The following is a 134,352-nucleotide window of genomic DNA, read 5'->3' on the forward strand; positions in this document are numbered from 1 at the left end:
TTTATGTAAGTCTAAATGAGAAAATCTTATCCAGTCTCATCATACTGCGCCTTTTATTTTTCCTATAAGAAAGGCAAACTTTTTTAATATTTCTTTTTCTGAACTAATTCATCATTCCTCAGTGAAATATTCAGAGAGGCTTTCTGATACGTAAGCAAGGCTTTTAGTTTATGTCTGTTATTCAACATCTTTTAAAGGTCATGAACTTTCTTTTTCATATTCAACAGATACATTTTCCATTGCGAATCTTGAATTTAAAAAGAAAAATATGGTGACGTGTAAATAGGAATTCCAAATCTTATCATCTGTAGGATTCTTCTAAATAAGTAAGGGAAGTGCACTGGCTTTTAATTTTTATAAATGGAACAATAGATCTCTCATGAGTTTAATAAGCTGATTTACCTGTGAAGTTTTTCATAAGATTTAATTAAATTCTCTTTACAAAGCAATTGAATTTTCTTATGGAAAACAACACTTGCATTTTAAAATGTCACTTTTTCCCCTGGGCTTTAATTGAGTTTCATCTTGATGGGTCTTTTATATTTGCATCTTTCTTCCCATGTTCATACTTGGAAGAATTCAATCTTCCTTGTATCCCTCAGCTTATTTTAGAACGGGCATTTTTTTTTCTTCCAGCTGCTATGAATAGGCTTCATTTTTTCCCTTAGTCCTTACACTGGACATCCTCATTCATTTCTAAATAACATGAACTTTCTCCTATAGTGTCATCAAAATCTGGTTCCTCACCAATGTAGTGAAAGCCTGAACCCAAACTGTGCTCTAGTTGGTTCAGAGACCTGCACCTTTTGTGGTTCTGACCTTGACAATCACTTTCTCCTGCGGATCATATTGCTTCTTATCTCCTCTTCTTAGCTTGTTGCTTTCAGTTGCCTATTTAGTCCATTAATGTACACAATTTTTCCATAATTCAGCAAATTCTTTGTTTTTTCTCTAATTCAGTTCTCAGCTGCAGGCAGGGCAAAGCACATTAGCTCAATATTGATTTCAGCTTTTGTGTCATTATCATGCTTTAATTTCATGGTAAAAACATGGTAAAAATGAAAAATTACAGCTGTGAGACACAGAGGCTTAAAAGTCTTCAGTACTGACTATTTATGTTTTGTTCACATTTTTCTGATTGCCAAGTTTTGATGATAGGAGGTTATATAGAAGTTATATACAAACTGGAGATTATATGAATTTTATAAACTTTTAATTTTTAAAAGCCTTGAGTGTATTCTCTGTTGATATGCTATGTTCATATGCATATTTGCCATGATTTCTGGGATAAAAATGTGTTGTCTTGATCGGGACATTAGGTATACTTGCAACACAAATAGCAAATAAATAATTGCACTGCTAACCTGTACTTGATTGAATTTTAACAACTATCCGAACATCCAGAGACACATACCGGAGCAGGTGTAGCAGTCTGCATCATGATGAACTTGAACACATTTTAATAAATGTGATGAGTCAGGAGAGTGTTTCTTCCCTAAAATGCAGCTGGGAAGGTTAATATATGTAAAATATATAAAAATATTATATATATAAATATGTACAAATATTTATATAGCTAGGTTTCTGAGCAGTTTTCTTCTGAATAACAACCCTCCTCACACCAAAAGAGCATTTTTCTCACTATTTTGTTTGCTGTGATGGCAGTCTAACCACAATACAAAAGTCATTGTTTGATTCTGGGCAGCGTAGCTAGTGCCGTCTCTGTTCTGAGGAACATTGTGCTTCTTGCTCAGTCAGCACTGCATCATGCACTTCCCTGCTGTAATTACATGTTTCAGCATGAAATGTCTTTTTCAGACTCGTGCATCTGCTTTTGGAGGAAATTATAAATTTCCTAAATAGGAGTGGTAGAACCTGAGGTATTTGGTTATAGTTGAGGAAGGGCTTGTTTGCTCTCCTTTCAGTAATGATACGTGGTAAGAAAATGTCACTCAAATCCTGAGCTGCAGAGTTGGCATGATTCTTTTTGTATGCTGTGCTTTATTTCATTGGGGTTATTGTGATTCTTGAGCTGAACCGCTGTCCTGCTGGGGGGAGGAGACGCTGCTGCACAAACAACCTGATCGTTCGATCCTCATTAGTGCCTACAATTTGGTTGTGCCGTGGGCCTTCCATAGGCATGTTCAGCCTGATGGTTGAACTAGGCTAATGGGTTCTGAGCATCTGAATCCTTCATTTCAGTGACCTTGACAGAAAAACAATGTAAGCATGTTAACTGAAATCCACTTGGCCTGAGGGAATTAAAGGTCTGATTTAGGCTGAGACTCATAATGATCTTTATACAGGCTATTTGGGAGAAGGGGAAAGATCCAGGTAAAAATTGAATTCATAAATGTTTGACGCCTGCCACTCATTAAATGAAAGCTGCTAACAGAAAGCTGCTAAGTCACTGACCGCTGCAGAAAATAATTAGCCAGCGATCTGTCTGGCAGCAGCTGATATGCATTTCCTTGTGAAAGATGATTGGAACCCATTCAGGGAGTAGAGATACTCTGCTCAAAATAAAGAAGGAAAAGTTCTCTTTTTTCGTGATGATAAGTCAAGCTCAGAGATTTTTTTTTTTTTTTTTTTTTTTTTTTTTTTTTTGTAGAATAAGGTAATCTTCAAAATACTTTTGAAGACGCTTAGTCTCAAACCATGAAAATGTGAGTGGGCCATTTGACTACAAAATGAGACAGTGCAGAGGGTTACAAGGATTATTGTCACTTTCTGTTTAGACAGCTGATGAATCGAACTTAGGGCCGAGTCTAGTCCTTGACATGTGCTTTTAACAAACTAATCAAAAGAAAACTCTGGAGCTGAGTGCAGCAGTTTTATTGGAAAAAGTCCACAGGTGTGTGCAATTCCTTTATTAAAAGATTTTCAAATACATTGGACAAGAAGCAATTGATGATTGAGTTATTCCTTTTTTATACATTTTTTTAATTTCCAAAACTATACAAACATTGGAAAACTTTCATTTTCCTCCATTTCAGCTATTAGTAGTTCTGTAATGATAATTAAATATCTCCCATTTCAGTCTGCAAACCCACTTTTCAGGAGTTGACATTTTACATCTTTGACAGTAAAAAAAAAAAAGTCATATGTACATGTGCTTAAGGTTGCATAATTGAGCATCATTAGGTGCTGAAAACTAGTGAGTATGTGGGTTTCAAGATTCACCCAGGAGGGCTGAAGGTTCTGAATACACATAAACTGCGTACGTATGATTTAGTAGCCAAGACACTCTTTGTTCCCTTTTGTTTTCAAGGATATATATCTGTGTGCTAGCTATGGTTTAAGGGTTTCTTTAGTAAAGGTACTCACGGAGTGAAAAGCAGCACTGGCAACAACTATTGCTGATCAAGGACATGAATGGGCAGAGAACTGTATGCATATACACAATACAAATATTTCAGAAAGAAGTTCTTATGTAAAAATAATATCTAGAATAAAACCTATTTCTTGGACTGGACTAAAGGACAGGGAAAAGAAAAGAAAAAAAAAGCCTTGTGTGAATATAATAGTTCAGCATGGGAGAAGAACAATGGAAACACGTGGATTAAATTCAGAAGCTGATCTTGCAATGTATAATTACTGGAAATTCATTTGAAATATAGCAACATTATCGATGGAAAATGAAGGCTACAACTGCAGCAGACATGTACAGTATACTTTATGAGCTATTATATTGGCCATACAGATTTGTCTACATGTTATTTATTTGAATCCTTAAGGCTTCTCTAATGTCTTACATGAAAGTGCTGTCTGCTTGGATCTTCCATGCATGAGGGAAAGGGGACATTTTCCAAGGAAAAAAATATGATTTTTATTCACATTTCAATTACAATAGCACAGCCAGAGACACAAAATAAAAGACAATACTTTATGGTACCTTTGTTTCATTTATTTTGGCCCCCAAAAGATGCATGCACTAGACTTTATGTACTACAAGGTATTGAAATATTTACAGCAATTGTACATGTGCTCTTAAAGGGATGGCAAAGGGAAAGGTCTATTTTTATCTGGATGGGAGTAAAAGTTATTTTCCTAGCTTATTAATACATATTCAAAGTGAGAGATGACTCTTCCAAAAAGAAAAGCCCACAAAGAATAAAGCTATAACATAATTATAGCCAATGTTAACAAACTGTACAGTACTTTACCTGGGAATTCTGCTCTCTGTCACTCCTGTTTTAAATGGCAGCGCCTACTAGTGAGTGATGTTGCCATGCTCCCCTTGCCCTGTCTGCCCTGATTCTCCTTATTCCATCAGGTATAGCTGAGTATTACCTGTTTATGATATTTTTATTTTGAGATATTTAAATATGTTGAATGGACAATTAATTCGCAATAACCTGATGGCAATTTTTGGATAAATGATATAATTGGTATTTACTGGGTTATGGCACTAAAGAATTCAGACCACTATAAAGCGCGTCCTCAATACTTCAAGTGGACTTTGGGAACCATCTCTCTATGAAATTCAGTGAGTAAGGCTCGTATCACTGATCTCCTGCTTTTAAAGGTAAAGATATGATACCCAATACACCAAGTTAAACAAACAGAAGGCAGTGGGGAAGAAGATGCGGGCATAGGAGTCCATTTTGGCAATGCGGATATGTATTCTTCCATGCCTCCATGCTCCTGTTCGACAATCCTCAAAGCAGCAAAAAAAACTAGCACAGTCCTTGCCATCAAGACACTCATACCCGTATTCTTCATCCCTTTCTTGGAGGTGTGTAGCATTGTTCATTTGAATAGTAGCTGATCGAGGTCGGATGTCAATTGTGGGTGCCTAGGATGGAATGGCAGGAAAGAAAAAGATGGCAGGAGGGAGACACTCTGTTATTATCACCAGACCAACAGGAAACAGAAATTAATGGTCAACATGGGAATGATGGTTCTACAGGGGTACATGGGAGACTGGTAATATTACCTTGAACTTAAAAATCAGCTTAAATCAGTTGCATCATACACTAACTTTACAGGAAAGCAGCACAAATCAAGATCAAGTTGACAGCTGAGGACAGTTAGCTTTAATGCCAGACTAAGTAAACCGTAGAGGTTAAAAGAAACAGAACTGATGATATTTGGAATTGTTTCTGTTTTATACTTCACGTAACTGCCTGATATATGAAGGCAATTTGGGTGTCGAGCATGGGTGGAACGAAAATAATCAGTTGGAAATGCAGGATTATTTGTATTACTGGGCTGGTTTGTGCAAATATATATATATGGAAAAAAGGCACAATTAAAGTATTTTTACTAAGGTTATGAAAATCTTGGTAAGACTCTCCAATAGTTAATTTGAATGTATGCAGTTCACCGTCTATTAGTGTTCACCAACTGGAAGATTCATCGTGTACCCAACTTTATATGGCAGGCATACATTTATTCGAGTGACTTGAATGAGCTATGCATCTAAAATGCAGTTAAGCACTGGTGAACATTACTATGATGAGTCTTAAAATTTGCTGCAGATTGTGTAAAATAATTATAGTTTCATTCCATGAGCATGTACAATTCTTGGCTTTCATTTTATGGTGGTTCTTTGTTTTGGACAAAATCTCTGCATTTCTGAATGAAGATAAGATTTAGACATATTACAAAGTTAGATATATTTGCTAATTTTGCTAAGAATGTGTTGGTCAAGTGTCAGCATTAAAAAATATGTGCGTCTTAAACCCTTTCAAAACTCTGACTTTTTTTTGCATAAGGAACAGCACTTGAGTGATTGATGATGACACTGAATTTTATTCATGTCAATATCAAAACAAATTTAGTTTTATCATTTGAAGTTAAGTCATAAACTGAGGGATCAGATCTGAGTTCTAAAAGGGTGTATTGCGGTTTCTGGTGTAGCTGGTGGCATTGGATCCCATGGGCAATTAACAAAGAGAGAAGCAGAAATACTTTGAACAGAAACTCTCTTAATTCATGCGATCCAATAATGTTGGTCACTCTTGAACTTAGTGTAAGTTCAAAATCATAGTGAATCAATAATTGGGCTGCTGAATCAACTCTACGTATTATTTAGAGAAGCATAAACATTCTACTTAATTAGGAAGTTACCTAGAGTAGAATGCTTAGATGTCTAATTTAAGAAAACAAACAAACAACAGCACTCTCATATAAGCTCTAATAGTTAAATTCAGCAGTTGCATGCAGTGAATTTCCATTCCAAAAAGCATTATACCTTGAAGGAAAACATCCGAAGAAGCTTTCATTTTGTAGACAGAAAAGAGAATCAGAGGGTTTTGGTTTAAATTAAAGAAAAAAAAAAAAAAAAAGAAAAACAAAAAAAAAGAAAGAGAAAAAAATAATGTAAATTAAAAATATGTTTCTAAAACATAGTAAGTCAAAAAGAACTAAATTTATAGAAAGTTTGGGGTAACAGCCATTTAAACAAGAATCTATGCTATGAAACCCACACATCTTTATCTTATCTCTGACTTGTAACTACATCCAGACCAAAGACAAAGTGTATCAAACTCCATTTAGATCTTTTCATATTCTCAAGGTATTCCAGTCTTTTATGTTGAACTGCTTTGAAAGAAGAGACAATTCAGAGCTTAGGAAAGCAAATTTTAGAAAAAGCTACCTGAATACTGAGTACTGAAGACTCTACTGTTAAGTTTTCTAGACTCTTGGTTTAGATTTGGAGAATTGTTATTTCTATTTGTCCCAGGATTGTCCCAGATAAAAAGTGTAAAGAGCAACTAATCTCTAAGCAAGGTAAATAGATCTGAGATAGTTAATCATTGCTCTCTTAATTGTCTGTGACACAGGTTCACATAAGCAGCCATTTATTTCAGCCTAAGACAGACATATGTGCCACCATCCAAAAGTGCTGTTTGATCTAAACACACCTATGATGAAATCCAAATTCACCACACCTAAAGTAATGTGAAAATTCTTCCTGTGTAGTCTTACGGATGTTTAGCTGGCTGTTTATCCACTGCAGTGTATGTCTGTAATTTTAAGAGTGTATTTCTCATCAAGCTTTAAAATTGAAATTATGACAAGTAAGTGTAATGAAAACTACTTTAATTTATATATTTTACTATTTTTTTCTTTCTTGCAAGCTTTCTTGCTTCTGTGTAACTAAGAGAGAATATCTTAAGGACTTTAGCAGAGCAAATCCAGACACTTTCATTATTTCCTAGATGCCTGAAGTGGATTTGAAAATATTCTTAACTAATGTAAAACACTTGTGTTCGTCACATCTTGCAGATGCATATTTGATTTTTCTTTGAAGAAGATTAGGCTGCTTTTGTTCCCTGTAGTATTCTACACTCATTCCTTTCACCTCACAGTTTCTAGACAACACACTTCTCAATCAGCAGCAAAAGGCAAGAAGTCTGCCCTGGACAAAATAAGACAATACTTTTTCCCTACCTAAGCATACTCTTAGAAATCTCCTAAGGGTATTCCTGGGTCTTTTCTTTTTACTGTGGTTATTATATACATTATTTATTATTGTGTAGCATGCATCAATAAGTAACATTGCCAATGCTGATAAATCACTTTCAAAAGGAGAGAAATACATAATGGAGAGAGAGAATACAAGAAAAAGAAGATAAGGAAACAATAAAAAGGAAACAGATGCTTACGGGGGAATTAGAAAGAAAGCACAGTCCATAGTTTGAACATAATGTTACAAAAAGCAGAATCATGCCAATAATACATATGTAAGTTAATGGCAGAGAATATTGCTAAAGATAACAAAGAGACACTGAGAGTTCTTCCATGGCGGTCATAGTAAAAGCTCTATCTATAACATAAATAACAATTTCATTGATAGTTATTTGTAGAACAATTTGGCAAAAAGGGTCGTTGTTTTAAGACATTCATTTCTCTGCTATCTAGACAACTGTGATATATGCATTCTTAATTATCGAGGTAAATGATTTTATTCCTATTAATACAGAAGTGTAGATATGCTCAAATGAGAGTACAGGCATAGAGAGAAGATAAGTATTCCTTCAGATAATGTAATTTAATTTTATACCTCACTGGTAAAAAGATACATACTGGATTTTTCTTCTTTTTGTCTTTATCCTTGCTTGGCTTTCTGTTGCTGACAAAGTAGTGCAAAGTTCCGTATTCCACCAGTGCAGAGAAAACAAAAATAAAGCAAACTGACACAAAAAGATCCATTGCTGTCACATAAGAGACTTTTGGAAGAGATTTACGAGCAATCGTACTTAGGGTGGTCATTGTCAGGACAGTTGTAATACCTGGTAGACAGACAGAAAACATCAGAAATGTTATAACTTTATGTAACAAAGCCATGCTGCCATTTCTCTCTCTGACTGTTTCTGAAGGATGCCAGCAGTTGTGATAGAGAGCAAAAATATCAACCCATCCCAAGCAGTGAAATGTGGATTCAGTGAGAGCTTCAAGGATGAATAGGGAGTGTGAATCATTTTTGCATAGTCATTGCAGGTGTTGCCCTGCTGAAGGATTCTAATTTTAAAAAATGTATTTAATTCAGCTTTGTTGCTTTATAGTTTTGCTTTTAGGTATCCATTTTTCATTTCGAATTGAGAAATGCAGTTTTAGGGTTTATGTTCTTGAATCCCAAAACTGATAGAGAGAAAACTTTTTTTAACAGAGTGAGAGGTCAGGTGGAGAAAAAAATATACCTGTCACTTTAATCCATTCTTTGAAGTACTCCAAAGGCTAATATAAAAGGCTCTAAATATAAATATAATATAATTATAATTTATATTATATATTATAAATAATATATTATCGTCTATTTATTATATATTATAAATAATATAATAAAAATATAATATAAAAGGCTCTAATATAAAACTTTCCATGCTGTCCAGCATGTGTCATTTATGGAATTCATATCAGTAATGACAACAATGCCAGTAAGAAATGTATTTACAGCCATTATATGATTTAGAAATTATGAAAATTCTTAAGGAAGCCTGTAATCCAGATGAAAATTCAGATCGAAAAGTGTATTTATTTGTATGTGTACTGTGTAAATGAGACTTTGTTTCCTTTCTCTTATTTTTAATGCATTCTAGTTGTAAGCAAATGATACTAGCCCCAGATTTCCACACAAATTCTCTGTTGCTGCTTATTTAAGTGATTTATTGCAAATAAAGCTGGAAGAGAGTCTCTCAGGACTGTTTACAATTGTCACGCTGTGAGGTCAGATTTCTCTCAGCAGTGCCTCCTCTGGTTTTCAGAAGTGACTGTAGCTCATAACTGAAAAGTATTAGGACAGGCCTCACCTTCCCTTCTCCTTTCAGAACATTATTGCCTGTCCTGTAATGTAAATAACATTAAAAATGCATCACAACGGTTAAAATTCATCATATTTTTATGGCAAATTTCATACCATTGATTTTATCTTAGAGGTATGAATAGCCAAGTTTTCAGCAGAGAGAGTCTGCATTGTACGTCTAAGCAAAAACAAAAATAACAGCTGAATGCCTTTATTCATTATATACTTTAAGGCGCATTTTCTTGTTTCAGAGAGTGGAAAAAAAAGCAATAAAACAGTTAAAGCATTATGCGTTGGGGCTGTTGGTCCTCTATTCCTGTATTTCTTTCAAGGGAAATCTGTAATGAAAATGCTGACCCTCCCTGCAGTGCTCTATTCTGTAGTTCTTGAGGAAATGAAAATGCAGAAGGAAAAACTAAAATGATTCTTAGTAGCACAGGTTTAATTCAGAAGTAGAAAACAGTGTTTTTTAATCTCCTCAGTTTGGTTTCTGCTCTGCTAGCCCTTACAGATGCAGCTGGTTTGTGTGAGCAGGCTGAACTCAGTAGCTCCTTCATTTGTGTCAGAGCTGCTAACTGTGTAGAAAATGTTAATTCAGATTAATTGCATTTCACCTTTTAGATATAGGCAAATTCAGTTGATTTTTTGGTCTGAAGGCCATATTTGACCTTTGGAGCTTCAAGCTGAAGGCTGGTACTGCATTCTCCACTTTTTACCACTGCGTCACACAGCCAGAGAGATTGCTTCATTCATGGTATTTATTTCATTCTTTTTGGTGTTCATTAAAAAATCAAAAAAGGTAATCAGAAAAGATGCAAAAGCTTTTGGAGATGATCGTCAGTACTCCTAGTTAGGTTGTGACATGGTAAAATGGAAGAGAGACAAATATGGTCTAAGTGCTGTTACTCCTTGGAAGTGATTACATTATTCTAAACAGGGGGGAACTTGTATTAAATTCTCCCCTCTTGCATTTAGAAACTGGTGTCAGTTTAACATCATAATGCTGAATAAAAGCAGGAAAGTAAAGCAACTCACCCAGTGATGTTCTGGCTGGAACTGCATCCTTGTTAATCCAGAAGGAGACCCAGGACAACACAACAATAAGTGTGCAGGGAATGTAGGTCTGAATAGTGAAATAACCCATTCTCCTGCTCAGGTTAAAGTAAACAGACATGACTACATAGTCTCCTGTAAAATAAAAAGATACTGAAGTAGAATAATATGTTAAATAAGGTCATAGAATTTCTAGATGTTGGCTAGGACTTTCCTATTCTATGTCTGTAGTATATATGAAAGCCATGCGTGTTCACTTATGTAGCTTGAACTTCAGATTTCAAGGGTAATCTCTTTTGCATAGCACAGCAGGCTTCTAATTTACCACTTCATCACATCTTGCAGATGTATGGATATTTCTCTTCAGGATTCAGGAATAAAGCAAAGCTCTGGATTTTGATGTATTTCTTCTAAGCTAAACAAAACAAAAAAACAAAACAAAAAAAAAAACCCTGGATCTCATCTTTGCTTCAGATTACAGCACTTCTGGGAAATCTTGATTGCAAAAGAACTGCAAAACCCCAGGCTGCAAAAGATTTCATTGCAATTCTATGAAATGCAGTCTAGAGATAATTCCCAAACTCAAACAGAAGGTTTGCAAATCCAGAGATGCTTTCCCGGAGATACCCAAAAGTCTCTATGGCTAGTATGCATTCTGTTTAGATCAATACTGTTCCTTAACAGAGAAAGTTCTGTTTTCAGATGTAATGAAAATGTTAATTTGCCTGCCTTTGAACTTAGTCACAGAAGAAGCTTCAAAATTAATTTTTCAGCTGGTGTGGCTTTTTTGTTGTTGTTGTTATTTTTTCCCTCCAATATGAATGTCTGTTTACAAGGGATTAATTGGTTTTTAATTTCATTGCATTATAAGGAAACTAGAAACTTTAAAAAGCAACTTATGTACTTGGGATTTACAAGATATGGTTGAGCATGAGCAACCAGTTTTAACAAGTAGATGTCATCTGATTATCCCCTGAGTTCACAGATAAACTTGTCTTGTATGTTTGTGTCACGCGCTAAGCAAGACATTGACCAGGAGCACTAGAACTGGAGCCTGTCTCATTCTTCATCTCTGTGGTACATCTACTGACTTTTTGGAAAGTGTCTATTTTATCAGTTTGGGCAACCAATTTCTTAACATATGTTTTTCAAAAACCACTTATTTTTTTCCCTATTTTCCTCTTCTGTATTATTGTAGAGATCACTTAAAGAAGTACTTGTGTTACTTCAAAGTGAACAGTCTCAGAGAAAAGGCTGTCTTCAAGTTCAGTGTTACTGTATTGCTTTAGTGAATCAACAAATTACCAGAAAGAAGAGATGGGAAATATAAAGCCAAAAGCATGTGACAACATATGAAGTTAGAAAAGTTTATCTCAGAATCGAAACACAATTTGGTTGTTTTTTCTCTGCTCTTGCTTCTTTTTAACTTCCAGCTGCAGTAGACCATCCTGGGGAGTAGCTGAGCAGATATATCACATCTGAGCTAACTACTTTCATATATTTTGTCCATAATGTTTGTGCTGTAGTTGGGCACGTCTGTTTGCCTGTTTTGTTGGTTTTACACTCTTGCTTTGTAGGTTCTTTTACTCAAAAGAACAAAAAATATCGCAATTAAGTACAGAAGCCAGCACTACTGCTCAACGGTGTTAGAGCCAAACCCACAACTCGGCACCAGCACTGAAAAAATGAACAGTAAATCCATCTGACCCAGACTGGGGTGTGCTGCAGAGACTTCATACAGAGACTCCTTCAATAACCATGTGTGCAAGAGCACCAAGTGGTGTGAATAACACACAAAAATGCGCTTATATCAGGGAGAGGAAGCGACTCCAATATTTCAGTTTTTTAGGTGATTTTCACAAATACTATTTCACTGTTTTCCCTAGGAAACCTGGTGGAGATTATCAGGTCTCCAGTGAGATTTATTTAGATTTTTATTTTGATGGAAGTAGTTTTTTTTTTTTTTGAATGGTGAACTATTGTACTGATATTTTTACAATTTACGCATTTATTTAAATTTTACACTTATTTTGTCAACAATGTAATGCATACCAGGTTTTAAAATGCTAACTAACGTGTGAAGGTCTTGGTCCGTTCCACAGCAATGAGTTATTACTTCGAAATCTCTGTCATCTCAATGACATGCTCTGACGACAGTCCATTTACACAGGGCGACAGCAGTATCCCAAACACAAAGGTTTTGCTATTGGAGACAATCCAAGTGGAAGAATTTTATATATAATTTAACACAATTCCTTCTGCTTTTTTTTTTTTTTTTTTTTTTTTTTTTTTTTTAAAATACTGACCTTAACCAATTTAGAAATAGCATATTTCTGCTAGTGTGTTCTCAAAATTAGAAAGTGATGTAATTGTTCTAGATAATGCTCATTTCCCATAAATGTTATTGGACTTTTCATCATGCAAAACCTGTCTTTCTTAGTGCATCTGTACATAAAAAATTCCAGCCACTCCAGAACAATATTGAATGGAAATTCTTTTTGTCAGTTTCTGATACAAAAAAAAAGCCCACAGCACTGTTTTGGCAGACCTTATTTCACACCTTGTATAATCTGAAACATTCTACAGAAAGCTCAACTAAATAAACCCCTATATACTTAACAAGCTTTAAGGTTTTTACAAACTGAGCAGTTAAAGCAGAGGAAGTCAGGACTTGAATATCTGATATAACTTGCCCAGCAGCATGGAGATTTCCAGTCTGAAGAACTATTTAAGTATATGTAAATTCTTTCAAATTACATGTTGCTTTCTAATGTGAAAGCCTACTGGTGCTATAAATGTTGTGCTGTGGAGTAAATACTACTACTTCAGAGAATCTTACTAGAGAAAGGAATAACATTAAAACCACAAAGATAAATAATTTTTCCTTATCTTGCTTTGTTCTGATTTTGGGAAGTGGGATGTAGAGATGATTTTTTACCAGTATATGACAGGAAAGGCTGTGTGACAAGGCAAGCCAATAATTCTGTAATGTATTGAATATTTCCTCCAGCCTTTGAGTAATATGAACAATTATAAATAAAGCAGTAAGAAAAACAAGATTGCCCCGAAGAGGCATGATGCTAAATGTTGCCTTTATATGTAATGGTGCAATGTACACAATATAACGGTGTAAAAGCAGGACTTTGAGATGTGTGGTTTAAAATAAGGCAAGTAGTCTGGAAATAATCAAATACGTAATGCTATAGGAGCATACAAAGTAATGCAAGACCAAATATGTGCAATTTAGGACTAATACCAGTTGTCGTAAGATGTACATCCAAAAGGTAAAGCATATTAAGTCCTCTGTGAGACATGGACTTGGCAGCGTTTTGCTTTAATCCCACTTTTCATGACTTAAAACCATAGCCTCTTAAAATGGATTCTTGCCTCAGTGCTGTTTTTATCCATATTTGTTTTATTTCTGACTTTATTCATGGTCTTCTCTGCTCTTCAGCTGGGGCCAGCTTAAGCACTTTGTTATTTTCAGATTATCTCTGTGCCTGAGGTGATTTTCACTCCTGGTGTGATGCCTGCATGAAGCTGTCAAGCTAAGACACTATTTTAGTAAAAAATGACCAGAATTGATAGTTAGCACAGTGTTATTCACTAGTTCTCACTTGGTAAATTGTTATTTTTTTTCATTATTATCTCATCCTTGTTCCCTGAACTCTGATTCTTGTTTATCCAATGTTGCATACTGCGGCTGCAGAGATTCTCAGACTGCCAGATGGCTGTTGGGAAGACTGATATACTTTTGGACTTTTTTGGAAATGAATGGTAATGTAACCTGGCAGCTTCTCTGCGACACAGCATACCTACATAGTTAACATTTGGCACTATAATTAGATAATTATTGGATTATTTTAGCCTTTCACTAGAGATATTACAGTCCTACCCTTTCTATGGTATATATACATTATTATATATGTTTAGAAAATACCTAGTGTTTTTTACTTGTAAAGAAATACAGTATTTCTCTGGCAAAAATAATCCTCTTACATTGAAGAGCACAAGTCATTCTTAATATATTTACACATCATTTCTCTCTCCCCTCCACCCTATGAATATGTATGTATCTTCCATTCCTCTATGTCAGTATATATAGATAGCTAGATGTAGTCTACAGATATGATAATCAGTTCAGCAGTTTCTTCAGCAACATGTATTTGAATTTTTAACCAGAATGCAGTCTCTTGGGAAAGTGTTCTTCAGATCATGCTTATATTCATGTACAAATACTCATCACATTTTCTACTAAGTGCATATTCCCCTTATTTATTTTCTGAAGAGCAGGAGACATGAAGCAGGATTTTGACTTCAGGCACAGCCTCTTCATGATGCTACTTCTAATTGGAAATAGGGGATTTCTCTTGGTGGCAAAAATCCTTGTTACATATAGAGAAAGTGTGTGGGCTTAAATTCACATCTATAGAGCAAGAGATATTTTGAAATGGCGATCAATTTTCCATCAGTGTCAGATGATCATGACTTCTGTGAGCCCTTACAAGAAGATTTTTTTTCAAACAGTCCTATACCATTCTAATATACACAGACTCAATGCTTGGAGTGGGAACTTGAATCTCTTCTTTCCATATACTTGTGTAATACAGCAATTTGAGTACTCAGATTCTGGCTCTGTTAGACATAAGGGGAAGTGAATTCCTGATTTGAGGAACCATCTGTGCATACGTCCTGGCCTAATTCCCAAAGGTTCAATAGAAGGAATTAGTTGTGCCAGGAAGTGTAGCCAGGGGGAGATGTACATTGCACTTAGTTGATTTAATCAGCACAGTGGGTGTGATCCTTCACTACATCCCGCTTGTGGAATCAGTTATACCTGTGCAAAGTGATGGGGAAATTATACCTACTAGTAATGCATGTTTAAGTGACTGTGCAATGTGTGAGGTGCTGGGGCAACAAGACTCTAATTTGTTCTCTAAACCTATTTGGAAGCTGGTACAAATTCTAGAGAGAAGAACAGCTTTCTATCGCAGGGAATTGGTGTCTTAATTATAGTTCAGGTAGCAACACTTACAGCTCAGATTGCCTCACCCTTACTATTATTATAGGATCCCATTTTCTGTTTGTTTTAAACCACAAGTTTAAATTATAAAAAAAAGTTCAGAAGAGCTTCAAAAATGTTATGGTAGCAATTTGATCGAGTTACCCATATGTATCATTTCAGTTCATTCCCATAGATAGTTTTGGAGTGGGTAAAATTCAGTGTCACTCCTGTTAAATATACAGAGTTTCTAGCAAGAAAATTCGGTTAAGTGAAGGTCTGGCCTTTTTACACGATGGCATTTCTGTGGAAATCTTTTTAAGCTAACAGTTTGGAAAACAACCCATGTGTCCATAGATGTAGGCAGTTGTTTGAGAATTTTTGCTAAGACTTGATTCTGATAAGCTTCATGCTGCCTCCGCTGCCTACCAAACCACACACTGCTCTGCAGGACGCAGCAAAAAGAGACAAAAAGAGATGGATGCTCATACAGTGAGATGGCTCTGTTCTCCTCATACTTTCTTTGTTCCTTCAGACAGGATAATACCTAAAATCTCCAGAAATTCTGTAAGTGATGGAAGTTTACAGAGCAAGAGCTCTTCAATTCGTGCCAATTCCATAGTGTAGGAGCAATTCTCCCCCAAGAACATGAATGTTCTGAACATGAATTTCCTTCAATATTTTGGTTACCTTGAATATTTTCATTAGGTATAATAGCGTGAAAATCCACGAGTGCTTTAGTAAGTCTTCATATTATTTATAATTTTGTACTTTTCATGCTTGAAATACAAAAATCTGCAGAGAAAATATATTCCATAGCAGAATAATAATGATGAATCAGTATCTGGCAGAAAAAAATTCTATCAAGTAGCTACATAATACTGAAGAAAGCAAGGGTAATATATGAGCCAAATTCCCCCAGAATTTTCCCTACAGGCCGTCATTTGTTCTTCAAGGACTGCTCAAATGACTAGCCACTGGGATTTAACATAAGTCACTGTTTATACAGCAACTAACAGGCACAATTTTGTTTATGCAGCCAACAGCATCCACATGGTGCATACAGACCCAGACACACACCAGCTGCCCAGATTTCCACTGCTGATTTTCTTTTTTTCTCCTAATCTTAAAAAGAAACCAAATAGCAGATTTATCTGGAAAACCATACATATAGAAATATAGATAGAAATGGAAGGTTTTGTCATTTAACTGGTATAAACGAGTACATAAATGAGTCATTATATATGGAAAACTCTGCTTAGCTCTGTCACTGGATGGACTGTACATAGGAAAAAAAAAAAATCATGCCACAGGAGGGCACTGTCACCTCAGACTGGAAATGAGCAGCGTTTCCAAGTCTGCCCGTGGAAAACTGAATTGTAAAAATTTCTGTGATTATTTTCCATTTGACTTACACAAACACTGGAATGGCATAACTGATTCCTACAGCTGTGTTAATATAGCAACACTTGTATGAATAAAACTAATTTTTGTACGAAAGAAATATTACCAGAGGAATATCACCTTTGTGCTACACGTAATGAGTGTATAAACTGCATAAATTGTTAATGAGGAACAACCATAGCAGCAGAATTTATTTTCTTTTCCTCATAAATAAGTAATAGAAACATCCTTGTTCTCTCTCTCTTTTACTGTTAACATGGCCAGAGGTCTCATTTTCAGTGAGGAGGAGATCATAGCTAATGCTGCTTTCTTTTATCGTTTTGTTTGCTTCTTTTTATAAAGAATGAACAGGTAAATGGGAGTTTAATGGAATAGAGCAGCTGTAGTGATAAGTTCATTGCTGTCAGCGCTCAAGGTAAGCTGTCTCTGAATTAATCTCAGTAAAAAAGACAAAGGAAGGCCATTCACATTGTGAGACATTTAAAAGAATGCCTTTGAAAAATGTCTACAGTATTTTTACAGAATTGAAAGGCCTTAGTCACTGATTGGTTTCTGTGACGATTTACCCACACATAAAACAAAATGTTCCCAGACCCAAACGGGCCATTGTTTGAGATCTCAGATTTCCAGAATATATGAAAACCATCTGTTATTTTTCTAGAGCTGACAGAATTGCACCTTGCTGTGTATTAATTCAGTGCTGTAAGTATCTGGACTGGAGATATATACTTAAATCCTATTGAATCCAGACGAGATTCTAATTCTCTCAAGTTCTTAAAAATTCAATTTTTTTAGACCAGTACTTAGTATAAAAATATTAGCAAATGGGACCAACAGAGATTCTAAATGCATCCATCTTTTTTAAAGGACTGGGTTTGGTGCCATTTTTTATACAAATATTCAGATATTTGTATATTCAGATATTCAAATACAGAGGAGGCCATGAGGATGCTCAGAGGGCTGGAGCACTTCTCTTATGAGGACAGGCTGAGAGAGCTGGGCTTGTTCAGCCTGGCGAAGAGAAGGCTCCAGGGTGACCTCACTACAGCCTTCTGGTACTTAGAAGAGGCCTAAGGGAGAACTTGGTTGGAACTCTATCAGGAACAAGCATAACTGGGTTTAAACCATAAAAGGGTAGATTTAGATTAGGCATTAGAATAAATTCTTCACTCAGAGGGCAGTGAGGCACTGGCACAGGCTGTCCAGAGAAGCTGTGGATGCTCCATCCCTGGAGGTGCTCAATGCCAGGTTGGATGGGATGCTGGGCAGCCTGACCTGGTGCGGGCAACCCTGCCTATGTCAGGAAAACTGAATGAGCTTTAATAATAATAAATAATATGATAATGATAAATGATAATAATAAATAACTAATTGGTAATTAAATTGCCTGTAAGATGACGGACTTCTGGTATATTATGTATACTTCCACTTCTGACACATTGGAGGGCAGCAGGGCAAACAGACAAAAAGAACTGGTAAAACATGGGGAAAGCCTTTTCTCTTTCATGTCAGAAAAGCGATGGCAGCTGAGCTCTGGTGCTCAGCAGTGGTTGGGGCAGAGTGCTATCCCCAGGGCAGGCAGGAGAAGTGACAACAGGAGATGGGACTCCGGTCTCTCCCAAACCAGGCCAGTGTCAGACTGTGGGCTGCATTGCACAGTGCATCTTTAATCTAGAAAGAAGTATCACGTAAATAGTTTAAGATTGGTGTACTCATTTCAGTGCTTTTGTTTCCATCTCTTTTCTTGCCTTGACAGGGTCTGTGTTTGGAATTCTTGCTAGCATTTATTGTTTTGTTAGGGGTAAGAGGTCAGTGAGATGTCTTGTGATGTTACTGTGATATAAGAAAAACATATTCCTTTCTCAGCACAGAATTTTTTGTGTGGATTCATATTTAACCTACACAAATTACTCTTTTATATAACATCTAATATCACATATTTTTGATATGTTATTTCTTTCTTACTGCAGATCAGGAAGTCCTAAGGTTTGCCTAGTCCTGCAAACCCATTTTGCTAATGGAAACGAACTTCTAAGAGTGGTTATTTGTCAAAGGAAGACACGATGACATTTACTTATCTTTGCATTGTGCTTTTACATATATCACAGTAAAATCATTTTGGCCAAAATATTTGATCACAGGAGCACTTGAGTGAATTTTCATAAAGACAGATACTTGATCACAGTGCTGATCATAAGCTGATAATTATAAGATTTATTGCTTTCCACAGCCAGGTAAAATAAAAGACTGGGGAAGAGGGAGAGTCAGAAAGAGTACTGCACCCTAGGTATCTGACCATGACTCCTCATTATTTCATCCTTTCCTAGATACCCTTTCATTGCTTCTGTACTTTACAATTTTAGATTCTTTCATCGACTCATTTTTGAAATGCATAAGTGCCAGACAGCTTCAGAAAATAATTAGGTCTTTTCCTTTTCAAAACTGCTCAACATTCTCTTTTCCTCTGAGTTTTAGCAGTGAAATACCAGTATTGTGTCATAGGAAGTCATGATGTGAAATAAAATACAGTGAATGTTTAGCCTTTGGGGCAAAGAAAGAAAGAAAATCTGCAATGGCATTGTATTTGCTTGCAACAGACTTGAAGCACTTGGAAACAGTCTCATTTTCTACCTGACTGCTGGTGCTTGCTGTGCCTGGGTGTTACATAAAGGACAAGGCGATTCATAGTCATCACTGATCCAACGTGGCAGCTGTACTAAGTGACTTCCACCCCAATGCTAAATATCTATTTCTAAGCCATGATTATAGCTTGATTATGTAATGGGGTAAAACAACATTAAGACTTTCACAAAGCTTGTACTATAGTCCATTTATGTAAGATTATCTCTGGGATTCAGATAGCAGCAAGCCTGGTTTTCAATTTACATTCCAAAGAATGAATCCTAACTACATTGAACAGCAGGGTGGAAGGCGGGAAGAGATTTCCTCCTCTTTTTTTCTGTTTTTAAAGAGTAACACATGTATGTCTGTGTGTGGATGTGTCTGACGTCAAACACCTTGATTTCCAGCAGGACCAGGGGAGAGGAGCTGGAATTAGTTTGTGTTTGTGTGAAATGACAACTTGAGCTGATGAAATTCCTGCAAAATGAGATGAATCATTACAGCTATCCAAAGAAATGGAATTTCTTTATGTATGACATGATGTTCTGACCACAGTTCTGAATTTCTTTCTGGTCCTTAGCTGCTCATTCCACGTGACGTGCTGTTTTCTCTGTTTGTTTGACAGAATGTGTTCCACTTCTCATTAGTTTCTAATTATAGAAGGAAAGAATGTAATGACTCTAGACAGTAATTAAAATCTATTATTGTTGTTCCCACCTTCCCTTTGAATTCACAGAGACATGCTTCACCCTAACAATTTTTTGTTGCTAAGAAATATCACTACACAGGAATGGAGGTAAAATTCTGTATGTTTCTATTCCTCAGTCCATTCTACTGTTTTGAAAGAAAAATGCATGATACAGAGCCTTTCTTTTTTTTAACATATATATATATATATTTCCTGATTGGGGATGTAATTATGAACTTTTTGAATTTGTTTTGGAGTATTTGTTATGAAGGCAGCTTAGCTACTACAGCAGCATCAACAAATGCAGGAGGATTTTTAGTGTGCAGGATTAGTGTTCAGATGTGGCAGCAGCATGATGTAATAGGTTGCAACTGCTGTGAGGGAGTCATTAAGTGCCACTGTGCAAATAATCTGCAAATTAAAGAACCTTCTGCTCCTTTTCCAACTTCTCTCTTCTCCAGGAAGTGTTAGCCCAGCTCAGCATCTCATCTCATCTCTGGGCAGTTAGAAGTTGGGTTTCTAAATAACTTGTTTGATGTACTGTGGTAGGAAATAGGAACAAATAGATGAGCAAATGTGTGACTGAAAAACATTTCAACTAAAATGAGAAAGCAGACAGCCACAATCCCCACAGGCAGGCATCCTGTGTCCTTGACTCTTTTGGATGTCTGTTTGTTCTCTGAACAACCAAGTAAAGCCTGTTCACTTCAGCAAATAAATAATAAAACTACACTCCAACAGCTGACAGCTCCACGTGTGTTTAAAGCAAGACTTGATTAGTTTTGAATTGCCAGTGTTATAAGAAAGGTTTTGAGATGCAGTGAGATCAGCAATGTAAGCAAATAAGAAATATGATTTATTGTATTTAATTCATTTCAAGGTATCCAAGTCATATACCCCTAGTATACACATTTCCTGGCAGTATCCAACCCTGGCTGCTCTTAAACACAGGAGATAACTACCTATGTACCTAAGTACCTATGAGAACAAGTCAACCGAATGGTCAGTCAAGGGAGACAAACAGATCCCAAAGTGAATCAGTTCTCAGGTGGGCTTGCGAGACTTTCTCATCTGAGCTGACATTGTGCTTAGAGCATAGAGTCTGCTGTGGTCAGTGAATGAATCTATGGGCAGAACTACTCATGACTGAACAGGAAGGTTCACATCCTATCATGCATTTATGTACCCTACTGCAGACTTCTCAGAATTTCAGAAATGGTAGAAAACTAGATGCAAGCCTGTTTGATGAAGAAGATAGAACAAAGAAAATAGACAGAAATATAGAAGAAAATAAACTATAGAAGGAGATAAAACGATGTAATATTTCTGATCTAAATAACAGACTTACAGGCATGTTAGCAAACTCCCTGAAATAAGCACTCTTTAACAAGCTTTGTGTGTGTTCTGGTTGCTGAATTGACTGCACAGGACTAATGTAGTTTGTACAGCAGTGCTTCATAGGTTTGCTTTTAAATCTTCCTAAATTGTTTTGCATGGCAAAGGTCATTTTGGAATTCCTCTGAAGGCCTTTCATTCTGAGAGAAGAGGAATTTGAGGATACAGTACATTTAATCTTTTCTCTTGATGTTTCCAGTTATTTTCAGAGCCAAGAGACAGTATTACATAACCTGGGGCTGCAACAACACTTGATGTTTTCTTCTCTTTCCTCTCCAGAGGAGAGAAGACATGAGTGCATGGAGGCAAAGTTCTGCAGGGAAGCTATGGGTTTCACAGATTCATTCTGTCTTAACCCCCCAGCAAAAGAAATATTTATAAAAGAAAGCACCACTTGAACACCAGCATTTCTTCCACTGAATGCACAGGGAGATCACTAGAAAGACAGTACGATAAACAAAAAGCCCAAGGGATGCTGGGAGGAATACAACATGCTTTATTGCTTGACTTCCAGCAGTATATTTATTTTAGACCCTTAATTTCATTTATTTTTGGCATCCTTTAAATATTTCAGAAGATTTAATCAGCAAATATTTAATTTTAAACCCCCAGGAAACCATTCTAAGTAACCAAGAAAAGACTAAAATTCGCCCAGCTATGAGATCCTGGAAGGCAGAACATCAAGGAACAAAAGTAGCATAGATCAAAACCAACTTTCTTCAGAGCTCAGTGTTATCAGCTACCAAATGTCAGGGGCTGCAGAGAGCTAAGGCAGCTCAGTAATAAGAGAAGATGACTTTGAGCTCAAGAACCCAACACAGATACAGAATGAAAAATAAACTGACTTCTTGAAAGGCAGCAGAGCCCAACAATATCTCCAGCAGTGTGGATTATTGCTTAGAACATTGAAGCAACAGGCAAGATATCTCAGGTCTAGTTCCAGCACCTCCATGAACAATTTTAGGGCTGTAAAACAGCTGTTCTTCTTCTCTCAACCCCATCTTTCTTCCCATGGAGGTTTTGGAACATTTGCCCACTGTAAGCTTGAACTACATCTGGCAGATTCTATTTTGAACTTAAGTGAAAATATTTAATGGGAGTGGCTGAGAAAAAGAAGAAATAGTCATTGCATAATATATGATTTATATTTTATGTCTATATTTATACATATTATATAATATCTTTCTCTTTGCTTTCACACCCTAAGGAAATTTCAACAAATCTGTTAAACATTCTTGTCTTCCTGTTGACACTAAAAGCCATTCAGTATAGGTACAGTTGAGCAAAGAAGCAAAATAAAATAAACTCACTGCAAATAAGGGCCAATCATTATTATAAGAATGGGTCTGAAACTTTCTCCATTTCTACAAACAGTGTTTTCTTAAAAATAGAAGAAAAAAACGCAAACTTTCCAGTTTTGTCATGTTCATTACAGTGTTTCGAAAAAGAACAGTTGTTTTGTAATATTTGTATATATTTAACAACGTGGAAGTAAGGTAACAACTACAGATAACAGAACTTTGTAAAAAAAATAACACCCTTCCTACACTGGCACTTGCAATATGTTAGAATGGCAAGATGAAAAATGCCAACACTTTTAAATTTGCATTATTTCCTGCTGCTTAGTAAACTTAAAAAAATAAACATAAAAATAAAAAAAATCATAGCAAAAGATTATTCTCTCTTAAAAAAAAAAAAAAAAAAAAAAAAAAAAAAAAAAAGAAGGCAAAAAAAAAACATCAAACATAAAAAACCATGGTTTAATTATAAGGAGTTTCAGTGTTGAAAAGCCTGCTAAATTCTGCAGGAATCCTCCTCAGCTTCCAGTTCTAATTGTTGGCATATTGAGTTCTTCAGAAAGCTGTTATTTTCTCAAGACAGAGTCAGGAAGAGAGGATGTTCATACACTTTGTTAAACTGTGATCTAATGCTAAATCCTTGTTTAAAACTTTCTTATTTGACTACGTAGTGTGTATGACTATGATGTATATGACTATTCCTGTGTATATCTTAGTATTCATTTGCATTAGCAAGACGTAGTGGAATTGGTTTCCTGTTATATAAAGCAAACACCAAAACATAAATTGTCAATCTCAGCACTGGCTTTTTAGCATTTAGCACTACTGAGTTAACATGGAATAATAACATCTATATATTTAAAAAAACAAACAAATTAAAAAAAAAAAAAAAAAAAAAGAGAGAGAGAAAAGCAGGAGGAAACGACAGTATTTAGCCTGTAGCATTCAGAATTTGTTAATGAGGTTTTTGGTATGAAACCAAAATCATCATCAGCAGATACAGTTTCTGGGAGGAAACTTTTGACCAAAAATATTGCATTTAAAGCGTTAGCCCAAGCCTTGCATGTGGGATGCCTTTTCATGCCTCAACTGTGCTGGTCTGAGCTCACACTGGGTTACTATTTCCAGGTACTTCAGTGTCTGCACTGTTCGAAGATTTGCTCAGTCCTGGCTACCTCTTTATGGAGCCGTTCTTGTAGCCTCCTCATGTCATTTTTTAATTGAGCTGCCTCCTCTTCCCAGCAAATAAAGCACTGGAGTAAGCATGAACTTGTGACATAGGGTGATCTTGATTCAGCACTTATCAGGTTTGCTGTTGGTCTGTACAAGTTGCCTACACCAGGAAGAGCTGCTGATGAAAGAGATCTGAATGTCTGTGTATGTAAGTGGAAAGGAAGAACAGAGAAGAAGGTGGGAATTTTAAGTAACTATTTGTGAAATATTGGTACCCATCAATGTTCTCAGAATTATTATATGCTATGGGATGCTCTTGCTTTCTCTGCCTATATTCAGTAGTATGCAATTTGTTTTTATACCAGGAAAGTGAGCTTTATGCTATTACTAATGCTGCATGGGCACCTTTCTGAACTTGCAGCCAAATATAGTTGCTGTCAGGGCTCCAGTTCTGGTACAACTCCTTGATAGGCTTCTGTTTAGTGACACAGAACTGTTTCTAAAAAGGAATGATTACTTTCTGGGGACATGGGCTTACCCTCATAAACAGTTAACTAAAGAAGCACTGGTGTCTTAGACTGCCTGGAGCAAGGAATCTTCCCAGCTATGCACAAAACATACAAATTTCCTTCAGTTTTGAGTCCCACCCCCACTGGCAGTAGCAGTAGTTCCTATATACAGATAATCTCAGGGCCTTTTTGAAGCTGCACAGAAGTATACTTGGCTTTTTCCTCTCACTGTAGTATGTGATTGCCTGGAATTGATGCTGAGTTATGTTTAACTCTCATTTTTAAAAATGAGTTTGTTTGCATTTAAATTGTACAAATAAAACTAGAAATTAATGTGGTCTATGGTTCGTTCATTCTGAGATTGGTGATTCTGGGGAGAATATGTTTCTATTTAGCTAATGTAGATATACCTTCATACATAGATTTGAGCTTGTTTCATAGAAATTTGGCTAATAGACTTCATAGCAAACAGTTTGGATTGGTTAGAAGAGCACTTTTTGAAGTAAGAGATCAGGTGAGACTTGAAAGAATCAGTTTTCTAATCTGAAGGATAGAAAACCTGAAAATATGCTTAATTTGGCTATTATGGAGGTATGCATTGTTCCGAAGACCAATACAGCTTTCTTTATCTTGCATGGTCTGTCCAAGGTATGGAAATTACAGTGTTCTCTGTCTCAGGATAACCTGTTGCTTTACTTTCTTTCTGAGCACCTACTATCTCAAACAAGAACATTCTCTTCCACGTAAGCTGTGCTTTTATCTTTCTGTACATGCAAACCTGCTATGTCAGGTAAGGTTGCTCCTGCTCATGAATATGTTTTGGGAAAGTATACACCTGAAAACTGCATTATTTCCAATGAGGAACATGGAAGAATTTGAGACACGTTCTGTTTTCTGATCATATGTAGATAAATCCAATTTATTGCTATAAGAGTCTGCCAACCTACCTGGAGTGATTTGTTACTTCAGAGTTCACATCTAGAAATATTAGAAGTAAGACATTTTGAATTGCATTATTTTTTTAATGACTACTTAGAACATTTTTAATTAAAAATATCACAAATGCATTTGTATTCCAATTTGCGACATTCCTCTGAAGAGGCTACCATGGATGAGTGCTTGAGAGGTAAACAGTAGCAGTCATTCCCCTGCTATCAATTTGCCTGAGGACAATGACTGCTCTGTGAACAGATTGAAAATTGTTTCTGGTTTCTTGAGCATTTTGTCTCACAGAAGCCAGGTGCAAGCCTTCAGCAATGTGCAAATTAATCTTGTTCACAATCACAGCTAATGTCACAGCAGAAACATACGCTGACAAAAGTAGGTGTTGCAAACTAGTCCAAAGTGTGATTGGTGAGGAAATGGAATGGAAATAACTAGCTCTAACAGAGCAGTTATTGATATGCTAAGAAAGGATATAGCAAATGTCTGGGTATATTTTTAACCTCTTGAGCTTTTTACGGGGATGTAATTGACAGTAGGTAGAAAATAAAATCCATGGAGGAAGGAAAACTGTCAAATCCAGAATCTCTTCAGCTATCAGAGAGAAAGAAGAAATAAAGGCACTGAGCAGAAGAAACTAGGATATAGTTAAATGCTGATACAAGAAACTAAAAAATCATACAAGAAAATGGTAAGCAGTGAGTCAGTGTTCTAAAATTACCTTTACTACCTGGCATGAGCATCAGGTAGGCCACAGGTCTGCATGCAACAGGCCTGTTGGGAAGAATGGAGATGAAGAGAATGCTTAGTTTGTAGATCATGTCTCAGAAGAAATAGCTCTGAAACATGAATAATTTATAACTAGTAGCACTATTTGAAGTCAAAGAGATCAAGCTTAGGATGAAAAAAACTTCTTTAGAGACTGCAGATACCATCTTGAAGTTACCAAGCTTTGCAGGGATAAAGGTAGAGCTTCTAGATGTGTGTAATCACACTGGTTCAAATCCTACAAGGTATTTAAATGACTTGCCCTTTTCAAGAGGATACTTTTGAGGATCTATTTATTTCTCAAATAGACGTATTCAGGATGATGTTCATGGCTACTGCAGAACGGGTTCCCTTGGGATCCCATTCCACATCACAGTGTGAATAGCATCACACTGTGTTTTCAGGCCATGAAGTACAAACTCTTAATCCTTTCCAAAATGTGAGGTTATAACATTGTGATTCCTGTGGGTTATATCTTCTTAAAACTTTCTTCTGTTAACATTTGAAAATGCTATATAGTGTAAAGCTTTTTAAAATGAACTGATGATACTGGAACTAAAATGCTGTGTGGCATACAGAGAAGGTTGCATTTGGAACGCTGTAGGACCCTCACTTCTGAGCTGATCTGTGTTACATGGGCTAGGCCATACCCTACAAAGAGGTGTTGTAGTAGGGTCTCCTAGACTCTTCTCTAAAAAAATAGCTGCTGTGTTTGTAACTCCATAAAAAGAAAAGGCTGCAACTTGGGCTAAGAACAAGAAAATCTTAAACATGCCCCAGTTACCTGTTGTTTTTTTCACTTATCTTTCTGTGGAGGGTGCTATCATAAAAGACTTGAAGGATGAGATGTTAGACTACATGAAGAAATGATACAGTGGTCATTTCTATCTCACAGGGACAGCTTGTTATGGAGTACTGCAGATCAGACTTGAAGTTACATCACTTAGCACAAGGATGAAATCATAAAATTGTAAGCAGTGAGTCCTTATGCTCAGGAAAACAATGTTTTCTTTGAAACTGGCTTTTGAGTTTCATGGAAAGGATATGGCTATGGAAATACCATCCAGTTTCCTTTGGGAAATCATCACTTCCTCCCCACAAGCACAGCATTGCTCTACCAGAGGCTGTATCAGCAGCAGTCTGCTCAATGGGTTCAGCTCTGTTAACCCCGTGTCCTATCAGCACGTCACGTTTCCTTTGTGCATACAGCAGCTGGGAGAGCAATTGGAGCCAAGAGAGAATTTAGAATACTTCAAAAGAAGTAGAGTCAAAAGAAGTTCATCTTTTTCTTTTTTTTTTTTTTTTCTTTTTTTTTTTTTCTTTTTTTTTAAGACTAGTTTTTACTGTGGAAACAACAGCAGTGTTGTTATCAAATTGCACCTCAAAGGGTTCCCAGACACATGAATCTTTATTTTTTTTTTATTTCCAGTAGTAGAATAAGTTCAAAAGAAGATGACTGATGGCATATTTCTGAAAAATCTGTTGTATGATGTAGATTCTTTCATGCCAAGCTACGTGAATGTTTGGAAGTATGAACACAAGTGTAAAGAAAGTTCTGTAGGCAGGTGAACATGATATAATTTGTTGTTCAGTTGTACTACCATGAGCTAGCAATCCTGATTGTTGACTGAGATTCTGCCATAAAAGATATTACATCAAGAAGAAAAGAAGTTTTTATTTCTCAAGTTTATATTACCCAGAATTACAACTTTACCGTATTCAAAACATTAGTCCTTATTGCCCTTTTCTGAAGGGCTACTTATTCATTTACATTTAGTTTTATGTAGTGTCTTACAAATTTTGTGCTTGGGTAGTACCTCTGGTGCTCCATTCAGATAAGAAAATTAGTAATGATCATGCACTTGTCTTTGATTTTACTTAGTAGAGATGGAATGAAGTCTCTGCATTAACCTAATCTGGAGGGTAGAGACTATATGAATCACTTCAGCTTGAGCTGAATTTCCTTTTTTTCAGAGTTATAGAACCAGATATTACTAATTTTCTATTCATTTCTTTATATCTGCTAGAGAATTTTCATGCAAGCATTCAGTGACTATTTGAATATTACTATTCCTTTGATTCCACGAACACTATATACTGATATGGAAATATGTTTATCTGAACTGAACATAAAATGATTTCCATTTTTCAACCTACAAAGATTAGGCTAAAAACTCAGGTTTCCAGAAAGCTCCCAATTGTTTCCCGGTTTCATTTCAATTCCCAGTATTCTCATTGCAGCATTTTTGCTCATAGACCTTGAGTCCCATCTGGGGGCTGAAATTACAATGGCTTGTGAAATTTAATTAAAAATGAAACAAAGAGTGAATAGACCTTTTTTAGAGCCTCAAAGCTGATATTGTTTAAGTTCTTGGTAAAATGAAGAGATGCATATTACCTTTTATCCTGTTCCCGTAAGAGAAATCAAGGTTATACTATCTCAGGGCCTCCACGTTTATAGTTCTGAACACACTGATCAATTGTGACTATTAAACCAGAAGTTGCAAGGTGTAAAAATACACACAGAGGGACTGGAGAGGTTGTCACATAAGGTTGTAGTGTTGCTTTCCATACCATCCACTGCTCCATACGTTTCTTCTCCCAAGAAAGGTTAAAGCATGAATTTGGCTCTTATCAGACTCCAGAGAAACTGAGAGAGCACCTGTGAGGAATGCTTCAGCTGCTGAAAAAGCTAAGTTGGCATTTACATGTTCATTAGACAGTGGGGAATTCTGCTACAAGATCCAAATTTGCACGAAATAAGCTTTCTGCTCACAGAACTATTCATTTTTCATTTTTAAATCTCCATACGTAAAATCTCCTATCATGCTGCGAAATGAAAATCCATTCTAAACTTTTCAGGAGGTGACTGCAAGAAAGAGGGCAGGCCACAAGGAAAGAGATAAGAAGGAGAGGTTTTTTCACCCCAGCATTACGTCTGGGATGTAGCTAACCAGGATGGGCTACAAAGCTGACAAGCTCAGCAGGTTTGTCTGCTTGGGGTAGCTTCATTCTGAGTTGGTTTGGAATGTAATGTCCAGGAGTTGTGGCAGCTATACTGTGAGGACTAAATGATTTATTCCACTGTGTGAAACAGGCATTACCATGTCTAATGGCATGGGTTATTGCAGGTCAGCCAGTTGGTAGGACACTCACAGTCTCCATCATTGCCAAGCTCTAAGACAGTGCTACCAGGATGGATGGGTGAGAGAGCGCCTTTACTTTCTGGTGTAGGGCTGGGATTGGATCTCCACTCATAAAATGAGCTATTTCATGAGTTGGCAGAAATGTTATGTTTCCATATTTCAGAATTCTAAAGGTTGATGTTTTTCTCTTTCCTTTTTCTTCTCTGACTTGTAGATCCATAATTACTTTTTCCTATTTGCTTAGTAAAACATAATCCCAACAAAGTTCCTTGCTGCATGCATGCTATCTAATTGAAGGATATCACAGATTTCCCATGCTTGAAAGTGTACTTTTTTCCTGCAGCATTGCTGCATCTAGTCATTCTGTTTTTGAAAATTCTGGTTTTTAAAATAATAATAAGCAATATAAAATGTAATTTCTTCAAATCAAATAAAATCAAATAAAATTGATTTTCTTCAAAACTGAGATTTTTCCAGAATGAAGACAAATGGTGTTTTCCATGAACTCTTATTTCATTGCTCAGACCCTCAGCTCTATTATAAACAGCAGGAGAGTGACAGTGTGCTCTAATAAGTTATCCTAATTAGTTATTTATTTAGGATATAGGAATTGGTGCTTTTGTTTATGATTTTTACTTCTTTTGATTATTTCTGCAGCTCTGTTTCAGAACAGCAGTTTGCTACAGTAATATACAAAAACAAATTGTGAAGAGTGGTAGGAATCACTAGCAATTTCTATTTTATTTTATTATTTTATTTTATTAAATGTTACTAGATAACAGTAAGAAATAAGAACTTGCTGCTAGTTATTTATTGACCATGGCTTTGCATTTTGTGTATCTAGAGAAGGAATGTTAAAGTCAAATAGTTACTGCTGTCTGTAAATTGAATGGGCAAGGAATGGGCTTTAGATTTTTGAGCTGTACAAGGGAAGAGAGTTGTTTGCTTTTTTAACCCACATACTCACAGAATGTAAGCAGCTCTATATGGCTATTGCTACTAATATAATGATACAACTCTACTTCCTCTTCAAACTTGTGTTCTCAAGGTTAAAAAAGAACTAACAATGAGCTACAGTCAACAAGAACACAGTATTTATAATAAAGGTATTTTGTTTTTTTAAAGTAATTTTTTCCATTTTAAGAACCATATCCAAGAACAGACAGCAATTTGATAACTAGCTGCATGGTCATTTCTAGTCACTAGCATCAAGGAACAAAAAGGGTGTTGTGATACTTTATGCATTAAATTTTGAAAAATATTTTAAGGTTCTTCTATGTAGGTCATGAGACAAGAAAGTATTGTTACATAAATTTTATCCTGCAGCTCGTTGGCTTTAATTATGCAGTCTTCTTGAAAATAGCAAAGAGCTGACTTAATAGACTGTATCACATTTTGAGATAAGTGCCATATTTATAGCTTCTGTAATGTACATCAAAATGAGGACAATTATGCCTTGTTTAAAAAAGCAATGTTGAAACTTGCTATTTACAATTAAGAACTTATTTTTACAATGAAAATGAGGGAGTTAATTCTAATAAAAATTGATAATGACAAATATTTGAAAGCTACTACCATGCTCAATGTTACTCTATTATGTTTCTCTTTGAGAATATGTTGTCAAAATTGTTTCATGGTATTGCAGACCACATGGACCTAATGATACAAATAGAACTCTTACATTCATAAGGTACTGCAGAGAGTTCCAAGTTTTTACGTACTGCACACATTTTCATTTACCACTTTGATCTATTTTCTTTCTGTTTCTTCTGTTTTATTTGACATAAAAAAAACCCAAAGCTGTCTTTAAATGTAGTCATTTTACGTTAGTTTAGTTTTCTTTTTAAGTCAGATATTTGTCTGAGTATTATTAACTCCTAGCAATGCATCTGACTCTGATGTTTACAAAGCCTGGCATATCTTTTCCAATCAGCCTTACATTTATATCAATTCAAATACAGTGACAATTCTAATACAGTTTATATCAATTCAAATACTGTCACTGTATTTAGTATTTAGTATTGCCCAAACTAAACAATATCTTAGATAAGTAGCTTGCTGAGAATGCAAAGTAGTGATGTGAGATTGAGAAGTTCAGAAGTGTGCTTACAAACTGAAGAGATTTAGCTGTGCAAGCACAGCATTTGAAACATATGTTTTTTTTTTATTTAGGACACGTATGTGCCCAAGGCAAATGCAAACTTATTTCACATAACCTATCCCTACACTGTACAAATCATGAACATTAAATTGTCATCACCTTCAAATATCCTTCCTGAGTTTGTTTCTCTGAAACAAATTTTGAGCACAAAGATAATAAGGAAGTTAAGACCCATGGAAAAAATAAAGAAATTATCTTAAAATCACTGGACTACAAATGTGTTTTTTGAACACAAAGAGGGATTACGAGTGAAGCATCAGACTGAAAATCAAGTGCCAGTGCTGTGCTGACCAATTCACAGGCTACTAGAATTACTTTGACTCTACCATTGAAAGACTTAGGTGCACACAAAACCTCTAATTTATTACAGGATTGCTTGAAGTTTAATTTAAATAGCACAATAAAAAAATTATTCAAATCAATAATTTAAATATACATAATAAATTAAATATACATATACATATGACAAAAAACTTCTACAAATGTTTAATATTCATTCATCTTATTGCTAAAATAATTGTAAGTAGACGTTTTTTGTTTAACTTCTAATCTATCCCACAATTCATTATAATTAGATCTAACATCAATTAAGTGGAATTACAATGATTTTCTCTTGCGATATTGCAAAAGTTTCTATGAATGTTAATCAATAGGTGGAATGTGATGATTTCATTACCAAACATAAATTTAAAAGAGACCTGGTATGTTAATATACTTTGTGTCTCAGACTCATTAGTATTTACATAAACATATTCATAGATATACTAGAGGCATTGCATACATTTTTGTACTAAGATATTTGCAGGAAATCCTTTGAGAGGATCACTTCATTAATTTGCTTATTTTGGCATAAATTTATTACTTTTAAGATTGCCATCATTGGTTATTTTTCTATCAAAAAAAATCCTAAAATTCCGAATTATTTTCTTGCTCTTAAATGGACAAATATTTTCCTTAAATGCATTGTTCTTTTGTACCAAGAAAATTTCGTTTCTAGAAAATCACTCCTGCCTTTTTTAGCATTTGTGCTCTTGCAATTACATTGCATTTGGTTTAGCTGAAGTGCTTGTAAGGTTCCACATTATCCCCTATTCTCTAGCTCCTTGTATATTAATCCTTTTTATCCTTACCTGACCTTTCTAAAGCTCAGTTTACATTGGAGCAAACCATGCTTTCACATACAGGAAACCTTCAGAAAGCCTTTTTTTTTTTTTTTTTTTTTTCAGAAAGACAAACGACCCTTGAGAGTCTTTGTTCAGTTGAGAGGTCAAGAAGTTTTGGGCTCTAACAGCCCTTTTCTTCAGGGACAGTCACTGCTGGGTGACTCAATTGACATTAATGAGCCTTGGAAAAACTGAGAGTAAAAGAGCTGAATTTCTGTTACTGGAATGTTAAGAATGCTCCAAACTCATCTCAAAAGATTAAAAAAAAAAAAATAAATCCACAAGACATTCAATGTCTTCAAATTCAAATAAGGGATACATTCAAATGTATCCCTTTGATCCATTTTTTTGGTATATGATTTGTGTTAAATTCCCTTCCATCTGGCCTATGCTGTTAAGGTGCCATGGATCTTCATATTGCTTTGCTGTCACAGGAGTGAGTCTATAGTTATTAAAAACAGCTATGAACCAGATGATGGAAAGAGAAGTGTTTGAATGGATAGAGAAAGCAGAAAGACAACTGTGCAGATATCCTTTAGATCTTTAAAAGTGCCACCAAGCAGCTGGCACAGTAGAAGAGCTGTCACTGAAGTTGGCTTGAATTCTTCCCAGCCACTCCAGGAGCAGCCTCTCTCTGGTCTGCCATGGTCCAGTTCCTCAGAAGGCCTTCAGCTCAGCCCTGTCATCTTGTCTGTCTGGCACACAGCACATGGGGATAAATAGATACAAGGTGTTCTGACTTCGCAGTTTTGAAATGGGACTTGTGCATAGAGTTTGGTAGTCTAACAGGAATGAAACAGAAACCTTGCTTACAGAATTAGAACATTTATGCAGTTTTGTGTGAATTAATTTATGAATGCTCATTTGCCACACAATTAACCAATTTGGATGAGAAAATGTGGAGTATATAATAGTTTTGGGAGGTAGGGATGGAACTGTATTATATCTCTACTCTGAAGATGTGAGTATGAAAAATAGGCTATTTTCAGTGACCAAACTTTACAACATTATAACTTTAGCAGACATTCTTTAGTTTGATGAATTGCTGGAGCACATGTGAGTTATCTGGTTTATCTGAATAAAGTTTGCTATTTACACTCAGAGTTCTTTGTAAATAATTATGCAGGAGCATTTACCTTGTCTATTTTATTCCCTGACAGCAGTATCAAAATTGTGAGCCACAGCCATAACAAAAACATCTCCCTTCTGCTCACAGATCAACTGTAACTCTGTAATGGTTCATAATGGTGCTATGTGAAAGTTAAATAATTATGCCAGTTCTGTATTTTTTTCCAAATAGTTGTACCCTGGATATGGAACTGCTTAGAAGTGGTTTATGTGAGCAACCTTGAATCGGTAAAATAAGGGAGAGTTGAAATGGCAAAAGGAAAGAAAAGAAATCTAATTTACTCACTGGTGCTCTCTTTGTACAGAAGTGATAAGAATATTTATAATAAGAATAAAATGTTAACATTTTTTTAAGATATTTTAAGCGTTAAGGATATTAGCTTGGGCTTGTGGGTTTCCTTCAGAGCAGCAAACGTAATTTCAGTCTGTTGTATCTGCCTGCTGCTTTAAATATTTCACATATACAGTGAGTATACTTTTGTGAAAGATAATAATAAAGCATTCATTTTAAAAAAAAACAAAACATACAAAAAAACTAAGATATTGAGATAAATACCCTGTCAAGTTATCAGGAGAACAATGAAGGTGCACAGAACAACTTAAGACACAGTGTGGTGGGTTCTCTGACTTACAGATCACATCAACATTTACTCCTCTGCAAAGCTGAGTACAAAGCATGTTCAAAAGCCAAATGCAGGGACTTGTATCTTGTAGCCATTCACTGGATCAGTATCTTTAAACAGGGAGTTTGTCAGTTTTCAGACAAACATTCTCCCTGACAAAGCACATATTGGAAACTAAAACAGTTTTAAACTATCTCTAAGCACAGCGGAAATCCACATCCAGTCATTTTTTAATGCCAGATCTGTTTCCCAACAGAGGGAAATATCTTCGAATATTCAATGTGCCTGTCATACCATATCTTGACTTTATGAAAAAATATGAGAAAGGGCTCCTGTTCTTTTGGAGTGCTGTGAGACCGTGTGCCTGCCAACAGTTCAATTCATTAATATGGCATTAAGATAAAATATAAAAGACTGTAAATTTATCCTCTTCCATGAGATAACAGCCTTGACCACGTTTTTTAGATAAAGCAGAAATCAGACCCACATCTATTTATGTAGCTAAATAGATGCAGAGCAAGATAAATATTTAATTACAAATTTTACACTGTTTATCAGTTATGAGCAATACAAAATCTGTTACACCACTCTGATTACCTCTGCAAAACACAGAGCGGAAAGAAAGTAAAATGGAATTTAGAGATGTTGGCTTACCAGAGTCATGGGTCTTGCACAGCTTGTTGAATTGTTGTTTATTGATACACAATGCCTGTGTGTCTAATTAAATAAAAGTTCAGGGCTTGCTCTGTAGCTAAGGAATATACAATATCCAATCCAAAAAAGGAACTACTCAGTCATGGAGGTGAACTGGGAATAGCAGAACCTCCCTAATAATAGCACATTCACAAACGATTTTGCAAAATACAGTATTCAGGAACACAATATTCACTGCAAAGCACCAAATAGCCAGCAGAACTAGCCTTTGTAACAGTATCACATTCCATATCTTAATGTGGTTTTTGACTACTGCAGCCCCCAGACTCTTTTTTCCTTTCTCCTTTTTAGCTTTATCCTTATCATAAATAATTGCTCTATCACATCTTTTTCCATTTTCAATAAGCTCATTTGGTATTGCTCTATATTTTTAATTCAAATGAAGGAGAGTTCTTGTTTTTACTTTAAAAAATATTTTATATCTGGTTTTTGACATTTTAGATTCAACGTGGATTAAAAATAAGAAATAAATGAGGTGGGAAAACAGTGCAGCAAGTCCATCACTTTTCTTAGCAGTTCCCATTACTATTGACAGCGGATTCCTCTGGCTGAGACATACTTTATTGCTTGGTCTGTGACTTTTGAAAAACATGAGAGTTGCATTAGAATGTTCTGTGCAGAGATAAAGAAGCTGACAACTCTGAATGGCTTGCTTCAGATACAATAAACAGACAGGATGGTTTGTCTCTTCCAGTTTGCCTTGTTTTTCCATCTTTGTCTTATTTTGACAGGATTTTCTAACCGACAGGTAGTCACTTCAGCAAGTCCATCTGATCTTACAGAGCTTACACTCAAACAATTCTTATATGCTTTTGCCCATAACTCAGCACAAACCTCAAATATTCAGCTATGGCGTGACAGAAGTAGAGGTGACAGAGTTTTCAATAACCAAGTCACAGCCATCCTTTCTGATTTTATTTTTTTTGCTCCAGTCACCAAGCCAGCATGGCCCTCAAAGACTAGGATGTGTTAGTCACTGGGAGATGTGAAGCCAGAACCAAAAGGTTGTTTTGAAATGGAGTAAATGAAGTTAGAGAAAGTTTACCCGATTTTCTCACATGCCTGGATACTACCTGTAGGCTCCTCCTGATTTACATCTGTTCAATCTCGTTCACTTTTAACTCCTCCTTCTTGTGTTCAGGTTTTACTGATTTCTGTTGTCAGCCAAATTAAGTTAGGAGGAAGAGCTGTGGGTAGTCTTGTAAAACATTGGAGTGGGACTACTGTCAGTTTGTACCTAAACTACATTATCCACAGCACTGTAATTAGTTGCATAAATTGTTGTATCTCATTTTGGTTATGCAGGCATTCAAACTTGTAACTTGCGTACTCAGGGTGCACATAGGTTTCATGTTTTTCCCTGTCTTTTATTTTAGGGAAACTGTTAAAAATGTGTGTACGTTAGAGTAATTATAGGTAGAGAATTTGTTGGGCAAAGGAATATTGAGCTTAATGCAGTTCCCAGCATGCTAATAAGAACTTATGTAACAATGAACATTCTTTGGGCCCTGCAAGCTATGTCACAATATCTGTAGGGGGTAGATGATATTAATGACAATCTCTATTTTAATTTATTTTTTCCCCATTTTCTAATTATTTAGATTCTGCACCTGGATCAAAATCAAATCTAATTTTCTTGCCCATTTATGACTGTACAACCCAAAGGATCAGGGAAAATCAAATGTAGGATAACTGCAGGAGGAGAAGCACAGGCTAGTTTTGCAAATTTTTGTACTCAGCAGATCTTTAAGGTAGTTCAGGAGTCTTTTTTAGTAGCTGAGCGATTAGAGTGACTTTTTGCTTCTTTGAAGGGTGTGCTAACTGGTAATTACTTTTTTCATTTAAAAGGTGTGTTGTCATGTGAAAATTACTGATGCAACATTATGGTAGTACTCCAGGTTAGTATGACAGTCTTTAATGGCTATTTCCTGAAGAAAGTTTTATCTTTGCATGAGAAAGTATTTGTCTGTGTGCGTGCTTTACTACCTGTACTTTCCCGTAAATCTCATTACACAACAGCAGAACATCAGAGAGTGCTTTGGATTCACCAGTGCAAGATGTGGATCTGAATGTGTAGCATGTTAAAATTGTAGTGCTTTCTATTTCTGACCAAAATAAGTTTATTAGAGAATGGGTCAAAGCAGAAAAGGAAAGAAAAAGTGCAAATAAAAGAAACTCAAGTAATTGAAGTAAAGCTAGTGTTAAGCCTGGGCAGGATGAGACCTTAGTGGTTACTGCTGCTTTTGTGCTGTGACTGCTTCAGGGGAGGTTGAGGTGAGATGCACTGTTGTGTGTTTGGTTGGTTTTTTTTTGCTTAGAGAGCAACTTCAACATGTCATGTGCAATGGTAGTTACTAGCAGCTATGGCTCCATACACAAAAGTGCTATCTTGTCCTCTTTTGCACCTTTATTTCTCTGGGAAAATGAGAAAGGTCAAATGCTTTCTTAAATAGCTGACTAAATATTTCCCTCAGCTAAAATGGCAGAAGACGCCATAAGGCAAATGTGACTACAGCTGGGAGGCTTCATCTCATTTTTGCCCTGCTCATAAGACTAAACATGCCAGTGGTGCTTAATATCCAGTGACTCAGGAGTTGAGAGCTGAATTAATTCTCAAACTCTTTGTTTGCACTCCAGTGCAATGCACAGCAGGCTGCTCTCAGCTCTAGTGTAGCTCACTTGCCTTTTGAATATAACAGTGATGCTGACCTTTTAGAAAGAATTGTGTTATTCTTTCCAATGGATGGGGATATTTCTCAGGTCAGACTAAACACAGATGTCTGAATTTGAATTAATATATTTGCCAGAGCAATAAAATCAGGTGAAAATCAAAAGCAGTCTGAAAGAAAAAATGCTTTCATTAAAGTAAGGAATCAAAGACAAGGGATATCATGATGTACACGAACATTAAAATGTTATTCTTCTTTGCATCCTTTCTCATATTCACTGATTTCCTTTCTGCTGACAAATAAAACAATATATATGTCTAGAAGAATGTACTTTCTGCAAAGCTAGCAGGATTCAAATTGCCATTTTTATTAAAAGCAGAGTCCTTCCTCATTTATTATTTTAAATTCCATTACTTGTTTCCAAGGAGATAAAAATATGCAGGAAAGTCATCTGAGATTCAGGCTTGCAAGGCTGTTTTCTTTACTGAGAGCTAAATGTGCCCTGTTTTAATGAACAAAATACACTTGGAGCTGCTGTAGTAAAAGAGGCTGGGACTTTGGATTTGATTTCTGTCCAGGTCAACTTTCTGCTTGTGAGTGTTGGGAACAGGACTATTAAATATTCAAACCAGTATCAGAAAATTACTTTGTGACTCAGCTGTGCTGTTCCCTATGCTGACGCAGGCTAGCAAGTTCTTTTGCCCACCCACCCTTTGCAGTAGTGGCTGTCTCTTGGCAGTGCCAGGTATTTCAGAAGCACAAGGCAAGAACTGATAGCAGGCAGCAACTTTTTCTTCCTGTAAGTTCCTCTTAGGAAATACTAAAGCCTAGATAGTTCCTTATTTAAAAGGCTGTATCTATTCTGTGAATTGCCAATGTCAAGTTCCAAACAGTAAGAGATTTCTTTCTTCTTAGTTTCCTTCAATAAAATCATAACAAGAAAATATACTGGTAAATAGATCAGTTGTCTTACCTGATGTTGTCTTCACCACCTCGGTTGTATTTCTTAGTCCCGTAAAGGAGAACTGGTAGAGCCTCCAGGACCTGGTATCTCCCACCTCCACTGAGCTGCGCTTCCATTGGTAAATGATCTCTTCCCTTGGGTAACCATCTTATTGCAATGGAAAATACAGAATGCTTTGTTTCATAGTCATTGCTAGGATTTTAATGTACTCTGGGGAGTAAAAATACTATTTTCTATTTCTGGAAGAAACTGGAGAAGCATATCGCAAGTAAATTTATATATATACATATATACTTTTCCCTCTAGTTACTTAGTAGTAAATGTAGTAGTAATGTAGCATTTTTACTATTATAAAATTTGAGGTACATTTTTCAATATTGAATTTTGCACTTCATTGTGCAGTAGGATGTAGTTTTGACCATCTGTTTGTTTTAAGGCCCAAATCACTTCAGTAGGGTTCAGTATTCACTCTTTGACCTAAACACAGAATTCAAACCCTTTTCTCCATCTCTTGGAATAGCATAGCACCCATTTGCGAAGAGAAAGTATCAGACCACAAGACTCCAATGCCAAAGATAAAACATTTTACTTTTGTGCTGAAATTTAAGCATAAATATTAATTGCAATGTTTGCAGAAGTCATATCAATTTTACATAATGTTCTTAAATTATCTTTGTGCACATGTGATTTCCGTACTTCCAAATAAATACAAAATAAAACTGAAAATTATTGCATTATGTTTAGCAAAAACATAACCCTAACTGACTCTAAGTATATAAGTTTTTAATAAGTAGTTCAGCACGGGTCAGGAAAGAGCTATTTCTAAGCATGTTACTTACAGCTTGAAAATTCCAGGGGGCAGGAATGGGCATCCATTGGGAAGTTGTGTAACTGTAGCTGACACTCAGCATCAATCGTCAGTCTGAGGAGAAAGAGATCAGACGTACAGAATATACATGAGAAGCTTATACTAAAAGCTTCATAATGGCTAGCAAAACAGGATTGTTATGAGTATGGAACCTGAGTATGAAATATGCATACATACAATGAATATAGAAAGGAAGAGGAAATTATTAGTATGTGTGTATTAATTTGTATTCCAAACTGTTTTTATGCTTTTGAAGCAGCATTACTCATGATTAACAAATCCCTAAGTGGATACACAGGTTTTCTCATGAGTAGTAGCAAATTTCTTTGTCTCAACATGCCAAAAAACACTATGGAAACATATTTTACAGGAAAAAAAAAAACTACTTCTTAAGAAGCAATAGTCAGGAGACCAAATTCAGACATCTGCATCCAAGATAGCCATCTCAACTATCTTCTTATCTAGTGGAAAGAAAGGCACTCTGGGGATATTCTTGATTTCATTCCAAAATAGACATCTAAATTAAATCTGAAGAGGAATGCACCAGAAAGGTTTTTCTCTCTACTGAATATCAAGTGGTGTAGGTGCTGCAGATCTTTATGAGGCAGACACATGTACTTCTAGAAATCCAAAATTAAACGAGATGCATCCCCTTATTTGCCTGCTAAAAACTCCATTATTTTTCATTTAATTAGCCTACATGTAGCCTCAGTCATGCATGACCTGCATGATACCTGAATTGTTAAGCAAATAAGCAGCAAAAGAAAAGGCTTTGAAAAGGAGGAAGGAGTGGGAGAGAGGAAAAAGCAGTAGTGTTTATCTGCTCCTTGAATCTCTATGAATGGGTTGTCCATGAGGATCCTCATGTCTTTTCCTGCAAGATATTTTCCAGTTGTTTGGCCCCCTTGATTTGTCTTAATGCATAGGATTATTCCTCTGCTGTTACAGAACTTCAAATTTTCATATGCTAAACTCCATCAGAGTCATCTTGGCCCATTTCTCCAGCGTCTTATGGACCCAGACTTGGGATTTCTGAAAGCTAGTCTTAGCAGTAAAGTCTGAGGCAAAGAAAGCATTGTGTACCTTGACCTTTTCTATGTTCTTTGAGACCAGATCCCCATTCCCATTCAGTGGTGTGCCCACACTTTTCCTAATCTTTCTTTTGCTGAAGATGCATGTGTAAGGACTCTTAGTGCTTTCCTGTCCATCACTGAATTCAATTTCAATTGAATTTTGGCTTTCCTAATCCTGTATCTGGGTGCTTGGGCACTGTCTCTATATTCCCCCAGCTTTTATCTCTTGTATGTTTTCTTTTCATGTATGAGTTCTGTCAGGAGCTTTGTGTTGATCCATGCAGACCTGCTTGCTTGATTTGTTTGCTGGTCTGGATTGACTGTTTTTGAGTTTGGGAGAAGGAATTGAGGAAACAGAATCCCAGATCTGCAATGATACTACCACATTTCTCCTCAGGATTAAACCAGGTTGAATCCTTACTGGTGTTTGCTGTGACTCACCAGAGAAACTAGGCATACATAAATATTTGATACAACTGTAAGTTTTGTAACATATATCTCATTCTAATGAAGGAAACCAAGGGGTCTGAAGAGAAAGGTGACAAAGTCCAAAGAGATTGTAGTGTATCTAAGTCCAATTTAACATTTCAAAAGTTGATCTAGGATCTTCTTTATCAGGCTTACTTTGATTTACCTTGGATTTCCATTCCAGTCATTCTCTTATCTCTTGCAATGTGATGCAATGTGTAATGAATGTAAAATAACCACAAAATGAAACTCCTTTTTGTAATTCAAATATTTGCAACATTAAAAGGTTGTCTTAAGGAAAGCTTCAAATGATTCATTAGAATGCTAATGAGCATACTTTTCTGCTTTTTTTTCTTTTTGCCACCCAATAAAACAAGAGCATAAAATCAAAATCACTTTGTAAAAATAGTCTGAAACTCTGATGGTCTGATAGTCTGTCTTACAGCTAACATCTTTGATTCTGTATTCTCCTTTTAAATTTTAAATTCTCTTGAACAGATACCATCTTTGCTTTACATATCTTTGCTTTACCTAGGCCCAACTACTATAACACTTTAGAAAAACAACAAAAATAACCATACCTAGAACTTCCACATTTAGGAAATATATTATAATTGAATATATATTATTTAATTAGTACACATTGCATATGTAACATCAAAGTGTAGGTATGCATGTAACTTCATTATTTAAAAGATTTGTAAAAATCTCAAAATAAAAATTATCCAGGCTGATGAGAAATCTGAAGACAGACGTTTCAAATTTGGATTCATGGAAATTTTAGTGAAACAGGGCATATCTGAGAATTTGACCTAAACTGTAAATGACCAATGAAAAAAAGTTATTCCTTTTTCTCCTAATATATTTGAGGAATAAAATATTTTGTCAAGGTGAAGCCTTATCTATCTAAATAGTAATTGGTTCAGAGTACAAGGCCTCTGCTGCAGATAATACCTCATTTATAACATCTCCTTGATTCAAGGACATTTCTGATTCATTATTTTAACCCAATAAAAAGTTAGGCAATATGGTCCAAACCACAGGTAAACAATAAAACACATGAAAATGAAGATGAGTTACTTTAACCGTGCTTATCTTCTTTTAAGTATAGAAATATAACTATTTTGAGAGCAAGGCAGTAAAATCTATAAGTAGAAATGAAACTATTTTACTGTGTCAGTATCAAATAAATTGCATGCAAATACTGTATTCTAAATATGTCTCCTTTTTAGGGTTGCACACGTAAGGGAAAAACAGTGTGTGTTGATGTCAAGTGACCTGTATTCACAGAACTCATCTTTTTGGTTTTCCCTTGAGAAACTGAAATTAAAGTCAAGTATAAATACCTCAGTGTGTATAACACTCTGCCATCATTCCAGATCCTTAGCATCCTATTAGGAGTTGTTATCCAATGAGCATCAGCTTTCTTGGAATTTCGGAAAAATGTATCAGGTATCCAGATCTTCCCAACCATGTTGCTGTTTAATCTGAGCACTTTTATAGTGCTGTTGAACTTCAGACGTCTGTCATACCACGTTTGGGCGAAAAATATATCAATTGTATATTCCTGTTGTGTTAACCAGAAATACTGATGAAAACATAGCACTCAGCATTTCACATTGCTCCTGACATACTTTCCTTAATGTCATATGAAAAACAAAAAGTTAAATACAGATGATACTAGAAGTGATAAAAACATTTTAATGAGACTTTTGAGAGGGTTGTTTAACAAAGATTATTGTTTAAAAAAAAGTTTGTCATTATTTTCCTATCGACAGATTGACCCGCATTAAAATGGAGTTATGTATCTACTATACATATTCTGTACCCCCGTGCCTCAACCCACACTTGATCATGTTAGAGTACAATTACTTATTCCCTTGGACCTAGAACAGCTAAGATTTCAGCTGATATGATTGTCTTTATTGGCTGTGACTGTTAGTTAATGTCAAAGTGGTGAAGTCTCACTTTCACCGGCGTCCACCAGGCAGCCAATTGCTGCAAAGGGAATTGGAGGATGCAAAAGAGTCATTTGAGATTTCTTTCTGAACATTAAAACTACAAGAATGAAGCAAGTAGCCATTGTTCTGCTAAGGCTAGACCAATTTCCATCAGCTATACGAAGGCATAATTAAACTTTGCTCTTAGGGTCTAAGTTTTCCTCTTTTATTTCTCTGGCAGGAATGGTAGTATCACTGGTGAATGCTTTTGCCTCTTTTGTTGTAATCTGGAAACTCAAACTCATCGGAGCTAATCTGTCACAAAACAATGCAGAATACAGTAATAGATTTGTGAAGATATATTAAAATTATTATTATTCACAGTTTAGCTTGTTGTCTCATCCAGATTCATAGCTCATCTAGTCCTCACATCAATAATAATGAGGTTTGAAAATAATTTATATATAATGTGACATTAAAACTATGGAAACCTTGTAATGTCAAAAATGATGGAGGCTTTGCAACAAATTGAACATTGTAGAAATATGTGGCATTCACCTACCATATTGATAGCATTCACTGGCCCAATGCTGTTCACATACATGTCAGTGTGAATTACTGTTGGTTTAACTGTAAGAGAAACAAGAGTCACTACTATGAGTGAAGGTCAAAGTCAACTGCAAAAGAGTCAAAATGATGAAAAGACTGTTTTAATACCTCTGTTGTATAGCTATGGATGCCTCACATTAAAATATGCTGATAGAATAAATATAATTTTACAGCAATGTCTCCAGGTTAAAATAAGTTGAACAATACAACTTATTGTATAATATCTATTCTTGTATAATATCTGTCAGATACATAATTATATCAGAACAAATTCTCTTATGCTATGAGAACTAATACAGAAACCAGCGTCATTACTTTAGTGAGTCATATCTGATGGAGAGTATGTGTATTTCATGTCAAATCACAGCAACACATCAGACAAAACACTATCAACAAAAGTAAACTTATTCCTCTCACAATGCGTTGCATCACTAATTTAACGTTACTATGCTGAAAGCAATGTGACTGCTGTTGCCTGCAGAGATAGCTGTAGATAAGTGACAATTTCATGAACTCCAAATAGTATTAATACTCAAAGTTCTAAAACAGGAAATAAAACCAGTCGTTAGAATAATTTATTCTGAAATTACTTCAGCTTTATTATTCTCACGTACCTTGACTAAAACACGTTTGGTTGTTTTCCCAGATGCTTTTTATGAATGCTTAATTTCTCTCAGCCTTCTAATGTAGAGAGAATAAGGCAGATTCCTCTGTTAATTTAGATGTACATGTGCTGGAGGTTAAATGTCTTTAGTTTGTAAACCCATATAAACTTGTTAGAAGATTCTTTCATTAACCTGGCTGTTCTCTGTGTTCCCCTGCCTACCAGTGAATTCTCTTCTTGTTTTACTGCAATCTTGTTATTTATGTATCCTCTTCTACAGACCTATCTTCTGGCTGTTCTGTGCCCACATGGGGCCTTCTCAGTCTAACTCCTGTGAGCTGAAGGACCTTTATTTCTCAGGTCCCTCAGTAATCAATGGAAACATCCCTGCAAAAGCTGTTTCACTTCAAGTACGATTTCCATTACGGGTCTGAGCTCGAGTCTATCTACATGCATTAGTTGTGGGGGAAATCTAGGGAAATAGAGTAAATTTACTTGATTGTATTTATCTTTTGTGAAACCTCCTGAGTCACTTCTTGCTCTGCTGAGCAATGATTCAACAGATCGACATGGAGCTGTGTCAGTGGAGGGTCAGGTTGGATATTAGGAAAATGTTGATCACCAGAGGATGGTTGGGCACTGGAACAGGCTCCCCAAGGACAGTGGTCATGGCAACAAGTCGCTGGAGTTGAAGGAGCATCTGGACAATGCACTAAGACAGGGTTTGAATTTTGGGTGGTACTGTGTGGAGCCAGGAGTTGGACTTAATCCTTGAGGATCCCTTCCAGCTTAGGATATTCTTTCATTCCATGGTTCTAAATGGCATCAGTCAATTCAGACCTGTTACTGTCAGAGTCTCTGAGAGTCCATCACTCTGTGCAAGGATCAGCATGCATTCTCCTTACTTAGGCCTTCCTTTCCAATATATATATCTTTTGACATATATATATATTGATAAAGGATATATATATATATATCCTTTCGATTTTCTAACAACCTCTCTTAGGCACACAAAGAAGAAAAAACTCTTCCTAATTCCCCAAAATCCTGTGCAGGTGCATGATTACATGTGGCCTGATTCAGCTAATCACAGCAGTCTTAGTAGCTGTTTCAGGAGAGATTTAGGAATCTTAAAAATGTATGCAGATTTCCAAAATCATGGCTTCTTTTTGTGCCAGTGATATTTTACTATCTCGTCTTGTTCTCATAACCACTTTAGATGGATTCTGCTTCATGCACAGTATAATATTGTATGAAAATGCTTTCCCTTCACCACTTAATCAAAGTTGGGCTTAAAAGAAAACCAACATACCTCCTATATCAGGTCTTAATTTGTTGTCATATCCTTCCAGCAAGCCATTTAAAATAAGAGTGACATCACTCTCATGAACTTTGGGAGTCAGAACCCAGGTCTTATTTGAAGTGTAATCTTCGTAATCATCATCTCCCTTTTGTGTGGAACTGTTAAAGACATAAAAATGAAGAAATGGAAAGCCTTGAAAAGTACGAATTTGCAGGTAAACTCTCTGGAAACAATACACACTTCAGATTTCAATAGTATTGTACAAAACACTGAAAAGTAGCCTGCTTTATAAATGGAGACTCACAGGAAAGATCACACATTACTGCAGAGGTTGTAGTTCACTTTAGCAAAATCTTTTAATATTGTTGAGCTCATACTCTGTATATTCAGAGAAGCATCAGTGCTTACCACCTTTGGCATGTCTGTTTTTCCTCTCACTGACTCAGGTGGGACCTATTATAAAACAAATCTAATTGTCATTTAGCTTATGCAACTCTCCACCAAAATATCACTTAGTATGTACACAGTGTTGTTGAATTACTTTCCTTTGAGAGAACAATTTGATGCAACACATTACTGACAAGAACAATAATTAGATTCATTCAGTCACACAGCTTCTCTCCACTCTGATGAACTTGAGCTTATTGTGCATTTGGAAAGTTCAGCATAAATTTTTTCTAGTGTTTTTCACTTTTGCTAACCAGAACACACACACAAAAAAAATAGTCCATCCATCATTTTTTTTCAGCTTCTGAGCAGTATGGCAGCAGATGTAGTAAATTCAGCCTTCCTTGTGCAGTAAAAAAGAAGTTCGGCACCAGAAACATGTAGACTAGCATTAATGGTTGTTGTGCTATCTTGAAGTCTGTGCTGCTAGGTATAGAGGAGATGACAGAATCTAACTTAGAATATGACATCACCAGCTATGTCAGTGCTTATCAGAACAGAATGGTGCTAAACAGTTAAAAGATTGTTTCTGGCAGAACATACCAGTGCCTTCCTTCCCTGACCTTCTTCTACAACAAAGTTTGAGCTCTGCTGGATATTGAAACTGTTAATGACAATACAAATGTCTTAAGCAAGTGGGTGGAGTTTGGATATGAATGAGTCAAAAATTAATGTTCCTATTTGGGACTGAGTCTGTGTAGTCTCTCCTTAACAGCACGAAAGTGGGAAAGTGCAGGGAAGCATATTTGTAGGGGGTCAAGAGCACATGCTTGGCACATGTGAAGAAAGCAGACACAGCCGATCGCATTCGTGGGAGTGATAGCGAAGGAATAATTAGTCCTAGAGTCTAAAATCTCTGTTCTTCTAACACAGATCTTTGCTCAGCTTTGGCCTTGCATGTTCCTCCGTACAGTGCTCTCTCATGCCTCCAGCTTAGACCTACCCAGTGTGAATAGCCTGAGGGTTTCCCCTGTCTTGAGCCTTTGGAGGTGTAAGCCAGTGGCACAAATACAACTTCAGTAGGAAAGAGACTTTCAGTTCTTTGTCCTCCATCAGCACAGGCTACTGAGAAAGAGCCATAGCACTGCCTGGCCTCATCACATAAGACTGCTTTTTCCCAGGAGGTGCTGAAGGTATAGTGAACTTGGAAGCAGCATAAGACTGTGCACAGGATAAAAGCAAGCAGGAACACACAGCACGAATGAGAGAGCCAGGCTTGCATTGCGCTGAGCTTGCTGGTGAAGCTAGATCAACCTGTACCTTCATTGCCTGTACTAAATACCACTACTGTAGCCTCCAGGCATCACCTAACCCATCCTGCATCAGCAATACATCCCTTGGAGCTTCAGCATTCCATGTCAATCAATAGCCATCCAGCCATCCTCCCTTTGGCAATACAGACCACAACCTGTCTGTAGTATTTTACTGGCAATCAGAGGCTGAATTCTAAACAGCAGTATGCTACATAGTAATCTGCTGGTAATGAAAAACAGGCCAAGATAATTAAATTGGTGAGGGAAATTTGTTTATTCAGCTGTCTAGGGTTGAAAGATCTAATTGCAATTCAAAAGAACATAATTGAAGCGGGGTTCCCCCTCCTGAAGGAAATCCTTCTAAATAGATTCATTCCAAACAGAAGGCACTAGATTGTATGTTTTTAGTCTTCAGAGTAAATGAAAAAATGATTTGAAGTGTAAAAACCCATACTCCTGTTGTATAGTCAGCTAAATATCCCTTCTCCAAAAAGAAATCATTTTCTAAATGGAAAAGAGGAAGCAAATCAAATACATCCTTTCACAGAGACAGCGAGGCCCTGAATATGAAGGTGCTACAAACGTGTCCAAAGTCAGGCAGACAGGACTGAGTGCGTTATATTGGACACTGTGAAATGAGAAGATGAAAAACCACATGCTTGCCTGGGACACCTCTCAAATCTAGAAAAACCTTATTGAAGAGCAGCCTGCAGGCACTTCTTTCCCTTGGTATTGATTTGTAGGAAAGTAATAGCTATTTGTTTGCTTATCTGTCATTCCAAACCATTTTGGCACTCTGAATCTCAAACTGCAACAAATATTTTATGAGATTAGCATGGAAGAGAGGGAGGGGAATACAGCCAATGCAACTAAGGATAAAGCCACCAAATTCCATCTTTTATCTGAATTCCAAGTAGGTCATAAGTCAACATGGATATCCAATTGCCTAAATGTCTGTCTTTGTAAAATTGCATACCAGCCAGAACGATCAGGGGTGCATCTATATCCAGATGAGCAGAGTTTTTGCAGTGCAAGTGCCATTAATACTAATGAAAGTTATAATGACAAAGCCCTTTTCATCTCCTTAAGACTTTCAGATCAGTCCTTCTGATTATATGGCCTAAATTCTGCAAGAGCTTTTAATATCCAGAACAAATTTGGTAAAGTCCAGATTATACTTAAATACACACAGAAATCTGTTTTTATTTTTGACTGCTAGAAGTTTTCATGTCTAGCAACAGAGACAAGCAAAGGCACATGTGCTTCCCTATTTGCAGATAACAGTAAGTTTTTTGAAAGTTAATGTTTTGGACATCACAGTAAAATCTCACTCATTGAGATATTCCTACTTCTCACATTAATGTTGTAGTAAGATGTGTTTGAGACCAATGTAGGTATGCACGGTTTTGCTATTTGAAAAACAGACAGTTTAAGGGGTTGGAATGTGAATCTGAGACTTCATATCATAGAGTAATTAGAGTTGGAAGGTGCTTTTGGAGGTCATCTGGTCCAATCCCTTCTCATCTTGTTACTTGAGACTGTAGGAGTTTGCTATGCTTGTAATTAGTAGGTATATAACTACTATTCAGCCTGAAGTTCAGAGAGGTTCTTGGGATGTGTCACATTACCTGAAACACCGCATCACAAAGCAGACAGAGGGCAGAAATGATTAGACATTTATAAACATTTTTTAGTTTGGATTATAAAGTACATTCCTTTAGACAACATGCTTTGTGGAGAGAGGACAGCACAAGACTGAGTCCCTTTTTTCATTATTTTGTGATAAAATGTGTAAGATCTGTAAATTGGCAAACCACTCTACATTTGTATATGAAAGTCACTGTGTCAGTGAAGCTTTTACCGTAGCAGGGTCGAAAAAGTTTCAACTCATGTTCCTTAGCTTCCTCAGCTCCTCACTATAATGATCCTAATTCTGAATTAAATTGTTACTTGATTTATAACATTTACATAGCTCTTTTGTGAGGCTCTCATTGGTGAGGTGTAACTTCAGGCAAAACTGAGATTATATAAGCTAAAATTTTAGATTATCATCTCCTTTGCTAGTGCACATCATCCATATGTTTTTTTTTGCAGTACCATCTGGGCAAAATTTTGTCATTGTTCTTCATGGAGCGACTGTCATCTCTTTAGGCAGAGCAGGTAGAAATGGGTTTTCCTATCAAGGGATGAAGAACTAATAAAGAGATGCTCTATTTGATTGTCACAGACACTATTACAGACACCTTAGCATCAAAAACATCATTTCTACGCTGGAAATATGTTGAAATAGTGGAAGATTAGTTCAGTCACTCTGAGATGATACTTCTGCTTTGAAATTACTGATGCTTTGGGAAAGTCTTTTTTTCCATCTTCTTTTCTTAACCTCATCCAGAATAGAAAGCAAAGCCTGCTTGTCAAAAAACTTCATTAATGCCCTATCTTCTTAGCAGTACAGAGCTACAGTTCTCCACATAACAGTTTCAGAATCCAGTCTTCCACTTAATAGACTCAATATGATGGCTTTTTCATTTTTGCTTTTATTTCCCTGAAACAAAATTGAGAGCTACATAAAAATAATAATTTTTTTTTTATTTGGCAAGTAATAATATTAATGGTATTTAGCTGTCCTAAATTAATATGCTTTGGAGCCCTCTGGACTAAATTCTAAAGTTCAAAATTCAAATTAAGAGTGGATTATCTTTTTCAGAGCCACCATATTTATTTAATTGCTAACTTACAGTCAGTGTTAAAACTTTTTACAATCTCTGATGTTCTGTGTCTTTATATGAAAGACACACTTATGTGGCTTCCAGAAGCACCATATGTAGCATTTCTTGGAACGACACCACCATTTGTCAGTAAGGATGCACTACACATCATTTAAAATCACAGTCAACAGCAACAGTTTTTCAGTCTAAACTGAGAGACAGATTGGGCACATCTTTTTTCATTAGTGAGCAATCGCTCACAAAGGATATTCCTCTGAAATACGGTAGATATTTCCTAATCTACAGGATGGTGATTTTCACAACTTGGCACTGCAGAATTTGAATGGTGGTATAGACAATAAAAGGGACATAATGCTCTAGTCTGAACAGACACCTACCATGATAGCTCCATCTTTCAGCACTCAGATATGAAATCTTATATTTAACTGGTTAAAATGTCTAGAATTTGCCATTCTGTGATTCTGTGGAATTTCACTGACTTCAACGAAGATATTCTGAGTTTTACCTGATGTACCTCTATATTTAACTTTTCTAAATATAGAAAATGAATTTTAACCATCTGCAAGTGTTCTGGTAAGAAACTTCAAGCGTCTGTTATCCCTGCTGGAATCCATGTGCTGTTGCATTGCTATTTGCAAGTAGAATCACAGTGATCATGAAGTGCCTGAAGAAAAAGACCTGCAGCAGTACTGAATAGCCAACAACTAATTAGTTTAACTACAGTTAAAATTTATCCGTCAAAAAAAATCCAACAATTTTATCTTTTATACCAAACATCTATAGAAGCTACAGATCCTACAACAAAGGCTTAATAAAGCACTCACACACACAGTAAATCTCCACTTATAGCGCCAATGTTTTCTACCTCTCAGTGAAGGACTGAAACAAAGCTTGCTGGTTTACTTCACAGCATTGTTTAACTTAATGAATAGTCAAGCTAAATCCTTTCCTGTGCATAAAAATTCACTGCAATCTGTATGTTATACATTATTCATGATGATAAAATGGTCACTGGGAGGGAAGGATATATTCTGTGTTTCCCTACAGATACAAAGATGTGAGTGTTCAGCGAATAGCATATTTGCAGGAGATTATAGTTCCTGTGGAAATATAACTGTATCTATTCTCTCTTCTGTTGTCTGCTGATTGTATTTTAAGTAAAACTGTTTCATTTAAAGTAGAAAATGTTTTCAAACGCAATATACGAAATTTTCTCTCCCTTCTTACATCTCTGCTCTATCCATTTGCATTGTTTAAATCCTAAAGTCTTACCCAGGACCAGACCTGACATAGAATCATACAGGTTAGAAAAGGTCCTTAAAGTCAACCAGTCCAAGTCCTCGCCTAACACTGTCCACTACTAAACCATGCCCCTAAAGCACTGCATCCACACACCATTGCCTCATGTTCTCTTTCTTGTCACCTGACAAAAGAGATTGAAATGTCCTCACCACAGTGATTCCTGTTTGCTGCTTTATTATAGAGTACACTACAGGACTGAATCATTTTCCTCAGAATTGTAGTTCATTTAATATGAAGAGTATTCTCTTCTCAAGTAACATGTCAATTCCAACATCTGAGACAGAAACTAAGGATGATGCTTTGCTTAGAGAGAAAGATGGAAAATACATTTATCTGAAGTTGCATAAAAGGAAATGGAAAATATTTTGAGAGATTTGGACTGAGAGAAAGTGTACTGATGTCTTCCTCCCTCTCCTACAGCACTGGTACTGATAAGACCATGATTCTGGTATTCAGATGGATCTTTGTCCCAGAAGAGCCACACAACATCTGAAATTCTAAGATTCAATATTTCTAGAAAAGCCTTGTTTTAGAGATGGCTTTTAGTATGTAAGCTACTTTAGGCCACTTAGTTGTGTCATGAAGGTGCCTAGAGAAGTTCACAACAAGGAGAAAGAAAATGTTTTTTATTGTTACTTAATGGTTTGGGTAGTTGGATTTTAGGTAGGTCACCTGTGGAAGATTATTTCCTGGACTACTGCTACAGCTATCATTCCATGAAATATTCTAATCATTTAAATTACTAAATAATTGATCGTGAAATGATCACACTAATGACTTGGATAACTAATGTAATGTTGCTGGTAGCCATGGCAAATGACACAGGTCTGTGAGCTCCCATTCACAACTGGGAGCCCTGCTTTAAACAAAAAAAAAAAGAAGAAAGAAGTTGAGTTTTTCCATCATTCTGAAGTCACAGAACAGGTGAAACACAGAAGAAAAACATGATAAAAGTAATACAGTAAGATGTGCAGTCAGCTACTACACCTTAACACATCATAAGTTTTAGCCCTTAGTAGTTGTATTTAAGTAATCTATTTTCCATTTTTAAAGATTCAGCACAAATTGGTTATAACAAGTGTTTATAAAGAACAGATGAACTCAGGAGTTAAGTTATGGAGATAAGCATCCATAACTTAAAATGATTGTTTTCAATTCTTTTTTAGCTGTAATTTTGTGTGGATTTATTTTCTTACAATTTGTTTACAGGCTATATGATGATGTCTGTTTTTACTGTGGTTATGGCAACACACTAAAGTAGCAAGTGAAGGAGAGCATTAGATAGAAATGAAAAGAAAATGAATAATAGGCTCAGGTATTCTGCTGCATGAAGTTTGAGTTTAGCTTCTGCTTTATCTGAAATTGCCTAGGCATGCCTAATTGTTAAAGGAGTAAACCTGGAATTACAAAAGTCTCAGAAGATATATTTTTTGTTTACCTCTATCTCTCCCCTCTCTTTTATTTCACCCCCTTTTCTCTTAAAACAGTACTACACAACTCTGTGTGTAAAATATGAAGAACTTGGGGCAGGATTGTTGTTGTTCAATTGCTTAATTTGATTTGAAGAAATGGAATAAAGATTCTTGTTCTGTAATACTCGATGAGATGTTTATATTTATGGCTTGTCAGAATACTTGTGCAATTTTTCTGTATTTTGCCAGCATGGTAATTTCACCCAGAAGGAAGTCACTTCTGGAATCAGTCATTCATGGTGTAGTCATCTCTACCTCGTGATCTGTCAGTGTTTAGAAACAAACATGTGAGATGCCAGAAATTTCAGCAGTTTTTCATATTAAATCACCCCCTGAACTTTTTTTTGAGATTGGGAGATATTTTTGTCTACAGATGTAAGCTTTAAAATTCATTTTGAACTGATTATAAATCTTCATTAGACTAAAATATGTAACATAGAATGTTTACATTGTCATCTCACATGTTCAAGAACACAGCAAAACAGTATAGTGTGATGTTCCCCATACTGGGCAGGGGGGTCAGAAACATTGTATGCTTATCCCAATTAAGGAACTACTGTCATTCTACTTGTTTTATTAACCCAGGTCATTTAAGAAATACTGAGCTAATAATATTACACTGTACAGGATATCTTCTGTTTTGTACCTGACAGTACTGTGATAAATGTTATTAGAAGAGCAAAGCTATAAGCAATTGCATTGACAGCTGAGAAAATAAAGAATCTTGCCTTGCTGCATTAGTTTTTAAGTGGATTATTTAGCTGAAGTCAGGAAATAAAAACCTTAAGCATAGCCTCCCAACTTTGAGAAAATCTTTTTGCTGGACACAACAGTTGCTTTTCTAACTATGGAACAGGAAAAGTCTTTCTGTGAAAAACAAACTTATTTTGTGCTTCCTTTCTTTGCACATCATCTTAATAAGGTAGCAGTAAAAAGTTTGACATGGAGATTATCACTGTATCAATGCTATGTAAAACCAAGCTATCAATACTGCAATTTGAGCATTCAGAATCAGATCTTGAATAGCCCTACACAGGGCACAGGAATAATAATAAAAAAAAATTATAGACTTCTCTTTCAAGGCTGAACTGGGATGTTTCTTTTATAGCTTAAGTGAAAGAAGGTGACAAGGAATTTCTTTTACATGAAGAAAGCTGTTAAACTTCTGTAAAATGCTGGGCTGAAGCATCTTTGTAACCAAGGATATTAGAGATAGTGCTTGTCAATGGGAACCCTCTTGTCTTTATCAAGGGTGTATTATCAACTTTTAGGCTAGTCAAGGCTTTCTTTTTAAGTCTGGAGAACAATGGTAATGGAGGATATGGATTTTGGAATGTCAATAATCTGAACAGCAACACTTAGACACAGATGCGTGGAAATGAAATGAGTTTTCTAGCAATCTGCATTGTCAACATTTTTTCTTCCTTTTAACATGCTGATTATCAATCAAGTTTAGGATATCAATTAGAATACAGACATCTCATCCTAATTGCTAGAACAGGCATCCGCACTCTGACAAGTCCTGTCCTCAGATTTGCTCATTCCAAAATAAATACTTTAAAAGGCTTTCCCAGCAGAGTTCCTGCTGAAGTAAACTTCAGATGTCCCACTCCTGCTAATTGATTCAATTAGGTCATTGACTTATCTTATTCAGGTATGCCAGTGCAGTACTGTTGAAGGCAAATTTGTTTCTGTCACCTGGAGAAACCTTTGGACTGTATCTCCTGAGTGAGTAGACTTAATCTAATCTTGGAACCTAATTGCTTAGTAGCAAGTCCATTTTCTTACTGTAAATGTGCTTTTCACTGAAAGATGTTGGTAAGGAAAAGTTACATCAACTCTGTGTGTATGTGTGTATTTTTACAAAATAAATAGGCACATAAATGTGCTTTGTTATTTGTGTTTGGTAAAGACTAGGCATGATGGAAGACTAGACATCTCATGATGGAAGAAGAAACAATCACTTGCCACACCTTACTGGAAATCAGATTTCATTGTACTTAATAGCCATGTGATAGCCCTTATCTTTAGTCAAGTGCATTAGGTAATTCCAAAATATTTAGGGAGCCAGGCAATAATAAATTATAAACAATACAGGTATATTTGTTTCTTCTGAGTATATTTTTCAATTCTTGTTTCTTTTGATCATGGAAGTGTCGTAACAGTCATTTTTGTCAGAAAATGTGTCTTGAAGTAAGGGCTCGATGAACAGAAAACAGTTGCTTGATACATAGCTTTTTAATTAACTCATCATGAAACTAACTCATTCACAAAATGAGTGTAAGCAAATAGTGAAAATTAAATTATTATTTTCTTAAACAGTCCTGTTGATTTCACTTCATTTTTTAATGCACAGTAACCAGTAGTAACTGATGTGCTCCCACTTAAACCAACTTACACCATGCAAGACGCTGTTTGCACTCATACCCATAAAACAGACTGTGCATGGGTGGATATGGAGTTTAGTCCTAATCACAGGGTAAATGTGTGATACGTTAAGAATGTAAGTGTTGAGCTACTGTCTCTGTGTCAGCTGAGTAGGAAATCTGTCAACAAGTGTGCCTGAATTTTCCCAGTAGAATGCATTTATTTTGATAAAATGGATCGTGTTGGTTTTGTCATGAAATCCCAGTGGACTTTCCTTGGTGGTTGGTACTATCGACATGTTCTGGTCAGAATCTCCTTACTTTTATTTGTTGTACAAGCATCCTGGCTTCAATATAGGAATTTTTAGCTCCTCTGCTGTTATATGCACGTTAGGGTGAATATAGTGGTAATATTATGACCTGTATGCCTCTGGAGTAGCCCCTTATTTTATGTCTCTTTTTTTTTCTATTGAAGAAAGAATGACTATAAATAAATCTTTACCACATAAAGAGGAGGAGTAAAATTCTATAATATTGTTAGAACTATATTTCAATCTCTTATTCTTACATAAGAATAAACTATCTCATTCAGAGGAAATTGTCACATTTCTTCCCTACCAGCAAGTGCAACAGGAAAATTTCATCTTATTTCCAGTGCGTGAGAAGAGACATGGAGCTCAATCCATGGCGTATGATACTCATGCTACATTGCAGTGGAGAACTGACATATTCTCTATTTATTTTTCATATAAATCGTTCAATGAAATCTTTAAAAAAAAAAACCTTCTAGAAATGCTATTTCTTAAACCCTTCCAATTTTAAGTCACTTTTCAAAAGAAAATAATGTACACAAACATTCACAGATCATGCTTCAGAATGTCAGAAAATAGAGTGATCATTATTACACCTTTCAGGTTTGCAACAATGAGAGATGTAAACTAATGATCTGTTGGTGACTTTGAGCAAACAACAGACTACTCACAAACAAAAAAGAAAAAAAAAAAGTGAATACTCATGCTGAAGACTGTGGCTATTATGGATAGGGAACAGTTTTCACAGAATTGTCAAAGGAGACAGGTTTCATCAAGCAGGATCTGACGTGTACATGTATGTACAGAACTCCATTCCATTTTTACACAGTAAGAAATTATTATGAACCCAAGTTTCATTTCTACATTTCCATTGCTGCTTTTGTGATTTCATGATGAAAGATTTGCTTTGTTAGCCTTACTCTTCTGTCCCTGACAAGGCTGTTGTCTGTATAAGATTTGGCTCCAAGAAGTAGAGCTCTGAAGATAAACTCTCAAGTATCAGTGGAGATTTATTGCATGCTTATGTAGCTTGCAGAGCATTTTTAATGTGTCAAAACTAGATTCCTGTAGGAGGAAACAACTCAGAAGCCCCACTTGATTATGCACACAAAGTTAATCCTTAGCAAAGACACAAACAATCCATCAGTGCTTTGACTTTTGGACAAATTCAAGACCAAGCAAGAAACATTTAGTTCAGGGAATTAGAACATATGTTTCCCTGCTTAAAAACACAGCAGTTCTGAAGGCGAAATGTTTTGGACACCTTTCACACCCTGACAGGGAAGAAATACAGAAAGAATCCAAGTTTATCTCAGGCATTTTTACTTCCATCAAAGATCCTTTGAAGCTGTGGTGTGAAGGAAAGTATTCTCCAGTGCTAGCAAAGTATCCAAACTCCATGGGAGTCATGATTCTATAGTGTTCTTGTGTGTGGACAAAGAAGCACACCTTACTGAATGAGCCAAGAACTTGTAACACAAATCACAGTAGATCAATACAAGAATCATCATCATCAGTGCAGATGTAATTGTGTAGAGAAATGATATTTTTTGAAGAAAAATTTTCAATAATAATAATAAAGTTATTATATATACGCTACATATTCATTCTATGCTTTTTCCTGATGTTAGTTTCAGCTTTTCCCTCCTCAATTAGGTCCTGAGATTGGTGGTGTCATAATGCTGGCAGTAGGGTGTTACAGTGAGATCTAGCATTCTTGTCTGGAAGGAATGTGATGGTCATGTCAGTAGTTTCTTGTTTCTCACCCAAATTATCTATTTGGGATCAGTTTTTTTTATGTTTGTTAACATGCTTTTACATCTTTTCTTTTTCTTTACCATCTACAGCTCCACATTAATCCAGGCTTGCCACATAAGGTATCTAATTCATAGTACCACATAAGGTATTAATTTGTGATTCTTTTTACCTCTAAACCACATTTGCCTAGCTCTATGTCTACAATTCTTAAACAGGCCACCAGTGACATGTTTATAGCTATGGGCTCTCCATTCCCAGCCTGTGCCCTCTCCCTTATCACCTCATGCCTATACTCCTCTATGCTGTATCCCATGTCTTCATTTCTCAAGGCCTCAGCTATAGTACTACACTTTCTCTGCACTGCATCACTTTGTAAATTCTTCATTCTTCATAGAGTCACCACTTGTAGCTGTTGTCTATGAAACCATGGTTATACCATACAAAGATAAACAAAAGTCATACAAGTTAGCCATAGAGATCTGGTCAATTAGAGAAATTGCTGTGGCAGCTAAACCAGTTAAAAGAAAGCTGTAAGCAGGTCAAGAAAAGTCCAGACCCAGCAGGCCTGTTGAAGAGCTTATGGCTTGTAATAAGCAGTGCCAGGGTACAGAAAAAGATGTAAAAAGAAAATAAAAATGCTTTGTATATCTATTGCATAGAAAGATAATCATTTGTATTAAGCTTTTTATGCAAGAAACTTCAATTTTTTTTCTGAATACAAAAGCTAGTTTAATGATGAAACTAATAAGATATCTCAGCAACTTCTATCAGTCTCCAATAAATAAAATGTTAGGCATGTAATATGCAAATTTTACCTACCTCTCAAATTTCTGACATGTGAGTGGGCTGGGCATAATGATCACTGCAAAGCCTATCTTCCCATCACTTATGTTTAAATGTGACTATTAACTCAAGTCAAAACACCAGGAAAATAGGAGCCATTTCTATTTCACACACACACACACATACACAAACATGTATCTCTCAGACTTCTTCCTCCAGAAATATTTTGGTAGATCTTATTTCACTCTCTCTCATCAGTTAAGTAGGATTTTATTTTATAAATAAATATTCATTGCATTGCTTATAAGCAGAAAAATCTTTCTTTGTAAAAGAAATAAAGTTTTTTAAAGATAAAGCTGCTAGGAGCATATTTTAGAGGTAAAAGATACTCAGACATAGAGGAATATGGATACTTCATAAGTCAAAAAGAGGGCAAGAATCAGAACAGTCACAGTGTACAAGCAGTAGCTAAGAAAGTTGTCTCATTGAGTTTGAGTAATGTGTGGAACTGGCTACAAGGGTCAGAAATAGCAGCAGATGTAACCATGACAATATTCCAAAAACAGAGAAAATAGCATTGGGAACAAAGATTATAGAGTACAACTATTACTGATTTATTTCTGGAATTCTTTCATTTCTGAAATTCTTTCATGAGAGGAAACAATAATATTAAGATCTCTAATGAGACTCAGGTAAATAGATTTTCAAAACTTATTTATCATTACGACAGTAAGAAGTGCAGAACATATCAAAGAGAATTATACAGAGTAAGGAAAGACATACAGAAGTGAAAGCGATTCTTTCATTTTAAAAGATTATATAAGAGGATATTTTATTTTTTGGTCTTCGCTGCAGCTAAAATGAAAGACCCACTAAAGATACCGCAGAGCATTTTTCAAATATAAACCAAAATTCCATGTGTTCAAGACCACAGTGTCTAGATCCCTAGCAGGTTCCTTGGCCCCTTCTCAGAGCTCTAAGTAACCTCCACTATGACCATGACAGTCATAAGTTTTAAAGCTGAACAGATGCAAAACCAAGCAGTGATGGACAGCTGCTAAAATCTAACATTACCAGCTCATCTAGAACTAGTTCATTCCCAGCTGCTGGGTCTCTGTTTAGAAAATGTAGGCACCAAATCCATGAGGTGCCATTGGTGGAGGGTATACTATTTGTGAGCTCAGAAGGAAGATCCATGTTAATACCTGGGGTAACAGCAAAACCATCATGACGTTGAAAAATAAGGTAACTGGCAAAACGTGTTGTTTCATAGCCCATTTTCTATGGGTGCAGAGAAGATTCCACAATAAAAAATGTAGAACACTTGACAACTCTATGATGCTTCCGAGCTTATGTGGGTACTTTGCAAATGGCATCATCAAGATCTCTTAAAAACAAGAAGTGTTTTCATGGATTGAGCAGATGCCAGAAGGGACAATTAGCTAACAATGGAGACTGGAAAACCTGAAAAGAGGGCAAAGCCTTGAAATTAACAGAACACGAGCAGAAGCTGAAGTAGGATGAAGATGTTTTACTAATCATAGCGTATCTTCCACATGGCTAAATTCATATTCAGTTTTCCCTGCTCCAACATCCTTTTATGAACAGACTTATGCAGAGTAACTGGCAGAGGACTGATGAGAAGAAATTCCCCTGGGAGCCAGCAGAGCAAGCCTTTTACATGCAGTTTGTTCCCCTGAATCCCTAGGTAATTTGGCAAATATGCCTCAAGATATTTTATTGAATGAAGAACAGGTGCTGTTACAAACCTTACCATTTTCCAGGAGACATTCTCAGTAAAATGATTTAGAAGAAAGGACGTAAGTGGAATACACTGAACTGGCAATGTTGCCATTTTTGCGTATCTCCATCAGATTTTTTGTGATTCTGCTCTTCACACTGCTAATTGCTTAGCATCATGATTCTTGTGCAGAAAACCATACTGGTAAACTTGTCATTGGTAGACATGACAACTCTATCAAAGTAATAAATGCTTCACATGCTTCACATTCTTCACAAAATTTTGCAGGTAAACTGAAATGAGAAGTCCGATTTAAAATACATACAACTTATTCATTATTGAGCTTCCATTTTTTTCATTAAAACCTTTTGTTGCTATTTAATTGAAGAGCTGAAACCACTGTGTGTGCAGGTAACAACTGCAGATAATACGTTTCTCTTTCTCTAATCTGAATGCATATGACAATGAATTTAATCACCTCTGCTGCTAATCTACTATAACGAGAATAAAACAAATATTGCTTTGTGTACTCTAATTGAAGAATTGATTTTACAGATATAGTACTTGTCCTCTTCCTTTTTTTTCCTTCCTTAACAGCTGTTGTAGCAAAAGCTGCAAATTGTTTTCTGTTCTAAGTCTCTGTGGAAGTCTTCAAACACTCAGAAAATTCTCAGAGTTACCGTGTGAGCCATAATTCTTAGCTTCTTTCCAAAGATTAATTTTACTACAAAACTCCAAAAGGAATGCCTCCTATTTATTTCCATCAAAACTGCAACAGATGTGAAGAGCACAACAGTGCTATTTGAAAGAGCAAATTCTCAGCTACAAAACACTATTTTTCAACATAGTCACCACCATTAGCTGTGCATTTGTGCTAGCGATGAACAAGAACCTGCATGCTGTGAGTGTAAAAATCTGTACCAGCGGAGGTGACCTGCTGTCACTGTTGCCACAGATGGAATGCACCACCCACCACCTCTTTGTGCTCACATCCACTGTTTGGTCTCCATAAACATTTAGCAGGCATTTGATGAATGGAGGAATTCAATTCCACAATTTGCTTCATACGCACTTCTGTGTCAGACGCCATTTTATCAGACTGCCCCTCTGCTGCCATCTGTTGCACAGCAACAACATGTGATGGATACTGGTGGAAAGGTTCAACATCTACTGCCATCCCACCAACATCTGCTTCTGATATAATGGGCCGAAATAATAAAATAGGAGGCATTAATTCCACACCAGCCCTTGTAAAACACACTTTTTGAAATTTGTGAAAATGAAATTGTTCTTATTGCTCTTAAAATGAAGCCCACATAAGGTTTGTTTTCATACAGGCATTCTCCGGATAAATGAATGGTAAATTCTGAAACTCAAAAAAATAACCCTTATGGCGATGCCTATCCAGAATAAAGGGTCAGAAGTTGTTGGATATTAATAGCAAATGTGAACCTGGAACTGCTTCATTCTAACACTGAGAAGCTACCACTCTAGAGACGGTGGTGGCAGCTATAAGATGAAAGGAACACTGTCCTCATGTGTGGAAAATTCAGGTACCTTAGCTTTGTAACCTTTTTGACAGCAAGCAGGTAGGGTTGAAGAACTGTATTACCATGACCAGTGGAAGAAGAGAATGCTTTCATGTTACTCTTCATTGCCTCTTAAATATTGTGTTCATAGCCTGATTAGTTACACTGGACTTGGAAGTTAAGAATTTGGTTCTAAAGATTTGTGGCAATTTAATCTCATGTGTTGCATTAGAGATTTAGTAAGGTTTTAAGTCATTTTAAGCACATGCTTTAAGTCTTTAATGCAGCTTAGTAAGGTTTTTGAGCTTTTCCCACAGAAACCAGGGAGAGAAAATGAATATATATATATATGTATAAAATTAATGTAACGCTGATTGTCCTTGCCCTAAGGAGTTTACAAATATCAATATATATTTATTCACTGTAAAGAAGTCTTTGACTATAGCTAACTATTTTGGTCCAACAAAAGAGCAGTAATATTTTGGATTGTCCTTTAAGGTGCTCAGAGCTTTTAACAACGGCAATCTTCCCCTCTTCTAAATCCCTATCTGCCAATAAGACAGTGATTCCTTTACTACCTTAAAAAACAGTAATGTAATGTATAAACAGATTAGGGTTCATAGGCTTCATTGGCCATAGGATCAAATTGCATCATATCAGTTATTTATTTATACAGAAGCAGAAATAAGGGTTTTCATTCTTAAGTTCAGCTACTAAGATAGTTCTTGGCAATGCAAATATTATTACACTATTACGTGCCTTCTTTCTTCCAAATCCTCTTACCACATCACTAGATCTCCAATCAAAGTTGCATGCTGTAGTAATGGATTTGCTTTGCTTCTCATTTTTCTGTGCAACTGAGATCTACTGTCAGCCCAACAACCTAACATATCAACCTTCCCATCTGTGTTCTCATTCCACGGTGGCCTTTCCCTTCTCTCTAATTAAAAAAAAAAAACCTGCCCAACTTCACTTCATACAAAAGGTTGCCCTGCATTCATCATTTTGGTCTCTTAATTTGATCATAATAACCCATCCTCTTGAATCCCTGCATCTGAAGTAACGCCAGGCTTCTTGCCACTCTGTTTGAAACACTGTGTAATTCCTATTCATAATTCATTTCCATATCTCCTTCGGTTCTACCTCCAATTCGTAACAACTGTGCAGCCTTTCTCACAGATAAAGCCCTTGCTCTCAGAAGTCTCCCTAAGAGCTATCAATGATTCATCTGCAGAAAGTCAGGCTGACTGTAATTTGAATTATATCAATTATTTGATTATATTCTTCATTCAATGGCATCTGCCTGCTTGTTTGCCTTAAGTGTGATATCTGTTTGGGCAATGGTTTCTCAAGTGTTTGAAAATATTGCCTGTACCACTAATAAGTATGAGCCAGTAATCTGCACTGATCTATATTATTGATTTATTTGTGTTTTTTGGTCAGTTGAGTACATTTCTGTACACAGGCACATTTTGAGTGCCTAAATTTAGGTAATAAAGACTCTTTGATGTATAAAAGTAGAAATAAGAGATTTAGTTTGGGATAGCAAAAGGAGAAAGATGCATGAACTTTATGAACTTAATGAACCTTAATCAGCTGTGCTCCCTTGCCTATTTGATGTACACCTAATCAAAGACTTTTAAGTGTTAATCTACAGTGAAAAGTTTTTTGTGCCTTCATCAGTTTTTGGAGTACAAAAGCAGAGTATGTCCTGTACCATCTTTTTAAAGATTGTACAAGAAGTGAGCAAGTGACTGATTTCTTTATCAGACCATTATGAGTATAATTCAGACTGGTTTGATGACTTCCTTTGTTTTAGCCACCAATATGCATGGATCAGTGAGTTACAGAAAGAAGTGCAGCAGCACTTACTAGCATATATAATAGTAATAAGGCTTTCTAACTTTACCTCATTAATGTTAGTTTTTCTTAATTTTTCCTTTTATCATTCTTTTTATTTCTATCTCTTTTCCTGCTTTCTCTTGAAAAACAATCTGAAGGGCATTTTTTTACAGGATAAATTAAGTGAAAGTGCAATTCAGTACATAATCCTCAATCTGTTGCAGCAGGCAGATTTCTGTTTATATCTGAAGATATTTCACTACAGATTAACAAAAGCTTCATATAACCGGAACATGCTATTTGTGTTACACAATACAGCACTGAATCACTATTGAAGCATTTTCTGATTTCATCCAGTGTTTTCCAAGGAATTCTGCCAGACAGTTATTTTTGGGTATGCGTGAGAATCTTTTTGAGATGCACTTATCAGTCTATAGTGCCATAACTATTTTTCTGTAAGAATAAAGAGCTCATAAAGCTTAATATAAGTGGTTCAGAGAACAGCTGGCCTTTCATCTCAAGAGTTCACACCAACATCCAAGGTGGCATTCAGTAAGAAAATATAATTTCATATGTGATTACCTGCATCATTTGGAATAATGCAGGCATAAAAAGTAAATATCTACTCCTCATTCCATTCTTTCCAATGCTTATTGTTATCTTTCATTTCTTTTAAATGTTTTTCTTTCCATGTACTGATATTTTATGGTAATAATCTGTATACATTGGCTTAGGTTTTGTAAAAGTGCTATTTCTTTTATGTTTTGCTATTTGTGAACAGATGAAAGTTCTATCTTGTAAGAGCAATATTTAGTTTGATATACAATGGCCAGATTTCACAGTTAGGCCTACGCATTGTGTTGTACATTACAGATTATGTGTGAAAATGTCCTTCAACTAAATCTGAAAAAAAATAGAACTGATTCTGTAGTGAAGAAAATATGACACATAAATGATTTTCTTACTTAATTGTTTGCTTAATTGAGATTCTTGTATAAATTACTGAACTTCTATCAGCTGCCGTCACTTTGCAGGCATGAGGATAAAATAATGATTACTCTGGGTCAGATCAGCTATATATCAGGTCATGTATTTTGCATCTGATATGCCAGTAGCACAAGAGTGAAAACTGTGGCAAGAACATAGCAATTCTTCCCTAGTAAAATCTCTCTGCTTTCAGAAACATGCAGCTAGAGATTTCCTGTAATGAAATCTTGCCACTGACTTTGATACTCCTTGGTGTATTTTTCTTGGTTTTGATTCTATATAAAACTTTAGACTTTGCAGTTTCTGATTAGAAAGAAAAACATTTTGTTAAGTTTTCACACAGCAGTGATTATTTATTGAGGTGCTCTGTGCCTTTTATGTAAGAGAACACAAGCGCTGCTTCTGTCATGAACTTTTTTGATGTTGCTTAGAACATCATATGAAAAAGCATTATGCAGCTGAGGCAGTCATTTGTATGGGAAGGTGTTTGCAAGATTTCTTCTCTGCTTATGCAGTCACTGAATTACTTCTCCTCAGTGATGGCTTTCAGCAGCAGTAAAGCCTCCTTTTCATGAAAGTAGTTGCATTAAAAATATTATCCATTCAGATAAATAAGAGGATATCATTGTGTGCCAGAATGAATGCCCAATATTCAGTCTGACAAAGTTCACATATTAATTTCCTGTCCCAACTATACAACCAACCCAGAATCACACTAACTGTAATCCTCACTGTTATCTCTACAGCTGTTTTCAACCTACTGCCTTACCCCTCTTTCACTTTGTCTCAGTAAGTTGGCAGATGCCGGATCTTGTGAAAATATCTAACCACAATCCCCCTCTTTTTAAATTCTTTTTTGAATGAATAAAATGAAAAATATGTTTTATATATAATTTTCTCACTTGAAATAGTTGCATAGTATGTTATAAATGAATTTCTAACCAAAAGCAATCCCTGCTCTTTAATGAAGAAATTCTTTTATGGCCAGAGGGTCAGGACAAGACCTGTGTGCCACTTCAGATCAATTTATGTTATAGTTTGTGGGCAGAAGTGCAGTGTTAAGTTTAAGCTGATATTCTATTGGGAATAAATTTCACCCTGGAAGAAAAAAAGCCTGTTTGTAGCTATTGTAAATCAGTTAGCAGGAATGTAGGTTGAGATCTTTTTGTGAAGAGTAAAAGCATTGTAAGTGTAAGAAACACTTCCTGAAGATTCTTTTAAGCTACAAGTTAACTTTGGGTTATTCCCAGCTCTGAGCTTGAATATAACTAGCAATAACATTTCACATCAAATAGGTCCTGGCTTTTCTCTCAGCAGCAGACTGACTTCATTTGGTCAAGCACTGCTGAGAGGATTAAACTAGGTCCATTATATGAGGCTGCTGAGATGTTCAGAATTAGATGTAGAATAAAGTGCTGAATTCTTAGGAGACATCACTGCAATGAAATGAAATTGAAAATGCAAAATCAAACCTTACTTATGATGCAATAAATCTACGATGCATCAAAACAAACAAAACTTTCAATTCTATCTTCCCTGAGTCAGTCCTTTTGTGTGTGTGTGCATATATTGCAAGTCTGAATCTGTATTAAGGGAGCCTTTAGCTAGCATTGTATTCTCCACTGCCATACAGTAGTTTGTAAAGCAGCAGTTTATGCTGCACTGGTGATGCAGAGGACAACAGTGCACTTCAGTCATTTTGTTGTATGTTTTCAAATAACAATCAAATGAAAACTGTATTATAAATTTATAAATTATAAAATTGGTATCTAGCAATGTGTAAAACTTTTATAGCTGAGCATAACATGAGAAGGGCTACGAAGTACTGAGATAACTTTAAATCAACTAGTACACCTCTCTGGTGCAGGACAGAGCTGGAACAGTCTCAGCAGAAATATGAGATGAAAATATGAAAAAATCAACCTTCCTATAAGCATGTGTGTCAGTTGTTTCTCACCTATATCTAATGCTTTACCTACTCCTTATTCATAATTTACAACTCAGTTCTTTGTAGGAGCAAGAAGTGGTCATTACTTGAGTACAAAAGTGTTTAAGCATCGCAGGACTGACACTTGCAGTGAGTTTTCTTTGACCAAATATGTGCTTCCTTTCCTTTCATGCATTTGCTCCTGATGGTTTCTCTTTTAACTTTTTGTGCAGTGTTACAGTTTCTCAACCAGCCAACTGAGCAAGAAACAAGAAAACAAGACCACAGTCCAAATCAACAAGATATTTTTTTCCAGATCAGTTTAGACTTAAGACACAAAGCTGTGATTTGAATGGCCACTGAGAAAATATGTAATACAAACTGTATGGGAAATGGTACATTTAATGAGTAGATTCATTCCTAAGGCTATATTTTCTGTAGTTTGTTGTTATTTTTATTAGGAAGTTTTGCTTCTCAGATTTTCAAAGGCTTTCTAATATTACTTTGCATATTCATCACAGTAATTTGTAATAAATTAATTTTAGCATGCAAGTTATGGCTAAGTGGTATAAGTCACTAAAACAGAAGTTAGTGACAGGGTTTAATCCACACTTCCAAGTGCAAGTAGGGAAATTATGTCTACTATTTTTTACGCTCCCATCAAGATATCAGTAATGAGCAAGGGAGAATCTTGTTTAATTCTTCAAATCTAGCTTATGTCATTGCTTTTTGTAGTCTCTCTATTAGAATCATAGATGGTCCACGTTCCTTCTCTGAAACAGTTTGAATCCTGGCATTATAACTGATGATTGATAGCAGTCAGAAATACAGTATGGCTATAAAAACTCAAAGGCAGTTTTGCCCTCCTTGCTGCCCCCCACTATTCCAAGTAGAGTTCAGGTCCTCTGTCCAGACAGTCTTACCTCTGCTCAAATAAACACCGTGTTATACAGGCTGGTGAGCACTAGATCTTCACTTTCACAGTAGCATGGACAAGTCACTATTTAATGGCACCTAGATTCACATTTTCTGTCCTGATGCCTCTTTAGAAAGGACCATTCCTTGTTAGTTGAGAAACTCGGTCTTGCTGAACTATGTCATATTCCAGTAACTCTCCTGGTGACTTCTGCAGGACCTCTGGCTTAATACAAGTGCTGTGCACTGTGTGAAAGCATTGGAAGCTAGTGTATGAATGACTACATCTACCAGATTAATACCAAACTGATGTTAGCAATCTTTACAGTAATTCTAAAGGACTGTTCAGCTCAGGGATATTCATGCCCCTTTTAATCATTGTTATTGTATCACTTCTCACACAGCACAAGAAGCCAGCTGACACTGCTAGTGCTTTGCAAGAACAATTTTATTTATATCCATGCTAACAAATATGTGCACATTCACATACACACCAAAATATTTTGGTGTTAAAATGATTTTCTGACTTGTGTTTTTTCTGACCAATCTTGACAGTTTTCAATTTTAGGTATCTAGTTGCAGCATAGAAACATTGCTGTTCCACTACTTGGGCACTTATAAGAAGAAAAATAAAAGTAGTCAGTGTCCAACATTTCACATCTAGGCATTGCTCTGTACTATTCTCATGTGATTTTGCTGACAATTTGTTAGAACCAATGGCTGTGCAAAAATAACAAATAAAACCTGCATGTAAACAGTATGCAGGGTATAGCTCTAAATCTGTCTGAACATTTGCTGGTCAGCAAGCTCTATTAGATGCAATAAGCATTAAATACTCAGTGCATGTTTGATAAGTTTAATCAAATATTAGTTCCAATTAAACGCCACACTGATATATGCAAATCTTAAAGTATTATCTGTACATTTTTAAAACCTGTTCTCAAACACAGGATTTTGGCGCACAGAACTTTGGAGTTTTGTTTGGTTCATTTTCACTAAAAGAGTGTTTCAGTCAAGAGGGTGGGCTGCACAATGCGGTGCACGTGTTTGAGTGATGGGACTATGGGGAAACTCTATGCAGTTTGTTACAAACATCATGAAACATGGAAGGAAGTGCTTCCTAGAACTTTTCTGTGCACAATTATAGGGATGTACTGTGCGGGTGTGATGAAACTAATTATATTAAATTACTGCAAAGGTAATATGCTACTGTGCAGTAATGGGACATTTATTCTGAAATTATTGAAATCATGGTTTATTGTTTTCAGTGGTGCTTGAATGGTTTTCTCCAATAAATTTCTCAAGAGTATAATCTTTTTATATTGAATTGGGAAAATACGCAGTATTAATCTATGTAACTTCCATCAGATTCTGCAAAGACTGAAACTTTTGCACATATTGACTATAGCAACACTTTTGTTCACACGCATAACACGGAACATGTTAGTGTTCAGTTCCATAGGTCTGTAAGAATTTCAATGTCCAAGATAAGTGACACATACTGCAATTAAGTTCCCTTCCGTCTGAACTGTTTGATGAATTTTAAGAATGAAAAAATTAGCTTCTGAATGATGTCTATAAAGAAACACTATCTAAAATCAACATTCATAACTGTCAGTCCATGACTTTCCAAAACTAACACTGAAGTTTCTTCCACAACAGGAGGAGAAAGGTATTTCGATTATTAGAATTAGGACATCTTCATGCTGATCCATTGAAAATATTTTTGTAAAGCATGTAGGAGAATTTTCCCCTTAAACTATATTTACATGATGTTTCTTCTCTGTCTGCTATTCTTCTTTAAAATATGATGTAAAGAAGGTGTTAGAGGAAACCATCTTGCCAATTAGATGATTATGAGCAGAAAACAACCCTTTTCTGAGCTGAAACTTTAATTTCTACTATAAAGAGTTTCTTTTAAAGCTTTTGAAATAATTTTGGCAAAATTCCTTGAAGGTTACGTCAATCTGTAAGACGAGTGAAAAGAAGGAAGTGTGTTGAAATAACTATCAGGGATTATTTTGGTGGAAGTTTTATGGCAAAATGAGACTGTGTTTGTGTAACCTGAATGCTTAACAATGGGAAAGAAGGAATAATCACACAGAGCCATAGAAGCACAGGTCTAGCCACCTCAGCTGAAGTCCTCAGCATTGTTCAGGTGAAGTGCTTTCTTGAAATCCTCTAAAACCTCATTTTCCATTGCTATATTCACATAGTAATCTTATGGAATTCTTACAAAATCAGACAAGCCTTAAGCTTTTCCTACTTCTGATAATGAAGTATTTCTCCTAGTGGACTCACCAAGTTTTCTTTCACTGTGTACTCAATTTTCATCCATTTTACATGTATCTTTAGAGAAATTCTTCACAAAGTTGTCTTAATGTGATGAAAGTTACCATAAAAACCAGCAACTTTAGTTTTCCTGGCCATCAATTTTGGCCTTTTGTTTTCCTTGAAAGTAAAATCCTACCCCAGTAGCTACAAAGTTCAATTGTTCTTAAACAGAAAAACCAGAAAGAAAAATGAGTAAAGCCACGTTTTAGTCCAGGGAAAAGAACTGAGATAAGAAAGAAGGTAAATTTGAATGAGGAGACTGTATGAATACAGCATTAATAAATTAAAAGTAGTGGGTTCTAACTTCTATGATGTATATATGACAACATGGCTTGTGCAGCTGTGAGGAAAAGTCTATTACCATTTAAAAGGCCAGGTACTTTGCAATGCAGTGCTACTTTCTCCTTCAAACTGTTAAATGCACAGTCCACAATTTTTTGCAAGAATGCCTAGTTCAGCGTAATGCTTGGCACTGCAGCTTTACTCACTCCCCCCCCATCCACTTTCTGCCCATCCGTATATAAACTCCTTCTTCCTCTGCTATAAATTTTTGGCTCTTTACATTCATGTTTACATTGCACACATGCAACATGCAGAGGTTATCTTCAAACACAACATGTGCCAGCCTGTGGGGGTAAAAGCTATTGTAAACATTCATCCAATCTAACTGCCTGTGTGATTTGCAAACGCTTTATTACATCCCATTGCTTGTTCCATCAGCATTAAAAGCATCTCAGAAACCGGGAAATGTGGGCAGCACCCCACTGCCTGCCTTGGGAGGGTTGCAGAGATCTGCATCCCTGTCCTTGGTCCTAAATCCTCGCGCTGGCTCCTTGCAGATGGAGCAAACTACAGTGCTTCTGAGCCCAGAGCCCGGGCACAGCCATGATGCGGCTGCTTCGGTGGAAACAAACATGAAGGCACAGACAATCTGCCCACAAAACACAGCTGTATTGTAACTCCTTGCACTCTAGCAAACAATAATTCAGAGACAGAAGGCTTCATTAATATGGCATCAAATTCCATGAAACACCCGGCATGTACCATCGCCACACACACCCGCTGCTTACCCTCCCCATTCGTTTCAGAGCAACCACAATTGTAACAGAAATAAAACATTCTAAGATCTAGTCTTCTAGGAGACAGATGAATGCAATGCCGTTATACAAACCTCCGGCATTCTCACTATGGCTCTGCAAATTTGCAAACAGCATCTTCACCCCCCAGCTCTCCCTCCCTCCCCCCCCCCCAACAAACAGAATCAGAAAGCACATCTTACCACTGGATGAGAGAGATGAACACAAGTGCCCACACCATCATTTTGAGAGAAAATGCAGGATTCAAGAGTGCAGTGCTCCCCAGGCTTGTTGGATTTGAAGGAATCATCTCTTTCTCTCTCCCCCCCAACCCTGTTTTTTCCCCTTTCCTCTTGGTTGCAGATGGATCCGTCCCCTGCTTTAATTTTTTTTTTTTTTTTTTTTGGTAGTGGTTCTCCCCCCTCCCTACCAGGTCCCGTCAGTGGGATGATACATTGCTCCCAGCTGCGGGAATTAATATGCAGGGGGCAGAAATTAGATCTGCACAAGCCCTTTGCAGATATAATCAAAAAACGTCAGCTCAGGCAGCAGGCAGCAGCTTCCCGATCCAGGGGAATAATATAATTGGGAGAAAAGAACAGAAAAAACACACACACACATAGACACTCACAGAATAAAAACAGTCAAGGGAAGGAGAAACACATACACATGCACATATCTACAGAACTACTCACATACATGCAAGAAAAAAAAAATCTGAAACAGCAATGGAAAGAGTAAATGAGAGGAAAAGAAAAGAAATGAAAGAATAAAGCAATGGAGCTTCTGCCTGAATGCAGATTAACTCCGAGGTCAAAGTGGAAATGATGCACTCTGCTGCAGCACAGATTAACACATGCGTGGTGTCAGCCGTGGTGCTTTTTAACCTTTGATTACACATATGCAGGCAGCCGGGATTTTCGTTTTGAAGGCGAGAAGGATTTGGCAGGCATAAAAAGGGAGGTTGGAAGGAAAAGCTTGCCCTGTGCTGCTGAGCATCCTCATTTTTCTAAACAGCTTGAAAATCGTGATTGCAAAGCGAAAAAATAAAAGGATGGATGGGGGAGTGGAAAGGGGAGGGATGGTTGTTGCTAAGTAACTCAGGAAATAAGGAAAGCAGCATTGGTGGAGTCAGTATGAATGAGGTGATTTAGTGTGTGATAGGATTAGGGAGAAATGCAAGGTTTTCATCTCCCCTCCCCCTAATAAAATCAGGTTAGACTAACACAGGAAATACTTCCCAGACAGAGGGGAAACATTAGATGCCCATAAAAGCTGGATATTGCCAAATTTTGGAATCCCAAGTTCCACTGTTCAAACCTGTAATCTAGCTGCTTTTTTGGCAGTAAAACAAATGGAATCTCATGATTTCCCAGAGGCAGGGCACTTCTTGCTAACACAGTCACTTGGACCACTAACAAATTGTTGACCCTCAATTTTTTTTATGCCTAAAAGCAAAACAAACATAGACAGCACTAAGCTTCCTCAAACCTGCTTAGGAGCTGGGAGACTGATGCGCAAACATAACAAGCAGGAAGCAATAAGTGTAACCTGATGCCATCTCACTTCCAAGCCCATCCCTCTAGAAGAGAAAAAAAAAGAATTGTTTTAAGGAGCACTCAAACAGAAAGCAAGTAAAATGCTTCAGATAGGATAAAGACATCAGCATTTACTTCAGTACCAAATTTGATGACTGGATCCTACTAAAACCTGCCAAAACTTGGGCTGATGTGGCAACTCCAATGACCAAATGCAGAATGTATTTTATCCATGAAAAACAGACAGTAATTGTTCTGCTGACAGCTCAAAAAACATAGATCCAGCGCTCAGCCATCAAGCTATGTATTTTTGTTTTTCATTTCCAAATACTGCATATATAACCACAACAGGAGATAGATCAATGTCATCAAATGAATGAAACACATCTGGGAACTAGATACTATCTTTCATGATCATTCATGCCCATATCTAACATTGTCTCTGTATGTTCATCAGTGTTTCCAAGCAAAGTACCAAGTTAGGAGCTTGATTCTTAATATTTCCAATCACTGATCTTATTTTTCATTGTCACTTCACCAATCTGTGAAATATTCACAGATAAAAAGCTATAAAATATTCCAAGTGCTCTCCCTGTATTCCTCTATCAATATATGTGTGTAAATATGTGTATTATGTATGCATATTCAAACATTAACATTTGCTCATCGTTCATTTTATTACTTGTCAGCATGACACTTTTGTGGTTTTACTACTGCAGTCTCTCTCATTAGTTACCCAAACATACCTTTGAAGGTTAACAATAGTGTGTATGTTTTGATGTGGGAGTCAGCGTTGTTTATAGTTGATCTAAGCATCTGAACTCTGCTCATGTTATCATTTTCACTACACTGTGTCTGCTGTAACATAGGGAGTACCAACTTTACACTACAGATTATTTACTGAAATTTGTCCCATAGCAAAATCTTTCCTAACCTTTTTGTCTGAAAATAATTCCTCAACTCCCTGCAAAATTATTCTGCATGTTTACTCCAGAGGTGCAGCTCATTATGCTCTGCTGGAGAGGCTTAGGGTCTGCAAATGGAGAAAAAAAACTCATGGTGTCAAGGCTTTATGGGGTTTTTGTGTGTGTGCAGGATTTTTTTATTTGTTTGTTTTCTCCTTGCACTTCCCATCACAGATAGGGTATCTCAAAAAGAGTTATAAAGTGTTATATTAATCCTCTACCACTTGGAATTCATTAAGATGTACAAAGATATAGCCCATCAATAATATTATTCTGATACGTGTGATGTTAACTGTACCTTTTATTTATATTGTTGATCGGCTGTCATGGCATTTTGATTAGTAAGTGTGTCCTAAAGATTGTATACATTGTTCTGCATATTAAAAGCGGCATCATTTTATGACACATGATGATTTTCAGACGTGTGCAGTTGACTATGGACATCAACTTAGGTAATGGAAATTAAGTATTTAGCCTCTGGTACAGTCAGTGGACCACACAGAGGTCAAATCACATTTCTCAGAGCTCCTAGAGAGTAGATATCAGAGCTGACATCATTTCAGTACCTGAATATTTGACCATGATTCATAAAACGTACCCACTGTTAATGTTGGTTGTAATTAGTCTTGAATGCAAAATCATCCTACAGTTCGTAGCCCTGTCTTAGAGGACGGTATAGCAAAACCAGGTTTTACACAGTTCATTTAAATATTTTAATTATATTATAATTCTGGATATGATGACAACCTTTGTGGGGAAAAACATTATTTATTTGCAGCAGATGTAACTGCTCCAGCAAACAAAGATCTAGTAGACTGTTTTCTATTCAAGTACATTGCCTTTGAAGCTCAGGTTTCTGCATTTTATATCTGCAAGCTTAAATCGTACAGCAATCTTCCAGAACTGCATCATAATAAATTATCACAAAGGACCAAATTTACATGAGGATGCTGCCTGGTGTCAAATGTTTATCTGGCACTTTGTGTGTGATAAATCAATCCCACATATTAACTTGTCCCTGAGCACAGACGTGATATCTTCACAACAAATGACTTAAAGGTTTTGTATAGAAAAAGATGTCTTATGAAAAATAACTGAACACAAATGTGATTGTTCCAAAGCATACTTTCTGTATCAGACCAGAATAATACAGCAGCATCCTACTATCCTTTAGCAGACATTTTGTTCATTTACGTATAGGTTTCCAGATCCCATTGATTTCCAAGGTGTCTTTAAGCCCAAAGAAAACCTGGCTCTTCCTTACTATTGAAATTATTTTTCCTGTGTATCAAATACTGTATCATACATTACCAGAGAAGACAAAAGGATCCAATTTGAAATAAAAACAAAGTATTGAACTCAGGTCAGGCCCTCCACTCATTCCCTGCAGCCAGAGCAATTTCTTCCACAGCTGACAGCACCCCTTTGGTTTCCGGAAAGAAATAATGGGAGAGAAGGAAGGGGTAAAGTGAAAATATACACACTGCCAATGTCAAGAGACTGCCAAGTTATCACCAGAAAAGACTGCATTTATCTTTTCCCTATCTGGAAGTCCTTTCCGTATCAGCTTGTCATTTCTCATGACATTTTAGAAAAGAATAACAATCAGACAAACAAACAAAAACCTCCACAACAAAATATTCCTGAAGCTCATTTGCTACTTTTCAAGTGGCATAAAACTGGGATAAGAGGTAACACTGGCTTATATGGGTCAGGATAAAGATGTTTCTTAAAGTCAAAAAAAAGAAGGGAAACATTGTCTTGGCACCTAAGCTGTCTAGTGATGATTTAGCAGACATTGATAACTACATATCAACTAACCTTAGAAAAACAGATGAAATGTTTAAAGTTATTTTTGTTTTCAGAAATATTTTTATTTAAGCTATTTCATCAGGTTTCTATTCCAAGCTATCGATTTCTGAGCATCTGACTTACAATTCTGGTAGCCTAAATGCTGCCATAACACAATCCCAAAATACTGGCTTTGTTTATATGCTTTGATCTTCTGTTAGAACAGAAATATGTTTTTAACTACAAGCTCACTTACTGTACTTAGATCTTCGAGTTTCTGCCAGCAAAAGCCATACCAAAGGGTACTTTTTACTATAAACATCTACTATTCTTTGATCACCAAACCCTTCAGCAAACTGTGTTCCACATATTCCAGCCACTGACCTTGAGAAAGCTGTCTTCCCTTGCTGTAATGTTCAAAGAACCTGCTCCATTACACTAACTCTTCTTGGAAAAAAATCACCATTATCAAGACATGTTCTAGGGAGCACAATAATGGTTCTTTTCTAAACAGTATCATTAATGCCTAGGAGATATCTCAACTCCACAAGTGTTTCAGAAAAGTACTATTTTTAGGAGCCATATATAGATATATATTCATATATGTGTTCATCTTTAGCAAGGTTTCTTACACATAGTATTTTGAGTATGTTTGTATTGGACAAGGTTACGTCAAGAAACTGTGTTCGAACTACAGCTTTCTCCAAATACCTTGTGCTAAATCTCTAAGTTAAAGACCAATGTGTTTTGAGACCACCTCAGGAAGGCAGTTCCTGCTTATGCTAGTCAGGTACTGAAACGAGGGGGAAAGGAATAAACTAGAGTTGTCTTCATTCTCTCATTCCTGAAAGAACAGCAGACAGGTAATGTCACTGCTGTCTCTGGGATCATGCTGGAATTTTTATCTGGAGTTATGAGGGAACTCTATGTTGGAGGGCTGCTCCAAAAATAATGCCTTCTATTTTATTATGATGGCCCACAACATCAGAAGCAGATATTGGTGGGATGGCGAGAGAGGTTGAACCTTCCCAGCAATATTCCATTACATGTTGTTGCTTCAGAAGGGCAGTCTGACAAAACGTCATCTGACATGGAAGTGTGTATGGAGCAGAAGTGTGACACTGAATTCTTCCAGAAAAAAATGCACCTGATGACATTCATTGATTCTTACTGAATGTGATCCGACAGTGGATGTGAGCACGGTGAGGCAATGGGTGGTGACTTTCAGCATTGGTCACATAGATACGAAAGACATGCCATATTCCAGACAGCCATACACAGCTGCCCCACCAAAAAATGAAGAGCATCTTGATGAGGTTATCCATGCAAATCTGCTGATTATAATCAGGGAACTGCATACAGAGCTGAGAATCAGCTTCAGTGCATTGAAAATGATGGTAGTAATGTTGGAATATCTCAAAGTTTGCACCAAGTGGGTCCCACAAATGCTTACAGAGGAAGAGAAAGAACACCCCATGCAAGTTTGTCAGGACCTATTGAACCAATATAAGACGGAAGCTGACAGTTTTCTGGATTGCATCATTACCGTTGATGAGATGTGATGTCACTGCTGTGAGCCAGAGTCAAAACGGTAGTCCACTAAGTGATGAGATGTGAATTCCGCACTGAAGAAAAAGTTCAAGATGCAGCTCTCAGCATCTTGTGATGTACAGTTTTTTGGGATAGAAAAGGGGTTATCCTTCTGGATGTCCTGGAACCCAGACAAACCATCAACTCTGACCACTACATTGAAATGGGGACCAAGATAAAGGCTTGAACTTCCAGAGTCAGGCCAGAGAAGAAGGCAACCTTTCTCTTGCAATGTGATAAAGGCAGGCTTGGTAATTGTTTGAAGACCACAGACCACATCGTCGGACCACAGACCACGTCGTCAGTCTTGGCTGCACTTTCCTACCACACCCACATATAGTCCAGATTTGACACCTTCTGACTTCTATCTCTTTGGGACAATGAAAGATGCACTGGGTAGAAGTGGGCAACATTTTCCTAGCAATGCTGCTGTCGTAGCAGCTGTGAAACACTGCATCAGCTCTGCTTGTACAGCATGCAGGCTCTTGTTCATTGCTGGCAAAAATGCATAGCTACTGGTGGTGACTACAGTGAAGAATAGTGTTTCCTAGCTGAAAAACTGAAATAAATAGGAGACATTATTTTCAAAGCAACCTACGTACTTTCAGTGGGATGAGTTCCAATCAATCATTTCCAGTATAATTGGGATCAGTCATCATTCAACCTATTTACATACTTTTTTTAGAAGTTTGCTTTCAATATGTGCATAGCATAAAGTTCTAACTGCATGTATACTGTACCAATTAATTAAATTCAGAAATAAAAAATGTAAGTCCTATGGCAGGAATCTTGGAACACTGGAACAGTTTGCTGAAGTCAAACAGGTATATAAAGGTCCCTTCACTGTTGTTTCTAAAGACTGACAGAGAAGTGCTGTGTATAAATTGTAGCTGAAGGCTTATATTAAAAAATGGACTGAAATTAAACAAACGAGAATTTCTCAGATAAGCTTTTAAACATAAAAGTAAAAAGCCAATATCTTTTTATCTGTAGATTTTTTTCTTTCTTTGTTGACCCATAGAAATTCCTTCCTTTAGTAGGTTAAAGGGCAGTGAAAATATTTGAAGCCACTTAAATATAAAGATGTATTTTTGATGATTTAAATGAGAAAAAAAATAAGAAAAACAACACATATTAAAGGTAATGAGAAATTGGGCATATGAGATGAAAAGCAAATGGAGAAAAAATGATGGGAAATGGGGAGTATTGCGAACAAGATCAAAAGAAAGTGAAGAAAAAAAGTGATTTCCTAGGATGTTACGTAAAGTCTATAGCTTCTTTTCATCTCTCCCTCTCAAGCTCAGTTTTCTGAAATGAAAGCCCACTGCTAAGTAATGATTTTCAGGATAATATTTCTAAAATAAACTCACTATGTTTCATGGTATTTGGTCTGGCATTACTTACAACATACTCAGAACTGTAACTGCATCAGAAATCTCTTCAGATCATTGTGTCTGCTAAAGAATTACAATACACTTATTTCCCTTCCCTGTTTGCTTGCCTTTTTTTTAATAGTAAATATTAGTAATTTTTAATAGTGAATATTTTTATAGTAAATTTTCTATTACATTATCCTCCTTAGCACCTATAAATTATACAGACTGTATAACAATAAAATAGAAGTGAGCTCTGAATTATCTCTTTTCCACTGAAATGTAGGTTGTCCGATGATCTCAGTTGCAGACTTGATTTGAGCTTTTACATATATTTCCCCATAGAAGTTTACAAGAATACTATTGCCCCCAAATATAAATACAGTGCTATAGTTCTAAATATAGTGCTATACAGTTCTATGTCATGCATATGTGTCACTCAGCAAGTCCAATGTATACTGCAAGAAATGTTTCCCCTATTGGCTGCCACAGTTTATTTTTTCATATGAAATGAGATTTTGGGAGATGCTATGACTCCGTACAGTAATAGGAAGATAAAAAATCATACTAATTCAGTACTTTACTCTCTTCAGCACTTCAGCTCTCACAATTGGGACTGAAAACACAAAATATTTCTGAAGAGCTGCTATAGAAACTCTTAACAGCTCAGGCTGAAATCTGAGGTCTGGGTAAAAAGAAAAGAAAAAAGAAAAAAGAAGAAAAAAACCACAAAAATAATTTGTAAGCTGCCTTCAGTTTCAAAGTTTGCTAGTTCAGTTTTCCAGTTCTCTTACTGCAAAGTCAGAGGAGCTGTTGTGATTAGAACTAATGGATTAATCTATCAACACAACCCCTTTAGTACTCCAGTGTAAACAAAACTAATTTTAGAGCAGAAATAACTGCAAAAATACAAATGTTCAAATAAATTTAAACATATTAAACACTGTAATGTCTAGTCAGGTTAGGATAATGATTAGCAATGTTAATTATTAAACAGTTGCGCTGTTATTAAAATTGATAACGTCATAATCATGATTAGGTAGCTCTGCTTATTTTGAAGTCTGAAGGCCTTGCGATGTGTGTTCTATTATTCCAAAGGCTTGGACTAAATCAAATATTAATTTATATATTAATAAACACTAGAGCAAGACAAGAGAAATGGAATTAAAAAGACTGCTATAAGAAAGACCTATTTTTACATTCCCTGTGTCTCAGATATATATAGGGTCAGAAATTAAAGTGGGAGAATCCCCAGATTTGCCCACTTGAGGTAGTACTGATCTGCTACTGAACTGACACTGCAACAGAACTTTAGAAAGCTTTCAAGTACTTCTTAGTTATTGGGTTAATTGTACACACTCCCGTTATTTTAGAAAGATGTCTCAGAAACTAAAACCAAGATTTAATTTCTTAAAACTTTTGAGCTATTTCTTTCAGCAAATATTGATTTAATTCTTTGCACTTCTATCAAAGAAAAAGCCAAGAAACTAATGGACTGTACGCTTTCATATTTGTCAGACCACATCAACAACATCTCAGAAGGTATCCAGGAATAAATGCTGTTTTGCTGCTTTTCTGTCTGCATGTGTAGCAGCAGACGCCAGTGTCCTTATTTAAACTAGTAATTCAAAATAAAGTGGCTGAATTTTTTCAGAGATGCTTTTTAATTAAGTTTTTTATAATTTCAGAGCAACGCCCTCAGCAACAGAAGCAACGTGTTGTGCCTCTGAGGTGGTGTGTTTGCATAACCACCGGCAGAAAGGCATTTATGTCTTTCTTTATTAATAATTCATCAGGTCCTACAAAACAGATTCTAAGAAAAACCCAGAGAGGTGGGGCCAAGCTCACAAGTTCACATCTAAGACTGAAATTTCCCAGTCCTCAGTGGGAAATAAAAAATTCTGAAGTTTTAATTTGTTTTAAAGCTAATTAGCCTAATGGCTCTGACATTAGCTTTTACAAACAAAATTTCTTTTTTTCCAGTCTTGAAACAGATAATCTTATCTTATGGCCCAGAGTTTGGCTTTAAGTGCCCAGCCATGGAAATGGGCAGCTGCCCCAGCACTTCTTTGAGTATTTTTGCCCTGACGGATGTGAAAAAGCAACAAGTCAGCCCTGTTCTGCTGGCTCCCACACGTCTCCAGCAGAGCTAAACTGCTGGCAGGGAGAACAGAAAGTGGCCTTTTTTGCAGCAAACCATACTGTTGAGGTATCAAGGAATTTAATTAAAAGCCACAGGTTACAGTGCATTAAAAGATGCACTCTTTATGTGTATAATCTTCCATATGAAGGTAAATCTATTCTTATTCTCAATTAAACAAACACTGGTATTTGAAACTGCTCCGTTCAGTTAGGTTTCCTAGGTGCTCCTTCCAGGCTTCTGCTGCATAGTGGAAATGGAATGTATGGACAGCTTTCCCAGGGAGGAAAAAAATTGCTTAACACTGTTTGAAAGAGACAACAGATGGAGAGACTGTTTCTCAGAATACTCCTCCCTAGTGGACGTTGGAGTCACAATCCTGCAGAAAGACAGAGGGCAAAATTTCTCTTGCAACATCTGTGAAAGGCAATCCAGGGAAAACAAATAAATTAGCCTCTTTTAAATGACAGATGACCGCACATGACCCAGAGTTATTTATATATGACAACATGTTTGCTTATTTGCATCCTTTCATTTTGTTTATGGATGGTTTAACTGAATTTTCAGATATGTTTTGTCAGATCACGCTCCCAACCCTGGTTCTTTTACACTGTTCAAGGTAGGGACAGAAAATGTACTTAAACAGCGGGGGAATTCTTGGCATCAATATCCAAAAGGTAATTCCAGCCAGGTGTAGGCCAGCTTCTTTTCTTTTTTTTTTTTTTTTTTTTTTCATTTATTCTGATCCTTCTCCCCAGCATAGAAAGCAAAATGCTAGAATAGAAAATTCTCCCTCCATCTTTTTTTTTCTTGAAATGTCATCCACATATGCAAATATTTCTCATCATTTCTGTTCTCCTTTTGGCAGTGAATAAACTATTAAACTGTAAAACTTTACAGTTTTCTAGTTCTATCTCCATTCATTTTTAGCATAATTAAATATTTTTTTCTTTATTCCATTTGTTGGTCTGGGCAGTGTATCCTATATTGCTTTGTAGCGTCTAGAGGCTAATTACAATATTCATTCTCCTTTGTAACATTCATTACAGCTGCTCTCTAACATTTTGGTTCTGTGTTTATCAGTAGATTCTTTTTCTTTTTTTTCCCCTCAGTTCTTTTTCAAGTCTTGCTATTTCCAGAATTTGAATATTCATTGTTTGATTGAGTGTATTAAATTGTATAGAAGCAAATATGGGTTTTCCCTGTAGCAGAATGTCACAGAATGAGTTTCAGTACTGCTAAAACGAGTTAAACTGAGGGAATGCAACAAAAACAAAAAAAGTATGCTGGAAATAGGAATAAGAACAGATGGCCAAAGTTAGCATTTTTAGATTCTGATATTACATAAAGTGGTAGGAGGAAAACTAAAAAGGTCAATAGCAAGCTTTTCAATAGTAGAAAGATTCTGTTGATACTCTCTTATCCAGGCTCATTTACAGTAATGAAGTAAATAGATAGCCTTTTAAATGAGAGTTGTTTTCTCCGTGTTTGTGGCAACTGAAAATCTCATTGCGAAAGCCACCAGTTTCAACATGAAAATGCTTAATCTGCTAAATTGGGATTGCAAGGAGACCTATAGCTATGACTACTTGCTCTTCGTGATTTTTTAAGGCTTTTGCATTTATTTGAAAGAAATTACTAATCAATTATTTCACATGATCACATCTGCAAATTAAATCCCCAGCAATAACCATCAGAGACACTGCCACAGCCTGTCCCCAAAGGAAAGACAAGTGTCTCTAGTTCCTGGCTCAAAGCTGTTTACCGCACTTCACGCCTCATTTCTCTGATATCAAACACTTTATTTGGGAGCTCAGTTACTATCCAAAATTTTGTAACATTGCCAAGGAACTTTCACGTGAATTCAGGATGCACAGTTTATTTTATTGTGTGAAATAAAACCAGAGTAGACTCGCTTGTATAATCTGTGCTGTGAAACAGAGGCTGTAAGGAGACAAAGAACATTTAGAAAGGGATATTACTAATAGCTCACCTATTTGTTTTTTATATATTCTTTTAATTTTGCTAAATCACAACAATATATATTATCCACTATAATGCCTGATGAAAGAATTATTCACTTAACCCAGAATTTTTATTTACTTCATATTAAGTATCTGGCAGTTCAGAAAATATTGGAATAAATTTTGCAAAATGATCTGATAATAGGAGACTTCCTAAATCCCAGAAGTTAATCATGTGTTTGTTATTTTTTTCTAGAGGATACAAGGCAGAGTTTTGATCATTTTATTGCTCGGGTTCTTCTCTAAGCTACTTTGACTCCAGCTTATAGATCTGAATCCTACTTACAACTTGAAATTATTTTCTCAAAATTTGTTGAAAAGGTTCATCAGTGCCAGATTCTGTATTTTAACAAATGAATTTGTAGATATTTTGTTAATTTTACTCAGTAAGGAAGAATTTATCCAATAAGAATAAAACACATGAAGCATACTTTGGTGATTCAGATTTGAGAGTGAGAGCTTTTTGTTACTGTAGTGTGTTAACAAAGATTATGCCTTCCATGACAGTGGAAGCTGCAGCACCAACAACCTACTGTGCTATGAAAGCTGTGCTGATGACAAGGGAAATGATACATCACCTACCAGCCTCCTTCACTAGTTCTTCTCAGCACTTCAGGTGAGCATTCCATCTGCACAGCATGCCCAGGATGGATTGCCTTCCCCATCTTGGTGCACTTTCTTCCAGTCTGAGTGTCTGATGAATGAAATTGTGTTTGATATTAAGATTTTGAAGGAAAAGAAGCGCTCACTTTGTAGGCAGTCCCAGCTTGACAAAGCATGAACAAGTTCAGATAGCAGTATTACACAGCGATATGAGTTGCTCACTTCAGTTTTTGACTGGATTTGGACCTGCATGCCTGCTTGAGAGAGCAATTGCAATCTGGGATGTTTTTTGAAGTACTATACACTTCAGAAGTGTGCAACAGGTGCTGGGCAATCAGGAACATCAGGGATTTCTTGCAGGCAGCATCTGTGCTGCATCAAGCTCCCAGAAACTGAATGACTGTGGTCAAGAGTTACTTGGCAAAATAAAAAGTGCCTCCTCTTAAAATCAAAGTTCACTTTAGGTCTTCCAATCCTTTCCTGAGTCCGGAAAAATGCACTGAAAATATAAATAGAACAGATGATGAAGAAAGGGGAAAAGAAAAGAAAAAAAAAACATTTCCAAAATATGCATTTACTTGCCCCAAAATTGTGCATTGTAGTGAATCTACTGAGCCATAAAACAGAATGAGTCTTTAGATGGTAAAATTTAATATTGGTGTCAGATGACCTTCACTCATTTACTAGCTAAAAAACTTTTCTTGCTTATTCATTTAGTACATGTTTTCTCTCTATTCCTGTCTAATCTAATTTTTATACAAGTATAAAACATATTTCACTGTCCAATTTAGTTTGTCTGCAATTAGAAAAGACCGAAGCAGCTGTTCAGAATATAGCCATAAAGCTCTTTATGGCTGCACCTATCTCATATGGAAAATTAGTTTCATTATATTCACAGCTTTTGGCGAAGTAATGCTCCCTCACATTACAAGTAGCCATTTTCCTTTACCTTTTGATGTCTGCCATTCAAAGAATGTCATTTACAAAAAGTTAGTGAAAATGTCATAGGAATCAACATAACTTCCATGTGTAACTCTGGTGGGTCAGTTTCATCCATGCATAAATAATTGATTTGTTTATGTCATTCTATGTTTTTATTTGTTTGCTTTTGTAGTTGTGTAGTATTGTGCTCTTACTGAACATCTTCAATGAAGTATTTTCCAATAGATATCAGATCCTTACATTATATAATCTCATAGGATAACATATTAAAGAGTACTGTGAATGAGGCTCATCATTAACAGATTAATCTGCCTGAAGAAGCCGTCTCTTTACTTTTTTCAGGAAAGTAATTAAAAAATCATTTCCTCTAGGTTGCCAAGATAGCTGTGGGTACCCCATCTCCAAGGATGCCCAAGGCCAGACTGGCTGGGGCCCTGGGCAGCCTGATCTGGAGATGGGACTGGATAGGCATTAAGGTCTTCTCCAACCCAAGCCATTCTGTGATTCTACGAAAATTCCTCTCTCAGTGAGCTCTCAGTTCTCCCCCTATCTGATGTGTATAACACCTCTCAGTTGTCTCCGCTCCCACCTGCAGGGAGCGCTAACTGCCCTGCTGCACTGTATGGAGGAGCTGCTCCTGGGCGGAGCTCTCACTGCAGCACTGCCCACTTGCCAGCAGCTCTCACATCCCCGGAGCCGGCCCTGCAAGCAGCAGAGGCCAAGGCCCAGCCCAAGGCCTCACCTCCTCTGCTGCCCACCGCGCTCCCTGGTGGGGTCCTTGGGGCAGGGAGGGCGAGCAGGGAGGGTCATTTCTTCCCCTCTTCTTCTCTCTCCTCTCCTCTCCCCTCCTTTGAGACCTCTAGGATGTTGCTGCCTCTTATAATTACATGGTGGGCACCCATCGCGGTGGCCAGGCAGAGGCAGCAACCCAGACTGAGCGGACACAGCCTCTCTGGGCTCATGTGGGCAACCCAAGGGGTCATGTGGCAGTCCAGACTGTTGACTGTGAGGAGCTCCAGAATCTGGAAGTCCCCCTGGGTCCTGAGGAAGGAGAGGTCTCTCATGGGTGCAAGTGTGTCCTGCTCAAGCAGCTGCCTGAGCAGATGGCCAGGCTGCAGTGAGAAATCAGCAGCATGAGGGCCTCCTGCGAATGTCTCAGGGAGACACATAGGAGGAGGAGTGAACCTACACCTATTGCAGAGTGGCAACCTTCTCCTAAGTCCACGCAAGTAGAAGTAGCCAATCCAGCTGCTCACCTGCAGAACAGAGGACTTGACAACCCATGAGAGGAACAGGGCTGGGCCCTCGTCTCTGCTCGAAGCAAAAGGAGGCGTCTGCCCCCAACAGCCACAGTGCCACCAACGCCTGCAGTGTCCCTGAGTAACAGATTTAAGGCTTTCAAGCTGGAAAGGGATGATGGTCTGGAAAGCTGTCAGAACCCAGGTCCTAAGAAACACGTCTGGGGCTGGGGGGGAGATCCCACCTCCACATCCAACTCTGAAGAAAGAGGTATGGAGGCTGCAAGCAGGCATCGGTGGGCCTGGTATGAGTAATGAGGGGAGCTCTGCACTTTCTCCCGTGACTCAAACACATGGAGCCTGAAGGGGATGACAGCCTGTGTTCCTGGCAGGGAATACCAGGTTCCCCCTTAAACGTGCCCCAGGCTGTTGTGCAGTTTTGCAGATGCTGAACCTACATGTGTAGCACGTTCCTACTGCACAGATGCCCAGATGTATCTTACAGCTTCTGAGATATACCTCTGTCTTTTATTACAGGGGTCCTGCTTTGTTTACTTGATGGAATAAACATCTAATTTTTAATTGTTTCATTATACTCTATTCCATCTTTATGGCCATTCTTGTTACTGATGTCACCTCTCTCTCTCTCCTAGCCCCACTCCTGCTTTCTGCTCATTTATCACTTCTCAGCTCCAACTCTGCATCCTCTGTCACCATATTGTTTCTCTTTGATGTGGTCAGCCATCCGAGTGCCTCTTTCCTGTCCTGATTCACGGCAGCTCAGGGAACCCATTTGGACATCAAGTCTCCTTGGCACATCCAGTCTCGTGGGTTAGAGCCTGGTGGCAGCTGTCTCACTCCAATTTATAGGAGGGGGAGGAGATTCTTTTAATGTATGTGTACCCAGTGGCGAGATTAAGACATAAAGGGTCAAATGTTAGCCCAACCAGTTTATTATAAATCCCAGTTGCTTAGAGAGATGGGGAAGGGAAGCCGGTTGATAGAAAAGAGATAGGAAATAAAAGCAAGGAGTCCTTGTAGAAAGCAAGAGAGTCACCACCACAGATCCAGTGTTGTTCATAGTACAGATGCTGATCTGTGATCTGATGCTATGATCAGTTGCGATGGGTCGTCAGACGTTGTTGTTTGATTGAAGACGACGACAACTTTGTGCAACGACAGTTCAAGCTTATTTGTAAGTCTGAAGTGGTCAAGTCAGCTCCTTTTGGAGTGACAGCTTCTGGCTTTTGGAACTCCTTTTGTTCCCATCTTCTGGGCCTTGCCAGCAGATAAGAGGGAGCAGAGAGGTGCCCACTTGTATCTTGCCTTCACAGGATACAATGGTGTCATCCCCCAATCTCCCATACCAAGCTGGAGTTATTTGGTCACAGGCGAGATTTTCCACCAGTAAACACTCTGAGCACTCCCTTCAGAAGGCAAACAGCTCCAAAGAAATAGTTTCAAATGTAAATCTGTCCACACAGCGATGCTGACTGCCACATAGCGACACCCACCTCTCACCTTCCACCTCTTGCCTCCTAGATAAGTTGGAGGTCTTATTGCAAGATATGGATGTCTGGAGAATAGCCACCATCAATACAAGAGCTGCTGGGACATGCTGCTAGAGATGAGGCATCTGCACTCATGTTGCTGTAAAGCTGAGTGAATTCTGGTGCAAAAGTGCTGGGGTATGGGCTAAGGCTGTTGTTGATGTTCTCATCTTCTTGGGTTAAGAATATCATTTTGTTTCTTCCCTTGACGCTGCATCTCCAGTTTGATCTTGTCCAATTGAGGCAGCGTCAGTGTTAGCTTGTCCCGGTGCTGTCTCTTCTTTTTCTTTCATTCTGTAAGAATGGATTCCAGAAAATACTACTGATCATGTGGGAATTAAGAAGCCAGTTTAAAAAATCTTACAACAGGAATTGAGCAGATTACTGCCAACAGCTGACTTGGCCAAGCAGGATACCGTAACTTCAGCGGTTTCATTGCCAATTGAAGCAATGAGGATTTTTGGGGAAAAGCCAACTTACAGTTCTTTTTTCTTCTGATACAATTTGCGAATTAAAAATGTCAGACGCAAAGACAGCATCATCATCGGGACCACTGAAGACAATGTAATATACAACCGCAGACGTTTGTCACTGCCTGCTTTTGTGCTCTTCCGAGAGTCCACCTCTAGAGGAAAAAAGAAAATTCAACTCAATATCGAGTTCTTTGCTACAGATAATCTAGCAGTCTGCTTCACACGTCCAAAAGATCTCACGCAGTAGAGGGTTCCTCCATCTATGGTGGCTTGGTAACAAAGGACAAGAAGGATCGCAGTGGGAGGCTGCACCAATCTGTTCTTCCAGTCTATGGGCTAGAGCTGGGTGTTGCGAATCCAGTCTTCATCCAAGGGGAGAAGAGCTGGAGCAGAAATGCTCTCCAAAGAGCACATCTCCTGAGCCCCCTCAAAGGATGCCTTCCAGGGTGGATGCTAGACTCCAACCTGGCAGCAGCAGAGGGAAGGCTGACCCCAGCGCAGAACAGCTTGGGTCATATCCCTTAAATTGACCAGTTCTTAAAAGAGAGCATTCCTAATGTTCCCAAGACCTAGGAACTGAGTATAGTGGGGAGTTGAAAATGTCTAAGCACTCCACATACGTCTACAAGCATCTCTATAGCTCACTGGTGGCACTGATCTCCACAACAGCCATCCTCATGAGCCATTCCTGGCTTCTTCTACAGCACTTGCTTCATTCAGGTTTAGATGGTGACTTGAGAGGTGACTGGGGCCAGGGCCAACTGACATGCAGTAATTCTGGTTTGTGACACTGGTTAGCCAGGGAACAGCACTTACCTGGTATGCTAGCTGCATGCATTGCCTTTCTATCTACATCAGAAACTGGTGGCATTTGACGGCTTCCTTTCTGCTGCATAGTTTTTGCAGATCGGTCTTTAGAAAGAAAGCATGAGAGTTGGATTATAAGTATCTGTTCCACATCAGGAGGATGCTATCTTCAGGAAGCAGGTCTTCCACAAATACATCCATAAAGTTTAAGAAAAAAAGATTTGGAACTCACCAAAGTCTACCTGCACCAGTTTCTTCACAGTTTTCTCTAAGATTTCAGATGTCTTTTGGGACTTTTTTCCTCTTCTAGCTGTATAACGTGCTCTCTGAGTACCTTAACATAAAGTATGAAGTTAAATTTTGCATGAAAAAGATATAGAAAAGTAGTGCTTATTCTGTTAAGTCAATAAAGATTGACTGCCTATCTCTTGGATGCCAGCTTGGATCCAGCATAGGAGGCTGCGGAAGAGCCGGAAGACCCTTCCTTGAGGGCATATCTGTAACCAAATATGAAAACATAAGAAGTTCCCATCACATACTGTGATCGCCATCAGCATAATTGAATAGCAGAGCATATCAGGGATCATGCAGTGGCAGGACACACACATGCAGATGCAATTTTCAAACCTGCAGAGAACCTGTCTTGCATTTGGCCTGAAAGCTCTCAAAGGAAGTAAGAAACCACATACCCATGTGATTTCCTGGATGTTCAGTACTGGAACGCAGCTGGAAAGCTGGATAACCATCACCTACTGCCACGTCTTTAAATAAACACGGGACAGAGAATTTCCAGTGAACTATGTCAGTAGAATTCTTCTGATCAAAATAACAGTGAATTCATTTCAAGCACAAGATTGTTCTACAGTGCTTGTCTCTCTCTTCTACTGACAGGCATCTTCCAAAGAGTTACCTTCACTAGCAATGTACTGGTACAAAACTAATCATGTGGGATGCCAGGAGCTTCAGGGAGCCCACACCAGGTTCAAATGCAACTTCAGTAATGCCAGCTGGTTTTTTAGCAGGTGTTGGGAGCATAAAAGTACTGCAGTGGCTAGCAATGACATTTTCCCAAAGTGCTTGGCAAATCACCAAGCTTAACCTGTTCTTAGTCTGCTCTTTTCCATGTCTGTACATTGGCCAAGGAAAGGTGAAGTTACATTTCGCATGAAAGGAACACTGAAATGCTCATTTCTTCAAGCAGCTTACCTTCAGAATCACCCTGAGGCTTGCCGGGAGGAGTAGGCCACAGAACTCTGTACTCATCACCAACAAGCACAACTGTAATTAAGCAGAAGGGAGAAATGTTCCCAGTGTATGTTGTGATCTCCTTCGTCCTTAGTGACCTGTCATGAAGTGGCTGGGTAATGACAGGGGGTGCAGATGTGGGTTGACTACCTACTCTTGGGATGCCAGTTTGGATCAAATGCAGGAGGCCGTGAAAGGGCTGGTAAAGTCCTCTCTGGAGGCACATCTGTAACCAAATATGAAAATATGAGAACCTATAATCAAGCAAAAAGGAGAAATACCCTCACTATATATTGTGATCTCCTTCATCCTTAGTAACCTGTTATGAGTTGGCCAGGTAATAACAGGAAATATTTATGTGGGTCAGGATTTCCAAAGCTGCAGAGCGGCCTGGTGGCTTGTAGATGGCATCTTTCAGAAAACTCTTGCAGGCTCTGTGCTACACCCCTCGAGGACTGGATGGACATCCAGCCCTCGTGCCACTGGTACAGGGAAGTAACGTACACAAAGTAAGGCCTAGTTAGAGCAATAGAAAATAAAACGATCATCCATGCTTCTTGTGGGGAAGACTTGCACCTGGGCAGTGCGAAACTGCTCCAAAGCTGCCCCTGGCTGTTCCTCAGGCCTGCAGCAGGGCCTCTATATGGAGGGCCTGGGTTTCATCCACAGAGAGCACTGCAGTGCAACCTGCGCTGCCCATCGATGGGGCCTCATCTCTAATCTCTACTCACCTGCTCTCAATCTTTGCCATGGAACAGCCTGCATGCCAGAGGCCTGCAGGGCCACGACGAAGAGAAGAAGAAGGAGGTGTCCAGGGACCATGGTTACCCACACACATGCAACACTGCTACCACCACTGCAGCAGCCACTGCAAGTGCCGGAACAGTGCCTGTGCCCCAGCACAGGCTTACTGTGGTGCTTTGTGAGCTCACAGAGCCTCACAGCCTGTCATCAGAACATGGTGACCTCATAGAGGGTCTGCAGGCACAGACTCCTGCCTTACACCTTTACCTGGTGTAGGGAACCTGCTTTGGCAGTGGGGTTGGACTCGATGATCTCTGGAGGTCCCTTCCAACCCCTACAATTCTGTAATTCTGTGATTCTGTGACTCAGAGGCATGAAGGAGCACTGGGGAGGCCCAAAACATCCATCTACTCAAAAGGTATTTGTCTGATTGTGATTCAAAAGAATTAACACAAAGCCTTACATAATCTTTCTTGTGGTATGTCTCCCATTTTTTTCTTTATTAAGAGTACATTTCAGAGTTTGATGAGCATACTCAATGACAGCTTGTCCAGTGGCAGAATGGGGAATGCCTGTAACACATGTAACTCCCCATTCTTGAAGAAAAGAAAATTCTGAGTGGCCTTAGAAGTATATGCAGGGACATTATCTGTTTTTATAGTAGGTGGGTTAACTTCTCTAGACTCCAGGAGTCTGGCATGTCATACAGCCCACACAGGACAACGTGAAAAGCCATTGGCAAGAATCAAGGAGAAATTCCTGGGTCTGTGTTAAAAACCATCTTTGATTCTTTTTTTCTCTCAAGAAACTGATTTCTCCTCCTCTTCCACCTCCTCTCCATAATCTTGAAGACTTAGGTGTAATTTGGTTTGCTTGATAGCAGCCTTGTTGTCCATCTGCCTGAGAATCAGGATTTTGTCCCAAACCGCTCTGTCAATCAGATGCTGGAAAATCAGGGACATTTTTTCTTGTCCATTAAAGGAAGTTGACTAATGCTATGGCAAGATACAAATCTGAGATTTTAAAATTTTCTGTAATACTTCCAAGATTTACTTGTTGCTCCTTAGTGAATTTCCCATGGTTCCCAACTGCTCACTTTCTGTCCTGAGGAACTGATCCTCCAGTGGTTCACTCAGCCTCTGCATGTTTTTGCACCACACAGTGGGTGCCATTTGCAGCCACAGACTCAGATGTGTGAACTACCCAAATCCTTTATTGTGGGTTCTAACATCCCTTATATACATCTCTAGCTTCATCCCCTAACTTTCTATCCCCCTACATATCAACAGAACACTTAACAAGTCTTCTTCACATAACTGCCCCTGCAAGTGCTTATCCAGTCGGAGCCACAGTTGCTTTTTCTATTCACATGCTTCTCCTCCGGTCAGGGTCGTCAACAGGTGGGGATTACCCGCCCCACTTCTCCTCCTGTCTCCTAGAGAGAGCCTTTGTTCTCACTATTCTGTTCTACACCCTATCAAACTTGTTTTTCAGCCTCTATTCTGAACGTTGTCTTGAATCCCCACAGCCTCGTGGCTCCTCATAGCAGAAGACCGTGATCTGCACAACCTCATAGAGGGGCTTTGTGACCTCACGACCCTCTGCTGCTAAGCAGGGGCTTCCCCCAGTCTGCGCCTCTCACACTACGCCGCACCAGGACTGCATGGGGCCGCGCTCGTGGCACCAAATCCCAGGCAAGTGCAGGGTTGTTTGGGGAGATCCGCAGCAGTGCACTCCCAGGGAGCTGCCAAAAAAGCTGTTAGGCTCCAGTTTCATTGTTGGGTAACACGGAGTGAGGAGCTTGCTCTCTATTTGCCCTGTGTGATGATGTTAAATATTGTCAATTCTTTTAACTAAGTTGAATATCTGTAGTGTAGTCATCAGGAAAGTCTCTTTGTTTCTAATTCTCAACATAAATCAGATAGAACTAGAAAAATGAATGGATCACCTACCTTCTTTGTAAGTCTGTAATGTATTTTCTGCTAAATACCCCTTTATTATATACCTCATTTCTGGGTGTAGCTAGTTAAGAAGCAAATGAACGGAAGCAAAGATGTCCTGCTTTCAGGATTGATCCAAGAGTAACAAATGAAGAAGTTAATGTACAAGTAGGTGAAATGTGATGTGTTTCCATAGGTTCTACCTATTCTGCTACAGTCTGTATTTTCATTTCCTTGTCCATAAAACATAATTAGAATGTTTCTCTGTCCCTTCAAAATGTACTATAATGTCTCAGAGGAAAAAGTTCTTGATGTGTGTATGAACTATGTATGCCAGTTCTGATCTTAGGTGTGAGCACTGCTGGAGCACAGATAAATCATCTACCAAGGGCTTAGATTAGGCTTCTGAGTACTAAAGGTCAGCCATTTGTATTTTCTTCTTGTGCACAGTATCACAGTGGCTCTGTCTAGCTCAAAACCAAGCTGGATCCTCTTAAAAACCTATGACATCATAACAGGATTTACTGTATGCAGATCTACCACTTATAATCAAATTATCATTTCCTCTATCAGTTTGGTAGTGTTATTAAGTGACACTTATAAGTAATCTTGATGATTAAATGAGCTGTTCTTCACAACAAGCACGTAATTTTCTGATTTCCATGAAGAATGCAAATCAAGACATAATGACAGAAGTTCTGTACTTGGCGCATTTATGGCAGGTGTAGTAAGATTGGTTCAGAGTTTTGCTTCCATCTTTACCCACTTCTTAAATGTTTCCATAACTTGTAGCATATTTTGTCCAGCCTGCTTATTTGATTGTGAAAAATTATTTTGATACCAGAGGCAAACCTGACAATTGTTGTGAATAATCATATTCTTTAGTAGAATAGGAAAAGCAAGTTGAATATGCTGATTCAATTATTTCTTTTGGTTCCTTTCGAAGTTTTCAGCTGTCATTGTGATATCAGGTGGTATCTCATTTTTAAAAAATTGTAATGCAAATGGAAGCATTATTCTTTTCACTTAGTCATCAAAATGTTATTCATATTATGTTTAAAGCTGTTCACAGTAATGAAAGTCTCTGTTGTTGCCTTTGTTCAATATTTGATTGAAGATACTAAGAAAACATGGCTAGTATTTGTTATTATGTTATCTTTAATTAATCACTATATGACTAATTTTCATTGAAAACAGAATATATTGCCTTGTTACCCTCTTAATTATATGTTGGAATGACAGGACAGTGTATGAGATTTTTGAGGTACGTAATTGTTTTCCTTTGATGCACAAATGTTGAATTTTACTTTCTGAAAAAAAAAAAAAAAAAAAAAAGCTTTAGCTGCTGCAGTAATGGATTCTATTTGTTTGGCAGGTAAGATGTATATTATGTGTACAATATTCTATTATGTATATAATATTCTATCTTTATATGGAATAAAAATAGAAACATTGTGTCTGTAGGTAACAATATCCATATCTTCATTTATATATATTTTATGGCCTTTGGGTATTTCTGTTTCATAGATGTTTATGGGTTTTTTTGTTTGTTTTGTTGCTAGAAAAGCTAGAATTTCTGTTCTTAAAAAAGGAAAATATATCAAACTGTCATATTTGAGAACAGATTCGTGTCATATAAAGGCAGTATACATAGACAAATGCTAGGAAACTGTACTAGGTTTTCAGAACCCCAAATTCTGAATGTTCCTGTCTGTAGCGATAATATTTGCAACATTCATAAACTCAAGTATTATTCTATCATTCAGTATTTATATTGAAACAATATTTTCAGGCTCATCTGAGTTAATTTCTAATTCATTCCCTCCCATCCTTTAAAAAACCCCCTACATACACTGGAACATGTGGAGTACTATTCTAGCCCTGTCTGTACTAGCTAGGAGTTTGGTTTCACTGCCAATAATACTCTTTTACATCACATAATCCTAAATTATCTAATAATCTGTACATCTTCATTTTTATTTGTGCGTAACAGTATGTTTCTTTTCCTGTTGCTTACTCAACCCAATTTTTTTTTCTTATTATGTAAATTCTTATTATGTAAATGCAGTAACGTATTTCAACATAACCTTTTGGAAATCTCCAGAAAGGATGAAAGAAATTTCCAAAGCAATAAATGTTGGCATGCTCACCAGAGAAAACTTTTATCAACTTTATGAGTTCAGAACTATTCAGTTTCTGGCATCATCAGTTCTTTTAAAAATGAAGACGTATACGAATTCTGTTCTGTTGGCTGGGAACATACACTATTATCGTTCCGATGTCTACAGTGTGTTACCTACTTGTTCATTTTGTTACTCAAATTTAATTTTAGATTATGTTTAAAATTATCAGCTCTGTTCTTGGTATCAGCTGCCAAGCGCATGATATTCTGGAAAGCCAAAACTGCTAGGCCTCTCATGAACATTTTTGTTCTAAACATTATCTCTAATTTTAGCACCGTTAACATTGACATCTTGCAACTACACAGGGGCATATACAGCGCAAACTGAAAGTAATATATGTGTAAAGGGTTTTCCCTCCTACAGTCTTCTATTTCAAATGCTTCATGAAATCAGAAGGTATATAAAAGTTATTCTAAGCTGGTAGCCCACCTACAGCATGTCACTGTGGATTGCCGAACAGTGCTGTTAAAAAATAAAGAGGGTGAAGGAGATTGGCGTCATTATTTCATTTGTTGTGATGGAATTTGCAAACTATTCAGCTTTATAAGTCAGTTAAAAGCAAAAGAGAGAAATAATGTAGTGTATCAACCCACAGCTTCACCAAAGTAATTTCATGAGTTAGAATTCTGCCAAGTGCCAGATGGTCAGAGACTTATCTGGGGGCTTAGATAATTTATTGAATATCACATCCTTTTTTTTTTTTCCTAGCAAAATTCTGTTTGTCAACAATTTGAGGTCTTTCTTTCTTCCTATGCAGTCAGCAAGTAAATGAAGAGATTTTACAGTATTTTTGGCTGCTTTGTCCAGTACTTGGGCAGAAATTAATAGGGTCATTTGAGCTTGTTGATGGAAAGACAAGATATATTCATTCACAATGACTTCCCAGTTCTGAAGCATTAGGAGAACTGCTAGAGAGTAAGGAAAAGAGTCGGGCCCAGCTGGTACAAAATTTGATACCATATTATTCAGCAAACATTGGCAAGACTGGAAGTTCTCAGTTAATTGAGAAAACACACTTCTGCACAAGGGTAATTATCCAAACAGTGGTGCAGGTGACTGTTTATGGAATGGAGGGAACAAAGAGGCTCTGTAAGACAGCTAATGACAGCTAATCTTTACTACCCTTCCAGCTTCACCTTTTTTAAAATTATTCTTGTTGCTGGAAAAGTTTGGTTTTTTTTATTCCTAAGAAGCATGATCCCAGCGCTCTTGCTGCCACGGATCCTAGAGGTGTAATGTGTAGTAAAAGGTGGAAATTCAAAACACTTAAGTATCTGAAACTAAAAGTCCTGGAGTAGGGATAATCTTTCAAGAACTGAGCAGAGATAAGGAAGTTGTTAGAAAAGTCTTTTAATTTCCACTTCTTCAAAGTTTACTCCAGATTTCTTTCTTAAAATATCCCCCTCTATAATAAGGAACGTTACTGAGGTTTTTTAACTGAAATTTAGGAGATTTCAAAGAGAAATAGAAATGATCTTTACAATGGTCTAAAACACATCCGATGCACAGAAAATGTAATTTCATCATATCCAACTTAACTGTTGCTCCCTCTCTCAGCAGTACCTTTGTTGCCTGGGTGCTTGCCCACCTGAACTGCGCTCAGACAGTCATTGATCTTGCTTGAACTTGGGAGGTGATGTACAAGGAAGGAAAATGTGGGGATAGATAATTACTCAAAAAAAAAAAAAAAAAAAACCAAAAAAAAGAGCAGATTGGATGTGCTAGCTGTCACCCAAAAACCATGATGTTTTTAAGCTTAGCTTCATATTCAAGTAACACAATTATCTAATAGTCTGTTGATCTGTTGAAATCAATGAGTTAGACATCAGACTAATGCTGGATATTCGGAGCAAGCATCTTTCCTTTGGTCACCAGGAAGTAAACAGAAGGCTTGTAGTTCAAATCAGGCTTCTCTGGGCCTAAACTAATAATTGTTATGACAATTATAACTTAATGAAGTCTAAACAGAGGAACTTCAGTGAAACAGTCCTAGCACGAGAGAAAGACATTGCACATTGTTAGCGGGGACTGATGCAGCTTCTATGAGGGCTGCTCTGAATGTAATGCCTCCTGTTTTATTATGTTGGCCCATGATGTCATAGGCAGATGTTGGTGGGATAGAGGTTGAACCTTCCTGCCAACATTATTTTACGTTTTGTTGCCTTGCAACAGATGGCAGCAGAGGGGCAGTCTGACAAAATGGCATCTGACATGGAAGTGTGTATAAAACAAAAGTGTGTAATTGAATTCCTCCATGTGAAAAAGTGGATGTGAACACAGTGAGGCAGTGGGTGGTGCATTTCAGTATTGGCAGTAGAGGGTTTGCTGGTGCAGACTTTTATGGGCACAGCATGCAGGCTCAGTTCATTGCTGGTGAAAATATATAGCTAGTGGTGGTGGTGATTGTGTTGGAAAATAATGTTTCAGAGGTAAGAATTTGCTCTGTCAAGTAGTGTTATTTTGGTCTTTTTATCTATTGTAGTTCTATGGAAATACATAGGAGGCATTACTTTTGGAGCAACATACATATTAGTAGTAAATTGGTCTGTTTGTGTTGTTTATGTTACAGCACATTGCTTATTTCACTGTGATTGTCACAATGGAACTCTTCCTTGTCATGGACACTCAGTGCAAGAATCCTGCTTATGCTCTAAAAATGTAAATCTTGCACTCACCACAATAGATTGATTACTGAATGAAAAGTGGAATATTTAACTTAGATCAAATCCATTGAATGTCTTATAGCAAAAAATAGAAGGAAATGAAAAAAAAAATCCGATGTCTTGGCTCTAATAAAAAGAGAGGAATTAAGAAAATGTGCTGGCTCTAAAATAGCATTATAAAATAGAAGAAATAAAAATATTTTTTCTCAAAATGCTGTGTAAATTTACTGTTCTGTTAAATTTGTATTCTGATACCAGTTGTAGAAGAAGCACTCTATGCCAGTTCGGTGTATTTAGTGTGATAGTTAATTTAAAGCTGTGATTGACTTCTGGAAAATCTAACAAGCATTTAGTTTCATTTATTAACATCTGAAGATGCAGTATTCATCATCAGTGGTTTTAATTAATGTTCCCCTTCAGTAATGATATACAACAGTTAGGTGACCTTGACAAGAGAACATTCCACACTATTAAATAGTAGACATCCAAAAGATTATTTTGATTTCTGCCGCTGCCTGATTCATTCCTTTGGCAAAACGTGTTCTTGGTAGAATAAAGCCATGCGAGCAGCGAGGCAGTTCTTTGAATTTTAATCCATTTTGCTTTAACTGTAAATTGTGGTTTAATTTTCTTTAGGTGTTTATTGTTAAATATTAAAGGTCACTTCCTGATGAATTGTTTTTTTTCCTGTGATTTGCTTATGCTCTGGAATTTTTCTTGTCCTTTCCATATCATTCTTATAAAACATAGCCTGTAAGTTCCAAATAGTAGTAACTAGATAGTACATATTTCTAAGACAACCTGTGTAGGTACTTCTCTATGATAGTCTGGAGGAAACTATTCAGTGAATTTAATAAAAAGACCAGGAGAAAAAATACTTTTGTCTTCCACTTGATATGGAAATGATCCAAAGATAGAAAAAAGTTCTGTAAGTCCGAGGAACATTCAAAGAAAGCAATTTTATCATTAAGGATTTGATTTAACAAGTAATATCTACCGCAAAACTTCAAGGAGAAATAAATGATTAAGCATTACAGGAAGAGACTATTTTATCTTGAAAATTTATTCTTATTCCAAAATCTACAACTTCAGTCCATGGTCAGTTCCAACTATGAACAGCATGGAACAAATTTGTTGTATAGTTATTATTTCTGTGCTAGTCACGTGGAAAGGAGAAACCTAATTCTGCACACAAGTGCATTGGCCTTAATTTTCTTCTTAGAGTGGGCTCTCTTCTGTATCACTTCTGTATCTGTATCTATCATTGAAAAGCTTGAAATAAATACGCCATGAATGAGGAGGCACAGCACTGGCTCTGCTGTGTTGAAAATAATTTTTCAACCCTTTCAGCTTGCCCATCATCTGCTGAAATAAAATGTATTAAAGATTCTACATCAAGGCATGTTTAAATATTTGCTCTTAGTTATATCAGGATTTGCTTTTATCACATTTCCCAGGAAGCCATTTCTGAATGTACGTAGGTTTTACTCTATTCACAGTTGATATTTATTGATTTATTTAGTGGTGATACGGATAAAGAACAAAATCAGTGATGGTATTCACTTAATACCATAATCAATCACACTAACAAATTTAATAGCAGCCATATTATTCTCTATTTCGGAAATGACAACCTCAGAGTTTATACTAATTTCAGTAGTGGATAATCTTGTTTTTCTCCGTGTGTGTTTTATCTTGAATAATTACTGTGAGCCAGAACTGGAATCAAGGAATGCATGGTGAAATCAGTAAGGTTCTTTTTTCTACATTTAAGACTATCTTGAATTTGACCAATTGAAACTTCTTCTAGCAAGCAGATTTGATAGCAGAACAGTGAAAGTTCTTTAGACAAATTATTGTTATAAGGAAAAAGGATATTAAGATTCAAAAGATAGAGAAAAAGAATTCACCAAAAGGAAAAGTGGAGAAATTAATACCTTTTCACATATACTTCAACTACTGCTTTCCTTTCAGAGTCTCATGAATTAAATTTACTAGGGTCATGAAACATCTGTTCCTTCTTGTTGAACTATAAGGTCAATATGAAATAAAGATGAGCTCTTTTTGCTTGTTAGAGCTTGAAAATGACCTTTCATTAGAATTGCTTGCATTTGGGAAAACATCAGTCCTTGTTTTGCAGATTACTTAATTAATGATGCTTCAAGTGGAAAGTGCTTTTCTAAATACCTTTGAAACTCATCCTGTGGTCATTTTGGATGAAACCGATCTCTTTAGAGTTCTGATTAATATATGAATTAGAATTTTTAGTCTCTAATTAAGAGGTCCTGTGTACAACAGTTGTTTGTATCCTCAGTGAAAGTGTGCTCAGGTGTGTGGTCTTTAGTAAAAACTTCAGTGCCTATAAAAGTCTGGTGCCAGAAGAAGCTGGCTGGCATTTGGATGTCAGGATTTAGCTTCTGAGAGGAGAAGGAGGTAAGTGTTGTAAATGCTATGTGAGATATCTGGGATTTGGCTAGAGGCTGTTAAAAGAAAAGCTGTTAAATTTCTGTTGTCATTCTATGATAGTAATTAGTAGTTATATAATAGGAAGAAAAAAGACACATGATGCTACAGTCAGAAGCTTTTTGTTATACAGGTCTGCTCTCTATTTTCCTTTGTACAGTAGCTAGCACTTCTGATCTGGTTTAGCTTTTTTAGAAATTGATATGTGAATCTCTGTTATGGTTTCTTAAAAATGTAGTTCTCTGCCTATAATCAATGGCCTAATCTACTGTGAGGTACTGAAGAAAGTTCAGTAATAACATACTTCTGACAAAACTGGCAGTAAGATATCTATTTCTGTTAAAATAGATTGCAAACTAGGTTTTTTAATGGTTGTTTTCAGAAGTTAATGTGTCATGAGCAAGTAAGACTTTTCATGGCACACTTAAGTGGTTGTCAGTCTGTTGATAAGAAGTGGTCAATCATATCACTCAAGTTGGATGTTGAAGAAGTTGCTATCATGTGTTCAGAAGACATAGTAGCTCAACATTAGGAGTTTTATACAGGTAGTTGAAACAAATGAGTTCTATGTTATGATACTGGATTATAACTCTCCAAAACAGGCTTTTTGATTTAACTTCTCTCTGTTCTGGCAAAAAGGTTTAATTATCTAGAATTTAGTTAATACTTGTAATTTTAGAAAAGTAGAGCTGTGTGACTAATATTAATGGTGAAACAGATTCTTTGAAGGAGAAAAAACATGCTTCATCAGGTAAATAACTGATTTGATTACATATTTTCAGAGCTAATTCTGTAGGTTTTTTGGTCATGTTTTGTATCTTTGGCTTCACCATAAAAAAACAAACAAACAAACAAAAACAAACAAACAAAAAAAAAAAACCAACATAATAAGGAAGCTGGAACAATTTTGCTTTAGCTACTGAAGGACAATGAAAAATTTCCCAAGTGACTTTTTTTTCCAAATATCTTTAATCTATTTCAGTTTTCTCTATCTAATCTTCTAAGATTTCTCATGCTGTTCATGAGATTTCATATGGAGGCAAATAAAATATATCAGAATGAATAGTGGAGATATTTAGACTGCACTTTTCATTGCTGTTGAATTGATTCCTCATGAGGGAAGTAGAGGGGCAATGCTGAGCTCTGTTCTATAACCAAGTACATTTGCACTCTTTAAAATAGACAAGCTTAAGATAAAAAGTTAAGACTTCTTTTTTAGCTTGGGGAATAAGTTATTTGATTCTCAGTACTTCAGTTCATGATATGTATTTATACTGAGCCCTTTTCTCAACAAGGTATGTCCAATTAGATAGCCTTTAAGTAACTGTTTTAAACTGTTTTTTCTACTTTTAAAATTTGTAGCAAGTATTAGTAGGAATATAGTATGTCAAAAACAGTCTTAGATGTCTACAACTGGTTGTTTAAAATCAGCATGGCAAATCTTTCCAGAAGAGACTGGAAATGAAAAAAGATGGTGGCAAGATACAAATTAGGTGTGGGATGTTACCTGGAGGATGTAGCAGTACTGTCTGGAAAAAATGGGGTTGTCTTCTGGATTTCATAGGTGGTTGATTTATGGTTTATTTGAAATGTGATCTCACCTCAAGAATAGTGACTTGTGTTTTTGTAAGTCTTTGCAGCACTACAAGAAATGTGGAGTAGCTGCTTTCTGAAAGACTGGCTCACAATTGAGTTTTGTGATTAAGCCTACTGAGTTAAAGTTTAGTCCAAGTTTAACTTCCCAGTGAATTACTTGCACTTTAGCTCACTCCACTTGAAGAGCACGTGGGTATTCATCCTACTGGGTTTTCTTATGTCTCAGAAAAAAAAGAATATTTAATTCTTTAGAGTTCTTAGAAAGCTGAACAGCAGCAACATCATTTGTTATGACAGTGCTACAGTAGGTTAATAATTTCAGTGTGAAGGGAATTCTGTATCTAAGTGCTTGACAAATACACTTTGCAATGTAGGTTTGAAGGAGGAAAACTAAAAATTTAATTAGTGTTTCTGTTGGAGTGACATTTGAGAAGGATTGGAACAGGAGTATTCCAATTATTAACAGCTTTAGGAATGTTTGATAAAATATTAGATATTTTTATGCATTCATTTAATTAAAGTGAAATATTTCTAATAATTATTTTAGATTTCACCTTCTAAGAAAATGAAAAATGCACAATATCTTCTGTAGCTGTGGTAGTTGGGTAGGAATTTTATTAAGAGAGGCTGTGGAAAAGACAATAGGAAACTTGAAGAATTAGCCTTTTGATGAGTAACTTTCTGAAGCTTTTACATGATGTCCCTACATATAGATTTGGAAGCGTAGAATAATTAAAACATATATGCTGTAACTTTAATTATGCCTTCAAAATGTGTGTTGTCATGTCTGTTGTTCAGTTTTTGGTTGCTTTTTGCCAATTGCTATGCAACAACTGGATACTCATGGCCATTGTTGGAGATTTTGCAGTATGATTTTTGTAAGGGAACTCATTTTCTATCCTGTGTTTTCAAATCTTGTATGTATACAAGCTGGCCAGTGTAATACAGAGCAATCATGTAGTGATGTTTTGTTAAACCTCTCATGTCATGTTTAGGCTAAATTTTAGGGTGAGGAAAGTACAGAATAGTACTATAGCCACTGCTAAAGAATACATACAGGTCAATTGCTCATGTCTGGGGATTGTGACCATTATAATGAAACAGCTCATCAACTGCATCTAATCTGCTACCATTCACCTTTCTAGTTTTATGAAAGATTGTCTAGCCATTAGAATTAACAATATGAGCAGTATGAAATCACACTGGATGAACAAACAACTCTTGTTTTCTTTTCTTTTCTTTGAAACATTGATCTACTACAGTTTACCATTTCACTTACTTTACTTGAGCAATGTTCCTTTTCTTGTGCTTGCAGTCCAAAACAAACAGTAGACTCATCAGACCGTTATTTCTTATAAATGGTTACAATTAATGAAATGTTTAGAAATAACTGTTCTGAAAGGTATCTGTTTATTTTTTGCTAAGTAGTCTGCTCATCTTGTTCGTGGTACACAGATGCATCCATTAGAATAAATTTGGACACTGCTAGAGTACATACAGCAACTATGTGATATTTTTTATCACTTTTGTAATACAACAGCATAGGGGTTTTGATCTCTCAAAAAACTTCAAGTCAAAACATTTGATTAGATATGGGTAGTAGTTAGATAAAACTGACTTACAGTAAGTGTCTTCCAGTGAAACAATGGGAGAAAGATAAGCACTGTAGAAAGCAGCTCTGTTATAATGCAATAATATTGCATTGTATGCAATCAAATAGATAAATGTGACATTGAAAAATGTTTTATTTACCTGTTTCTCAATAATGCAAATATAACGTGCTATTTGTCACTGTCACCTCTCAATTTTTATCTTATCATTCTGCTCCTTCGCTTTTTTCATGTATTTTCTCTCAAATTTTTATTCTTTTACTTTGGTCACTCCATGCCATATAACTGCAGGTTATTTTCTGCAAACACCCTCTTCTCCTACCTCTGGAGTGACAGCCTTATGTAACTTCACTGGCTCAATGTGAAATCATGGCATGTTTTTCTGACTTGTCCTCACAGCCAACTCACCACCTCTTAGACAAAAGTACACCCACCATATGCTCTCTACTTTCTCAAAAACTGCAGTTTATCTCTCTTGTGCTTCAGGTTTTGCTAATTTTCGTATTTGCACAACTTTTAAATATTTTTCAAACTTATTTCTGTCAAATGTGGATTTCAAAAAACACCCCAAACCAATTATGGGGTGTGGTAACTATTGCAGAGAAAAGTTTCAAGCTTAAAGATCCCTGATTTATTTCACAAAATGGTTAACAGGAACACATGAATGTTTGCTGAAATACTGTGACTACTGATGACTTTGGCTAATATTATCCCTTTGGTGGTTTCTGTCTTCAAGGTTTTTCAGACTGAGAAACCTTGAATGATGAGGTACTGTTATGTTTATGTATTTTGAATTAAGTTTAGAACGTCTTCTGTAACTATCTTCATCATTGCTCGTTGAGACAATCACTCAGTAGTGTAAATAATTCCAGTAAGTCACTAAGCTGTATTTTTCCTAAGCTTCTGCAGGTTCTCATGTTAGTATACTTTATCATGCTTTGCCGAAAGCTTTCATTTGTCAAGAAGCAGCAGGGTATCACTAACCTCTTCATTTTGGAGGGTACTTGCTAAATCAAAACGTTATAATTATTCTAATACTCATATGACTGAATCTTTTACTTCCATAGTACTTGATGTTTGACAATGGCACTACATATATAAATCTAATTAGAGAATAACCCTGATTACAGAAAGAACAGGGCTATTCTTGTCTCACAAGATACAGTCTCTCATTAGACTTGTCTTTGTGAAATATTTATTTAATTAATGAAAATGGGGTCTCTGAAAATATCATCCAGCATAAAATTAGCTTGGATTTTCAAAGCAATAGTAGCGAGTCAATGAGAAAAACAGCGCCTCAACCATCCACATTCTTCATAACTTGTCATGTAAAAAATTATGTTTGCTTTAAGTTGAATTATGTGAATGATTCAGAACATCTAACCAATGTATTTGGAGATTTTTAAATGAGTGGGGCATCTGAAAATAATCAACGTTGTTGTTGTTGTTGTTATTATTATTATTTATATATTCCAGGTTACAAAAACTCATGTTAATATTTAAGTATTTGCTATGAACTAGCAAGTACAAATCAATTCAGTGGGAGAAGTATAACATTATTCTGGTCTTAGTTATCTTAGTAACTGGTGCACTTCAAAGAGGCTTTTGGTGGTTGTTAGCTGTGAAGGGGAAAAAAAAAAAAACAACATTTATCCTTTAGGATTATTAAAAGATACTTTTGATAAAATACCAACATTAATGTCTTTGAAATTAGGCCTTCGGTATTACAGACAAAACAAAGAAGAAATTTACCAGGAAATATATATTTATTTTTAGAGAGTTAAATACTGTATCAGCTCAAAAGCAGAACAACCGAAAACACCCTTAAGCAGGTCACATATAAGAACTTCCAGTATTGAAAAGTGGTTTTGTTTTCTGGGGGAATCTTTTTCAGGTTTCCTTAGTATGAATCCTTATTCTGACAAACTTAATGTAAGCATTTACAAACAAGAGTTAACAAAAATAGCAGATTGTACTATTTACTGCTGTACCAGGATGCATCATTACTCCTTTGTATAAATACATTTTCACTGTTGTCTTGGTTTTATGATCATAATGTCATGTAGTGTACTAGGAGTTAAAGCAGTATTGCCCATGGATTGTCAATGGTTTTGCTATTATATCTGGTTAATCAAGTTTTTTTGTTGTTTTGTTTTTGTTTTGTTTTCCCATAGTTTGTTGCTGCTGATTTTCTTGTATTGGCCCATTTTCCTACCTTTCTGCTGCTTCCCCAGTTTTCTGGGGTGTGGGTCCACAGATCCCTTTGTCCCTTGTCATGGGACCTAGGCTGAGCTGTGACAACTGTGGTCCCACAAAGAGTATGGCTCATGACTGACTCTGCCAATGTCTTAACACTTTCATGTTCCCAGGATATGTAGGTAATGCCATTTTAGGACTGGTATGTTATGGGAAAGTCTGAAAGTGTGCCCTGAGACAAACAAATACCAGAACTACTGTTAAGGCAGGTTTTTGTATTTCAGCTATACAGCTTTCATTAATATAAAAGCTTCTTGAAGTGTAGTCATCCTCATTTTTAAAGGCAAGTATATCCCTTCTGACTAGGTAATGATCAGTTGGAATGTAACTAGATTAACTAGAATCCCATCTAGGCCAAATACTGCAAGAGCTCCTCCTAATGGAGCTAACAGTGAGGGGGGAGGTATAAAGGAGAATTTCCCAGTGTCTTTTTTTTCTTTTTTTTCTTTTTTTTTTTCTTTTTTTTTTTTTTTTCCTGGCAGTACTTCTCTTTTGTTCTAATCTGAATGCTCTGTTGTGTTGTGGAAAGACTTCAGTGTATATATTTACTTGAGAATACTTCAGAGTGAAGTATTAATTATCCCTGAAAATGATTTTAGAGTGAAATTCATACCTTGTTACATGGAGAGAAGTGTTCTACTTTTTCTTCAAGCATGTATATAAGAATAAGTTGGTGCAGTTTTCCTTTAGAAAGGTTTTAATGGAAAGAATGAGTGACACACTAAGCTGACCACAAATGCTCCTGTCTCTGTGATTAGCATGCAGGAAACTAAATGCAAAGACTATTCTTTTTGCAGAGTCAATCTGTATGCAGTGATTATTTACTCAATGAGAAGTTGGTTGGGCTAAGTTCTATGTTTAGCTTGTAATAAAGTTTTAAAGATTCCAGTCCTCTTTCACCTCTTCAGTTGACTGCATCCCTCTGCTCACTGGTCTGTGTGAGGATGACAAAACAGAATCTTAATTTAAATTGACAAAATGTTCTCAACAAACAGGTGAACATGTTTAAATTCAAGCAGTCACCAATAAATAATGGGCTCTCTGGGTATAGCAGCCTGTGGCAGGTTGATAGGGAGAGACTGTTTTTGTTCCATTTCTTTATTTTCTTTAGCATAGGGCAAAGTCACCTTGAAACAAATTTGAGATAATCACAGCTTGATTAAAATGAACTGTCATTTCAATAGAATGAATTATCATTAAGTTATTTCTACAGGCTGTGACTGAAGACTTTCATTCTTTGTATGAAAGAACTGTGGTATGTTTTGCCATCTGAATCAGTGGATTCTTCTTCTTGGGAAAGAAGTAGGGTAAAAACAGTTTTTTGTCATGATGTTAATGCTGGGCATTTCAATCAGAGGTGCGAAGGAGCAAACCCTGGGGATCGGTGTTAACATCCAGCTGCAATGGTCTCTCAGAGGCTATTTTCATGTGTGTATGTGATGACTGAGCTGCGCATACCTGATATCCTCTGTGCCTAAGGCTCTCTAAAGGAGTGTGTATGACTTTATATGGAGATTCTCCACCCTTTTTTGAATCTTGTGATATATATAATTATTCAGATAATTGCCGCATTTAATTTGTGCGGTTACATCTGCTTTTTACTTTGCACAGATCTAACACAAGCAAAGTCTGTTCTACAACTCTTTCTGTGGGAATTTTTAACTCCCTGTGCAAAATGTGTGCATATGTTTGGTTCCTGCATATTCCAGAATGGCAGCCATGATTAAATAAAAATGGCATATATTGTCAACATGAAAGTTTGAAGAAAGCTGGTAGTAGTCTTCAGCTAAGGCATCATAGGCCTAACTCTATTTTCAGGATTTTGGAAATCCAGAGAAATGACTGAGCTATGACACAACATGAGGGTATGATCATTTCTCTAATGATCTAATAGGTTTAAAATATGTGTATACAATTAAATTAAAAAAAAAAAAAAAAAAAAAAAAGGTGAAGGAAGGGCTAAATTCAGGATAGGCAGATTACTCGTTTAAACAGCTAATGGCTTTATAGCAGTGCAGCTCTGTAATCCAGAGAAGTAACAATAGTATATTTTTTCTTACCATCTGAGTCAGAATTTAAGTGTAGTGAGGAAGTGTAATTTTGCTAGCACTGAACAAGGGCTCCATACAGCCATTATGCATTTCTTTAATATTTTTTCCAGCAAGCTTTAGTCCTTAAAACTTGCTTACTCTTGTGAAATGAAAGGCTCTTCGTTCATGGAGTGAGTGCTGTGCAACAGAATTCATCAATTTTATGTAAATTATCTAAACTTGCATGGCATATGAGCTTCCTCTCAAGTTGTTTTAGAAGAACTGTTTCAAAAAGAATTAGGGTAGATTGTCATTTTACAAGTCGTTATATCCTAGGTGCCTACATAACAAACTTAAATTTAACATTTACTACTTATTCAGTGTAATTACTCTGCACAAACCATTTGCTGAATTTTAAGTGAGCAAATTTATATAGCTTAGATGTAAGTTCAGTTAATTCATCTATTAAATTAATTTTTGTAAATGAATTAAACTAATATTTGCTATAATTACCTTGTGCAACTCTAGTAGTGATATGAGTCACTAATCAATTCTAGAATGAAGAAATACGGAACTTGCTTTCACTTCAAAGCTAATATAGCAAGAGATCTACTAACTATAAACTTTAATCAGTACTTAATTTCTGTAGACTTCTCATCCACGTTCATCCTATGACAAACATAGTGTCTTCTTTTTTCTTTCCCAACTTCTATTAGGACAGTTTTCTTTTTGCATTTTGTTCCTCCATTTGGGCAAAGGATCTTTTCCTAGTTTGCATTTTTTACTTACCTTTGTTCTTGTGCCACCTTCCTCTCTGTCAAACATTAACTCTTTCTCCCCATCTTAGGACGCTTGTATGACTTGCTGTTAGGCATCTGCACTACAACTTGGGAAAAGATGTTTAATTTTTTTTTTTGCAAATGTTGCTCCTGACTTTTCATTTGGAAATGAGCGGTCATGAGGAAACATGGCTATTGATCACTATTCCAACAGCACTTAACGTTTTGTAAGTGAAATATTATCCTTAAAAAGTATCGATTGGAAAGGAGTTGAGGTGAGCAAAAACGCTGAATTCCCAAAGCAGTGTTAAGACAAGGCATATGCTGTGTGATCACGTTCTGTGTGACTATGAGCCGCGTTCAGGATCTAAATGCCCCTGTGGTTCTTTCATAAATAGTGGTCTGAATGGGGACTACCAGTGTTCTAGCTTTGAATGTGGTAAAAATAAAGCTGCAACCTTTGACTTTATGGATATTCCAGACAAAGTATTTTCCAGAATGTTTTATGCAGTGTTTTCTACTCAATTTCTATTCTTCCTCATTAAGCTCAGTGCAAATGTCTGCAAGAATAAGATGAGGTGGGCTTGGCTCATAAAGGGCAATGCAATACATTATATTGTAGACATGAGAGAAGACCAGATTGTCTGATTCTCCAAAAAGCATGAGCTGATTAATAACATTGCAAGTTTTATATCCATAGAAACACTTTTACTTAAAAAATAATAGTGCTATTAACTTGACAAAAGCAGTGAACCTTTTTAAGGCTCTAAGTCTATGTCAACATTTTTTTTCCATAAGTCTGCAGTTTGCCACCTACTCCTGGTGTGATTATATTTGCCCTTTTATTTTATCTTATTTTTCCTTCTATTTATATCACCTCTGCAGATGATAACGACACCCTTCCCCCCATCTTCCCCCCCCAAACCAGTTAGAAGGGAGTTTTGTTTTATCCAATGTGTCTAAATATGAGATCTACAGGACAGAAGTCAGCTGGATGTCTTAGTTTCTGCCTGTTACAGGGAGCCTTTATGATCAAAGGAGGGAAAGCAATACTGGAACACTGTTGAATTCGTTGCTTGGTTCACCCTGACAGACTTTCGGATTTTGTTTCTATCACTTATAGTGTAAGAGGCAACCCAATTTAAGAGCAGTCAAGGGGAGTAAAGTGCCATGCAGTACACTTCCATTTCTCACTTAGTTGGAGAATCTCTCAACAAAGTTACTGTTTTCTGCATTTATCTATTGTTGAACCACCCCACTTATTTAGACATGCTAAAAATGGAGCTCTGTGTTGGTCTAGCAGGTAGCACACCATCATTATAGTTTGCCTTAATTTTTAGGAGTTGATTTATACGTGTAAAGGCATGTATTGCCTTCCTATTTCCAGATATTTAAATACATCTATCTGTCTCAGTTATCTTGCAGGGTGAAGTCTTATCAATGCCAGATTTGACACAATTGATACATTTTAGTGTTTGCATTAAGACCTAATCGGAGCAGTGCTCTGAGTGGGACTCTACAAACTTTCTTTTTTAGTACTACGAACTTTTAAATAAACGTATGAAATGTCATTTTGAAATAAATCATCCTCATCTGTGTCTTGACCCTATTCCTGGGCATTCCCACCAGCTCTGTGCAGTGCCACTGGCCAGGGTAAACCTGGTTTTGATGTTGATGTAAATTTGCAGCTCACATGTAACTAAGCAGATGTTCCTGTTTGTGAAATGCATGCAGTGTGGTCAAATTCAATTAGTGTAGCCTATCTCAGGACAGCTCTCTTGGTTTGTTTTTGTTTTTTTTAAACAGGCTTTGGGGGTGAAAAAGCACCCAGAAAAGCTGAGGGGAGGGTTGCCTGGCTTTTTATTTACCATTATAATAGTTACTTCTAGAGTGCCACACTATAAGATTCCTGGCTTAATTTGAAAGAACAAAAACAGAATGGCATTTTAGAAGTTTATCTGCTCTTTGGCAGTTTGTCATAATGTCAGGAAAATAGATTCTCTTTTCAGAGTACAAATTTCCTCTTCCTGTCAAATTCTCTATTCTTGTTACATCATGCTTTCATTTTCTTAAGCAAATGTAAATATATCTAGTCTTGTTTAGAGACTGAAGTTTGCATTCAGGCACACACGCTCTTAGGTTTTTTGTTTTGAATACTCTGAGTTGACAAATTAGGACTACAGCAAGTGTGATGTGTGTGTTTATTGAATGTCTGATGCTGTGACAGTTACTAGCCCAATGGCAGTAAGCTGAAATTTTTTGGAGAACTGGAAAATGTTCAGGGACAATTCAATGGGTAGCAGCAGGCAACCATCTCCACAGCCACGTGCTGGGGAAGTGAGCAGGTGATGTGTCTGTACGGAGCAATGAACAGTCATATGGAGGTGACTATCACATCACTTCAAACCCACGAAATAAGGATTAGTCACTTATTCTTTCAGCACAGCTCATTCTTTCCCCAGTCTATGAGATGACAGCTGTTTGGTATTAGAGACAAGTCATCATGTTTCTAGCAGACGCCAGAGGAGAACACGTTCTAAGAATAACGATTTCTCATCGTGAGCATCATGCCAACACCTCTCCTAGACAAGGATGCTGCAGTTCAGATAGCTAGCTGGTTTTTTCTTTGACTTCGTCAGCACAATTTCTTGAAACTGGACTCTGAAATATCACTGAACTGATGTACAGGATTCTTAAGGATAGATTCACTGTCAAGAGTGGGCAGAAAAATGTGGCATTTGATTTGGCTGTTAAATAGGGTTAGACAGCTAAAATGGAGCTGGCAAAAATATAGTAACTGTGCAAAGATTCTTATCATCTTGCAAAGCTTCCCCCCACCCCTTTGCTTTCCCTACCGAGAATGGAGAAAGGATTAATCAATTTTTGTGGAGACAGCTGTATGAGGAAATACCACTTGAATCACCTTTTTCAGTATTTCTTCTATTTTCATTCAACTCATTTACTGGACCTTTTGAGGGTCTTTCTTCTACAGACTGAAAAGCTCGATATAATTTTTTCATGCGATAATTAAAGGGGGTTTGGAAAGCTATGAAACACTTCAGAAAGAAAAAGGTAGATGGAACAGCTAACAGTGAGAAACTAATTATGTATACATAGTTCTGAATACAGGGGACTAAGCCATGAGAAATGCAAGGTGTAATGGCACAAACTCAGCTGTCCCCTGTTGGCACTGTTTTTTCTAACATGTTGGATAACTAACCTCTGGAGAACTTGTCTTGGTAAAACGGTGTTGATTTTAAGTATCTTGAAGGTTTGGAGTATTTTTTGAGAGGAGAGTGGTTGAGCGTAAAGGAGAGTTTGGGTGTGTTGCTTTTCTTTGTGCTTTTCTTTTTTAAATCCTTTGTTTGATTTTGAAGGAAAATCAGAGGTCCCAAAGAAATTACAAGCTTGAGGTAAAAACACATCAGAAAAGCTCTATGGGTTAAGTTTTATATAGAAGGACAAAACTGAAGTTATGGCAGTCTCACTGTACTCTGAAATCCTTTAGCACGTTCATTCATTTTCCTACAGTTGAAACTAAAGGACTTTCAAGAGGCATCATTTGCTATCTAAGCTTTTAAACTAGTACTGCAGATAAAGAGAAAGCAGCCTCATAAGTGAGCAGTACTAAAATCCTTTACTCACGTGCAGCTATGGGTAGAGTTTTTTGCTGGTTCATAATGAGGGCTGTGAACGCTCTAACTCCCCAGAAGGTCTGATTTGTCGCATAATTTAAGATGATGCCAAAAAAGTTTGTTACTGCTGGTTTCTTTGTCCTTCTGAATGGCAATAATTTCCAGTTACAAACTGAAAAGCTTTGAGAAGTACACATAAAGAAAAGGCTGTATTTTTTATTTTTTATTTTTTGACACTAGCAGCTGGATGCCATTTGAGTGCTTCAGTTTTTTCTTTAAAAGTGTGATTTATTTGGAGGAGATTTTTCTGTGGCACTTTGTTTCCCCTTGGGCTGTCTCTGAGTCCATAGCACTGGAGATGGTGGTTAATGAAGATAGATGACATTCCCAGCCTCCAGGCTACTGTTTTCATTTTTCAGCTCTAGCCTTTGTATCTAGCAGTGCAGAGTGGCAGAGATGTTCTCTGCCAACAGCAGGGTCTTTGTTTTCTTTCCCAAGGTTTTTCCTTAATAAAAAAAAGTTTGTGTGCTGTAGGATCTTTAAAGGGCAGTATTAGTTATAAATAGCATGTAGAATATAGCAATGTTGAGCCTAATGAATGAGCATGGGCATGCAGTTTTTTCTTCTTGCACAGTTCCTGTCATTATTTGTAGTGGTGCTAACTGTGTAGAGGCTTGCCTGGTGATTGAGTTTGGCATCTTTGTAGTCAGTGAAGCTACACATAATTTTTTTTTCTCTTCTATGAATGTTCAAGTAGTTTATTTTTCTGAGAGGGATGCAGAAAACGTGTGTTTGCAGAGCAAACGTCAAAATAAGGGCTTGGGATTTAATTAAATTGTTGACATTTTGCTTTGAGAGGAATACACTTATTTTTCAGAATCTCACTGTTGACCACTTCATTAGTCATTGGGGTCTCTCACATGATGCATATCCCATTACTGATACCTTTAATTTGGCTTAGATGAAATTGCAGTGGAACTTATTTTAAACAGTAGTCAGTGGCTTTCTATGCCTCTATTGAAGCATTTGTACAATACCTTCAATTACATTCCTTAACTTTGGTTAGCCTTGGAGTGGTCAGGTAGTTGGATTTGATCAAGTACTCAAGATTTCATGACCTCATTTCTGTAGTATTCCATAATGTTCATATTGATACTACTGCTGCAGTTTTTTTGCTATTGGGTATATATGCTATAATATCTGTGATAAGCAAACACTTATGTAAGTGAATGCATTTAAAATACAAAAGTGTTCATTTAAGAACGTGAAACTTCTATTTGTTTTGTACAATATAGGTTTTTAAAGAAAACAAGGAAGAGAAGAAATTATTTAAAAATTTCTCCTTTGTTTTTGTAGCTTTCTATAATCTGTTTTCTTAAGTCTTCTGCTGTACTCTAATTTCATATACTTTCTGGTGTAAGAAGACAACTTTCAAAAAAAAAAAAAAAAAAAAAAAAAGAAATTATTGGGATAGTTCAAGCCACGTAGAGAGTAATCTTATTTGCTCCCTTGAATCTAGCAACTTCAAAGTTAAATTCAGAAACTATTATCTTGAAGAAGGACCATCTAAGAAATATGAAGGTCAATCCACCTGTTACTTATTCTTCCTATTCCTGCAGAGATATGGGAATTTTGGGAATAGCATTACATAAATATGCATGTAATCATCTTTCAAGCATGAAATCCTCTTGAAGTCAATGATAATTTGTAGCTGACTTGAGAAGAATCTGTTTTTTCCACTTCTTGAATTGTATACTGGAAAAAGACAATCTCAATTCAGGGAGGGGTGGAAGAAGGGGAACAGAAGTACTAAGTTGTATTAAGTTATATTTTTTCAGAAAATAACCCATAGTAAGTAATAATTGCAATTTTGGGGAGGGGGGAGGAAGGAACATCCTTTAGATTCTTGGTTAGTTTGGTCTTTTCATAGCATAGAATTGTCAAATAATAAACTCTCTGAGGAGGAGGGGGGAAACTGAAAATGGCATTCTGCTGGTGGTTTCAGTAAGGTGTTCAATTTCTTAGGATTTCTGTGCTGAAATGGTGGATCTCATCCCTAGCATATAGCTTTTTAGAGCTTGTGGCAGTTAGTGTACAAAGTGTCTTTCTGCTCTGTACTGTAGCAAGATAAAGTCTGTGCTAAAAAGAATAGGTTTATTTTGGGAAAGGCCACATCTGTTTGGAGAAGAGTAAAAGTAGCAATATCCACAGGCATATCTTGTAGCTTTTTTTTTTTCTTTTCTACTCCTGAAAGGGAGTTCTATTTTAAGAAGCAAACCAGGCAACTTACCTGGCACTGCCAAATGCATTTGTAAAATCTTTTTTTCCTCCCTTCCTTTACACCCTTAAATCACCTTTTCACAATGGTACAGTGTATATTCTTTTATATATATATATATGCTTGTATCTCTTATTGTTTTTCTGTTTTTTTTTTAGGGAGCTCTGTCTTGTTCCGTAAGATCACTAGTGACCTTATTCTGTTTCTCAGGGAGGAAGAAAAGTTCAAATTACATGGTTACAGTACTGTATTTTCCAGCACTGCTTTCAAAAAATTTTGGAAATTTGTCTTAGGCTTGAGTGGGAGCTTTTTGCAAAGTTACTTTAAATTCAGCAATTTTCTTTACAATGGAAGTAGTTGGTAAAATTTAAACGCATAGCTTAGAATGTTAGTTAAGATATATATACATATACACATAGATTTGGAGTTGTATGTATAACTTTATATTTTTAAATATATGTAATATATTAATATGTATTTCAAATAGTCTGCACAAAACATTCACATAAGACATACCATACTACTTTTTGCAAGTAAAACTTCTGAGACTGTTTTTCCCAGCTGGTCCTCAACTGCGTGTTAACTCTTTTCTCCCCATCTCATCAGAGTATGGAACTAAATGGTGAAGTTTGTCATGACCTTACCAAGTGGATGTGCTTGAAGGAATGGAAACAAGGCACACATGGAGTCCCCCTCTCTTGATTAGAAGTGGCAGTAAGCCATAGTACCAAGAATTCCCTGCCACTGGAAAAGCAAAGCGAAGCTGTATTACTGTAGGAGATGAGGATGAGAAATAATGTGAAGTCAGTGGAGTTGTGCCTGCTTCAGGACTGCAGGGAGTAGCCAGTGTCAGCAGGGAATAACAGTGTGAAAAGGGTCACTGATTGTTCAGCTTTGGCTTATGCAATCTCTTTCCAATTATAAAGAGAACAATTGCACATTAAGCTTGTAGAATTACAAATGTCTCTTACATATTTGAGGAATTTTGTTCAGGGAAAGATCACAATAGATATCCTCGAATAAATCTTGGCCTCTTCCAAATTCTCTGAATTTTTGTGAACTGTGATGTTCCCTCTTTCTAAATATAGGAGTATTGAAATATATACTGTTTGGGATAGAAGCAAGGCAAAATACAGTTCTATTTAGGCCTATATACACAGTGCTGTTCTCATAGAAATATGTTCAAGATCATAGTTAAATTAGATTTGTTTTCCTTTGATTATCCTTTCCTCTGTCCAATATTCTGTTTGTATTTTGTGTTAATAGAGTTAATTACTCCCTCTTTTTTTTAATTATTTTTTCTCCTCATTACTCCCTCTGCTGTGTGTAAGTTTTGCTTTTCTATGTTCAGTATGTACCTATAGCAAGGAGTTGAGATAAACTGGGAGAATTGCACTTCTTTTCACAAGCATGCACCGTGTAAATAAGTGCTTTGCAACTTAGCTGTGCTGTTTACTTCTCAGCATGACCTTTCAGGGTCTATCTTCTCTGGAGGGTAAGAGTTTGTATAGCTATCTGCTAAGCAAATCTGTAATGCAAACAGGTCATAGTTATGCAGCTAGTATTGTGCAGTTTTTTTCTCAGAAAGGTCTTTAATGTAGTGAAAGAAGGCTACACTGAATAAGCCACAGTAAAACTCTATACCTCAATCTAGGTCATGCAAACTAACATTCTCTCTGAAATGAAGTAGAATGCTGCAAATTTTATGGATGAGTTCCTAATTAAAATAAGTTAGTTTCCTTCTTGTGATGTTTTTTCTTTTGTTCCCACCCAAAGACCAAAATAGTCTAAAATGTCCAGAAAGATAGACCTGTCAAAAGCTCAGAGTGTGTGCTTCAAGAGCAAGAATTGCAGAAATGTACCTCAGTTCTAGGAGATTTTGCTCATGGGGAGGAAAAAAAAATGTATGAAAATTTAATACAGTTTTCTGAAGAGCTACAGAAAGTGTAAATTGTTTCGTACAGAGCTCCCTTGTCTTCCTGGGCTTGTGCAAGATAGCATATTGTATTTTTAATTGGAAGTTATTAAAATTGAAATTCAATATAACGTGCTTGAAACTGTTTGTTTTTTTTTTAAAGTACAAACAAGGAACGCAAATGGAGGAAAAAACATAGATCATGGTTTAGATGAATTTATAAAATCTCAAAGCAGTTATGTACCAGTGACTTACAGCTTCATTATTTTCTTGATCAAACAGAATATAAAACTATTACCCAGAAAGCTTTGTACAGGGGCTGAAGGTAATGCCTCCTGTTTTATTTTGTTGGCCTCCAGTGTCAGGTGGATGCTGGTGGGATAGCAGTGGAGGCTGAACCTTCATTTCACCAACATTTCACTACATTTTTTTGGAGTTTGATAGATGGGAGCAGAAGGACAGGCTGACTCAATGGCTTCTGATGTGGAATTGCACATGGAACAAAGATGTGAGATTGAATTGCTCCATGTGGAAAAAATGGCACTAATAGACATTGATGCTTGCTGAACACTAACAGAGATCAACCAGTGGATGTGAGCATAGTGAGGCAGTAGGTGGAAGCAGTGGCTACAGCAACAGTGGGTCACCTCTGCTGGTACATATTTTTATGAGCACAGCATGCAAGCTCTTGTTCATTACTGGCAAAAAGTGATGGTGACTCTTAAAAATGGTGTTCTGTAGCTAAGATTTACTCTATCCAATAGTGTTGTTGCAGAATTTTCTGTCTATTGCATTTTCTATGGATATAAGTAGGAGGCATTACTTTTGAAGTGACCTACATACGAGACAAAACAAGGAAGTGTAGTAAAGGAAGCATAGAAGGACTCATCAGTACAGAAATAATCAGATGATGGTTATGAAATAATAGTATGAATTTTATTATGGCTATTTTAAATACCTAGCAAAACAAATATACTAGCAGAAATGGGTGCTGTCTCTGGAAAAATGCTTACTTAAGAGTTGTGGTGGATGAGTAAGATAACATGGTAGGCAGAAAAAATTCCATTAATGTAACTCCCCTGTGGTGACTAAACTGTACCTCTGTATCTGTCACTGATGTTGGCAAGCATGAAGCTTCAGTAACAAAACAAAGTATAAACATCAGGCTTTAAGTGTCTGTAGTTAACTCTGAGAAAAGAATATCAAAGCTTTAGGGCAAAGCAGCAGCACAAATGTAAAATGAGAGTTGCTGAAATGAAATGCTGTGGTAGGAAAGCCATGGCTCACTAAGATAAAGGTTGTTGTGGAAGAATGGGCTTTTAGGGGAAAAAAAAGAAAAAGAATAAGGTTGCAAAAGAATGCAGCCAGATATGAATAGAATATGCTAATAAGCATGAACTAAATGACAAAATGTTGATTTGTTTGCATGTGGAAAGCAAGGTAGAATGTGAAGGCAAATAATTGACTGACTGGGCTTCCTCTCTCCCACTGTGCTGCTGACCGATTACACAAGAGTTTGGCTAATGTCAGCATCCTGGTTGTGTTACCTCCTGGAGCAACTAGAGTACATGTTTTCAGGACATTGCATAAACTCATAGGACTGGAAGCTTAACAATGCTTCTGTCTCTAGTTGATCTCTATATTTAATCAAGGTATGAAAATTTAATATCCCCTTGAAATAAGAAAGAATGAGCATTTAGGTGTTGTGGTTATCTAGATACTGAGGCTTCAGTGGGAAAAGTGAAATTCAAGTACTCTACCGTACCATTTTTGGCTAATTTTCTTTTCTTTTTCTTTTCTTTTTCTTTTCTTTTTCTTTTCTTTTTCTTTTCTTTTTCTTTTCTTTTTCTTTTTTCTTTTTCTTTTCTTTTTCTTTTCTTTTTCTTTTTCTTTTTCTTTTTCTTTTTCTTTTTCTTTTTCTTTTTCTTTTTCTTTTTCTTTTTCTTTTTCTTTTTCTTTTTCTTTTTCTTTTTCTTTTTCTTTTTCTTTTTCTTTTTCTTTTTCTTTTTCTTTTTCTTTTTCTTTTTCTTTTTCTTTTTCTTTTTCTTTTTCTTTTTCTTTTTCTTTTTCTTTTTCTTTTTCTTTTTCTTTTTCTTTTTCTTTTTCTTTTTCTTTTTCTTTTTCTTTTTCTTTTTCTTTTTCTTTTTCTTTTTCTTTTTCTTTTTCTTTTTCTTTTTCTTTTTCTTTTTCTTTTTCTTTTTCTTTTTCTTTTTCTTTTTCTTTTTCTTTTTCTTTTCTTTTCCCCCTCCAATGGTTACTGTTGGGTGTTAGAAATGGGGGATACTATTTGGGGCTATTGCATCTCCTCAAGTTCTGCTGGTGTAGGACATTAGGAACAGTATGTCCTCTCCTACTGTTCTGTCAAGTGGGGGAGAAACGGAAACATACTCTATGTTTAGCATATGCAAATCGAGATATTATAATTTACATGATCAATTGTTGTTTATGTACTTTCTTCAGAAGTGACAGCTAACAGCTTGATTACAAGTGTAAATGCTAATGCAGTAGCACAAAGTGAGCTTTAGGAGCATGGAAATCTGTTATTGATGAGTTATTAGCTTGCCTGTTCTATGCAGTCCCTGAGGCACCCTCGCAGTGGAAAAGCCGGTTGGATGTCAATGTCTTTTCTGCTTGCTTTGACATATGGATTGAGCAACGGGCAGTAGGTCCAATTTCATTGCTACTGATGACATTATGGAGTAGGCTTTAAACTCTGGCCCTAATCCAGTCCTATAATGTGACTATTCCAACCATAGAGGTGCAGGTTACCCAGCTGAAACAAGAGCTGTCATTGATCTGAAACGTTTCTTGAAACTTCAGACTTAAAAATTTCGTCATAGATAATCTCAGAACTTTATCTAGGGCTTCAAACTTGGTGAGGGGGTACTGAATGATCATGCATAATGCATCTGATAATAGATGTTGCAGTATTACTAGCATCTTTGAAAACTGTGTGATCTGTATTAACTTCATTTTGGTATTCTAGACAGAGCTGATTTATATTTGCCTTTATCTGAAAAAGACAAACAAAAAAACAAACCAGGTATAAACAATAGAGCTGCTATAAGTGAATTATTTTGTCTTCTCATGTTCTGGAAGTAGCCAGTCCTCCTCAATTCAAACATTTCTATACTCTGGTTAGAAAACCTTCAAATATTTATAAATAACTGTATTTATTGTGTAACCTTGTAGCATATTTCTTACCTTCTCATTTCCTGATGGTATCTTCTCTTAAACACCCTTAAATACCCGATTCTTAACTAGTATGCTCAAACTCAGATGTTAGGAAATATGTAGCTTACCATCTCTTGATAACACAAATTATTCTAACTTGTTCTACGCTGAGCCTTAATTATAGGAAAACAAATGACTTATTTACTAATACACTATTGTATCTCTCTAAGAATAATTAAATTCCATCCTAATCTCCTATCAATTAATCCTCCCCAGAAAATGAGCTCATTAAGTAGGTGTGAGAAGTGTACTGTGTGACCAAAACCCTTCCCCTGGTTGAGTAAACAGAGCTTTGTTTCTGTTGCTGAGGAGCAAGATTCAGAATGTCTTGGTGACATTTTAGCATCCAATAGTCATAATGATAGTTAAGAGCTCAGTGAATCAGCACAACAAAACAAGACCTTGCTCAATTTTTGTCTAGTTGTTGCATTCCAGGTTACTGTTTTCCTGTCCTACGTGAGAACATAAGGAAGCGAAAGGCAGGCGTAAGTAGTTCTTAAATTCCGAAAATGTTTTTGAGGGTCATTATTTTCAGTCAGACCAAAATGATCTGAACTGCAATTTCTTACTCTGACAGTTTATCTGCTAGCTTTGAAGACCAAGCTGGTTCTTGTGGACTAGTTGATGGTGGTCAAATTCAGAGCCCAGCACTTCTAGAATATAGCAACTCAAATGCTACTGTGTTCAATGAGCAAATTGTTGCAGATGGACAATTAGGGATGTGAAAATGCATTTGGCAGTTAAAAAATATTTCTAACACAACAGATATTTAATCTTAGAGTGTGTTCTGTGATGTGCCAAAACAGCTGTCACTATTTCTGGCCTTTGGCTTGAAAACTCAGTAAGACCGTATATCTTTTCAGCCTGTTTGTTCGACACCTGGTACACTGCAGAATGGGCTTCGGTTATGCTGTAAACAATAAGAGGAGGAAAAAGAGAGAATCTCAGGGATGAATTCTGAGTCATGAAAGAAGAAATGGTACTTCCTGCTGTAACCCCTCTTTGAATACATAAATATATTGCTTTATGCAGGAGAAGATACTGTTCTTTGAATTTGTAAAAACTGTATGATGAGTACATATTTACATGCTTTTTTTTCTTGGCAGTTTGCTTTTCTGTGGCTTTTTATCTTCCTTAGTTTCTTCAAATATCTGGTATGTAGAATTCTGCGTATGAACTCACAAGCTACTTGGCGTGTGCAGAAAACATAGGCATATTATTTAACATAAAACAAAAACTTAAAACTTGACTTCTGTTATCTTTAAGTCATAATAGGAAAAAACGTTAATTTTTATTTATAATATCTATGGTCGTATTGTTAGGAATGTCCCTGTTCTGTGAAGTAAATGAATTCTAGTGAAAGAAAAGAAGTTCCCAGAGTACATGTCAGGGGAATACCAATAACCACTGGAAGTGTCTTATTCTGTAACAAGGCTGGAGCCATTGTGGGTTAACATAATTTATGACGAAACCTTCAGGAGAGTGAGATTATTTGGCAGAGTGATGCAACAGTGAGCTGAGGTCACTTGAGTTTGAGCTGTAGCACTTTCATTATTATGGAGATTTAGGAGAGACTTGCTTTGTATTTCAGAGAGTGGTAGTGTATGTTCTGGAGTGGGGGGATGGTTGGAGAGATTAATTTTTCAGAGAGGTTATACAACTTTTTTCAGCCTTTCAATTATTTGGAATATTGTTCTTACCCAGCTTAGGAAGCAAGCCTCCAATCTGCAGTCTTCCTGTATGTCACAGGACAAGGAGGAAAAATAAGAGTTATTTGGGACAGGGAGAGAAAAATGGAAGGGGAACTACTGGTATTATGTATTCACAGTGTGATAGATGCAGTGTGGTACTGAGAGGAAACATTAGGCAATGCTCAGATCTGCTTCTCATTGTAAAATTGATCTGTTCTCTTATCCGTGTGTGAGATTCTCCCTTAAGACTTTATTTCTCTTACTTTATTAGTGCAAGTCTATTGCAGACCTCTCATTTTGTTTAGAGGCTATTCCAACTGAGTCACAGTGTCGTCTAGGGCTCTGCACTGCTTGTGCTGGATAATTGTCATATTTCTCCCAGGAAGGACCAAATGTCTTTTGGACATGGAGAAAAGCATTTCCAAATCCCTCTTAATGATGATTACCTGTCATCCACCAGTATGACATACAGTTTTTTCGATGTGCTTCTCAGCAGTGAAGTGAGCAAAAATTTGCCTGTAGCAGTTCACACTTGGCCTGTCAGAAAGATTTGACTAGGAGGTAATTTCCTTCACCTTAGGTTTGGAATGTGAATTTTTTGATTAGCAATAATTCTACCCTTAAAGAAAATATCCCAGTAGGCATATTAATTTGAATTTGCTTTGTAATTATAATTGGTCTAGTTAACTAGTTTGATTACAACTTTGTAATGAAACAGGTAACATTGTATGAAATGAAACAGAAAATTGCTGAGGTTGGAAAAGACTTTCCAGATCATCATCCAACCTCAACCTAACCATCTAGTAACCCACTACTCTAGCAATCCATTGCTGAGCAGACTTTCCTTATTCTTGTCACTTCATTTTAAACTTCGCTTTCTACTAGAAATGTATTTATTTTTTCACTTAACATGTTTTAAAAATAAATTTTTAAAAATAAATTCTGATTATCTTCAAGTAATGTGATGTAGGTATGTTGCTACTGTCACTGCTGAGTAACCTTCATTTCTTATTTCAGTTGTCTATTTTATTCTATTATTTAGAAATCCTGTTCACTTCTGAATGAGACAACACCTTTTTTTCTTATTTATATTCCATTTCTGTCTCTCTGGAGCTTCACTTCTTTCACTTTCCTCTTCCATGATAGCAGTGCATTGGAATGAAGTATGTAAGTTTTCTGCCATTAACCATCAAATCCCTGTCCTGATCAGTATGTAGCAGTGAAAACTTGGATTTCATTTCAGTATTTCCTTACTTTTCCAGTTGTGGCTTGCAAGCTTTCCTCTTACTGCTGGAGAGAGATACTGTACTAATCTGCTATTTCGACTACATAAACCAAGGAAGCAAAATGATGCCATAATCCACTTCAAATCATAACAGTCCTTGTTAGTTCAGTTTCGGTTTTCAGTCACTTCATAATATTTATCTTCATAATCTTTGCCTAAGAACTGCTTCTACAGTCATGAATAGGCCCTTTGAATCTGCAATACAGCCTTGAAATCTTATTTATCTACAGTTGAAAACATTGCTTTACAGAAAAACTTTCATTTGCATGCTGGAATCGGGCTGTGTTTTTTTATTTCCACAAATGACTCAGCATCATACTCAGAGCTTGCGAACTGTTTCACATTATTCAAATCTCTCTTCAGCGCTGAGGTGCACAAAGCCCACAGCTATAACCCACATAATTTCAGTCTCTGAATGTGTAAAGGTCTGTAGTTAGTTGGTTTGAAATGATTTTCCTAATTAGGACTGTAGTTTCTCATCAGATCTTCTGACCAGACACGAGATGATAGTAGCAATTATCTTGATTAAAGTGCAGCTTTTTCTTTTTCCCAGGCATCTTTCCTCCAAATGAATCTGGAATTAAATTCTGTTTGGATTATATGTGTGTTGGTTCAATTCCTATAATAACCCAAGTTTTGTGATCTGTCTGTAGAGAGACATGAGTACTTAGCTAAAATCACTGCTTAGTTCTTCATTTCTCTACATGAAATGAAAATGAAGATGTACAAATGCAGCTAAATAATAAAGTCCTGGATTTCCCTTTCTTACATGCAGGGCTTCTTCATTATTATTATTTTTTACTCCCAATCAAGTCTCCAGAATCCATTACTGTTATGCTTTTTGCCACAGGGGATTTCACTGCTTATCACTTTGCCTTCTGCACATAATACACTTTTTTGATGTATTCAGACAACACAACAAAGACAGAAGATGAGAATTTGTAGCAGAAGTTATCTATCTATCTCTTACAATAAGTTATATTAATTTGGGGGAATTGAGGGAGTTTTTTGTCAGCTATTCATTCCCTGTGAATCATTTGATGCTGTATTAATATTACTGCATTATCATCCTCGAATTTTAGTCATCGTATTTAGACTTTCATATTTCTTTTCATAGCATATTCTATTCTTTACTCACTTGGAAATAGAATTCTTAGTTTTTTATTCTTTCAGTTCTTTTACAGCAAGAATATATTGCTGAAAATAAAGTACATCTGTATGTTTAAAAGCCTGCAGGATAAAAATCTTGTGAGCACAGTCAGATTTTATCTTCCAGTATTTAACAAGCTATTTTTCATATTGATAGATGAGAACTTTACAGTCCATATAATATCCCATGGTGTACTTTTTCTGACTGGAGCAATGTTAGAATGATGTTCTTAAATCCATTTCCTGGCTTTAAAACAAACTGTACAGTATTGATGCAGAAACACTCGGTGTTCAGTAAGCTTGATGTTCAGAGTTGTATCAGAATTATATGTTCAGAATTATATCTACCTTGTCAGTAGATATAATTTAATAAAAGAAAATTCTGGTCATTATGGACAAACTGATTTCATGCATTAGGAATAAAACATTCCAAAAGATCTAGTGAGAAATATATTCTCTTATCCTTTGTTAGAGTAATGAGTAGCATTTTAAGATGTTAAACTGCACCAATCACTACAAATGATGATCAATGAGACTAATGCAATTGCTACCCTTACAGTGAGGGACGTGAATATTACTAGATCTCAAATGGCACATGAATAAACACATGAATAAACGTTCATTTATTTTGATAAGGTAATTCACTCTGGGAAATGGAAAGCACCCTCACCTCCCTCCCTACTTTTTTTTTTTTTTTTTTTTTTTTTCCAAATGACTGCTTCCCTTGCTGGAGGCTTGTGGGAGGAATGATCATTTCAAGGATAGCAGCCATTATGGAAACAAGGTTAATTTTCCAGTATAATCAAAATGAAAGATGTGACCTTCCCCTCCCTTCCCTTCCATTTCTTGACTGCAAGTAAAATTGACCATATAGTAGAAAATAAAAATCAAAAATGAAGTTGAAATAGCTCTGATGCTGAAGATCCAATCTTCATGTGTCATAATATCTTCATGCCTTGCAGAGAGTAGAAGTCATTTAAAAGCTTATTTTTATTAAATCCAAGGAAGTGACAATATTACTTAGAGATGTTAATTACGTTGTTAAGAATAGGATGTGGGCAGTAGCCACTTGATTATTCCTTTCTCTGTTTTTCTGTCTACTTTGAATAGATCAGAGATGATTAAACACTTTTTGTCACTTAGGCCAAATACAGTTGTTACAAGTCACAGCTGTGAGGCACTGCTGTCCCAGGACTATTGCTTTCTAGTTCTGACATAGGTTGCCTGCAGCTACTAAATCTTTCCACAAGCTCCTTGTGGTTTTAAATCTAGCAGTCCCCTATGGCATAAAACAATCTGTCATCTCAGTTTTGTCCCAAGTCCATTCCCTGTAGCTAGCCCTCGCAACTCTTGGCAAAAGGAAGAGGGAAACAAAAGCAGGTAATTCAAGCTTTAGAAAGCTAGAAGAAATCTGCAAGGGATTTCTAGTTTGTGTTCCACTAATATCTCATAGGACTGCATCCTCACCACTTATTTGAACAAGCTGCATCATGAATTGAAAATAAAAACTCCATTTTAGCCAAAGGGGTCTGAGGCACAAAATTGTTCAGGCAATTCCATCACACTGATTAACAGAAAGGGAAGAGATACCTGGGGATGATTTGCTCTGCTGTCATGTTTGACCACCTTAACTTTCATACTTCAAATGAAGTTCTATATAGGTGAATGTCACTTGAAAAGCGGGTTTGTAGGAAAAAGCTGAAGATGTTCAAACCAAATATACCTCTCATAAAACAGTTATCTTATAGAGACTGGAGAAGGAAAAGGTAGTACAATAGAGTACCAAAGCAGAAAGTAGAGCTCTGTATATTTCACAGGTTGTAAAAATCTATTTAGAAATAGGCTTCCAGAATAGGCATGTAATTATGACTCACATGCAAATAACTTACCAGTTATAGCCGTGGGAAAATTGGAACCAGGATTTGGGGGTACTGTGATGTGCATCACTCATGGAGTGCAACTCTAGCTCATTTAAATCTGTGGTCACAGCTCAGGCCGTGAATCTAGAGTGATTTATCACAGTTGTTCCTGTGTTCAGAGCTAACTAACCTCAACTCATAGCGAATCAGAGAGGTACTCCTGGCTGAGTGAGTGAAATGGGGTTGGTTTACATTGGCCACACAGGTTGTCAAGCCTGCATTTTAGTGGCCCTAAGCAGTTAGTTGCTTGTGTGCTCTTCTTAGGTACTAAAGATGCTTACATGTACTGTACAAGAAAAAGCACCAGATTGGATAAACTACTTTTACAAGACCTTTTATTTTGTTATCAAAATGCTAGTAATTGGAGTGGGACAAACAAGTTTTCAGTTTGTGGTCTAGTGCACCATTAAATTCTATGAAATCAGATTATTAAATTTAGGCTAAATTTTAATAAATTAAAACTAACTATCCTAACAGCTATCATGTAGTGGTGTGATGTACCTAAGCTTTTAGTATTTTTCATTATTTTTATCAAAGAGGAAAGTAAGTGCGTACCAAATCCAAAACTTTTCATTGATTTCATGAAGCTTAGAGGGAAACTGTGGCACTATTCACAGTTTTCTAGAAATTACATGTATTTTTTTACGTGAAGGCTTCTGTGATAGTAGATAACTAGGCAACGGAGCCTAAGCAAGTGAAAACAAACACTGAAGCTAAGGCAGAGAGAAGTACCACCTGATGTTAAGGAAGAAGTTCATGCATGTGTATGCGTTCGTGTATGTTTTTCCCATATGAGGGAAGGCTAAGAGATGCTGGGCTTCATCAGTGTGGAGAAGAAAAGGCTGAGAGAGGATCTCAACTGTTCATAAATTTCTAACATGTGGGAGTCTAGTCAGTAGGTGTGCACTCTTTTTTTTGGTGGTGTGCAGCATTAGAAGAAGGGACAATGGGCAGAAACTAGAAGGCAAGAAGCTCCATTCTAACTCAGGGAAGAAATTCTTTACTGTCAAAGTGATGGAGCACTGGAACAGACTGCCCAGAGAGCTTGTGGCATCTCCTCCTTTGGAGATATTGAAGACATACTGCTATGCTACCTACAATTGGCTTCCCAATAGTAGGTTTCCAACTCAAGGCCCCTACCAACCCCTATAATTCTGTGAATCTGTGAAAAATATATGTAAATGTTGTGTTAATATATATAAACTACTAACAGCATTCTAATGGAGGTTTAGTACTCTAGCAGTTTCATTAGAATCGAGAGAATCTCCTCATTATCCTGCAATTTGAGCTCTAAATATACCTATTTAGTACAGAGTTATTTTTAACAAGGGACATAATGCCCTTGGCAAAGTCCTAGGGAGGATGCAAATTTGTCTAAGGGTCAGCATGTTTTATAGTTTCTGTCATGTTAGCCATATAAATATTTTAGTATATTTTATACAAATATAATCTCTCGATTCTTCCCCTTGAGCAAATACTAATTAGGAGCAATGAACAAAAAAAAGCAGTATATCTTATTCTTTGTGGTTTGCCATAAGACTTTATTTCATATTTATTGAAAAATAGCCCCATGGTATTCTCTCCAAAGAATCCAGTGCCAAAAGGCATCCAGTTGTATTTAGTAATCTTCAGCATCAGTTGTTTTGCCTCTTGGGCTCCAAGATTGATATTCCTCATCTTGGGGTATCGTTACAACTTTCTCTCCTGATCCATTGCATGGAAGTGGCCAGTATCAGTGTGAGTAGTAGCAGAAATGTGAGTGCAGTTAGAGATTTTTGGGACTTCGAGGCTGTCAGCTTAATGAGTAAAGAGAGCGGAGGCAGTTCTGAAATATATTACTACTGGGAACCAGTCGCCAAAGAGGCAGTCCAAACTTTTAGATAACTTTCTTGTTTATGAAGAAATTCCCTGCAAGAGAGAGAATGTATCTACCCTCTAAGTATACAACTCAAAGTAGTTTTGAACGTATTTTAGACTTCTGTTACAGATTTCACAAACTGTGTGAGAACCATCTGCTTCAAAATCTTGGATTTCTATTCAGATACTTTCTAGGATAAAAAAAAAATCTCTGTAAAATGTAAGCCAGTGCTGCTGCTTACACCAGTGCTGTTATGTGGTGAAATTTCAGTCTTTTCCTACTTCTTGTAATAACCTGCTGCTTATGTCTTTGTACAGTAATCTCTTCTGGGAAATACTGATCATTCATTGCGCATTCCAGACACTGCTGAAACCAATAATGATGATATCTAGGTGATATGCATCCTTTTTTCTCAGCGAAACCTAAGAGTTCTGAAAGTCTCAGAAAGCAGTGAGTGGGTCTCTGCCTGATACCTTCAAACCTAGTGAACAGCAAGGTCGTTCTTCCTTTCCTTCGTTTGCTAGAAGAGGGAAATATGAATTCTAAGTACTTGTAAGCAGATCAGCAACATCATCAAGTTAATAACATGTACACATATTTATCATGTGTATATATATGTACTTTTCAGTTATATGGGACAATGGTTTCTGTGAGGATGGTTGTTCCTCTTCTCATAGAATTGTTAAGGTTGGAAAAGAAATCATATTAAATCATCCACTCCAACCTTCAGCACCACCATGCCAATTACTGCCACATCTCTACATTTCTTGAACACCTCCAGGAACAGTGATTGTACCCATTCCAGGGCAGTCTGTGTATTAGCATTCTTTCTGAGAAGAAATTTTTCCTAATATCCAACTTCTGGGACCTCCTTCAGCCTTATTTTTTTTCATGTTGTCTTTGTGACTGGACCACAGAGTCAACCCCATGCAAAGGCAGGTTTTTCTCCAGAAACCTGGCTGGTGGGATGCTGTGACATGCTGTGCTGCTCCTGCAGGGCCAGCTGCCTGGTGAGCAAAAGGGCAAGCTGGGCAGCAGGTAGTGTGCATCATGTCACCCTTGTTACCTGGGCCCTGCTCTGAGCAGCAGTCTGATAAATGTGCCATCACCTCCTCCCAAGTTGCACAGATGCACATGTCTATGTGCACCAACCTCCCCTGCCCAAATTAAGTTGCTCCACTTCTAAATATTCTAAAAATTCTTGGCTTCAATTCTTGCTGATGTTCAGTAGGCCAACTTTCTTCCCATTGTTTTTTTTTCCCCATGTGAATGTTGATGAGAATGGTGTGTCCTTTCCTCTGACTGTGCTAAAGGCTGGCAACCTTTGTAGCATGCCTCAAGTAATGGAGCTGAAATCTTGGGCAAGTACTTCCTTGTTATGATATGAAAACTAATAATAGCAGAATCAAGTGTATTTTTTGATCTGAGGCTGGAGATGAGACATTCTGCAACTCATTTTCTGCTGTGTTGGTTTTCTGTTCAAGCTGCTGACCTTGAAGCAAGCTTTCTTTACTTCATTGATGCACACCATCCAGTCACAGTTATGAAGTGAAGAGAAATGGATGTATATTTGGCATTTGCACCGACTGTTCTTTCATCTCATCAGTCTTTTTATCTTTTAAACATACATTCCAAGCTATTAAATGTTAGATATAATAAAACAAAATAATGGCTAATAACCCATCTAGCTTGCCTGCAATACAGAGGTATAATAGCTTGTCTGACATTTTTTAGAGCCAATATTTACCTTCATCACTGGCAAGTGCCTCCTGAGGCTCATTATTCATGTAATTCCCATTAAGAGGCAGTAGTAAAACATCCTATTGTCTTACAGCTCTTGTTGTTAAGTACACTATGTTTAGTAATAAATATGTCAGATTGTGCCACACCAGATTATTACTATTTTTTTTTTAAATCTCTGCATTTATAAGTGAATCATATTCATTTATAGACTTCTTTCCATTTACTTCTTAGACTAGCTAGATAAAAGTGCTTTTCTTCAGGTGGGCTTCTTCTTGAATGTATGACCATATACTTATAGCCTTTGGTTCAAAAGGTACGAAAAACAAAAGTAGTCTTACCTTTTTTTAAGTTTTGCTTCGCAATGAACCAGGGCTTATATTTAGAGGAAAAAGAAAAAGTATTGAAATATAAATAACATCAGTTCTAGAACAATATGAAAGGTGTACTTCAAATATCTGAGTTACCTGTTATATAACCTGTTCTGATATATATATGCTTTCACTCTTAAGGCCTGAGGTAATTAACTTGTGTCTCTAATTTTTCTTCTGTGTGTCAGTTCTGTGACAATCCTCAATATAAACATCAAGTTCTAAAAAAGCTCTGATAGTGGCATGAATAAAATGAGGGAGTTTTCCTCTTTCAATCACGTGAAACCTGTATTTGCATGGCATGCTGGGTAAGAGTAGATCTTTAGTCCTACACCTTGGCAAAACAGAAGAAAACTGTAAGCTGCACTTGCTGCAAAGCTCAATACTCTTTGTTTTCTCTTACATTTTCTTTAGTAGTGTTAGAATACTTAAAATTTGTTTGTTCTATGGCTAAAAATACCTGGTAAGGTTTTCAAATGCACCCAATGCTGTAACCAATAAAACCCAATGGTTTTATTCTGCTCTTATCCACTTGAAAGGTTTTTTGTTGTATTTTATTAATGCATGTTTTAGGAGGTCAGTGTCTAGGAGGATTTGTGGGGAGGGGAAGAAACTGTTGACAATCACTATTGAAGCTATAATATCTGAAACTGAATTTGTGGATTACCAGATCTTTTTGTTATTCGTAATCTTTCTTTTCTTTCTCAGTTTGTTTCATTCACTTCCTCAATTTTAAACCTCTTTCCTTGAGAGCTGTAAGGAAAATATCCTTCCATTCACAAACTAAACGATTGGAAGTGGACATTTCCAGCCCAACCTCTGTTAGAAAAGAAGTTAGAGGTATTTACAAATGAATATCTCTATTAAGATTCAGTAACTCAATGACAAGAAAAGGACTCCTCTGCATTCTTAAGTGCTAGTAAGCTCCTGGCTGAAACACAAAGCTTACTGTGGAATTGCCAGAAATACTCTCCTTTTCTAGGGATCTTTAATCTGGCATTTACATATGGGTGTAAGAGAAGTACACTCCAATGCTGAGAGTTCTGGCTGTGCAGTTACCTAAATATTATATTGGTGTATGTAGATCCCTTTCATAATATGCAGTGAATTAAGCTGTTGAAATGAAATGTGTTCTCATTTGTTTTCTGTGTCTTCCTGCATAAGAGACTTGGGGAGAGGATAATCACTAACAAGCTGGTAAAGGCCCTCATGACCCAAGGATCAATTTCGCTTGGTCTAAATTAGCACAGTTCCTTACAAGTGAAGCAAACTAGAGAGGAGATGATGAAAAAGTACAGAAATCAGCAGACTGGTTTACAGTAGGTATTGTCTTCAAAGTAGCTGTCTGTAGCATTTTCTTTTTTTTCTTTTTTCTTTTTTTTTTTTTCTCCAAAGCTTGCTTTAGCTGTCTGGTATAAATGAAGAAACAAAATCTTATCAAGTCCTGAGAGTTTTACATTAACCTGTATGTTATTTTGTTGTATCTGTGAGGCTTAGCTGAGCTTTATTTGTAGTTAAAACTTATGTCACATTGCTGTCTTAGAACTGTTTGATTTAAGATCCCACACTGCTATTTCCTGAGCTGTGCACCATTACCTTTTGGAACTGAACCTCAAGCATCTCCGTGCTTGCCTTAGCCCCTCACTCAGACAGGGATGAAAGGAAGCAGAAGTTGAATTTCTTGAGTGGCTTGGGGCTTTTTGTGTGTGTGTGTGTGTTTTGCTGTAATTTTCCTTTCTCTTTTAAGAAAGACAACATCAAAGAACAAAAACAAAACAAAACAAAGAAAAAAAAAAACCAAAACAAAAAAACCAGAAGCCTGTTGAAAAGGCCCACTGAAACTACTGAAATTGCACTATTTTCATACGAAGAGTAGAAAGGTTCTTATTTGATTACACTTTGTTCAAAGATGTTATTGTTCTTTCTTAAATTCATGGCCTTCCAGCAGGTCCTGACAATTGGCAGATATTTATTTATACCATGATCTCTGATGGCTTATTCTCTTATTCAGAAGGTGCACTGATTTTAGTCAAGATTCATTTTAAATGAACTTTTCTGTTTTTGTAAGCTAGTTTAATTTAAGAGGAAAATAAGGATGTTTGTGTTGTAGCTTCACTGAGTTTTCTTTACGGTTGACCATAAATATGTGTTTTTTTTTTTTTTTCAATTGGAATTTTTCATATTCTTGTCAAAAATTTATTATATGATTGAGTATTACTGTAATGGAGAGCAGTCTTAGAAGCCTATAAATCACTTATTTAAAAGTGTTGTTCTACTGCTGCTGGAAGTAATAGAATAGGAGCTTTGTGCATTTTGCTGTTAGTAGCTATTGTTTAAGTTGAGTGGAGACTCTAGCAGGTAGGGGTTTTTTTTTCCTCTGTGAGGCACTCCAGTCATGTGAGTGGATGATGAATACTTATAAAATGATCACATAGCAAAGGTGGTACATTCTGAGCGGCCGTTTGCAAACTCTTTCTAGACAAATTTATTACCTTAGTCCTAGTTCATGTCTTCGGCTTGTGTAATTTGAGGTTAAGCTATACTTTGTATATGAAAGCACTTGGAAAGATATTCATCAGATCTCTTTGTAGTCAAATGCCCTTGTTCTCACCAGAGTTGACCAAATGTGTCCTTTTTCCCTTGACAGCACACTGAACAAATCATTCCTATTTGCTAGTTTGGTCTGCAGGTTTTTGAGAAAAAATGTCTCTAGTCTTTGGGTGAAATTCATGTAACAGACAGCTGTACTGCAAGCACAGAATCTGCTTGCTGCATCTTCAGATGCCCTGGAGCTGTGCAATCAGACGACTTCAGCAGCCACGTTGTCATCCTGCCTGTTTGGATGCGGCTGTAACCAGAGTGAGCAAGCCTATAGAAACTTGGCATTGGGAGGCTTTTGCCTCTCTTATTGTATTTGGTGTGATTTGTAATCAGATGTAACCTGACAGCTACAGCTTGACGAGCTGACAATGTACTTCACTTGCAAAATTTATGTGCTAAGAATGAAAACTCATTTTTTTTAAGCTGTGTTGTTTCTATGCACAGGAGGACCTTTTTGTTGTTTTTGTTTTGTTTTTCCCTGTGGATCTGCTAGTAAAAGTCTGAGGAGATCTTGAGGTTTTTATAAGTGTGACTGCTATTTTTCAAGCCTCTAAGAAAGTCAGACTTCCCCCAGTCACGCTAATTTATTTGGACATTCAGATACAAAGCACAGGCTGAAAGAAGTTCTCTTGTTATTTGCTCCCTGAAGCATGCGTGCCCCATTTTCTGGCCATTAGGGTGTTTCATAAGCTCTTATTGTTTACCATATTGGTAGAAAATAGAAGGAGATTAAAGAAAAAGAGGGGGGGGGGGGGGGGGGGAAGGGTAGGGAATGGGGGGTGGGTGGGGTGGGAAGTAAAAGATCCCATCAGAAAGTCAAAGATTTTCTTTTCCTTTGTTGAACTTTTGAATAAATGCACGCACACCTAATACACCCATTTCTGCTACTAAGACTGCATGAAATCTGATTGCCTTTAACACTTTGAATGCTTGGACTGCTGAACCAAAGGGTTATCTCTTTGCTGGAGGATGCTTCTGCTGTACATTCTTACACCAAGTGAAGCACTTATTTGCTCAGCCTGTCTTACTCAGCATGATGTAACATCATGCTGTTAAATGTAGTTGTCTGAATTACCACTTGTGATTCTGATACTGTGATCAGCCCCAGGAAGATCAAGCCAGCAGAATGCTTGTCTAAAGAAGTCTTTCTATAGCCTATGGTTAGGTAATACTGCCCTTCACATACAGGGATCCTTCATCTTCATTTCCCCAAGAGCTGGCTTCTGACACAGCATTTTGCATTCTACTAATATTTACAGAAAGTGTGAGGCACTATCAGTTTTCAGATCAAACCGTTCTTGTTCCCTTGCATTCTTGCAGTACCATCAAGGGATGATCCCAGAAGAACTGGAGGATTTTCTCCTCCTGATGTAGTATCACAGAGCACCTCCATTTCAGGATGTCATGCTGGATTGCCTGCTGACTGAACCTCCCCTCTGACAGGGCTCTTCTTCACTCTGTGAGGCTGAAAGGTGCTACGTGCTCTTTACTCAGTCAATTCCTGTTGCATCTAGTCATTTTCACTCATTTTACATAAGTGAAATTCTACCCAAGAATGTTAGAGCATTGACAAAGGAGATGTGAGAGTCCTCATATATACTCTGTATCTAGCATATGAACGTAGGAGGTGGGTGTTTAGTGTCACTTGCCATTTCCCTGCTTCTCCAGAAAATCCTGTGTGGGTTTCCATAGGGATTCAAAGTCCACGTAGTTATCAGTAGGAGGCAAGAAACAAGTATTTGGACTGCACTGTTCTTCAAATTAGAGGAAAGCAGAATAAGGTAACAGAATTTGTGCCTGTGTTAATACAAGCTTTCTTTCCGCTGTGGTGATTTTTTTTTTCGGAAGTGGAAGTCACTACTTAAGATCACTCTAAATATAACTGTGTATACACTTGCACTTATGAGAGCCTTTCCTGCATTGGATCCTTCAGAACTACATCTGCCACTCGTTGTTTCTCTTCCTCTATCTAAAAGCATGAGCCTTGCTGCCAGGAACTTTCCCAAGAAAATTGGAGGGTTGGATACACTGGAATGGCTTTCCCTCTGTTTGTGTTCTGCATTGAATTAATATTTTCTAGCTATGCGTACATTTGTTTAAATGCTATTCCCAGAACTCATTAAATAAGTGAAATAGTGTTATTTTATATAATTTAAGGTCCCGTCCTAACAGTCTTTCTTAGATCTGTATTTCTATGACATCTCTAATTTAAAAAAGAAAAAAAAATCCTAGTTTTTACTCTTCTTCTCTGGTTTATCTGCCATTTTAGCTGTATTTCATAGTGTATTTCATTCTCTTCCTATCCTATATCACGTATCCTATATCACGCTCACTGTACTTAACCTCACCAGTTATTAATCTGCTCTGAGTTATTGTTTCAGTGGATGCACATTGTACAGACTGAGCAATATTTTTTTAATGTCAAATCAGATTTCAGAAACAGTCGTGTTGTTGAAAACACTGAGCAGAAAACTACATCCATAACTGCATTCTTTATCAAATGAAACTATACTTTTCAATGAATAGCAGTTCATAAAGTGACGTGTTGTTAAAAAAAAAAAAAAAAAGTAACTAAAGAAAACCAAAGTAAAACATTTACTTTCATTATTTTTAGCTTTATTATTATAATAGAATTACAGTCTGACATAAAATAAAGAGCTTTTGCTAAACTCTGTAAAGCAATACATGCTTCTGCCATAAACAACCTCTATTAGATTTAGGTTTTATTGCCACATCACTGCACTGAGGTGCAATAAACATTCAATGTCATCTTTTTAAAATTATCCCGGGAGTAAACAAACTGTCCTCTATAAGAGTGTATCATTATTTTCAAGGAAGACTTACTATTATTACATGGTTTAGCAAAGCACTGTAAAAAAGCTACATAGAGAATACCTTGTCTTTGATAAACTCTGCAGTCAAGTTTGTACAGTATAATACTATTGGCATAGACTAACAAACTAAGAGGTGATATAATGCAGTCATTGCATAGCAAAAAGCAGACTAGTTAAGTAATATTCACATCTAATGTGCAAAATGCAGACCAAAAGGTAGCCATGAATTACTAGAAGGATAAAATGTCCTAAATGAACACTCTAGTTAAACGCCAAAAATAACAAGATAAACAAGTACACTGAAGTTAAAGAGCCATAGTTTATTTTTTTCTATACATATATCTACACATGATGTCAGAAGATGAAAACATCCCCCTTTAATAAGCTCCAATCAGATAACTTATCAAGTTTAGACAGGACTAGATGTTAGACAATGAAGCATTATTAAAAAAAAGAAAAAAGAAAAAAGAAAAAACAACTAAATAGAACATATAAAACATTAACTACTTCCTTTTGTAGATAGAGAGCGTCAACCTTCTGACTTGTTGAGGCTTATAAAACGTTGCCTGAAATATGACTGTGAAATTTAATTTTGATTAGCTGTTTCTCTAGAGACTTATGTAGCATTTCTTCAAAATTGACTCAGTACAGTGTGCTGTGGTTTTTTAATTGATCCTTGCCAACACTCACCATTATTCCCGTCTCTTTGAAAAAGATTTATCTGAAATTTTATTTTTAACAATCAGCAATAGTGATACTGACTAGAATTGTTTTTAAGGGAGCACAATACCTGCAAAATGGACATCTTGTATTTAAAGCCCTTACATATTGTTCCTACAAATATATTGCTACAGTAAAAATGAAATAAGTTTACTCAATAAAATCTATTTTCCTGTACATTCTTTTCTGTATGACTTTTTTGTATTTAATGCTACATATATTACATCACTTATTGTAACAGTTGTGTATCGGCAAATATAGCAGTAA

General features: G+C 36.7%; 1 protein-coding gene across 4 annotated transcripts; it reads right to left on the reverse strand.

Annotated features, from left to right (window-relative positions):
• Positions 1-4,522: 4,522 nt before the first annotated feature.
• Positions 4,523-70,622, reverse strand: GABRG2 (gamma-aminobutyric acid type A receptor subunit gamma2; the record flags this gene model as incomplete). Of its 4 annotated transcripts, XM_079542434.1 has the most annotated exons (10): positions 4,523-4,798; positions 6,200-6,223; positions 8,038-8,243; positions 10,289-10,441; positions 38,685-38,822; positions 39,515-39,597; positions 42,431-42,651; positions 43,587-43,654; positions 45,550-45,698; positions 70,516-70,622. In XM_079542434.1, 10 exons carry the CDS (start codon positions 70,620-70,622, stop codon positions 4,523-4,525), a joined length of 1,425 nt encoding a protein of 474 aa, XP_079398560.1. The 4 variants fall into 4 exon arrangements, with proteins under 4 accessions (XP_079398560.1, XP_079398561.1, XP_079398562.1 ...); XM_079542435.1 differs by lacking the exon at positions 70,516-70,622 and having other exon boundaries at positions 10,289-10,438; positions 45,550-45,685; XM_079542436.1 differs by lacking the exons at positions 6,200-6,223; positions 70,516-70,622 and having other exon boundaries at positions 45,550-45,691.
• Between the last annotated feature and the right edge of the window lie 63,730 nt (positions 70,623-134,352).

The sequence above is a fragment of the Tetrao urogallus genome (assembly GCF_951394365.1).
Source record: "Tetrao urogallus genome assembly, chromosome: 14".
Lineage (NCBI taxonomy): Eukaryota > Metazoa > Chordata > Aves > Galliformes > Phasianidae > Tetrao > Tetrao urogallus.